This window comes from Diorhabda sublineata, chromosome X, assembly GCF_026230105.1.
Source record: "Diorhabda sublineata isolate icDioSubl1.1 chromosome X, icDioSubl1.1, whole genome shotgun sequence".
Lineage (NCBI taxonomy): Eukaryota > Metazoa > Arthropoda > Insecta > Coleoptera > Chrysomelidae > Diorhabda > Diorhabda sublineata.
Window position 1 is genome coordinate 32,015,622 of NC_079485.1, and position 144,179 is coordinate 32,159,800.

Sequence of the window (144,179 nt, forward strand, 5' to 3'; positions counted from 1 at the left end):
GCAACCTCTTCAACAGTTATTTGACAATGATGACTTTGATTTGGTCATCCTCAACTTCAGTTTGCCGATCTCAACATTGGGCTTGAGAGCAGAATCTCCAGAACGGAATTTTTCATACCAATTCTGACACGTGCGCCCTTTTAATCAATCAGCACCATAAACAACATTTCTTTGTGAGCCGCAGCAGCTGTTTTTCTTTTACGCAAATAAAAAAGTAAGCTATGCCGAAAATGTTCGTTTCCGCCCTCCGTTTGGAATTAACCCACAGCTAATAACTTTAATAAAAATCGCGCACAACTAAGGTAACGTCAATTTGACCAGTATCACGTGACAAACGGCAAAGTACAATATATATTATTGAAAAAATAGAGCCACACTCTCTGTAAGTACATTTGCCAACATTAGAATCCGTCGACTCGAGCGGAAAGTCTTGTTGCGTGTCTGGTGGAGTTATAAAATATGGAAATAATTCCAGCTAATGCGAATATATGAGGTATTATGGGAGAAATATACAGATCAAGTTAAATTATAGTGGGTTCTTTTACAAGACAATGCCAAACCACATACTGCGAAAAATACGTGAGATTAGATCGGCAAACTTGGTGGTATTGAACTCGTAATAAATCCAGCATTTAGTCCGGGACTCGCTCAAAGAATAGTTTTAACAAGATCTTAAAATACGATGGGCTATAAATTCGAATATTAAGGCTTTCTTTTTGTCTAATTAGTAGATTAGTCAGTTAATATCATCTATGAGACCATTTTGATTGAGTAGATGAAAGGATTATGAAGATAGTTGCCTCCTTAGACGGTGATTTCATAAGAAAATCAATACCAATAACAAAATCTTATAAATTGGAATCTCGTTTATATATTTAACCGAATTAAAACAGTTTAAGATTTATTTAAAAATAAATTGAGTCGTCCGATTTTCCAATATTAATTATCACGGGTTCCATATCGTCCTCGAGTCCCAACCAATTTTCTCATTTTATTTTCCTCCTTTTTACACGCTCTTTTGCTCGTATCCAATTTTTCTTCGTAATACGTTTCGGCTTTTATAAATAATCACTATCATTTTAAATGTAGAATTATTTCTTGCCACCTCGCTTTCAATTTAAACCCAAAATATTTCTATATGGTTTAATTTACAATATTAAAGTGGCAAACGTGATACTGCCAGTTGTGTACCTTTAGATAGATTAATGCTGAAAAGCAGTCACTGTCAGTTGCATCGACTTCGACCAATAGGAATTATTGATAATCACGTCGATATGGGCAATATTCAGTTGTTCTGCTCTATTGACGATTGGAATCAGCAATAATGTTAAATCATTCTTATGCATTTATAAATTATTCTGCCAAATCTACCGACGGTGAAATCATTCGAGTGACATTATAGGCGAGTACAATACAAAACTTTGTTCACGAATGAAAAATTTAATTAGAAATTCTACGGACATATTGACATTACTCGCAACTATTCAAAGTTATTTGGAAAAAATTCTTTTTTCTCTCGCCGGGACGAAAAGTCCGCTTTGCGTCTCTAATATGTGGCCTATTGAATTGAAATTGAAAAATTAAAGTAGACGATAGTGAATTAGAATACGTCAAGGACGAAGTTTTCATCCCGGATAGAAAAAAAATTGTTTACCCACCACGCATTCTCGCCCACCATTTTTGTCACCCTACTTTTCTCCCTAGGTGCGTAATGTACTATTTTTTTTGTAATCCTCCTGTATGTGGAAATAGATCAAGAATAAAAACGCAAAGTTATGTACTTATCACAAAAAATATACTGATCTGCCTCCCATATCGCAAAGGAGACAATTAAAAAATAGGCGGGCATATCTAACGATTTTGAAATTGACCAGTCGTCATTCACATACTAATAATCCTTCAGGAATTACTGGAAGATAATTCTGAACGAATTTTGTGGAAAAAATTGGGGTCAAATAGACGCTGAAACGTTTATGTTAAATGGTGAGGTAAATTGATAACATTGAAGTAAATGAAGTTATAGAACCAATGAAGTGAAGATGTTTGGAATTTTTACAAGATATATGAAAATTAGTTAATTTGTTTCTCAAACCCTCTACATACTAATATTCGGAACAGATTGATGCAACAAGTTGGTATTCCTCCCCATTTCGCAAAACTTGTTTGTGAGTATCTGGATGTTGACAGATCGATAGACTTGAATTGGTACTTGGCAACTAAAAAGTGTTTCCATTTAACACAATTAAAGATAAAGTTATTTATACGTTACAGTTAAAACCCGTTAACAGTTAATTCTAGTTTGGATTAGGAAAAACCAGTTTTCACAAACCCCTTCCGTTGAGACTGGTCGAAACTAGAATTATTTTGCATATGGAAACATAAGTAACATTATTGTAGAAATAATGAAAAGCAAGGAGATGGGATGTGGAAGTCAATGGAAAAGGAAAAAACGAGAGTGATAAAAAAATTAAAGAAACGAAAGCAATAAAGAAAAAATAATGAAAAATTTGGGGAAAAGAAAGAAAATATTTGAATAAAGAAATCGGTGCAGAGAAATGGAAAAGTTAAAGAATAATCGTAAAGAATAATGCAAAAAAAATAATTTTCTAATCATTCAAAATGTTACGAAACCTCAAACTGCTCATGTGTTCTACTAAAGTTTTAGACCAATAATTTTTTTTAACTGGAAACACCATTTTTCATTGGTAGAATTCGTTAGTGAGAACTAGTTTTAACTGATTTACTTTAATTACTAAATTCTAGTATTTCCTAGTCAAAAATGGAAAAAAAGTAGTTTTCGCGCCGAGGATTCTAGACAATGCTAGATTCGACAAGTAAAAACTAGTTTTAACGGAAGAGGTTTGTATAAACTAGTTTTCGCTAGTCAAAATTAGAATAAAGTGAACTGTAACAGGTATTTTGGTGCAAAGATTGCACTATTCGTTGAAGCACCTTGTGATAGACGACATTTTATTATCAGGCGCAAGAACAAATAACGCAGATGGTCTTCTGTGAACATTTCACATATAATTGACCAAGGATTTTCTAGATTCAGACCAAAAACTTTCAATCATCGACCTAGCGATTTGTTTATATTCATAGCGAGGAGAAGAGAGACGGGAAATTGAAGTCATTTGAGTTCAAACGAATTTTCCTTTTAGTATCGTCTCGTGAATCACAATTTAATTAAGCATATCCAAAGTACCTTGAATGTCGGATTAAATACTCGTTCATCAATAATGTCTGCCTCAAATTAAGTCATTTAAAAACAACTATTTGTAAGTGTTTGCTAGAAACGAAGCAATGAATGGAATGGAAGTTAATAATGGTAATTATAATTCAAAGCGCCACAAACAACGTCCAATGGATCAAAGCAAACGAAGTAATCAGTGCTGGAATTCTATAGAAACGCTGCTAAATTCAAATCAGTAGTTCATAAGTTTCTTCATGTCTTCTGGGTCGAGAATTATCTAGTTGTTGATCTTTGAGCGGCTACTGCCAAAGCTACTTCTTTCATACATATTTTTTGGGTAACTTGAACCTTTTTCGCAGTGTTTTTGCAACACTTTTCACTGATGCTTCGCTTCTATCGCATCTGAAGCCTTCATCGATAAATGAACTATTCGACACAAAAAGAATTTTTCAATTCAAACCAGTAATTTCTGAGATTTGCAAACAAACAAACAAACTCTTCAGCTTCATAAAATTAGTTTATTAGGTCACTTTGTATTTTTATAATTATTGGAAACGAAAAACTAGAAACACGGGTTCGAGTATTTTCAAAAGAAAAAACAGAAAAATAATATTTGAAGTATTGAATGTATTTCAGGTTATAAACTTCTTCTCTATTCTCTATTTGATATATTGCTATATAAAACGTTTTGTCTCAATTTATAATGAGTACAGATGCTAATACTAAGTCAGATTTGTCTCCAGAGTTGTTAGGTTGATCAGGGAGTAATCGAAATACGTATACAACCTCATACAATATTAAATTTATTTGTTGTAGTTTCTACTAAAAGATAGTACATGTCTCTTTCTTGGAATTAAATAAAGCAAATATGAAATATCCCATACAGTCAGAATCCATACCTATTCAGTAAATATTTGATATTGTATAATGACGTACAAAATTTGAAAGAAAAAACACCGAACTTTGGAAATAGAAAAAGTACCTAATACTTTAAAGTTTCAATCTTACATTTGTTCCTAATTATTGAATATTATCATATATAATTTACAAAAATTAATTTATATTGGTTCCAAGTAAATAATAGAATGATCAAAGTTTTAAAAATCACAATACAGTGTCCAATGTTTCAAGAGATCTAAGAAAATTTTCGTCCCTGGAACACCACTGTATTAATTCGTCTATCGTTATGACTCCATCTTTGTTGGTGTCAATCATCTGCAAATTTAACTGCAATTAGTGCACAAACACTCGAGAGGAAAATTGGAGAAAGCATCTGAGCTAACTGCAAAGCGGTCATTTCATTAACATGCGGATTGTGTGATATTCAAAGCGTTTGTAATTGGGACTAACGTTCTTTCTAAAATGCATCTTTCCGTAAATATTACATCACTCAATAAGTCGTGTGACTGACCCACAGATGGCGCTGCCATTCTCAAATCCATATGACGTTCATGACGTACAAACTTTCAAAAGTCTACGTGTCAATTTCATAAAATTTCGATTAGTCGGTAAAAGTAACCGCCATTTAAGTGAAGCTACTCTTTTTTTTAATTTCAAAACAACTTCGTGTTAATTTATCAATGCTTCTTGATAAAAAAAATACTCTACACGATCAGTAATGGCTTTAAAAGTGTTATCCGGACTCTGTTCCATCGAAAAGAACCATTTGTCATTTATTTGCTGAATTTAAACGTGATCGTGCAGACACCGATTATGGTGAACGTTCTGGTTAGATGGTAACTCCAGAAAACATCAAAAAGGTCAGAAATTTGTAATATCTAATCGTAAATTGAAATTGTGTGAGATAGTTGAGGCTGTAAAACTGTATAAGAAAACAGTGTGTTTACAATTATGCATGAACATTTGACAATAAGAAAGCTTTTTTCAAAGTGGGTGCCGCGTTTACACACAGTCGATCAAAAACAACAACGTGTTGATGATTCAGAGCAATTTTTGACCATGTTAACACGTGATAAATCAGATTTTTTGCATCGATATGTGATAATGGAATATTGTTTATCTCCAAAAGGGGTTGTTGGATCCTTTGAATACAAAAATCAAGGAAAAACAACCTTATATGTTGTGGAAAAAAACAACTGTTTAACCAAGACAATACACCGATTCCCATTGAATGAATTTCACTTCGGATTGTTTTCTCATCAACCTTATAGTTCAGATCTGGCCTTCAGTGACTACTGACGATTCACTGATCTCAAAAAATGCTTTCCGGTAAGAAATTCAGTTTAAATGAAGAAGAAATTGTTGAAATTGAAGTCTATTTAGAGGTAAAAAACAAATTCTTCTACAAGCACGGTATCAAGAAGTTAGATAACCGTTGGAATGATTGTATTGCTCTTTGAGGAAATTACATCAAAGAATAAAATCGATTTTTGGAAAAAAGTGTGTTTTTCTCAGTTAGTTACACGACTTATTATGTGATATGTTATACTGAAAATCCACTTACATTAAAAATTTTTTCTACATGTTCTTTGGCGGAAGAATCTTCTACAGCAGGTTGCGTTGCCCTACCTAACATTTCATATATACTGGATACTACGTCAACCATTTCATTTTTACTGATGAGACCGTCTCCGTTCAGATCGTATAAATTGAATACCCACTGAATTTTTTCATTGACGCTGCCTCTGGAAACTTTAGACAGTATGTTGAGAAAATCCTGGAAGAAAATACAACAACGCTTATTAAATGATACTAAATCAGAAAGTATGAGCTCAACCAATAATATAATTCAATCCAGCGACACGTGTAAAATTATTTGTAAACGATTAACAGCACAGTAATATCAAATATGATGCACACATACATTTTAAAAGAAATTTTATTACTCAGCCTACTTTTCCTGAACCTCGATGCACTGAAGTAAAAATCCTTAAGACTGTTACCTCCACGGCTACAATGAACTCATCGTCAGAGGAAGCTAAGTTTTTGAGTTCTGTAAGATGTGTTGTTTAGATGAAAACTTATGCGTCTCAAAAAACTGATCCCAACAACCAAATTTCTCAAACTCGTTCAATATATTGGGTTTAGATTGATCTCTAGTCTCTTATATTTTGATTCAGGATATTCGCATATAGTTTTGTTTTTCTCCGGCAACCATTTTGCACAACCAAATGTTGGTCACACTGTTTAATGAAATACCTAGGGCTTCTAGTAATTTTCACGGTTAATCTTATATTGTGCCCAATTATATTCTGTATTTTGCTGGGTTTTCAGGCGTTGATGCAGGTTTTAGACAAACATAGACTTGTTCGACGACTATTAACTACAGCAGCCATTTTGAAATTTTGAACAATTATTAGAATGCTTTTCCTTCCAGCAAGAACTCCAAATCTGGACATGAGCGCGTAGCGTTTCGGTTTGTATTCAAATTTTTGTTTAAAATATACATTAGGGAAATTACAGCGTAACGTAGGTGGACGGTTGGTAGCACTGATTCATGTTTGACAGTTGACTTTGGAGATATTATTTGAATTTAAAAATTTGCTTAAGTCAGCCATTTTAATGTGAGGTTTTTCCAAAAAATTTCTTTATTTATTTGTTTATTTTGTCCATATACTTTGCATAAAAGTTCATTATAATTTATTGAAAATAATATCTTAAAATTGAAATAACCTCACATATGACAGAATAATCATCGTCCAGTCAGTTGTCAAAATGAAACTGTTATTCAGGAGTACCAACCCACTACAGAAAATTACCAAAAATCGTTTAAGAATTAAGTCCTTTCTAGCTCGATTGCGTGCGAAATTAACGTTGTACCAATACCGGAACAAAGGAATATAATTTTGGCACACGGAAGATACCTTCACTCAATTATAAACCCTTTGAATCTATAGTTAATTATGAAAATATTCATACCTTAGAATTGAATCGAAGTTTTTACAAAGAAACTTTTTCCTCGAGACAATCCTTATTGTTTTATTTTAATAACTTTTTAAGCGTCATTGTATTTATGACATTTGTAACATAATAATTTCAATAACGGAAGAGATGAAATGATTTGAATTGAACCTCGTAATCTATAAATTCTTTGTTTATTGATTCATACAGAGAATTTAGGGAAATTGCTTTAGACAATACCCTCAAGACAACCCGTGATTGTATATTTATACACAGTTTACCCCGACAATCAACTACCATTTATTACTGAATTCCCTAGTTAATAATTCTTGGTCCTTATTAAATAATAATTGTATATTGATATAAATGTATTTAGGCTAGTCAATGAGGATAGAGATGAATTAATTTTTTATTCTAACGTATAGTCCGAAATGAACACTACTGAGATTTTGATTATTTTATAGTTTCAAGAAATATATATTATTGATACTGATACCGATGTTTCGGATTTCTCCTCATGTTATGGAATAAGGATTGTTTCAGATCCTAACGGCTAAGGATGAGAATAAGGATAAGGGAAGTCCGCCGTCGTAATCGTGAAATCAATCTGCTTGCAAAATGTTCCTGAAGACATTGACGAACAGCAATAGCAGTATGGCAAGTTGCTCCGTCCTGCTGGAAAAATTGGTCTCGAAATATCAAATTACGTGCACGATAGAATTGACGAAAGACAGGCATAAAGCGTGTTAGAAATTGTATGTACTTCTGTCTGAAAACTAAACATTTGTCAAAAATTCAGGATTTTTGTATTGTAACGCAACAATTCTGGCGCAGTATTTCCAATGATGTAATTGCTTACATACGAGAATTTACCTAACTCCCTCATAATTCTTTGCTAGGAAGCTATTTTAAGCTAAGATGCAGCCCTGTCTTTGTTTGGCTGGCTTTCTAATTGCTTAAAACTTGCTAAAAAACACGTTCATGGTTATTGTTGTTGTTAACTGTCCTGGGACGCCCCAAGCTTCCTTTTCGTTGACACAATACATTACACGTATTTCCTTTTCAATAACTTTCAAAATCATGGAGAACGAAGTTCTTGATATGAAATAATGTCAAAAAGTTAAATATCTAATTGAAAGAGGAAAAATAATATTTAAATATTTCATTGAAAATCGTAAAAATTTCTAACTACATAAGAAAACGATTCTCATTGGTTTTAAGTTGTGACGTCATAGGTTTAATGAAAACATTTAGCAGTTGTCTGCTTGATGATGACGAGGTTATCGTTGCCGGCAACGTAGTTTGGGCTGTTATAATACAGTTTATATACATATATCTTACGTATAAATAAAATATTTTTCTATATATATGAAATAAAGTGAATAAATAAATCTTTTATAGGTTAAGTTCTTACATTATTACATAACTACGTTGAATACTGAAAGCATAATAAGCCTAATTACTATAAAATATTGAAATAAGTTAAATTCGAATCTTACTTACATTAAAATGATCCTGACAAGAAAAATAATTACATCTCGTAGGATTGCAAAACGACTAATACTTTCAAACTATTTTTGTTGTATTCACGAATTTCTTGTCATCACAAAAACAACTTTATCAGATATTTTAATCGGGGTGTTTTTACATCCTGGTACAAAACATGATACCGAGTAAATAACTGTCATATTTACTTTGAATCATATGTTCTGTGATTATTTTATACCTGTGACGTCACGAAATATGGCGGCCTTATTGAAATGTTTGAACTACCTACAAAATTTTTGAATTTTTTTCTCTATGAATAATGATCAAAGAATTGAGAGAAGTTAAATAATGTTCTGCCAAAAACACTTTGTTCTCTGTATTTAATACCATTTAATAATTAGACAGCGCGCACAAACAGATTCAGATTCAGTACGATTTATTTCGGGCTATACTATTTATTATTATTATTAAAGCTATTCAGGTATAACGTCGGTTTGAGTCGCAAGCCACGTAACTTCGTTTTTTTCTCTTATATCAACATTTTTATACCATTAGACAGATAATTTATGAACTTATCTAACCAAAAATCAAAAAAAAATCTGTTACAATTTAAAAGTATGAAGAGGACCTCGCAACTCGAGACCGCAATTTTGTTTAAAGCTAACCGCATTCCGTTTAAATTATTTCAATTGTTTTTCTTCAATTAATTTTTCGAAATTTGATATCTGACCACTATTTCAATCATTAAAATAAACAGGTTGAATCTTCATTAAATTTTTTTGTTTCTACTGTAAAATTTGGTTCTACAAAGTTCTTTGCGACCCAAGCCAACGATATCTGATATATAAGTGTGTCTCATTAACAATGTCTGTCTCAAATATTTACTTTAAATGTATAGATGATCATGCAAAAACAAAGCTTTCAACAAACTCTTGGTGAAACCATTTTTTGAGGTTAAAGAAAATGATGGCAGTGCGCTTTTAATTTGCGCATTTCTTCAATGTTTCCAGTCATAATTTCTTCTTGTCTGCACAGTGCTCTATTCCTCTCGGGATTTATACTCTTGTCCTTATTAACATAATTTTTTATATCAGCGTGAAAAATTCTGTGCCCTAAATATTTCTAATATTGAAATTCAACATTTATTATAGCTGGCCTAAAAAACCAACACCCTTCGTCAGATCCACAGGTGTAAAGTTAAACTCTGACCTTATTATAGTTTGAAGCCCAACACGGTTTTGAGCTATCTGGAATAATTAATTAGAACTTGTGTTATGTTCTGTTGTGGCACTAAACATTTTGAAGGCAAAGGGTCGTTTCAAGCTGGGATCAATAGGGTAAGTCTGAATTTTTTATTTGGACCGGATTTTAAGACAAAAAAGTTGAAATGATAAGAGGGTTCTATTATGGAAATGATCGTGTTCAGCATGGAATATTAAAAACGTGAGAAAATACTTAATGATAAGTTCTACTATGAGTTTTACGTAATTCACATTTATTATCCATCAGGACTACCGAATTACAAATATGAAAGGAAGAACTTGATGACAAAAAAAATGTCTGTTGTACAATATTTCTTGTCGTGGCTCAAACAGTCGATGAAATTATTCTACATAAGGGCTTAAAACATATAATAAATACCCGTATAAATTTATTCAATTTCTTGTTTCTTAGACCTTTTGATATGTTTATGTTTCCAAATGTTCTTGATTTTAGGTCACTCCTGTTTTAAAATTAGTTGTTTTTATAGTTTTTAAAAGGAAGATAAGATCAAAATATTATGATAACGACTTAAAGACAAGTCGAAACGTCAAATTTTATCTTTCTTCCAAAAACTATTAAAAAAAATTAATTTTAAACAAAAGAGACCTAAAATCAAGAACATTTAGATGCATTAATACCCGTTTATACAGTACAGTACAGTTATAGGAAGCCTTCTTTGATTTTGAATTTGAAAATGATACTTGCGTAGCCTTTGCAGACGGTACTACTATACTAACATTCGGATATAGTCATGAAAAAGCCAGAAAATTTATATGTATAAGTAAATAGATAGAAAAATAAACGAGAACAAATCTATGGACGTGAATTCCACCAAAAGAGCTCAAAAACTAAATGAAAAACCAATTTCACATCTGCACGCTGCGTGTACACAATTTATACTTTATAAGCATATACTCAAATCCATCTGGTTGAATCGTATTCATCTATGGAGCTGAACTAGTTGAACTAGATTATTATTCAAAGATTTCGTCATCATCGACCACGACTTCATCATCATATCAATGTGGATATAGCGAGAAGACTCCAGAGGAATAAATCTTTTGAGTTGGTCGAGTAAGACCTTAGTTAGTTACAGAGTAGTAATTTAGTTTGCAAATTAATCTTAGTTTAGATTATATCACTACTTACTAACTTAAATATATGTTGAACGCATCCTGTATATTTAGTTTTTAGAAATGGATGCATAAATACCACGTCTGTTTCAATCATAAAAGAATCAGATAAAAGAATGTTCTAAATACATTAGATTTTATTGAATTATTAAGACGGGATTGTTAGCGTTTGTCGTTTATGTGAAGGGATTGTTTGTTTTATGAAATTATCATTTTTTTATTTTTGAATTTATTATTAACAAGATCGGATAGAGATATACATATCGTGGGAGCATTTAATGAATTTTATTCGATCCTATACAACGAATGCCATAAAAAATATATTGTAATGAAAAGCCAGTTAATAAAAACAGATTAAACGAACATAAATATACCAGAAATCCATTTCAACAGTACTAGACAATCTAACACACAGAATATTAGTAACATTTATCACAATCTGAATATTTGTATAATCGCACAATGTCCTGAATAACGATTATTACCAACAGATAAATAAAAAAAATATAAAAGAAATAATTGAATCAAAATATCTGTTCATCTTCATCTCGGAACCCTTTATGCCCTTTCCAGCGCTAGAATATTGAGATTTCAGTTTTAATTCTTCTTTTATCCATTTTTTCACTCTTTCCGATCCTTCGCTGTATTATTTTCTCTTGTCTTCCTCCTTCCTGTACTACTTGATGGCAAAGTTTCCTTTGGTCTACCTTTTCCTCCTTTCTTATATCTTTTTGCAAGATGCAACCCTGTCTTTGCTTGGCTGGCTTTCGAATTGCTTACAACTCTCTCAAAAACACGTTCATGGTTATTGTTGTTGTTAACTGTCCTGGGATGCCCCAAGCTTCCTTTTCGTTGAGACAATACATTATACGTATTGGACAATTTAAATGGTCAATCACTTGAAGGTATACAATACTGAAACCGCCAATATTTGGGTTCTAAATAAATGTATTTGTTCATAGACAAATAGTTGTCAGATTTGTCAAATTTAAACTAAAACATCCTGTGCATCTTTTGTATCAATACATTTTCTGAATATTTATTTCTTATTGTTTGGATTAATTTGAATTCGTCCAAATTTATTTCATGTAGAATCAATATTTTTCAATAAAATTTGCGTTCCGAGGTTAAATTAACTAATTCTAAGTGGTAGAAGCCGAAGAGGGTGACATGCTATGGTTATTACGTTCAATGTCGTTATATTGATTCCTTCTATTAATAGCGAGGAACTTAGCACATCTCATCACTCATCATTTCCACTTTTGTTTTCAGTACCGACACTCAGCATCAATCTTCATGCACAGTGATTCTGTCAAGTCAACATCATTTTTAACAAAACGAATAATTGAGTGGAATCCTGAACAATTATATAATTTCTCTAAAATGCCAAGGGCGTTGAGCTGTTCGTAACATTTTGTCAATAAAATATTTCTTCGCTCTATACGTGTATATATATATATATATATATATATATATATATATATATATATATATATGAGTCAAGCTTCTTTTTTTATCGACAAACATCAAATTTATTTATGTGTTTGAAAACAACAAAATTTTTTATTAGCCATTAATTTTGGAATTTCTAAGTTTATATTTCTAGAAAACTGTTAATAATCATGACAAATATTTTTTTAAAAGCTCCATACATATTGTCAGTGGCGCTACACGTCATGCAACTGGGGTACGGATTGGCAGTGGAAGTTCCCAGATGATTTACGGCGATTGAAATGTCAAGACGCTTTGAAAATTGAGCCAGTTGTGATTGGAGGTTCACTCTACGTCAAATATGATATGATATCGTTTCTATAGTGTAGTTTGATTTTATGGTATGTTTTCACTAGGCTCTACATGGATACAAACCCCCATGAATGATGAGCAGTTTCACATTTCTCCAGTTTCACCGTTCTGATGTTCATCACTTCATCACTTCATCGATCACATCCTTACAGGAAACGAAACTCGCCCACAAGGAAAAAAGTAATTATAAAGGGGTGATGCCCTGGATCACCAACGACAAAGAGATCTAAAGTTTCTCCTTCTGTGGGTGAATTTATGGCAAGCTTATGCTGGAATGCAAGTAGCTAGACCGTCAATGCGGTTAGTTATTGTGCTAGTACACAAAATATCTTTATGGTGTTACTAGAAGTCTCCAAAATTATTCAAGATATATTTGTTATATTTGAAAAGATTGAACAAACTCTACCATAAAGTCTACTTCTATTTGAGATTGTAGGAATTAGGTTATTTATTTCGATTATTTTTCTCAAAAGTTTGCTTTAAATTTTCTGCATGTTTCGAAATATTGGGTTTTTGAATAATCACCTTGTATAATTGTGTAGTGAAAAGATTCTGCACCAAAGAATGTACATGTTTCTCCTCTTGATTACTGCACAGAGAAACAACGTGACCAGAAATCCAATCAGTTTCTAATTAGGTCTTTTTCTAAACTTTTACCGCTCAAATCGTTGAAAATTACTAACTGAATTTCGCAGGTGTATTATAAAGTTCAAAAAATGAAGTATATAAAATATTTACATATAACAATGATTTTTTTTTCACTATTCGCAACATTCTGGAGAAAATCCCGATTTTCTGGAAAGCTTGTAAAACAGAGAAATAGCGAACAACCGTGTTTTACTTACTTGACCGTCATCTCACGTTCGAGCGGTCATTATCAGCTTTTGTAATACCGAGCGCTGCTTCCAAATGTTACATTACCACAATCAAAAAGGTACAAATGGATGCTTGAAGCTAATATTAATATAAAATAAATGGCCCATCAGCTCTTTGACTAAATATAGAGAGGTATCGACACTATTAGTATTTTAAATCTGTCTCTTTCTCGTTTCTGTATCTTATGAGATGTATCAGATTATATTCGTTGGAAACGGTGCAATTGAATCAGATTGTTAACAAGACTATGTCAGAATTAAGTACATTACATCTCCGTTCCAAAAATGATTTGTTTCCTCTGTAGGATTTGTCCAGCTCCAATTTGACATCAATGACATTTTCGTCTAGTTTATGGTTATCTACACTTGCAAAGGTTTTTGTTTTGGCTAGAGCAGTATTTGTATTAAGTTTCAAGCTAGAGCATAGTTATTATTTCCACTTTTTGTGTAGTACTTAGTACTAAGAAACAGAGAAAGTGAACAAAAACAAATCTAGTAGTACAAAAGATGTAAACAAGTGTTCAAATTTGGACTATTGACTCACAAGTCAACAAGAGATTTCTTGTACAGGCCATTCCGGGCCATTCTATTACTCATTACCTAATGAGAGAGGCACTTTTCGACGCCCTGATAAACTATTTTACCCACTACTTTTACTATCATTCGTTGATGTTCTTTATATTTTTCAAATTGTACCATTTCTCAAATTTTTGGTAGGACGTATCTACTTCTTGATTTTTTATGTATTAAACAACCCACTGCAACATTTGTAGACGCTCTTTTTTTCAAATGGCATGTCTGATTCGCTATCCGAAGACAGATAATACTTCAAGACCTGCTTCCATATTAACAATACTTCTAACATCATTTGATTCCACATTAATATTTTCATTGTAATTGAGGATTCTATTGAATATTATGAAAGCGCCTATAGGTTAGAAACGTTGAGATTAAAATTATTTTTTGTGAATTTTTAATCTCATATCAAGATTATCGTTTATCACCCGTGTTACCGTTAGTTCGCCCTTATTTCGAAAGTGGTTAACACGAGTTTGTACGGAAATAAATACTATGTAAACATGCAGAAACCAAATGTCTGAATTTACCTCAAAACTTATTTTTCCTGTTTGCTTCTGTTTCATTGTGTTAAACACGTAGTGTGCATAATTCGTTGCATCTGAAAAAAAAAGAATATTTTTTAAACGGTAGTTTATCTGCAATAGAGTTTCTGAAGCCAGAACAAGCTACCCTCTTTTATATTCTGGTGAAGCGTTGCAGCTATAATTTTACGAACCGATAGAACAGTCGACTATTGGATTTAGTTAAATTAAAAATGCAGTATCATGATTTGAGTGATATTAATTATTAAACGTTAAAATAGCATATAATTTTTTAATCAATCGCAATTAAAATTTTCATATTTGAAACATAATATATTTTCCTACGACCACTTATGAAAATAATAGATTGCACACTCAGTTTTGCCTAACAAAGTACTTATTTCACACATGTACTGAAAAATAACAAAACATATATGTATTGAATGCTTCTTTTTCTTATGTCATATATGGTCTCGAACGATAAAGGGAATAGAGAATACAATATGAATCTGGCTGGGTGCCGAAAAGCAAAAGGCCAAATTTAAGAAGACCAAAGAAGTAGATAATAAGAGCTTATATTAGTGTTTACTATAAAAATTGAGAGTTTGTTGTGATTTGTGTTTCAAATAAAATGTCTGCAACGTTAAAATTAAGAGTTATTACTATCGCTGGGTAATATAAAATAATTTAAGGGATTTCTTATTTAAAAAATACATTATTGTGAAGAATTTTTAACGTGGTCGTAGGAAAAATAGTGTACGAAACTTGTTGGAAAGTGTATTTCGCCCTCGTTACGTTTAAAACAATATTTAGTGCGAAATTTATCACTCGTTATCTAATACAATATTTTAAATTTCTTTAATTTCTCATTTCTTAGACCTTTTGATATATTAATGCATCTAAATGTTCTTGATTTTATAATATTTTATCGCTATTTAGAAAAAATCAATTATATCGTCTGCTTAGAATCAAAAGTCACTGAGTGTAGTTTTTCCAAATTCTAGAAAAAGTCATTGCGTATTATCATTATCATTTTATATAGGAAATCACCAAATAAATATAATTATAATATTTATTTACTACATGAGAATTCTCATCAAAAGTAAAATTCATCGTAGTCACTTGATGAAACAGATTGCGACGAAGCCAAAGATAATGAAGAATCTGTAAGCAACTCTACATTTGATATACGAAAAGTTATGCAGCAAAAAAGAAAAAAGGTTTTTTTTTGGATTAAAATGAATATAAAAAGAGGTCGATTATAATGATATTGGGTGTGGGATTCACGCATCCAACGAGGATTGTTACGTGACCAGTATCTACAATTATGCCGAAGTACTATTCCATTAATACTTATCGCAAAACATAACTTTACTTGAAAAATTTTGATCCTGAGGTCTGCAAACTCTTCAAGTCTATCAAAATCGTCATCTGACAATTCTTGAACCAACGTTATCTACTTTGTATGGATGGAATTTATTATCACGGGAAATTTTCATTATGAATGTTTACGAAATATCAAGTTCCCTGGATATTTGTCTAGTACTCAAGTGTGTAGAACACAAACATCTAAAGATTTGTTTTCAGTTGATGCAGTTTTTCTGCGTCCGTTACTGACATGAGATCTTGTTATGGGATTTCGGTTAGGATATAAATTATTAAAGATTTCACACGTTTCTTGTTAACTTTTACGCCTATCACTATTATTATTTTTCAGAAAAACGATCCATTGTGACTTCCAATAAACTTTAACGATAATAATTTATTGAAACGTCAAATTTGTTATTGTAGCAGTCATAATCACCTAAATGTATTATTTTAATTAACTGTATAAGTAAATAATTTGCTGCCTTATAATAAATTACTGCTGGTTATTTTGAAAGCTATAAAGCGACCCTATACTCGTTCCAATTTAATTCGGACCCTAAACGTTCAGTTCCCAAAGAAGTAATAAAGTTGACATATTGATAAACGTAAGAACAAGTGCTGCTATGAACATTGACTTGTTGCATGAAGAAAGATGTATTATACTTAAAATATGAATGGACCATCGATTTCTATAATGAATATTTAATTTGATATTTGCCTCACATTTTCAAATCGTGCCCATATTTCAACGTTTTCACTGGAGAAAATACGGAATTATTACTTTTGTGTTATCAGTGAAGCAGATAAAGACAGACATAAAAAATATCAAAATATCGATTCATATAGCATTGCCATGAGTTTTATTAAAAGGTGGGATACTTAAAAATAATTTTTTCTCAGCTCTATTCCTTAATGCAGAGTTAGTTTCGGAAACAATTATTTATTTTTTACCCTTAAATCATGTTTTTAAGTTTTTTTCAAACTATAAAATTGATCATTTTATGGGGACCTGGTAAGGATAATGCTATGAATATTTGGGAAATAATTGTCTTATGCCCTCAATGAGCGTGTAAAATTTGAAATTGATCCGAAATTATATAGTACAGGCGAATTAGGCGATTTTGAACTGAAACCTTGAATTAAATTGGGCGGTTTTTATTTTGTAGATTCTGAGAGGTTTCGGGATACTGATTATATCTAGCAGCTCACAACAAAATTAAGGGCGTGGATTTTAGAAATTTTGGGACTTAAAAACATTTTGAAACGCGAATAACTCGACTGCTGTAACAAAAAATGTAGAGTACAAAATTTTCTACAAAAAAGTGTCCTAGTTAATCGTTACTATCCTCAAAATTTTCACCTAAAAATAGGTTTATACACTCAAAAATATTTTGAAACGGGAATAACTCCAAAACTACGAGGAATTCGAAAAAAGTGCCTGAGCAAAGAATGTACAGCACAAAATTCTCTACAGATTGGTCCCTAAATATTTTCCTCAAAATTTTCACTGTAAAATGGATTTATTTACGCAAAAACATTTTTAATTGCGTAGAACTCGAGAACTGAGGATTTCGACACAAACTGCCGGACAAAAAATGTTGAGTACAACATTCTGTACAAAAAAGGTTTCAATAATTTCTTAACCTCAAAGTTTCCATTATAAAATGGATTTGAACGCCCAAAAATATTTTGAATCTCAAATAACTCGAAAAGTACGTAGAATTCGAAAAAAAAGTCTGTGAATATTGAAGTTAGTGTTCATGATCGCGTTTTTTAGAAGTTAGTTCTTTTGAAACCAAGAAACAGTTTTTTTGAATTTCTACTAGTTTTCGAGTTATTCGCGCTTCAAATTTTTTTTGAGTAACAAGTCCCAAAATTTTGAAAACTCGTCTCAGTAATTTTATTATGAGTTGTTAGGCTTGTTCAGTAATCAAAAACCTCTGAGAATCTAGAAAATCAGAAAAGCCCAATCTAATTTCGGTTTCATTTCTATTTTACCTGTACTATTGAGTTTGCCGAAAATTGAGCGCAAGGAGATTCTGTTATGTGTTACCCTAATGACCTGGCAAATATTAATGGTGTCATAAATAATCGGTATCAATGTTCACTTTCTTCATCGAATAATGGGTTTCAACCTAATATTCAGCAAGTTCTTAGTGAACTTGGTCTTAGTTGCAGCTTGTCGCACCACATTTTCAACATCTCCTTCGGATATCAAGTTTTTCTCACGCAATAATTGCGTTATGGATATAAATAAATAGTAATCTGACGGTGCAAGATCGGGAATAAATACTGGATGTGGCAGGAGCTCAATAACACCAAGTTAGATCTTTTCGCAGTATGTGGTTCAGCGAAGTCTGTCTGTCAGTATGCAAATTCAAAGCTTTAGAGAAGAGGCCTGTAATCATCTTTTTTCCTAGATATTTAGGTATTTTGTTGAATAAAAAATGTTTATCTACGACTGTTGTATAATGTACCCACTATATACGTATATAATTATAGTCATCAACCACTGCTGTCAGATGCTTTTTTGATTTAGATTTAGTTATATTATTTTGCTATAAAAAATCAGTTTTCATAATTTTATCATGAAAACACTACTAAATATTTTAAATTTAGTTCTGTACACATCAAAAAAATTGAAAAAGTGAATTTTCCTTGACCAGATTCGGAACCGGAACCTCCATTTTAAAGGCATGGAACATTAACACTGTCAGCTGTCAACTTCATAAATGTGTTTGACGTATATCTATCAACATTATTATGTGTTTAAATTTTAATATTTCATGTAAAATTACGTTTAAAAAACAACTAAAATGGATATAGAAAATGAAAGTGCTTAATCAAATTTATTACCGGAAAAATCAAGGAATGTTTTTGAATGGCAACTAGGATTGTTTATAACTATAAATACCATAATATTGTAAGATTAGATATAAAATGATAGATATAATTTTCGTTAGCGCTCATGGCAGTAAACTTCACTTTGTGAATAATAACCTCCATTATTCAATCGTGTATAATATACTTTTTTCAAGTGACCTCACCGGCGATCTAAATTTATGTCGAGAGATTGTGTGGGCCATTTATTACATCTCATATTTTCGAGCTAGTAAAGATCTGATATGTCAATACCACCATAATATTGACCATATTACAATACTTTCATAAACAAAATTTATCAAAGCCGTGCAAGCATTTTTCATTCCATACTTGAAACTCATTCTGTATCATCATATGAATTACGTGATATTGATGTGAAATTTCAACTAAATAAATTTTGGATCCCGTTTTGGTAGGAAGGTGTGGCTTTGCAGATTTTACTAAAATAGTATAAATTGGAAATATATATATATATATATATATATATATATATATATATATATATATATATATATATATACACAGGGTGTTTCTAAAAACATGTGACAAAATTGAGGAGGCGATTGTTCGAATGAAATTAAAGATGGCTCTTTCCTATAACAACATTTTTTCTGTCCATCCCTTTCCGAGATATCAGCCTCAAAAGTTTGTGATTAAAATTGAGTTTTCATTTTTTCTTCTAAAATTTCAGTTATGCTAGAAACTTGAAATTCTGTAATTTTCGTGCATTCGCAAAGGAAAAACCACGGGTATTTCTCAGATAATTCTGTTATATTATATGGGGGTGAAATTAGCAATCCTCATTTCATATCAATATCTATTTTCAAGGTAAAATGTAAAATTACATCTTAAAATCTCTGTTTATTGAAAAATATTTTTTATTTTTTTTCTCAAAATTAATAGCTACAAAGAAAACAATAAATGCCATAATTCATAATTTTTTTAATAAATTGTGTAGAAAACAATAAATTTGTAAAATGTAATACGATTCACCTCCGTATATAATTAACAAGATTATTGCAAAAATTCCTGCTAGTGCACAATAATTACAAAGCTTTTATGACAAAAAAACTCAATTTCAGTCACCACCTTTTTAGGATGATATTTCGGAAACGGACGAGAAAATTTTATTATAGGAAAGACTCAATTTAATACGAGCAATCACTTTCTGAATTTTGTTCCATGAATTTAGAAACACCCTGTATGTATACTGTATGTATAGGTACATATCTAAAGTTAATAGCAAATTCCGAGTGATAAACAATAGAAAAATGTATTTAGTTATTCTATTACATAAATCCTACAATGAAAAATGTAATAATAGTCTATTGAATATAAATCTGGGTTATAAAGTGCTCCAATACTTCAAACTGGACTAAATTGAGCCTATAATCTACTGTGTCAGTAGAATATGGTCAGAATTTATCATTTTATAGTATAAATACGGAATAATTTCAAAAATAAAGCAACTTGCACCACTTTTATATACACAATAAATTTTGATAGACCTCTTCGGAGCTCTAATGCTGTGAGATCTGGATATCAGGAAAAATGTGTTACACCAGCTTACGTATTGGACATGGCCGTAATAAGAAACACCTGATGAAACTGGGATAATCAGCTCACCATTACGACAATTTAAGAAAAGTTAGACCGAATAATGACCGTGAATGGTCAGCTATGATGGAGGGACATAATAGACCTTGAGGACGCAGTATATACAATCCGTCCAATACAGAATATATTGTAAATTATTTTATTTTTATTGTTCGTTTTTTGACCTTTTTAATTTTAATCATGTTTTTTTATTCCGATGAAAAGGATAAACCATTCGAAAATCCCTTGACAGTAAAAACACGTTCTCAAACCAACGAGTTAGGTCATCAGTGAAGCATTGTGTGAATGGAAAATTTCCAGAATATATTTATCACGGTAAATCACTCTAATGACGGTATCTAATTTTGTTCCAATAAAAAAGATTTGTTGAATGTTAAGCACTGGAAATTGTCGTGATTAAAATGCGGGTATGTTATTCGTTTTACACCCTGGAACAGCTTCATTAAAGGTCCATCAATTATAGTGTTTCTTGAGACAATTTCTATATACATGGATCAAAACATAACTTTAACTATCACTATCGTATAAGAATTTTGAAGTTTTGAATAACAATGAACTATCTTACTCAGAAATATCTTTATAACTACTTCATTTTTTTTTCAATGTGCAGTAGTTAATTCAACATCCAATTCTCCTATATTATACAAGCTTGAAGAGATCTGAAAAATCTAAATATCCCTGGCGGCGGCGCGTGCGTGCAGTGAAATTCATAAAGGGTTGTGAAGCTACACAAAAAGAGAGATCGAAAGAAAAATTTTTGTATATTGAAGCATACGTTTTCAATTTACTAAATGTTTCTAGTGTTTCTAGAAGTATATCAAATAAATTTATGTTCCAGTTCACTATGATAAAAGAAATAGCTATGGTGTCGGTAGAAGTACATGCTGCAGAAGTTTGCACAGATTAATGTTTCTAGATGATAAATGATTAAGAGTAATGCAAGAAAAATAGATAAGATTGATAAGTTTCGATTATTGGTTGAACATCCATCTACTTTTTTAATGTAATTAGTGTAGGTGTATATGCGGAAACATAATTTTAATTATTTAAGCGCATTCGTCATATTTCAGACAGCAGGCAACGATATAAAAATAGGTGGTAGCGCGTACGCATTCGCCAAATATTCAAATTATGTTTTCTGTCGTATTACAGCATCAATACAAAATATTTAATCACCTGTTTTCGAAATTATCAGGAAAATTTTCAATAAAGCATGTCGGAGAATTATAATAAACTTAATTATTACACTGCATTCCCAGTAGGATTTGTCTTTAAGTCGCGTTTGCTTTCTATCATTTACTTTTTTTGAGTATCATTTACTACAATATGTTGGGATAAAAATGATTTTTCTTAAGATCCTATCACTTCTTGTTGAAGATGAAGAAATTTACTTCCAGTTCTTATTCACAATAAACGTAGGGCTCAAAACTATCTGGAATATACTTTTTTTAACTATCGTTGGTTTTAATTTTTGAAATTTTTGTTTTATTTACTTTTAAGAATGTAATTCCAACCAATTATGGTCTAAAATTTCTATTATTTTTTAGATACGAGGCTTGTTCATAAAATGAAGTTCCCACGAAGTTTCACTATGAAAATAATGTCTATCGGAGTTAAATAAGACATGTTTAGAAAGCTTAGACTTCCCTCTATTATTCGTCATAATTACTGTTAAGATCAATGCATTTTTTGGTAAGTTGTACCATCTTCTTTATTCCTGAGTCGTAAAAGTCTGTTGTCACGCCGTGAAGGTAGCTTGAAACCTCTTCTTTGGTTAAGAATAACGTTTCTCTCAAGCTTGAATTCCAGGAAGAGATAGAGGTCCGTCACGTTGCCGTGGGTTGTCATCTAGTAACCACCTTGCACAAACTTTAGCATATCTTAAGCGGTTTCTCAAAATGCTGTGATGCTGGACTTGCTGACATCAGGAATCTTCTTGCTGAACGTCTGAACGTCCGTATCTGAATTCTTTGCACCATTTGTGCACATGTTGCATACTTATACACTTTTTCTTCATACACCTCACAAAGTTGGAAATCGATGTTTACCGGACATTGCACACAAAAAACGAATCACGGAACCTAATTCGCACCTGGTGTGGGAATCAAATGGAAGCTACCAAGACAAGAATGGGGCGGGAAATTAGAACTTAACAGCGTCTGCAGATCCTTGGGAACCCTATTTGATAGAAAACCCTCATATTCTCTGGAAAAGAATGTTTGAAACTAATAAATTCTAGTTTGAAGAAACCTCATTGTCTCAAACGCGAAGAATAATTTCCTGTTTTACTTTTGATAATGTTCGACTTTGATTCTAATAATAGTTAAGTCGGAATGCAGTTGAACAGTTGTTTATTATAATTTAGACATTTTGTATTGATATATTCTGCAAAATCAAATTTCCTCAAATACTTTTTTTTTGCATTCCAGTTACATTAAATAGTAGATGAAGTGGTAGTACAACTGACAGTTAATTTTGAAAAAATCTAACTATTACTCATACAAATTATGAAATTCTGATTTACGTGCATACTCAAAAATTAACTTTAATGACTATGAAAAAGGCTTTAGAAATTAAAAGACTCAAAAATTTTGATATTAGAGGGACGTTCCAAAAGCTGGAGACGTTAATGAATTATAACAAACCTAAAGCCTGTTTCATATACATGCAAATAAACTGTGAAATTTCTATTTACATGATCTAATACTGATGGGAGGAATAAGAGATAATAATCGTGAAAAAACCAGTTTCGTATGGTACTATTTTGAAATAATTTTTTCTGTGCTTATGTAGGGATCGCTAAGTACTTCTGCCTAACACTTACCGCCTAAAGGAAAAAACTGGGAAAATATCTGTTTAAATGATTCTTCATCAACCATTCCAGTTGGACATTCCTGGAAAAAATAATTTTTATGTAATCTAGAATTGATCCGAACCTTATTAATCTTGCTAAAACGGACAAATTTCATACTGCCTGTATCTACATCAAAAATAATTTGATAAAAAGTATCGATTAATATTATAATTGGGACTAACTGATTACTTGCAAGCTTGTTGCTAAATTATTTAATTGTTAATTTGGAGATATGACCTCACAAATTTCTAATAATACATAGGGTGTGTTCAATTCACTGTCTACTATTGCTTTTCTTCATTTTGTTTCGTTGTATGTTTATTAGTGAATTCACAGCTCTTAACACAATTTTGAGGAACTTAACACTTAAAATCCTTCTAGAGCTTTACCCCTTATTTTTTTAAAAATAGCCACAATAATGAATTAAAATAACGAAAAAATATAGATTTTTGCACAAATACATAGTTTTAATGTTTTATATTATGCTTTCTGTATCTTACACTTCAGATATATCATATTTTAATCACCTTCCACAAAATTCAATTGAAAGTATTTCACAATAAACAATAAGAGCATACAATGAAAATTTTTTGTGTCTACTATCAAAGAAGCTACCAGTTTCTGTTGTCAATTCAAATATTCTCGTGTTATTATTTAATTTTTTTTTTCTGCTTTGGTATAAGAACATTATTCTCGCACACATTTTTGTGTGAGAATGCACTCCATTCTTAATTGATTTTTGGTAATATTCTGTAGTGGGTTGGTGCCCCTGAATAACAGTTTCATTTTGACAGTTGACTGAACGATCTATTGTTCAGTGGTGTGTGAGGTTATGTTAATTTTTTTCACTCTATACAGGTGTGGTAATGTGATTCTCTAATGAAAATTGGATAGTACTTGATACAGGGATATTCCTCAGAATTTGTGTTATCATTTGTGATAATTTAAAAGACTTGCAATAAGGCAAACTGAACAAAATGAAGAATCCTTAGATTTTTAGTGAAATTAGTTAGTATAATGAATCATTTGCAACATAAATAAATAATTAAGTTGATTTTCCTTATCGAATGTGTAGTTATTATGAATTTTAACAGATATTGTGGCCTTTTTGCCTCCTTTAATTGAAATGCCAAGCATGTTTTCATGATCATATCATTATTTTCTTCAGTAAAATTAATATACTGATTGTTGAAGTTGAAGCTCCAGCTTCTGCTGTTGATACAAAACATGAAGATTTTGATAACATTGCCACCACAATATTTTTAACTTGGTGGCATCTACATATCCTTCGGGGATATTGGAAGTTTTTCAGCACCCATTACGTTTAAAGGGTTATTAAATCTCTGCCATAATTTGGCAGGTGTAATGCAGATGACCTTCGAAAACAGATTCCAGAAAAGTATTGTGGTAATTGTAAGTTTTGGCCACAATTCTTTGCATTCTATTAATTCCCATAGACTGAATTGTACAACGCCCTTGCATGTAATTCAGAAAGAATCGTTTTTGGGTAGTATGACTTGGTCATAAGCTTATTTTTCAATCCAATGTTGCCAACAACCTTGAATAATTTGTTTTTGGTACGATTACAAATACTGTTTCAGGTTTATATTCATTTATTAAAAAATTAGTTGATTCATCTCTTCTGCATGCACCCGAATAACCGATTAATAGGGTAACTTCAACTGCAAAGTAATCAACATCAGGCGCTTCTTTAATTAATTTCTCAAAATTAGCATAATCTGATATCTCCGACTATTTTGCTTGAGATTCCGTAGAACATCGCTTCAAAGTGCTTGGAATTTGGTGATATTTACCATTGACTTTAACATGGAATAAGTACTTTACATTGTTGAGCATCCATAAGTATTACTCGAGGCATCAAAAAAAGTATTAACACATTATCCGAACTACAAATTTTCCATATTCTTTTTTCATAATTGTTTATGGCGTCCCGTAATTCTGATGGTGTAAATTGAAGTACTTAGAGGATGATTTTTTCTGACTTGAGCAAATTTTTTAATTTAGAAAATAATCCAAAGTCAACTGTCAAACATGAATCAGTTCTACCAACCGACCACCTACGTGTGTAATTTCCCTATTGTGTATTTTAAACAAATTTTCTTCAAATAAATAATGTGAATACAAGACGAAATAGATAAAATAGTATAAAAGACTATAAAACACAAGGTTATTTGTTCCTACGGACACGAGCGCGTAGTTCCACAATTTGGGACACTTGATGAAATGAAAAGCCTTTTTCTCAATCAATGTATTACCCACCTTTTAAGTAAAAATTCAGTTTATAGTTTGATTAACAAGGTAATTATCAATGTAGATTGAGATTAGTGAACATTTGTGCAATTTTAATAATAAAGATCAATAATTTTGGGGCGAACTGACGAACGAAAAGAAAAGAATGTCTAAAAATCAATTTTCATTTATTTCAGAATAACTTATTATACAAGAAATGATGAGGGGTATTTACCTTACAACATAAGACATTCGAATAATTTTGGAGGATGTTCTATCATGTTGAAGGTTGTAATATCTTTGAGGAATCACACAGAATTGGTACTGTTAGAGTATTAACTGCCTAGAGGTACATGTTTTTCCTTATGTTCCCTTTACAGGTAATTAATATAGGTGTAGAGACCCTATTCAACACGTGTGAGACAACATTAACAAAAGAGTGAAATCCATAGATTTGGTTCCAGCTAATCTTTAAGGGATAAAGTGAGAACATTTGTCCAAAAATTACTTTGAGGACTTGATCAGAGGTATGGCTCTTCGTTGTCGTTATGTCATTAGAGCTCGAGGAGGCACTTAATTTAATTTATTTAGTTTTAATGAAACTATTTTCGATATTCGAAGTCTTTTAACTAACATGTACACATTATATACTTTTATATTACCTCCTATTATCAATTAGAATGCGGAAAACAGTTGGTATTATCTAAGAACATTCGTTTAAGTGATCAGAAATCATAGTAATGCAATACTTGGATGAAGAACCAAAAAAATTTCAGTTGTTTCTGATGCTAAAACCTTTCAAAATTCCTAAACGCTTCTTTAATACGAATAAATATCAAACGAAAACGAATAAATTCCTCTAATGTAACCTGTTTCAAAGTTAAGAGAACAATTTTATTCATATTCATGAATGCATACTATAGCAAATTTAATTGAAAATCTCATTAAATTGAACGTATCTCAAGTTATGTAAGCGACCTCCCTAATTGCTCCTTGTACAACCACAACATTAAAAATATGTATAACGCTCGCACGAATTATTTTTCAACCTTCCATTCACATCAATCTACCTAACATAACAATATCATCAAAAGATACAGGGTGGCGCAATAGAACGTGCATATTGCGTAATCTTTTTTAGCGAGGTAAACGGTGCGTGGGCGGTAAGAGCCTAGCGTGGTTGGATAGTTGCACTCGTGGAGTTTTAGTGGCCATGAATCACTTCAACGGAAAACGACGCGCTTTTATGTTACGAGAACGGTCGTTCATACGTCTTGACGACTGTATCGTTCAGAATATGGATTAAGACACATTAATGAAGGTCCGAGTGCAAAAGCCACCAGCAAAAGGTCGTTCAAGAAAGTCTTGGACCACAGAAAATATTAAAATGGCGAAGGAGAAAAGCTATCGGCAGCTTTAAACTTGTCGCGACGAAGTTTACAGTAAATTTTTTAGTTGGATCTTAAACTGCATCCTTATAAGCTCCAGTTAACACAGGAATTAAAAGATACCGACTTTGGAGCAAGGTTGGCACTTGCTGAAGAAATGCTTAGTCGATTTTCCACTTTTGACAACATCCTTTTTTCAGATGAGGCTCATTTCCATTTAAACGGGTTCGTAAACCGACAAAATTGTCGTTATCGGACCGCAAAAATATCAAAAAATAAAACATCAAATCACTTCATAATCTGAAAGTAACGGTATGGGCAGCAAAGGAATTATTGGCCCTTTGAGTCCAGAACTTGCACGATCAAGAATAGTGAATACGAGAACTTGGTTTCAACAAGACGGAGCGACCTGTCACACATCAAATGACTCTATGGCGGCTGTGAGACAGATGCTTCCTAATTTCCAAAAGAGGTGATATCCCTTGGCCCCCACGTAGCCCTAACTTGACGCCACTTGATTTTTTTTGTGGGGACTCCTCAAACATAGAGTCTACATGAACAATCCGAGAGACATGAGTCAGCTAAAGGAAAATATCCGCCAGGAAATGGCAGCAATCACCTCAGATTTATTGACAAGAGTTGTCACAAATCTACGTTCGCCGTCTTCGAGAGGCCCGTCTCCATTTAATTACCCAATCATCATGTCTTTTATTCCTACAATACCTTGTGTTTTTATTTTTTTAGCCTATACTTTATAAGTGTACGTTCTATTGCGCCACCCTGAATTGTTTTGCTCATAATGGAATGTTCATGATGTTTCAAGATTGCGTAATTGGATTGCTGAACAGATTATCAACTAAAGTATTAAAAATCGATCCGTTTATTCGAATTTAATAAACTTCAGATATTAAAATGGATATCAAACAAAACGGATTAGGATAAAGTAGCGGAATAGGAGAGGAAGTTCCCCGGAAAATATTTGAGATGGGAAGAAATAGGAATTCCAAAGCGATCATCAGAAACTGATAATGAAAGGAAAGGTAGGTTAAGAAACAAGATGGGGGAAGGAGATGGAAATAAAGAACAGAACATAAAGAAAACAGAGTGACATAAAAGGATGAAATTTGACCACTCACCTCATATTTGTCGATTTCGACACGGTACCGTTCAAAACGCTGATTGATATATTGGTAAAATCTGACCTCAGCAATGTTTATGTTCGAGCTTTTCAGAACATATACAGAAAGTCAAAAACATTATTCAAATTATACATTCAGGAAGCTCTGAGCAGCTGAAGAACTAAAATTGTAAGAAGGGAAATTGAGATAGAGGAATTTGGGCCTAACAACTTTATTTTTCTCAGAAGACCAAGTTATTTAGCTTGCGACGAGGACGTTGCAGATTATATGCTCAGAAAATTGGACGACAAATATGCAAAATGGGATTTGAATATGAATATGTCCAAACGAAAATATCTGCCGGTAGGATGCACACAATAAGACCCCGAATTGCAAATAAATAGGACTATTCAAATACCTAGGGAGCATAATTTCGGAACAGAAGAAAATATGAGAAATACAGTGCAACAAGGAAACAAAAAATACAAAAATTCTGAAATCAGCGCTTTGGTAAAAAAAATTAACCTTAACACAACGACAATGATTCGTGGAGCCCATTTTAAGGTATTGATGCGTGTGATGGCAATGGACGGATAGACAAGAAAAAGAAATAAAGGCTTCGGTAATGGATCACTTGAGAAGATCATACAGGATATCCAGAGCAGAGCATATACGGAATAAAGATACACGACGAAGAACAGGTTAAGTATACACGATTTCAGAGAGAACACAGACTAAGCAACTGCTCTGGTGAAGACATGTGATGAGGATGGAGCAAGGATTGAACAAACCATCAAAGACAGAGCTATCTAAAAAAAGGATTGGATAGTTAGAAACGTGTAGCGTACCAAATAGCGGGATGCGACAAAGGAAGCTGTAGGACCCCGATTATATATACAAAAGGATATGAAAATAAGCAGTAACAAAACGATTTTTATTCGAATAGTATGTTTAATCAAATTCTGTTTTATTAAAAATAAAGGCACACATAGGTTGACTGATAATTTCTACTGTATAACTAATAAATATGCTTTTCTTTTACATTTACAAAGAGCTACCCAACTGTTTAATAAATAGTTGGTATTGGTGATTTTGGTTCTGGTTTTTTATTCATAATCATCATATAATGGTTGTCTAAAAATAGATCCATTCAAAATTTTCGAAATAAATACAGAAATAGTTTGGATAAAGTACCTATTTTCCTATTCTTTACAGTTGACTTTATAGTTTATTAGATATGAAATAAATGTGTAGTTTTCCGCCGAGGTAAATTTTCCCACAGGAATTCTTCAGAGGAGAATTTGCGTGGAAAATTTAGCATATTTGTTGGACAACGTTTTAGTTCATCGCAGGTCTCTAAAGACATTAACTTAGTTATCAAAAGCCGACAGATTAAATGTGGATGTTGGTGTATTCAGGTCGACAAATATATTTAATAAAAGAGAATTTTCCGAAATCTATACTATTTTTATGAACATGTATGTTCTGGCATTAAAAGAAATTTGATTTGGAATACACAGTTACCTGTTTAAACCCTCTATACATTAACTGAATCTCTTTTCGTGTAAATTTCGTTTTCGAGGCTAATTTATGGAGTTCTTCGGGTCTATAGCGAGCTATGTGGAAACTAAATTCTTCATTTTCATCGTCTGTAACAAAAAAACCTTATTTATTGAATGAAAAGCTGAAAATTATGTTGTTGCGCAATATAATGAGCGTTTAACATAATCTATCAGTATTTTTTTCAATCTAAATCTTCAAATATTTCTTTTGGATTCATAATAGGAAATTATGATAAAAAATCAACACCTAAATGTCTTCCTGAACAAGTCAATCGTTGCAAAAACATTAATGATTAGTGATTTTTAATACGAAAATTTTTGATACGTTAACACTATATAATCTACAATTTTTGACTTTTGTTATATGTAAATTCGCCATCAAATAGGTAGTCATAGACTATCGTGACGCTGCCCGATCATTATTCATAAATACATTAAGGGCCACCAAATGTCAATTACCCAACCAAATAAACGGGGAGAAGTTCGAATCTTTATCTAGAGCCTCTGAACACACTTGAATGATCTGCTGATTTTGCAACTAGGGGCGATTGGACCAATGCTACCGCTCCCATACACTGGTTTATCTTGCGAAAAAAAAAACAAGTGGTTGCTGCTATACATGCGTAAAACCTCCTCGTTGCGCCATCTCTGTGCATACTCAGTATTACGGATGAAAGACGTTGCCCGGTATTTTTTTAGAATATTTTTTCCCCTTCGTGCATAAAATTGACATTTGCTCTACATTTAAAAAAATATTTATAGCAATTAAGACATAATAAATTTTAAATGATATTGAAGTTCATTCAAGTTGTGTACAGCAATTTAACTAAATCAATAGACCGTAGACCATGTATACTGTGAGTTATGGTGGAATGCATTTTTATACTATCCAACTCCAATTCAACTAATTGGCTTCGGATAATTATGAATTGATTAGAGATTCCAGTGTTCCGGGAAACTGTTTGATTTTTACCTTTTCGGTATCAGTTTTATTAATTTTCATTAATTGAATTGTTTCTTCAATTATACGAGAGTTGTTTTTTATTCAACCTCTAAAGGGTTATAAACGAAAAACGGGTGAATATACAAAAAAGATTTTATTATTAATAGTAACGTATAATACAGATAATTTCCCATAATAACTTTGACGATTAAGGCATTTTCCTTATCTGTGGACAAGCTTTGCAACACCTTCTTCATAGAATATAGCCGCCAATGATTGACAGTGAATTGTGACGATTTCTTCTTGCTCTACATCAGTTTGGAAACACCTTCCTCCAAGCCACTGCTTTATTTCAGAAAAATGTCCCATTAAAATTACTCGTAAGTATTGCAAAGTTTCACAGTATGAATCTGCATTAATTGTTCTTCCAAGCTGTATAAAATCCATCTATAATCTCACAGCTGTTGCTGGTTCGTTAGAACTTTGTGGGTCTTGTTGGAGAATTTATGTGCATCCATTGATGTGATTGTGGTTTCAGGGAGTGTCATACAGAATCCATATCTCATCACCTGTCACAATGGATTTCAAAAAATCTTTCTCCATCAGTATTGTAACGGTCAAGAAACTCCCAAGTTGCAAACATCGTTCGGATAATTCATATTTCATCGAGTTTCCTTGATGGCTTAGTCAACTTGCTGAAATATATCGAATACAGCATCACTACAGATGCTGTATTCTTGGCCATCATACTGTGGATTGTAGGTTGAAAAACAAAACAGTCCTCGAATATTTCAGTCGGGATCATATGAAAAAATTCAATTTCAGTTGAAAATTACTTGAAGAAAAATAGACATATTCAAATTATACTCAATATCATTTAAATGGGGCGAAGTTACTTCTAGAATACGCCTGGGAAAGTGAACTGAATTGATATTTCCACCGATTCGGTGAATCAGTAAAATTCTATGTTCCAAATAACGAATGAATAACTGAAACTGGAATCTTTTGGACATAATCTACTGTTTCGAATAAAATTATAATGGAATTCAAGGAATGCATTGAAAAACAGATAATCGATTACGGAACAACTAAGTAGGGATCCACTTTCAGTACAATCGAAAGTTGTAGGAGACTCAACATTCGCACCCCTATTTCAATAGAGCCATAAGCTCATAAATGCGAATTTTACAGGAAAACCATAACAAAAATGATTGTAAATGGAATGTTTTCTTGATCAGTTTCGGTACTTAGGCGTACCAAATTCGGTCCGTATACAATTGAAGATATCTTTACTGATTAATGATGGAAAATGATAAGACATTCTTATGCTGTTAATTTTATTTAGACTTATCGAGTTAGGACTGGATGAAGCGAAATATAACTTCATATTATATATAATAATAACTAAAACTTGCCCACAAAAGTTTCGTTTAAACTTAAGTGAATCTGCGTTTAATGTAAGAAAGAACAACATTAAAAAAAAAGAACTAAATAATATTGAGCAACATGGAACGAGGATTTTAAATGAAAATTTTTAATTCTAGCACAGCCTGATAATCACATTGGCTTCTAATAAAGATAATAATAATAATCTTCACTCTAATAAGAGGTTTTCACTTGAACGAAAAAGGGTTTTTCCTTCTCGCGTCTCATGACTATTATATTTAAAGATAAAACTTGTATTCCATTTATTCTTTATATTATAAAAATCACTGTATGTTATGGCAGGCACTACGGCTTTGATTTTTGTAACATCACTCGACGAAATGAGTTGAAATAATGGCGGATACAGCCGCGAATAACTCAATGTAATAGAGACCCTTGGCACCTCACGCAGAATATGGTAGTACTGATGATATGGCACTATTAAAAAAGCAGTATTTCAGCACAGTTTGGTTCGTTAAAAGCTATAGGGAGATAAGCATGTTGAAATTGCCTCGACCGGAATATTCATTTAATCTTTTGGGTATTTGAGGACCTCTTGAGACCCCTGGAAGTTTGTTCTTATTCATCGTAGAATATCCTGTACATATTTGTTATTATGTTTCAATTGAATCAGAATAATATTCAAATGAACTTCGAACAGAGAAAGAACATTTTCCCTTGACCAAATTAGTCATGAAAAAGTTGAATTTATGAGCGTTGTCCTGAAAAAGTATTTCCGTTTGTTTTTATGGTATATTCGAGTATAATTAAATTCCCTCTAATGAATCGTTTCACTACCTCAAACGTGATTCTTCTCTACGAATATTAATTTTTTTACAGCCTTTCATATTTTATGAGTAAAGTCTGTGGAAGTATATTAAAAATTTGGTGTCAAGTTTCGATTCGATGCTTCCTAAATGCCCTTCAGTATAAAAACTTTTTCAAGTTAAGCAATTAAAAGAGCAAACTCTAATAGAAAATCTTTTGAAAATAATTCATTTTGTCCAAACTTCTACGATCGTCTTACTATTTTGATTTTGACAACAAAAGCAGTTCCAAAGATATGTGACTGGACTACTAATTCTTAAGATCCTCCACTTCACTTAATTATTTACGAATAAATAATTATAATAAATTCAATTTGAATCAGAGTATGAAAAGGAAAGTCAAAATGAGAATGTAATAAACTGAAATTTCTCGATACAATTTCCAGAATCATTCTACGGCTATGTAAGACAAAATGATCAATCAATTGTTTCAGAAGGCTACAAGGTCTCCTTAGATTCGGAAAGATTTTAAACCATTAGTGGAAAGGATTTTTTTCATCTGAATGGCAAATCATTAATCAAACAACGGTTGTGCGAGTGCCTTAATTATCTCTCAAATGGTAACAGATTGCGTCTATATGTAAGAACAAGATATAAAAACATCATCAATCGTTCAATGCAATCAATAACCAATAAAAGTGAGAATATGTCGTAATTGATGTTGATATTACAGGGACATGCATTTATATTGTTTACCAGTGTGAAAAAGTCATAAGCCAGAAGAATTTATTTCAACAATGAAGTTGCTGATAACATCGGCATATTGATAATCTCTAATCTTCACTTGTAAACTGGTTTGCTCATTATTTTTATCTATAGAATAGAATATTTTCCTGTTCTAAACCGTTAGAGACAAATTCCTAGAATATAACGTGGTTCTTAACCATAACATAGAAAGAAAAGTCATAAATACTATGTTTATTTTTCAATATATTCTCCCACACTGTTCAGAATATCTAACAAAATCTTTTGTGCCACTATAAAAATATCGTACAAAATGTTCGTACACCTCCCTGTATAATTTTATCGTCGCTGCTTAATAATTCACCCCTCAAGTCGGTCTTCAGCTTTGCGGACAAAAAATAGTCCGATGGAGACTGATCAGGGCCATATGGTGGGTATTTAATCTCTGTGAAGCCACTTTTGTGTGAAGTAGCCTGGGAAAGTTAAACTCACACCTCGACTGATTTCACCGCGCCCTTTTGCGATATTTTTTTGACGCAACTGCTATAGAAAGTCAGAGAAATATGTCGCAATTACGGTTGTATTCGCTCTTGCAGTTGCACTTTTTTACCTGACGTAATTACAAAATAAACTGCGAGTCAGTTTGAAGGAGTTCGTTTTTCGATTTAGTGGCCTATTTTCGGTGTTCAATTAATTCCAGTTGCACCGGCCAATACATTTCTTGGAGGAACGCGGCCTCTATCAACATCTTGAGTTTTAAAAAGTTTTAAAATATTAGTTCCTTGTGACAATGGACGAAAAGGTTTGACTCCCCTAACATTTTGGTAGTTAAAACTTCCATATTTTTATGTGATTTCTCCTGCCCATTCAAAATTCTTTCAGTTATTTCGGAAATTTCAAGCTCTAAATACTGATTGGCCGTTATGTTATCAAGTCAGCCTCAAAAATATCCCACATATTTTCATCGAATAAAATAGTTCATGATTATTAAGAAGAAGAACTCAAAAAACCTAGAGAAAGATAATGAGAACTATAACAGGTCCAAAAACAACACTTATAGAGATATAGAGAAAGAGCTGGAGAAGGGAAATATAGTGAGATACATAAAAGCATACAAAGACTCAACTAGGTTGGGCATATAATGAGAAGAAAACCAACTGAAATGATGCAAAGATTAAAGTAATGAACCCAATTGTGGCCAAGGAGGAGAGACAGACTTGGAGAAACGAAATAGAAGAGGACATAAGAGCACTGGAGGGTAAAATGCCGGAACCGAAAGGAATGGAAAATAATAAAAAAAGCAGCCAAAACAAACGATAAACTATAAAGAAAACAAAAATAGAGAACGAGGAGTAATCCACCTCAAAAAAAAAGGATTTTAAAACGCTATAAGCGATTGCCATAATTGAAAGGATTGAAAGCCTTGATGATGGTGATGATGACTTCATAGAAATACAAAAACGACGTTAAAGCCTATAATAGGTAGTTTTAAAAGCTGTGTAATGACATAAGAATATGAATTATGTGAATTCTACGTACGAAACTTATGATCATAGTAACAAAAAGTAATAATGAATTTAATTAAAAATCTGTAGATATTTGGCATAATAGCATTTGCTGAATTCTGAAGCTTTCCACTAAAATCTTCATTAAATCTTATCAAAATGTGATTAATGAGATACTAACACTCGGTATATGTTGATAGAGGATAAATGATTAGTCTTTTAGATTTGAAATTTGATGCCGGTCATTAATCATTACATAAATTCAGTTCGTCGGTCGAACGGGTAAACTTGACATGACAATCAGAAATTGAGTTAGTTTTTGGGTTAGAGCAAGCGAAGGGTAAACTCAAAATCTTAAAAGCTTCCGTTTTGTGTTCGGAACGTTGATCATTAGATAGAAACAAATATTTTTTCTTTCAATTTGGATCCAATGAAATGGGCAGAAATTCAAGACTGACTAAGAATATTCGTAAATTTAAGTCGAAATATAATCAATTTGACCAACTACTTCTAATCTCTGCGATGGTATAGAATCTTTATATAATCTATCGCCATCTAGATAATATCTGCTTGTTTTAAATTATAGAATAATTTTTATTAATATCGAGATTCTAATGTACCGAAATTTTCGCTTTCCCCTGTAACCTACTGGTTCATATTTAGGATGACGTGATTTTATCATATTTTGTTAGATCATTTCAGTTTTATTGAAGCTGTCTCTCATAAAGTCATCCCTTTTTGTGTTATTAATGGATTAATATCACTGCCGGAATTCGGGTTTGTTTTGGTTTTTTCTCCGCTTTATCTCAATTTTTGTGACGCCCAAACAAATCCTTGTTGTTAATATTGATGGTCAACAACAATGTCATAATATTTTGATAGACTATAAAACACATTACAATATTTCTTTTAAATAAAAAAAGTTGAAAATAATTTATTAAAAAAAACAAGCGTATCTATCTCTCACGGAGAAGTTTCCATTTTCTATTAAATCCAGAGCTGTCGCAATATGATTCCAGAGTATAAAGCAATAACTACATAACCGGAAGACAAGTGCCCGAAAGGCGGCTGTCTATCGCCACTACTATGGTTATTATAGAGTTAGAGATATACAGTCTACAGATACGCCGATGACCTGGCTATAATAATGCAGGATAAACATCATGATATCGTATAGGATCAATTGCAATCTGCCTAAACAATCGCTTAGTGATGGTGTATCGATGGAAGTATTAATATAAATCCCTAAAGGACCATCCCAGTTCCATTTACTAGGAGGAATGAGTGCATTCTAAAAACACTCAGAATAAAAGGAGTGAGATATTTAAGAACACCTTCAAACTTCAAGGCGCGAATTGCTTCATACAGCTGCTCCAGAATGGTCGGAGGAACATGGAGCTGGAAACCCAGGAACCAAAATCACTTGCCTAATGAGCTCAAAACCTTCTCTTTACTAGGCGGAAATATACGCCATCTTTACGTTGCGCACAACGTGGTTACCGTAATGCAAAGATATTTATCAGATAGCAGAGCAGCAATTAAACCACTTGCCTTTGATGAAATTGAGTGGAAGGTAGTATGGAAACGTACTAAATATTTGAAGTCACTTGGAGCAAACAACAATGTGGAGGCTATGTCACACTGGAGTGCCCGGAAATTAACAAGACGATAACTTGGATATCGAAACGCGCGTCACTCAGTGTAATTGTGAGTGTTAGTGTAGCGATGGTCTGATAAGCAAGAATTAGCTGAGGAGAATGACTGGTATCCTAGCTGGTCAATGTCCATCTAAAATGGAAACTCGAGCTCTTAGAGTTATATCCTCAAAAAGGTGGTCAACTCTGAAAAGTCGTTGCTACCTGACTAGCAGGCACAATTGATCAATAGATCAAAATGCTAAAGAGGTAGACTCACGGCTTTTACGTCCTAGTTAAACTATTGCTTCATTTAAAAACGATTTGATGATAGAATTAGTATTTATGAAGCTAGAATAATCTGGAAAGTTCAACATAGCTCCTTAACCAATATATAGGCGAAACAACCTGAAATTTTTCTGCTTTCATTACTTTGAATCTTTATCTTGTAAGAATTATTCAAGAGTCGTTCTTCGGATGATTGATCCAAAGATAAAAATATAAAGTAATGATCTGTTCATTAGTTCACAATGGAACAACCGATCGTCTGTACCAAAGTGTTTGTTTCAAATTCAAATTTTGTGGAATTTCCTGACAATATAAGCATGTGACATTTTTTATTGAAACTTTGTTTTTGTGAAATAATAAATCCAGCGGCTACAACACATCAAATTGACGGGAAAAGCGTCCTCTGAAATGATTTGCGGATTTGAGTATTTCTGGGTTAACATTTGCAGATAGAAAGGAGAATAAAGTCCGTTAGAGCACGGTATGCAGCGAATTTATGAGGAATTTGAAAAAAGTTGAGCCCTTCAACTACAATATTAAATGATAGCAATTTCTTTAATTTCTTACTCCCTAGTCCTTTTGATATGTTTATGTTTCTAAATGTTCTTGGTTTTAGGTCTCTTTTCTGTTTCAATATTAATTTTCTTAATAATTTTTGAAAGGTAGATAAAATTGACGTTTCGACTTTTCTTTAAGTCTTCATCAAAAATAAGAGACCTAAAATCAAGAACATTTACAAACGTAAATAATAAAAATTATGATTGATGACGTTAGACAATTTCCTTCATTCATTTAAATTCGAATTTATTCAGCAATAATATTGTTTATGGTGATTTATTATAATAAAATAATTGTTGCCGAATAAAAGAATACTTTAAGCGTTTCCTCCATGATCAAGGCTTTTATTCCGCGGATATTGTCAGTGAAGTTATTCTAAATAACGTCATAAAATCTAGAGGATGCAAAATCGGCAATTCTAGCAAGCCTTTCGAATGTTCTCTTCCTTCCGATTAATCGGTTCAGGAAATTATATGTCTTGAAACTGATGCACAGTCAACAATAGCCGAAGGTGGCGGTGCGCCATCCTGTTCAAACCATATTCTGCTGTATAAATTGCTAGCATTTTGATTATCAGGAAAAGCTGGATTACATTTTAGATTCTATAAATTTTTCCTCAGAAATATATAGAGCAATAACTGTTTTTCTTTACACACTTTGATTAGACCAATATCTAGTATTTGAGAAATAATTTTAAATAACATATACTCATTCCTTCCTTTTAACACGTCAGTATAATTGAATCATTTCCTTTTTCCATTATCAAAACACTTATTACTTTCTAGGATTAATCTTATATTCGAACTAAAATATAAGGTAATAAGTAAATACATACAACTCAAATGTGCATTTGATATGAAAATTATTAGTCTGCTTCATTATTAACGCCCGTCGAAGTATTTTACTAAATGATCTCGAGTGGATAAAAAACAATGCTGCTCTTGCTACATTGCTGCTTATGAGAAGATAATTTTTCAAAATTTAATAGCGACCCGGGTGTTTTTGAATTAACTGTAACAGCCTACAGTTTTCACAGTACGATACGAGGGTCACTTTTGAAGTTTTGACAGTTTTTTTTAAAATATTTAATTATAGACACGTGAAACTGTATTTTAGTATTTTAGTATGATCAATAATCAGTGTAAACAAAATTTATTAACAATGTAATGGAAGCTTTTTTTGTACATACTGTTATAAAGGGTGAATGTGCACCAATCTGTCAAACTTTTGTCTCAAATTAGGTACAAACTGTGCATACTTCCAACCGAGGTATGAAGAAAAGCTTTTTCAATATTAATAATAAAAAATAAATATTGAGCGAGTGTTTCGATTACAAAAAGGATTTGAGGTGTTTAAATACTGAAATCAAAATTGTGGCACAATATTATGGATTCAATTTCCATAAACAACGAAGTAAAGTAAAGAAAAAAATTTAGTAAAACATTATTTATGAAGTGGAGTATAGTGTTGTGTGTAGTTGTTTCTTTTCGACATCCGAATCCCTAGATAATCAATATTTGCATGGGTGCAGGTTTGCATGGGGTATACATATTACATGTATAATTTTCTGTGTTTCCCTTCTATTATGGAAAATACTTTTACAATCCGTGACATAATATGAATACATCTTGTTGATTCCTTATCCTACTGCCAACTCGAATCATTCCAATTGTCTCATTTTCACTTGGAAGTAGTTTTAGTACTGGCAAATTAGGCGATTGTGAGCTAAAACTTCAAATTGAATTGGGCAGTTTTTGATTTTCTAGATTCTGGGAGGTTTTGAGATACTGAATTAGTTAAGCAACTCTTAATAAAATTACGGGCACGGGTTATCGAAATTTTGGGACTTTGCAAACAAAAAAAATTGACGCGAATAACTCGAAAACTATGAGGAATTCGAAAAAAACTGCCCAATCACAAAATCTGAAGTACAAAATTCTCTACAAGTATTGTAAGTATTTGTTCCTAACCTCAATACTTTCACCTTTAAATGGGTTTATACACTCAAAAATATTTTGAATCGCGTATAACTCGAAAACTGCGAGGAGTTCGAAAAAAGTGCTGGAGCAAAAAATTTTCTACAGATTGCTCTTCAAACATTTGTTTCTAACCTCAAAATTTTCACCGTAAAATAGGTTTGAACGATCGAAAATATTTTGAAATGGGAATAACTCGAAAACTACGAAGAATTCGGAAAAAAAGTGCTCGAACAAAACATCTAGAGTACAAAATGAGACCCACAATTGTGTGAAAGAGAAACTATCAAGAAGTCTGTGAATACTGAATTAATAAACAACCGAGAACGAAGTTAGTGATCATGATCGCGTTTTTTAAAAGTTAGTTCATTTGAAAGCAATGACAGACCTTTTTTTGTAGAAAATCAGAAGCGCCCAATCGAATTTTGGGTTTAATTTTATTTTACTTGTACTATTTAACAAAAGTTAGATACAGGTGTATGATAATTTAGAGCAACAATACAGAATTCTACTTTGGTTTGTATGACTGTATCAAATTGAAAAAAAATGAAATAATGAAAAATTCGTTTTTTATTGAATGATTTATATTATTAGTTAGTTTAGTTGAAACTTTAAAACTCATTGTAATGAGCGAATCCCCTGAAAAATAATTTGGTAGTTTATTTAATCTATATAAGCTTAAATAGTTGTAATTTAAACTGCAAAACAACAATTATAATTGCTATTGAACTCGGACAATAATCATTATGGTTTCATTCGATAATTACGAATGTATTAGTTTCTGCTTTCTGGTATAATATCATCATAATTACATTTCTACTAATTAATTATGAACAAATGCAATACCTACTACTACGACCAGGGGCTCGTTTTTTTACGATAGACATATTACTCATTTTGTGTTTCATTTAGAGATTTAATAAAAATGTATCGAAATAATAGTATGAAAATAATATTTATTCCACATCCCAATTCTGGCCTAAATTGACATTCTAAGTTTAGCATGCCAGCAATAAAGTATAGAATGTGACAAGTAGTCGAATTTTCGCTTCAGGTGTTTTAGCTTGCGACACAGAAAAGAGATTTACTTGAAAAACAAATCATAAATACGAGGCGCTGTTTACCCACATGAAAACCAGGCGCGAAAACGGCCTGTGCTTACTTTGTGTCGTTGCTGTGAATTGTTGGCAGGTTGTAAAACCATCTAGGTACATAATAAATAGTCCAATAATATGAAGGTTCAAATAAAATCCTGCATATCCACATTGATTTTACAATACATTCATAGTTTATGAATTATAGTTTAAACAAGCTCGCTTTTATTTATTGTCAATCAAATTGAAAAGTAGAAAAATCAAATAAAAAATTATTGAAAATCTACACATTATTTAAATTTAACTGGGAATTTTTGTCGTAAACTTTGGCACAATTACTCTAAGTATAATTGATTTAAAGATGTTGCTGATGACAAAGCTGAAGAAGTTTATGGTGAACATATAAAATATGTATGGAATAAATTAAATTATTATGTGCTGTGTAAAATAACCTGATTTTTATTCTTAAATTGACAATTGACAGTATCAAAATACCAATTTAAAAATTTCAAATAAGAAAAGGGGTCGTGTCGCACCTTGTTGGAGAGGGATTTCAGTCTTCTGTTTGGCAATATAGTCTTTCAAATTTGATTCAATCATAACTGAAAAAATATATTTTACAATTAAATTAAATGTTCAAAATAACCACCATTCACTTCTTGACCATAACCGAGCCGATTTTGGAACTGTCCTACAACATTTTGTATGACCTCAGGGATTATTTCGTTAATTTCTTCAGTTATCCCAAGTTTTAAATCAGCAATATTGTCTATGGTCTATTACAATATAACTTCAGATTTTAAATAACCCCATAAGAAGTAATCGACAGGAGTCAAATCGGGGGATCTAGGCGTCCATTCGATCGTTCCACGTCTTCCAATCCATATATTGGATCTATCCCAGTTGTATGATTAACATCAGGAAAAAGTCTTTGAAATGTAGGCACTAAGAAGTTAAAAAAATTCTAGATAAACCTCATCATTAACTGTGCCCTCAAAAATTTCATTGTTAATAATATCAGGCCAAACGTTCCCTTTTTAAGGATATTGAGTGTGAGTCCTAAACATCCAATAAGGATTTTCTCTACTCCATTATCTACAGTTCTGTTTGTTAACCATTTCGTTTAAATGAAACGTCACTTCATCAGGAAAAACTATTTTGTTTATAAACTGTAAATCTGCTTTTATTCTGTCCATCATCAATTCACAGAATTCTTGATCATCTTCATTTAAGTCCAGAACCAACTGAAATTTTTAAGGGAGCAAAACTCTCAAAATAGATAATTTACTTACATCATTGTCAAGTTTTTTATGCGGATTTTCCTCAATTTCTAGAAGTACATCTAACTTTTTTTCATCAGTTAATTGAACATTTTTACCTGGTTTTTCAATATTTTTTACATGTCCAGTTTCACGAAACTGCTTTTTCACTAACTGTAACATCAGATGTCATCTACTTGATATCGTATTTATCTTTATCTAAGAATTTCAAAATATTGTTACTACGAATGTTTACGAAACAGAGTGCAGTGGTACCAATTTTCCTTTTTTAATACGATTATATTAGCTTCACTGGCTTTTACTGTTAGTGTATCCCACCTCTTTAATTGTTTTCGTCGAGCTGGCTAAGGCCTCAACCTCCGGATTCGCATGTCGAGGGTTCAAATCCCGTTCACGCTTTGTTTTTGGCGATTTTTTTTAAAATTATCATTGCAAATTTTACTGTTAGCTGTCAACTGTCTGTCCTCTGTTGGAGATTTATTATGCTACCAGCATCAGTATTATTTAACATCTTTAATTTTATCATGTTGTTCGACAAACAAACGATGCAGGCCTTAACAGAGCAAATGCGGCTCGTGAGTTGTTGGGAATGCAGGAAAATAGCTTATTTGGGACACATAATGCGTGGTAGCCGGTTGATTATGATGGGTAAAGTTGAAGGTTGTAGAGGAATTGGAAGGAAACAAGCCTCTTGGTTCAAAAGAAGGACAGTTATTTAGACTAGCTCAAGATAGAGATGCTGTTCGACAACACAACACACATCCGTGCACCCTCTGTTGGAGATTAACAATACTAATGATTAGAAGTTGAAGAAAAATTTTATTTTTGATAATCAATCGAACTAAAAATATTTTTTCTTAAATAAGCATAAATAAATAATGAATGAAAAATGTTGTTTTTCCGTATTTCTCGTACATCGAACGCCCGATGCTTTTTTTCCAATTCATTATTATTTTGAGCTAATTAATTTTAACTAATTTATTTTGATGTACTTTATAAGCGTGCTCTTTGTTTTTTTTAACTATATTTTTTGTCTCAAATTCATTAATTACGTTAGTAGGTTATAATTAATTGTGAGTTCTCCAACATTAATATATTGTATAATTAAATATACCTTGAAGTATACGGAAACGGAAGTTGGGGTTAACGATGGCAAAGATAAAATTAAGTGCACCTCATTAACTTCAACATCTTAGTGTTAATACTGGAATCATTGAATAACCTTGAGGTGAGTATTTTCCCTAAAACTCGACACATCAAGCTTTGAATTATATATGATACATTTTGGTTAGGCATATCATTGAATTCACGGGAATTTAGAAACAAAATGGGGATATTACATCAGTTAGAATATTCAGGACAACAAAGGCGACCTAAATTGATATACAATAGAAGTATTTTCAATCTACAGTCACACATGTCACAAGTTCTAGGATCGATTATGGGTTTAGATACCATAGCCAATCAAGCGTTACACATAATTACTGAAGTTTACCGCTCATCTCCCATTGAAAGTTTACAAGTAGAACTAGGAGAGTCGTCACTAGGTAAAAGAAGATAATATCTAACATTGTCATGTCAAATACTGTAATGAGTAACCATGAACATCCAAATTACAATAGCAAACAGATATCAAAGCACATTCTATTTCAGGGAAAGAGTCGACTATTCAACTAGATATGCAGTTTCTTCCCACTCTATGATTAAATATTTTTATATACCCTCTGCATGGCGGATTAAATCTCTGAGCATTGACACAAGTTTGAGTATCTTTAACAAGTCAAGAACGCCAGCTTCAGAACTTTCATTCGAAACTCTCTATGTATTCTAACTTCCATAAAATAAACACTGATGCATCCAAAATTGCGTTGGGGTTGCTGCCATTACTTCTCATAAACCTCCCTTGAAATATAAATGACCTCACATAATCTCTGTATATATGCCATTTTACAAGCTTTCGTCAAAATTCTATCATCGAACCTACAAAAAACTGTAATTATAACAGACTCCTTAAATGCATTTTACCTCCTATACCAACAATCCTCTTGAAGTAAAAATCAAGAAACAGTACATCTAATACAAAATGAGGTTGTTAGATGTCAGATTTTTGTGGGTGCCCTCTCATCAAAGAATACAAGAAAATTAAGATGCTGACAAATACGTAGAAGACGGCACTGTTTGCAGTGATGTACATACGAGGATGTATTGATATCTAATTAGCCTAGACCAGTTCCATGCATAAGCAAAATATTGAGTTACCATAGCAACAAACAATAACTTATTAAAAGTGTAAGTGTAAAGTTTGACCAAAAGCGTGCAAGGGTAGAAGTATCGCGTTCGATCTGTGCTCGATTTGAAAACGATGTAGACTTCTTAAACCGAATTGTTACTATCGATGAGACTCGGGTACATTTCTACGATCCAGAAACAATGCAACAATCGATGGAATGGCGACACTCTGGTTCTCCAAGACCTGAGAAGTTTCGTGTCCAAAAATCTGCTGGAAAAGTTCTTGCTTCAGTTTTTTAGAATTGCCATGAAGTAATCATGATTGATTTTTTGGATAAGGGTAGAAAGCTATCCAAAGGTGTTTCGTTTTTGCAGGACAACGCCCCTGCACACAAAACTCATGTTACCATGGGTTTGAATTACTAGAACAACCTCCTTATTCACCAGATTTGGCTCCGTGCGACAATCATCTCTTTCCTCAACTGAAAAAAAGTTTAAAAGGTCGTAATTTTTCTTCGGTAACGAGGACGTAATAAAAGCTGTGGAGGTCTGGTTTGCAGAGCAAGAAGAAACATTTTGAAAGGTCTAGAGACGTTGCAGGTTCGCTGTAATAAATGTATCCAATTAAGAGGAGAATATGTTGAGTAATAAAATATTTTGACATTGAAATTTTGTTTGGTCTATAGTAGGCTAAGAATTTTTCAATATATCCTCGTATATAGTGAATAGTGCTGAATATAGTGACCGGGAAGCATATATCAAAATGAAAATTAATCTTCAGAGGAAATCTCAGTGGTAAAGTGTTGAACAGTGGCGGCGAATTTGCAGTAATCGCTCAAAAGAAGTAATAGTAATTCGACTGAAACTAAGTCACACTAAAATTACGCACGAATATTTACTATGTTGAAGTAATAAACCTATGTGTGCAATTTCGCTAATAACCAGCATGGTTGATGCGAAATCATCATCTACCTAGAAGATTATAGATTATATATATATATATATATATATATATATATATATATATATATATATATATATATATATATATATAATATGTTATATTAAAAAATCTCTACGGAATGAACAGGTGTTCTTTGTTGTACTAACAATTTAAATGAGAAAAAAAACAACTTTATCGCAAAATATGAACGATTGACGATAAATTGTTAACCTATTTGGAAAATAAGAACCCAAGATAATTGAAAATAGGAATGAATTCTTATAATGTCAGTTACAAATTCAAATGGGCGAAATTTACAATCTCCAATTTATTCCATGGAGTGTTTTCAAGGATGAAAATTAAAAGGGAAACTTTACGTGCAGAAAATATGAAACTGCTCCATCTGCTACTGACAACGAATAATATTCAGATATTTCAGAACCTCTGCATATAATGATTATTTTTTTATGAAATAAAATAATACTATGGTTCAGAGATGATTTTTCATTTGAAATACATTCAGTTTAACTCAAAACATTGCTTTGAACGACCAATTTACGATTTTAATCAGTCACGTAAACTTTTTTATTCAATGTCACATAACAAAAAGTAAATTTTTCATCGAATCGTAATAAAAATTTATATCTTGTTTCCAGGACAGAGGCGTAGATATTGTTATTATCATAAAATGTAACTTGCGAATCTATTAAAACAAAACACTATTTATAACGTTATGACAATAGATGGCGCTAAGCTCTAAGTGTCGTTTCTCCAATTTCAAAAAAACGTTCACATCGTAATTTATTTTTGATCTGCGGAAATAAGAAGAAATCATTGGGTGCCAAACAAGGACTGTACCCATCGATTCGATGTTTTGACTGTTCAAAAACGTTTTTGTTTGAACTGATGCGTGAGAACTCGCATTGTCTTGATGGATTGGTTTCTCTGATTCTTCTGGCAAACAAAAGCTGGTGTATCATTCAAAATTAACTGTTCTACATTGCTCTAATGGAACGGTGGAGACATATCCAGTTATTCGAAAAAAAAAAAACAAAAAACAAAGTGAACATTTGCTTGGAGGTGTTTCGTGCGCGAAAAACTTTTGTTATATTTGGCTCATCTTGAAAGACCCATACAGTCGATTGTTGTTTAGTTTTGAGTTCGTATGCATAGATTAATAATTTGTCGTCTGTAACGATTTTTTAGATGCGTCTTATTGCAATTTTTCAGTTTTTTTTTGAGCGATTGTCAAATTATGCGGTATCCAACGCGTACAAATCCTTTTCACAGCCAAATTTTCATACCATATTGAATGTTTGCGAGTGGAACTTATGCCCAAATATGCTTCAATCTCACGGTATGTCACATGACGTTCTTGGAATATCAGTTTTCTGGTAGCCGATTTTGGAAGACCTTCACTAAATTCATCCTGTATCGAAATACGACCAAGATTGAAGTCGGAAAACTAGCGAAACACCAAAAGTCGAAGCACTGCTGTTGGTTTGATCCACGTCAAAAGTCATAGAATATTCCATTTTTGGACCAAGATAAATATTTCAAGTATCTAGAAACAACTCAAATAGCACTCGCATGACAACACGTTCTGAGTACGTTCGCCATGTTAATCTTTATGATGGCGATGTTAGATTTAAAATATTCACATGAGTGTTGCCATATCTGAAAACTTAAGTAGCAGCTCTCATACTATACGAACGCTACCATTTTTGTACGAATCTGTGTGAATAGCTGATGTTTCGTTATTCGTTTTTTTTGTTCCCTTCAATGTTGTGGAATAGGTGTCCTTTCAAGTTCTACGTTCCCAATCACACGGTTAATGTACGTCGGGCAGCGTAACCATGCCTTTTTTAGCTAGAAACTGTTAAAAGAAGAAAGTTGTGCGTAAAGGTAGAAAAAGCAGTATCGGGTCTTCTAAATAAAAAGTTTGATTGACCTTCTAGACCTTGATTTGGTGACGATAGAGTCTTTCATTGAATTAACTGCTCTAATTACCAGTAATGACCTTTTACGATAGAAACTCTATATCAGTTTTAAGCTGTTTTTTAACATATTTCAACTCCATCTCATTTTTGAGTCAGAGCCCGAGGAAAAAACTCTTTCCATTCCCAAATCTTGCATTGAAATTTTCTGAACAGATCTTCAAGATAACCCACTACCAATCGACAGTTCATCAATAGTTACTTGACAGTCTGCGAGCATAAGATACACTTTGTGATATTTTTTCAAAATTAAAACGGTTTCATATTTCTGTCGAGTAGAGAATAAAATTCCCAAGCTACAAGTTGTTCATTCAAACTCGGTATAATACAAAACGAAACAATCACTGCAGCGATCAGAACAAACCACGTCCATATATAAAAGCTTCGTCGACGGTAATGCTATACCGGTTATTATTGGATCCCGTATTACACTGTAATGTTTAATGTTTTTCTTCCTTATTTATACGATTTTTATTCGTGCGGTGAAATAATAAACATTGTCCTTCTTAATTAATGTATTTAGATACTTTACACTACGCTAACTTATAATATAATTCACTTATCACTATCACTTAACTAAATTATTTATTATAGTTTATTTAAATTCTTCGATTACTTTGATAATTCATTCTGTTTACTACGATTATTTATTATAAACTAAACTAAACATAACTGCTCATATATGTCTCAAAAGGAATCTCAAAACTAGAAAATAGAGAAACAGAACAAATAAAGAAATAGGCGTTCCCAGATATTATTCAAAAGAAACAATGTGAATAAATCACTTGCTATAATAAAAACTTATACAAAACAAACATCAAACGAATTTTGCGGTTTTTAAAAATTATGTCAAAAACTTCGTCGAATTTTAGAATTCCACAACATTCAGGCAGAACCGGCTCTAGGACGGAGACGCGTTCATAACAGTAGGTACTTTTCTTTCATATGCCTATACTATTTAAATGGTGAGAAATTATTGACTTGGAAATATATGTAAATTGTGGGTATTTCGACAATTTCACTACCAATAAGCTTTGCGAAGCAAGCACTCTATATTTACATTCCATTTATCCTTATAAACCGATGATTCTGTTGTATCTTAGAGTGTGCGAACGAATAGACAGTTGAAATTCCATTCCTAGCTTTCGCAGTTGAAGGAAAAGCCGTTTAAGACCGGACGAATTCTCTATTGATTTTTCAGAAACCATCATCTCGTTCTATCTGATTATAGAAATGTCACAGAGGTCACTTGTCCACTACAATGCTTTATTGAATATACACAGATGCTATTTTTCTCTACTATTACGAGGTCGTTGTGATAAAAAGACATCTCTGTATTATTACTTCATACTCTAAGAAAGTTTTCAAAAATTACAAATATTGAAAAGTCACTATTGTATGAAGGCATTGTCGGACAGTATTGTGTACTTATTTATACATAATACAGAATTCTATCAGATATTCTCTGAAAATATAAAGGAACGAAACAGTTGCTGTGCTATTCAAATACAACAATGTTTCAGGAGGAAAATATGTTTTCGGGAGACGTATTTATTTGCCATAGTTATTTTTCTAATATAACCACATTTATTTTTTATTCTGTGATACTGAAAGTACAACATTTTAGTCATTTCGAAAGTAAGCACGAAATATATAGTGTCACGTACTTCTCTTTATATTTTGACCCCTATTGAACATTTATATTTAATAGGGATGGTTTGCAGATTGGTTTTCCAATGAATTATCTTAACCATTTAGGAGGAAAGTAACCTCTAAAATAGAGTGAAAACTGTAATCAACTAATTCAATTAAATAAACTGATAAATAGATGATGATATTCTTTATTCAGGTCACTTACTTGCGAATTGACCAGCTTTTTTCGAAAAAACAAGTTATTTACAAAAATTATTTCAGTAAATCAATTTTTCGTATTCGAAAATATTTTTTATACACTCAGCAATTCAGTAGATGAGAAATATTTTTACTCAATTTGCAAAGAGCCCAAAAAACTTTTTGTCATTTTTCAAGGAAGTGTCTTCATTAACTATCTGCTTGTCAGTTGAATTTCCTTCTGAATCGATTGATGATTTTTTTGTTGGCAAAATTTGTTTATTTTTTCATATTTCGTCGGGTTAGAAATTATACATATACATATCAAAAATCCCCATATGATCGGAAAAAAAACAAATGAAAGAACATATCTTACATATTTTGAAACCTTTAATTCTTTAAAGGTCTACTGTTTTGTTGATATATACTAAATCCATATTGCTAGAGCTAGAGCTCCATATACTTTTCATAACATACAGTTTCCATCAATCTTTATTCAATTCAAAATCTTGAATTCATTTCTGTAGCAACCTTGATGAAAAGTAATAGTATCCCATTCTTTATTTATAAGGACTACAGTCCTAAATAGAGAACTTTGGTGATGAGACAATAAAGCAAAAAGTCCCAAACCTACTAGCATGTGGTGGAAGTTAATAGAAATCTATGGTGTAGAGGTATACAAGGTACGGTATGAAAATACAGTAAATTATTATTTCAAAAACAAAGTAAGAATTTCTGCAAAGTACTGACTTTACAAAGTAATTTACTTATTCCATGATTGGATCCATTTTCAGAATAGCTTTCATATGCTCTCGCAGTTTAATCAATGGTTAGGTCTATGCGTTTCCTGTCAGTACATTTTTATTTTCGTACGTCACATGATGCTAAATCTGATGAGATTAGATAGCAAAAACTAGCAAATCAGAGGTGATTTGTGTCTTAATGTGTGAATCTCATGAACCTCTAGGTTGTTAGTTAGTTAGTTAATCACTGGTTTTTTATTGAAACCTCTAAATTCATCTTCAAGACAAACGATTTGAAAACGTTTTTGAAGAAAGTTTTTTGAATAAATGTTTAATAATGAAGTTCGGATCTTCAGGAAGACAATTTTTCAATTCCAAGAAAACTGGAAAATGATTTTCATTTTGTTTATTTGTCAAGAATCTCTCTGGCACTTATTCATCACATTTAAAAATGTTTTATCGTTCTTCATGATTCATTTTCACTTTTAACTGGTTCATACTAATCATAAATAAATTTTAACACTTAGTGAGTGTTTTTAACAAGATTTTTCAAATTTGTAACAAAATTTCATGTTGATGTATAGATCACGATCCAACTGAAACGGGTTTAAGCTTGTAATTGCTTGTGTCAACACATATAAGAGTAATTGCCGCTATAAAAATTCTTTAACTGTATTTATTGGTCATTTATCGTAGATTCACGTTCCAACAAAATGTCATACATAATAAATATAAAAAAAAACAATCTTTGAAGTAAATCAAAGGATGCTAATCATGTATTTAACTCCTATGTACCCCCAGAGTCATTCCAAACACAGATACACAGATTTTTCTCAATATCCACATTTCAAAGACCAGTTTTTTCATGATTGCTTTGTTTAAAGTAGCTGCCTCCATTCCTTACAGAAGGATCTCGAGTATATGTAACATTTTATCACTGCGAGCAATTTCAATTCTTTTCATCTCTTCAGTGCTGTAATTTCTCGAATTAAAACAAGTCTCTAGATATTTGTATTTCTGTACTTTTTTAATGTGGTTATTTCCAATTTGTAACTGTGCATTGTGATGTTTCGTTTCCGAGAAGTGCATGTATTTAGTTTTTCTTTCAGTGTCTGTATAAATTCTTCATGACAGACTCTATCAAAAGCCTTCTCGTAATCAATAAAGATCGTATGAACTTTTCTGTTAACATAAAGGTAGCGTTGAATTAACATGTTAAAACTGAAAAGGGCATCCCGAGTACCAAGTCCAATCCTAAAACCAAACTGAGTGTCACTCTTCCAGTTTTCGATAAATTCTATTGTTTATAATTGGTTTGAGCGTGTGACTCATTAGTGATAAAGTCCGATATTCATGGCATTTTCAGGTATTTACTTTCTTGGGGATTGTCGTGAAAACTGATGTTAGAAAATCTGATAGCTATCTAGATACCCAACACACTACTCGTTTTTTACCCCGTCTAAGGCGCCCTCTAGGCGCGCAGTCTCGTTATTTAATAGCCAGACCTCGTATTTTTCGTTATTTCCGAGTATTTTTGTAATACAACCTATGAAATTTATTAATCTTTAACTAGACTGAAATTAATTTCTGTAATTTATCTTAACGCTTTATGCGAATTGCAGTAACAGTTTGTTCGAAAACTTGTAGCGGAATGACAAAAAAGGAGCGTAATTAGTTGTTGTTATTCTAGTAGATTCAAAAATAGAATAAACTGAATAATATATGAATCAGATGAATTAATAACTTCAGAAAGGATTTATGGAACTAATTTTGTTCTCTACTTTACTTATTAATAAATAAATGGTTTTAAAAAAAGTAATTTTGTACTTAGAAACTGATTTAAATGTGATGGAGTTGATGATTTTTTTGTTATTCAAATATGAAAGATTCCATCTTAAAATTGTGTTGGCGCCAAAGTGGTAATTTGCGAGAAAGAATAATACCTAAACAGTGACCTAAATACAAAATAGTTTATATTATTGAGTGATCTTTTCCTACTTCCACCCACAGACGACAAAATAATGTAGTTTATCGATTGTGAATAATATTAATGTTTATATCTCAGTTCCAAATTGCTAATTATTGTTTATTCAATGATGACTTCGAGGATTTCCCATCATTTTATGAATCTGTGGATAATCATGTGAAAATTAATCATTGAAGATACTGAAAAATCTGGATATCAGTCCACAGAAATATACCAGGAATTAAACAATGCGAGATAAACTTTTCTCTTGAAGCAAAATTAGGAAAAATACAAGACTTTAGCCGAGTACTTGATAGAAATCTATATTTGGTCTTAAGGATTCTTCTTGACACCTCGTGAGAATGCAAGAAAAAACACCGACAGCTGCAGATTTTGTAAGAAGCCTATGAAATCCCTGAACATATAATTTCTGCATCTTCCAAGAGAGCAAGCTAAGGTATTAGGATCGACGTACATCGAAAACGAAGAATATAATCGAAACCCACTAGCAACACGCTACTCCACGCCACCCCAGGCCGTGTGACGTCGGTTCACGTGGTACATTGTTGCGAACACATATGTAACACGCCACGCGACGACACGCCCATTTTATTTCATAATTTTGAACAAAAAAAAATCAGTAGCTTTTAGTACGTTATGGAGGACACTAGTAACTCGTTCAATGACTAAGAGGTATTGGAAGAATGTGCTGCTGCGAGTGTGGGAGAGAAAGTAGATTTTGTGTTCATAAAATCTATGAAAATCGTGAAAAACATGGTGTGGCGTGGCGTGGAGTGGAGTGTGGTGAGCTGAGTGTGTACGCAGAGAATTGAATTAAATAAAAAAAGGAAAAACATATTAGACAAGTGGCGTGGTGTGGCGTGGAGTGTAGCTAGTGGGTGGTTTCGAATTTTAACTATGAAACTGTGCATTTGAACAGAGCTTCCAACTTAATTCTAGTAAGGTGAAACAAAAAAGGAGTTTTTAAGTCTTTTTTTAATATACAAATACGTTAATTTTAATGGTTTGTGGTCAAATAAAGCCCCTCTCAAATCTGTGATATTTGGATACAGAAAAGTACAATTATTTATGAGGTTAGGTGAATTATTTATGAGGTTAGGTATATGGAAATTTTTCTTTTAGTATAGATGGCTTCTTAACAGAAGATATTGGAGGACCATCGTATTTCGTCAATATAAATTAACTGTCTTTATTCTTTATTTCATGAATTGCTATATAAAGCTTCTTGTTTAAAACTTTTTAGTTAGTTCATAATTCTCGCACTGTCACTTTTTAAACTTGAGAAAATCTTTCAATTCAGGAGGTATTTTGATCAATTTTGAAATTTTGTCTTTGCCCCAAATGTAAATGACAAATTTGAAACCTCGAATTCAAAGTTAATTTTCATGGCAGTATTGAAAATACCACTCATGATTTTTTGTATTATCGAAAGTATTTCAGTTGAATGCTCAGTATTTTCGTTCTTTTTTTTTCAATTAAAACAATATTTGATCCTCCTCTCAATGCCCTGTTTTTAATTGAAACAATAATTTTATTGGAAAACGAATCGTATGAATCCTTTATTTAGAAACCTCATTTCGCATACTTTCATTAGTTATCTACGTGAAAAATATTTTTCTCAATTTTTTTCACGACTAAACGTATGCAAAAATATTTGTATCAAAAACTAATAATGTACAATTTCCTCCTGAATTTCCATCAACTTTTCATGTTAAGGTTCATTTTTAATAATTTAATTAGAAGGAAAAATTAGAATTCTAGCTTTCCAGCAATTAGCATCAATTGATGTTGAGAGTTGGGTAGTTTTTATAGAGAGACGCCATAATTTGCTCATTCTAGAGCTTCTTACACATATCCTCTATTAATTAAAAAAAGTGATAAACTTTGAAAATGCTTCAAATTCTAATTAGTCAACACTTTAAATTCAACATTAATTTCATGATTTTGATCAGTTGTACATATTTTGCCTTATTATTCAGTTTCAGTCATTACTACAGACATTAGTAACCACCATGGTTATACGTAATAATTGAACGGTGATGAATCCCATATCATTTACACAGGTTTTCTAGGGAAGGTATTGTAATATTTTCTAACATGTGATGCTTAGTGAATTTCTCATTATACTAGCTGGCATTATGTGAAGTAGTTTTTTATTTTATTACAAAAATCAGTCTAATTCTATAGCAAATTTACTTGGAACAATCTTTGTTCTATCGCTTCGTTTTCAAATCTATTCAAAAATATCGGGAATAGCGTCTTATTCCCTTCTAAATATTCAGGACAAGATAACTGCTACAGAAATTTCTTTCTAAAGAAAACGTTTCATGCAATTTTTTAGTAAAATTATATTTTTGCACTTCTTCGTGGAAGGACTAGCAGATGCCGAGGTGACAACAAATCACCTAAATTAACTTCAAGCTTGTTAGCTAACGAAAGTCAGTTGTTTGAGAAAGTTCGTCTTAAATACCAAAGTTCACATCGGGAGGAAAAACCATTAAAAGCGAATCCCCAAAACATAATATTACAGAGGAAATGAATAAAACGATTTACGTTAGTTCGAACAAAGTTGATATTCTTTAAAATATTAACATCCGCACTTCTTCAGATCTTATTAAAAAATATCGTAATCAAGCAATTTTCTATTTAAATGTTATATTGGAGCATGCTTTTAGTAAACATTTCATCCAAAGTACGTTTTCCACTATGTTTATTGTATATATATTGTTGTCATTACTATAATCGTGATTTTATAATCTTGAATCATTGGGTGGTTTTGATTCACGCATTTCTCTTTAATTCGGTAAGGGTTGTGAACCAATATGTGTATATGTATTAGAAAGATATTTCCTTTCTAAATTTACAGAAAATTTGAACAAATTGTGGAGTTATGTTATGTTCCAAAGGATTATCAAACAAATGCAAATGAACTATTTAATATTGGGATTTTTAGAATATGGTAAAAGAATGTAATCACGTAATAAAGTTGCAAAGAGGAATTTTATGATTAACTAATTTTAATAACTTTGAAAGCGACTAATTTAGAATAGAATATGTCACTAGAACTCTTTTTGCTATTGGCGACGTCATTAAAAAAATGTTTCCTTCCATTAAAGCCTTTAGTGATGTTATTGACATAATAGTAAAATCATCTTTTATAAGCTTAAATATGAGGTCTATGAAGTAAGTTTCTGGATCATAGAAAAATAGTTTCCATTAGTGTGAGTTGTGACCCTTGAAAGAAGTGCTTTCCACTTTTCAAGCAGAATACTGCTCTATAAAGGCTCATTTCGAGGTCATAGAATGATTAAAGTAGAGTACTGCTCTACAAGGGCTCATTTTCGAGGCCTCAAAATAGTTCAAGCAGAGTACTGCTCTATAAGGGCTAATTATCGAGGCCACAGAATGATTAAAGCAGAGTACTGCTCTATAAGGGCTCATTATCGTGGCCTCAGAATAGTTCAAGCAGAGTACTGCTCTATAAGGGCTAATTATCGAGGCCACAGAATGATTAAAGCAGAGTACTGCTCTACAAGGGCTCATTTTAGAGAGGCCTCAGAATAGTTCAAGCAGAATTCTGCTCTATAAGGGCTAATTATCGAGGCCACAGAATGATTAAAGCAGAGTACTGCTCTATAAGGGTTCATTTTCGAGGCTTCAGAATGGTTCAAGTAGAGTACTGCTCTATAAGGGCTCATTTTCGAGGTTTCAGAATGATTAAAGCAGAGTACTGCTCTATAAGGGCTTATTTATGAGGTCTCAGAATAGAAAGTGAAAAATTACGATTTATGGTGAATTCCGAAAACTATGAAAGGTAGAGTTCGACCTAAAATTGAGTGTTTTGATGATGTTTTTACATTACGATTGGATGAAATTCGAGCAGTTTTCTTTTTTGATCATCAATTGATTAAGTCCATGCATTGTTTTTTCTTAATATTATTACAATTTATGGGACGTTTCTTGTCCAGCGAAAATTATTTCTTTCTACATAGATTGGTTCGTGGTTTTGATGCGAGCGGGAACACGCGTAAACGGTGAAGCTTCAAATAGATTGATTTAAGCTAGAAACACATAGTTATATACAATATAAGAACTAATTGATATTTCTCAGTAATTATAGAAGCACTACATATATAAGCGTATCATTTCAAGTATCGTAATTAAATTACGACTCACTTTTACTTTGAAAAAGAGTCTTTTCATGTCAAAATTAACCGATCAAATAAACGATTAATGTTTCGAACCATTTATCACAAGCGGTATCCAATTATTTTCTTATAACTGTGGCGTGGCGCTTGCTCAAAGCTGGAAAATATGTTTTCCTTGCTTCTCAATAACGATATTCTAATTTGGAATTTTTAAATTTGATTTATGCGACGTATTATGCAACCGAATTTGTTATCTACTTTATCAACACAAAGAATCGATACACAAAACATTGTACTCGAACATTTTGATAAATCTAACCAAATAGTTAATAGCGGCACACGGAAAGAAATATTTGTAATTCTGCTTTGCTTACTCTAATTGAATATCTTGACTCAAACATCATAATTGGCGCCAACTTTTGGGGGGGGGGGAATCCCCTTATTACTATTTATTCTAACTTGTTGTTTATAAAGGTACGTCCACACTGGAGAAACATGTAGCAGCTTATAGCAATTTCATGTTGCAACAAGTTGCTAAATGTTCTAATTCATCAAACATTGACATAAAACAAACTCTCCTCACTAGTGCAACAATGTTAATGAATGTTTGCACTTGTCAAATCTTAATTTCAGTTAAGTACAACATTCTGTCCACACTGATGTAGTTTTGTGACATGATAGAGGAAGACTTATTAAGTGCTACCGCGTATTTTCTAATTTTGTGTGGTGATTCTCGGAAACGAAAGCTTAAATGTTGAGTCCGTCCAAGTTTGAAGAAAAGGTGGACAGGAATTATTATCGGATTTAAAGAAAGATGACGTTTTATTAGAACTTCGAACCGATGGGTGCTTCAAAAATTTTTTACGCATGAGTAGTTCAGATATTGAATTTTTGCTGCGAAAAATTGCACCTGTGATCAGAAAAGCAGATAGAAAGGCTGCGATATTTTTTCCGCTCTCTATAAAACTGAGCCACCAAGTTACGGATTTTTCTTTTTGCTTCTTCCTGAGATAAGCACCCTACCGCTGAACAAACTGCTTTCCATGCATCATTTTATTTACATTTAACATTTTTAGGATTCCAAATACATGGATGTTGTCTATAATTGTCAATTAAATTTAAACAGTCTACTTAAACGCTATCACGTGGCAGTCTGTGTACTGTCTAGTCACTCAATTTGCAACAGGTCTCAACAAATGTTTCAATTCGTTTCATATTGTCCTTTGACCTTCACCGCTAAAAACGAATTTATGCAACATACTACAACTTATGTTGAATCGCAACACCAACTTTATGCAACGCAACACAACATATTCCAACAAATATAAACTTTTTATGTTGTAACAAGTCTTTGTTGTATTACGTTCTATGCAACCAGTTTAGTTTCTGCTTGTTTCGATTCGCTTGTACGATTTATTAGACGATTTTTTATTTGTGTTACTCATACTGTCATCAAAACGCTCGTTAAAACTTTATCTGTCGACCATAAATATGTATGAAAGAAATGGAAAGTTATTCATGAAATAAAGATGGTGTGGTATTTGGGCAGGTACAGTGAAAAATAAGCAGACATTCATCACTACAAGTGTCAAAAGGCCAAAGAAATCGATGTATGAAATCGTAGGCAAAGCAGTTTTATAATAGTTTCAATTTAAATTAGAGTTTTCCTATATCCGTAGAGCTAATTGAAAAGAAAGTATTAAAGTTCAGTCATATAATAAGACAAACTCTGAAGCAAGCACTGGCTGGATTTAAATTGAAGAAGCATATTAAGAAAGTATTGATGTGATTGATGAAGATTGTATTTAATGAAGAAGTAATGTGTTACCTCATTCATTAGATGGTTACGTTTTTAATGCAGTTGAAATATGGTTGTTTTAAAATGTTTCCCAAATAACACCTTAACTTTTGAAAACCGGAAATGCCATGGGGGTAAGAGTAGTAAACAGATATTGACATTGATGCTTCTTACAAATATGGATGGATTACAATAAATCAGATTATTTCTAATAGGTAAATGTGATGAATTTCGCTGGTTTCGAGGTCTTACTATGTGACTGAATTGGTTATTACAGCGCGACTCGTTAGGTACAACTTTTTCAGTACTTTCATTCCATCTCATTATTTATATCGATCTCTAAAATAAACATACTTCGTTTGTCTTTCTTTATTTTTTTCTAAACCAGGGCGATACAAAAATTGATGGCGACATTCCAATAGTTATTCTTGTTGTAAAGATCACTTTGAAACTTAGAAAATTACTGTGTTTCTGTTGTATAATAGTGAGAAACAAACGGAAAAGTTCGTCTTCAGACATAAATATGGAGAGCCCTAGAAAATATTGTCACGGAAAAGTGGCTTAGAAAGAGTAGGGCCAGAAAAATACGAGATATTTTTTAAAAGAATAAAATTCAAAAAACGGAAAATATACATTTGTATAAGTAACAAATAATATACAACAAATTTGCTATCATAGAAACGAGATTGTTTTTTAAATCGTATATATATTCATAGTTTACATCTGATAAACATGCCTCACATCTATTAAAAACAAAAAAAATCACTTTAAATATAAATTATTTCTACTTTCATGAGGGGCTGAATATTCTCTTTTTAAAAACCAACAGTAATCACCCATCATGGCCAAATCCCACCGTCCTTTATACCGAATTTCCATTGTACTAATATATTGGTGGAAACTTCCATCTTGCTCCCAAATTTTTGGGAAAAAACGTCAGATGGGAATGGAGGAGATGAATTTTCAATGACATTCGAGCACCAAGGGATTTGTAGATGTCTAGAAGTTGATCAACTAATTGTTGGTAGTTTGGATCCATATTGTTGCCTAAAAATCCCCTCACTACACTAACAAATACCTTCCATACTCTAAGTTCCTGTCTGGTGAGCTTTACTATTACAAAATAAAAATTGATGAAAGTTTTGTCGAAACGGACGTAGAAAAAATTTTGTGTGTGAAACTCGTAAGTAAAGTAACTTTTTTTTCACTCATCCTACTACTGAAAAAAAGTATTACTTTACTCACTTGTTGCATAAATAACTATTATTATCACATTATTTTCTTCACTTTTGTTTGTTTGTGAGTGAACTCATAATCTCGCGACATATTTTGTTCTGAATTTTTTAGTAGTCCAACAAATCATTTACTTGAACACGTACTTAAAAATAATATAGTTTTCATTTCTAATATTCTATTTTAATTTACCCACAATGATTAATTAAAATAAGCTCTATAATTTATACGTTGAGGCTTGATATGAAACCTTTTACATTTGACATATTATGTTTAGGATTAATTTTATTTTGATGATAGGTTAATTAATTTAAACGTAATAAAAAATATTTGAAAAAATCATGGTTTTATTATATTGTTTCTTTAGATTTATTACCTGCACTAACAAAGGAACATTTATATTGGATATCTGTTCGGTTGAATACGAGAAATTGATAAACTCATTATCCGCAGTTATTCTGTATTATCCAGGATAGGTAAAATTTCTCATACGGATTATTAGGGTTCATAGCTTTCCCCAGCCAAACACATAAATCGTAACTTCGTAAATTAGTTGCAAAATATTCACAAACACATCTACTGAAACGCTTTGTGTGTAGGCTACACAGTTGAGGAACTTATTTCACCAGCTTCTATTAGGCCTCCATTAATTTGCAATCATAATCATATCAACAAGAAATGAGAAACAAGCAGTTCAAGTAAGTTGACTATATAGACAGATTGATCAACTTATACTTCAGATTTGCTTAACATTTTCTTCTACGCAATTTATAGGGAGCTTCGTAGGGTTTAACTAGGTTCTACAAGGGAAACTTTTAAACAAAAATCTTAACAAAATCCACCCCATATTAAATAACATTATTATTTGAGGGTTGATTTCTCAACACCACAAGACTTTTGCTTTAGTCTAGCTTAGATACAACTTATCACTTATTTGATATATTTCATTGTGTATACAGGACAAATCCAAGATGTAATATAATGATAAATATTCTAAATGCCGTATATCAAGTTTCAGGGGCCATTTTTTCGGGCACGTTCTAGACCCAGATCATAATTTGTTGCTTATTTTTCACTTGATAATTGATTTGATATTCTGTTGCTTCAAGGTGGCTTTATCTAAAATTTCAAAACTCACCCCTACATGTCAATATTAAGTTACGGTAGCCAACTGCGATATCTATCTAATCTACGACAGTCGCTGTGCGAGACTCCGCTGCGACAATAGTTAGCTTAACGGCCTATTTAGCTTGCTCATTTTTTCTTAAGCGGAGGCAGCCTTTTCCTCTATCTCAAGCCTACAATCAGGCTTCATTTAGAAATTTAGAAAACCGCATCTCAAACTCTGGTATATGAATTTTTCACTGTTTTGTTTGAACCCGAACTTCATTTTTATCGGTCACATAAATGAAAGTTGCACATGATGAGCTATTTTATATCAACTGTTGTGCACCAAATTTACCGAGGACATCGTTTGAGCAACTAATTATAGCCCCGAGCAAATGGCTGCCGCAAATTAATATGACAGTAGCAAGGATAATTTTGAATGGGAATGAGAGTTCCGGAATGTTTCACATTAGACCATCTTGCAGCACCAAAATAGCAAGCGAAATATGCCGTCAAGTCTTCATACTAAACTATTCCGTTGCGGAAATCTCACACAGTGGTATCCGTAGCTTAATACCCAAGGAGTCAGGGATGGTTAGGCGTATAAAGTATTTTTGAGGGGTTTTCAAATTATACTTTGGAGAAACAAAATATGCCGCCCGGTTCATCTCGCTAGCTCATCCAAGATATCGCAGTTGGTAACCGTAACTTAATACTGCAAGTGGTTGCGAGGGTGAGCTCGACTAGTTTTTGGTTTTTGGAATTTTTTTATAAAACCACCTTGAAACTAACTCGTCTCGCTACTGAGATATCGCAGTTGGGTACCATAACTTAATACTTCAAATAACTCAAAAGAGAGTTATCAAGTTATACGGCCGGGGGTATTCCCGTGAAAAATGGATAATACCATATGAAAGCAACAAAATATTCCACCAGGCTTGTATCGCTAGCTTCCTCCGTTGCCGAGATGTTGTACTTGGCTACCCCAAGGCAACGAAATCAATAAGCAAGTTATAAATTAGCAAAAAATTATGAGCTGAGTCCGGAACTTGGCCTCCTAAATGATTCAATATACGTTTCTCCATGCCCTTTGTTGTGGGAACAGAAAAATACATTTAACTAATATTTTGGACATGAATATAAAAGAATAATTGAGATAATCGGATTGACAGGAGCACGATTTTTTTAATGTAAAATTTGATTTTTGTTATTTCCAATTTCCGCGAATAAAAATCTTAAATATGCTGTGACCTCATAAAACTCATTGTAGATTATAAATTATTTTAAAAATGTGAAAGTTTTTACTCTATGTAACTTTTTTGTGGAACTTTTTTTCGGATTACTGAACACAACGAAGTTATGAAACTCCGGAATATAGTGTATCGTCCTGTATATTAAATACGTTCAAGTATCTGGAAAATTCAAAGTGAACTTAAATGAAATAACGAAGTTTCAGTATCCAACAAAAAGAATCTAAAAATAAAACATCTGAATGAAATAAAAGTATCCATCCCTGTTGACATGAATGACAGGAAATGTTATTTCCCGAAAGACATCTCGATTATAAATAAGTATCTCATGAGAATTTCCATCTTAAAACCGAATGTTTGATAAATAACTTCGTAACAAGATTCCGAAACAGCATTTTCTTTTGTTTATCATCGATTATGTGAGATCGGTATTTTTTATTTATAATAAATTCATAGTGTTGGTATTATTTAATTAAATTTATATTTTAATTAGGTAGCTAAAGAGGCGTTTCCTAATTACCTGTCATGTATAATAAGGTGAAAATTGTTTCTTGTAATTTTCGTAAAGAAAATCGCTCTCAACTTGTCTTGAGACTTAACAAGCAATGATGAGTTCGAGATCCCATAAATTTACTTTACATAGACATTCCACTTGAAAATTAATTAAATTTTTTCAATGAATAGCGTGCTTTTTTAACTCGGATTATGGTTAGAATCAGAGATAATATTTCCAGCGGAAAGTATAGAAAAAATATTTAATAAAAAAATGTACCGTCGATTTTTTAAAATTTGGTAGGTTATCATTATCATTTACAACTCTTAAAACTGAATGTATTGTTGGTATTTAATTTCGGAAAAAAACTGATGTACGTTCCTTCCAAAATAGTTTAACAGTTCAATAATGTTCTTTTATGAATAGATTTGATTTGGAGCAGAAAAATAATACATTACTGTATAAAACCTTGGAGGGATCACTCCAATATTTTCTACTTTTCTCACGATTTCATCGACTGACGATAAAAGATTTGCTAGCAGTTTCTTCAGCCGTATCCGTATCTGACATTTTAAACATTGACCAATGACCATTAGCCAATAAATGCGCGAGGTGATCATGTTTCGATCACGCATTGAATGTTGTTTGGGTCGCTCTGTTTGTTGGATGGATTTAGTACAGACAACGGTCTGTGTGTTAACCACCGAGTCTTGGTTTATTAGTATTCAAACTGTGGTCGTCCAGTCATAATTTTTTTTAAAACTATATAGAATATTTTCTTATCGAATGACGCGATTGTGCAGCTTAATTATACACCATCTATTCTTATATCCAGAAAATAAATAATTGATAAAACTAATTTCGTTCTAAGATAATTCGAAAAACTTTCTAATGAATGTTACTCCATTAAACTCCACATAAACTGTTCTAAATCGTTTTTCTTCGTTTCGGTGGGTGCGGAAAAACAAAGAAATTAATCCAATTTAAAATATTCGTTTGGCAATTAACTTTTCCGAGATATATTCCGATTTAAAAATAATTCAAACTACTAGAAACTATTTATAGTAGACTGTGACTTTTAAATTTGTCAGGTGATTTTCTAATATCGAACTACCAAATACAAACAACCAAACTTTAGAGATTGCGGTATGGAATGTATGGATTAGAAGAACCATCTCAGTGTATTAAAAAATGTCCATTGAAAGTGCTTCACTAACAAGTGGGAAAAATCTAAAAATTATATTGAACTTGTAAAATACCTTCTGCCAAAAATTATAAAGTGCAATATGGAAATGAAGCTCCACTTCCTACATAGTCAGTTAGACAGGTTTCCGGAAAATTTAGGAAATATGAACTAGGAGCTGGAAAAGCGTATGCATCAGAACTCACGCGTCATGGAAAAGCGCTACCAGGATTTCTGGAATTCGAATACAATGTCATTTTTCAAGTCTACATATCAGATAAGAGCATTGAAACGAAGTTTTTTTATAACAAAATGATTAATTTTTATTCATAAAGTTTTTCTTAGTTAATACATGTTTCTCTCTGTTGTATACCTCAAAAACTAGAACTGATAAAAACTTCTAATTATATTTTTGAAAATAGCATATCATAATACTGTCAACAGAAAAAAAAACGGACACTTCATATTTGTTTTTGTGGATATTCTAGTCATTACAGAGAATATAGGGTCTAAATCCAAGATTAGTAAATACTATAGATAGAACTCAAATTTGATTTATTTGTCTATAAATAGTTTTTCGCACATTCAAACATCTTTAATTTATTAACCAATTCTTTCCTGTGATTAAAAGACATATTTTTTTTCATTTTGGATCAAAATAATGGTTCTTTGACACAGCCTGAGCTGATGCTTTGGTCAGAGAAGGCCGGAGCTTATGGTAAATTGCCGAAACGCTTGGGGTATCGAAGTCTACCATTCACGATGCACTCCGGCGTCTCCGGGAGACTGATAGCTACGATAGGAGGGCCTTCAGTGGGCGACCAAGGACAACAACACCAGTAGACGATCGATTCATTACGCTCTAGGTATTGAGAGACTCACATTTAACGACTCCTGAGGTTCGGAAAAGACTTGACATGGCTCGAAATACACGTGTCAGTGCATATACAGTGCAGCGGCGACCCGCAACAGTTCCCAACCACCTGGAAAGGCAACAAAGAGAAAGACGATTATTCAGTATTTTCATTGGATTCTGGAGCAATGAGGAACTGTTTTATTCACATGTGAGTCTCGATTTGGTCTATACCCCTAAGACGATCGAGACAGAGTGTGGAGACGACCAGGGGAGCGATTTTCTCAATGTACCATTCGTGATTCACGGCCTTTTGAAAGGAGATCAGTTAAGGTTCGGAGTGGAATTAATTTCCACGTTTGGACTGAACTGATTTTCATAAATAATGGAGATCTGACTGCTTGGAGGTACATCGAGGAAGTCCTTTTAGAGGCTGTGATCCCATTCGCTCCATTTATTGGTGAGCAATTCATTTCAATGCTCGTCCACATCCGCCACAATTGTTACCGAATACTTGGAGCAAGTGGGAATTACAATTCTGGACTGGCCTGCACGATCTCCCGATATGAATCCCATAGAGCATTTGGGGAGGCGTGCTCCTCTTCCTAGAGACTTAAATCAGCTCCAAATTGCTTTTTGAGTAGAATGGGATGGTATGCAGTAGGGTACGTCCAGAATTTAATTTCTTCGATGCCTCACAGGGTTAGAGCTCTTTACCGTAGCAGAGGGAGTAATAGCAGCTATTAGAATTACATAAATTGTTAGAAAACCATAAAAATGAAGAATAACGTTTTTCCAAAAATATGGTAATTTATTATTTTTTCTTTATTTTGTATTTTTTTTCAATAAAAATTATTCACTTTTGGCAGATTTTGTTAACATAACCTATAAATTAACCAATTGTGACCATACATTGAAAATATTAATATATATATATATATATATATATATATATATATATATATATATATATATATATATATATATATATAATATATATATATATATAATATATATATATAATATATATATATATATATATATATATATATATATATATATATATATAACAAAATTATAGTTTATGTCGTTAACAGTAGCTAAAATTTCTTCGACAACGGATGAATTGTAAACTAATGCACTGGATTTGTGTCCAGGGGTCTACGCATCTTCCTGTATTTTCGATAATGTCATGGAGCAAATTGAGTTTATTATCTGCAATTTATGTGTTGTGTATCTATAGCGAACAGGCCATAGTGCCATGTTCTAGTTCGTAAAACAAGGAAATTGCGATGGATGTAGTTAGTTCTGGATGGAAAAGCAGAAAGGGTAACCGCGTCGATTAATGTTTTTATGAAAATAATATATTATTACGAAAAAATAATTGGTCGTGCCTTAATATAATCAAAAACTTTCAGGACTACCACTAGGTAAATACAAAAAACGAAGTGAATAGCACAGCTTGGACTCTCTAGACAATATTAAGATTAGCAAAATGGAAGGGTAACAACAAAGAGGGAAATAAAATGATATGACAGCGGAGTTCATTTGCCCGAGGGATTTTACCTACACTGTGCATATGTTTCAACATGGAGATTTTACAAATGTATACGAGGTCTGGCTATTAAATGACGAGACTCCACGTCTAGAGGGCGCCCTAGGCGGGTTGGATAAAAAACGATTAGTGCATTGGGTATCTAGATATCTTTCTATGCACGTCCCGAAAAACGTTTCCGTCAAGGCCCCTCCACACTCTCGCGAGAACGCAAGAAACATATGAGAAATGCGAATGTGGAACCGATTCGCGTATTTTTCTCAAGTTTTCGCACTGTTCTCGTGAGAACAGGCGAGAAGATTTATTGACTTCACAATCGCATGTTTCTCAGTAACGAGCGAGTCGCCGAGTCATTCTTTTCTCATAATTATAATATGAAAATCACTGCAGCGTCCATCGTTATCGAGCGGAGAACTGAAGTGGAACTTTGTGAGAGTGTGTACCCAAAAGAAGTTCTTACTACGTTCTCGTGAAGATTCTCAGCGAGATTCTCGTGAGAGTGTGGGGGGGCCATCACTATTATAGTATTTGTGTAGAAGTGGTTTGAAACGAACGTGTTATTTTCTCCCCCAGTGTGACGAAAAACAGGAGCAACTATCAATCTCAAATATTTCGTTAAACTGAAAAAAACTTCCACTGAATGCTATAAATTGTTGCAAGAGGCGTATGGGGGCAATTCTCTATCTCTTGCGCGTGTTTTTGAGTGGTGTAAGCGGTTTAGTGAGTGCCTAGAGAAAACTGAAGATGACCAGCGCCCAGGTCGCCCTGTGACTGTTTCAACTCCGGAAACAGTCACCAAAATCAACCAAATTCTGCATGCAGATCGTCGAATAAGCATGCGGATGATTACCGAAGCTTTAAACACCGATAAAGAAACGGTTAGAAAAATTTTACACATGACAAAAGTCTGTGCGAAGTTGGTGCCAAAAAATCTAATTCCTGACCAAAAGCTCTTGGTTAGAAAGGGACCCGATTTGAGTCGATGGAAGCGGTAAAGCAAAAAGCGGCAGAGCTCCTAAAGACCTTCACCAAAGAAGACTTCGAGCACTGCTTCGATCAATGGAAAAACGTATGGAAATATGTGTGGCGAGGGATGGAGAGTATATTGAATGGGAGAATTCGAATGTAGAATAATTTTGATAATAAAACCCTTTTTCGTAACCAATATCGTTATTTAATATTCAGACCTCGTAAGTTTTGTTTAAAACAATATTTTTAGAAATACCACTTATTCACTTCTTTTCAATAGGTAGACGATTTAATTTTTAGGTCAAGATCTGATAATTAAATTATATTATTTTAAGTAGATACTTTGTAAGCTGTGCTTTGTTATAAGAGTGAAACATAGTGTATTATTTCTAACACTGCAATGTATCTCCTTTGAGAACAACGGATCTTTCATAAATGTAAAAAGCAGCAATTCTGAGCTTAAAAGGAAAAGGTTCCCGTGCGGGTTGTTTCTAACTTATTCTGTACTTCACATATGATGTGAATAAGTGAAATTTAACACTAACAAATATACCGGGTCATATGATAATGCTAATTGCTGCTTCTCAGAAATTATTTTAGAATTTTGTATTGACCACAGGGGAATGTAAAGAATATTTTTTAATTTCTATGTTACGGCCAATATACATTCTCAAGATAATCTCGCATGGAACCATTCATGACTCTCAAATGTTTTTTCATGATCTTCCAAGCTTTGTGTGAATATGAAGCGACCTTTATAGTTTTAAAGTGAGACTTTATTGAAGTCAGAATTCTCAAAATGTGGTTAATATTATTTGCTTTTGCATACCCTGTAGTTATCCCCATACTATAATAAATATAATAAATCGTCAGCTTTGAACGCGTTGAGAATATTTAACAAATATTAGCGTAAAAATTGACACTGAAAGTGGGTTAGAAATATCCTTGGAGAAAACGGGAGATTTGATAGTTGTCTACACAAATTCCGATCCTGATTTTTTTCTAATTTGGGATTATATTAAAAAAATATGAGCGATATTTATAACTGTATATATTATGAGGGATTTCATTCAACCTATCCCCCATATATCATACATCTAATCGATCTTTTATCGTATAAAGGTGCCAAAATGGAAACGTAAGATCGTCGGCGGTGAATGTTAAATGAAAGAGCTCGATATAGAAAGCAGAAAAAAAGTGGAATGACCACCAGAATTTATAGTGTCGTTTATCATTTTCGGATTAAAGGTGCTGTTACCTCGAATTCCGAATTATATATAGAGAATGTCTCATAAATAATGTCAGTTTTCAACGTTCACTTCGTTTATTAAATGCTATAGTTTCAACCCATCATTCAGTAATACATGGATAAAACAATTTTTAGGGCCTAGATACAGAAAATTATCACACTGTATTCTGAGCACCATCATTGGACTCAAATTTTTCTCACGCAATACTGGATGCGGTAGAAAGTCTCTTCGATTTTATACCGCGTAACTTTTGCACTATGTCGTCTAGAATTGTCTTGTACTTTCTGTACAACACCTGAAACAACTTTCCATGATATACCTCGACAACAAGACTTTCTGCTTTCTGGTAATTGTCCTTTGTCTAACCGCTGATTTTTCGTGTTCGGGTTATTTCAATATTCCACGCAGGTGGACAGACTAAGCGCGACCGATGTTCAAACATCAAATCCCCACTATTTGAACGAATAAACCAACGCTGTACCTTTCGCTGATTAACTGTGTCTTCCCCTTCAGTTTCGCATATTTTCCTTGTTCCAACTGCTGTTTGCTTTGAACTATTGCTTAGAAATTTATTATAAATCTGTATTTTGTCGTCAATAAACAAAGAGAAAATGATTAAAATATAGTAGAGCAATTTTACTTCATAATAAAAATAGATTATCCTCGAAAAAATATCTGGAAAACCTCTTTGGAAATTCCGGAAATATCCTTGAATAAATTGGAACATAAAATAAATAACTTACTTAATGGAAAGTACAGCGAAAAACTGCAAAGTCCAGAAGAGTAAACAAACAAAATGAAAAAACAATTGGGACTTTTTTCCGACTGTTCAAGGAAAGATGTATTCAAAATTATTCATGAATTCGGGTGTAATTATACAAATCGGTTTCTTTTTTGTGTGTATTCAATAAATAATTATCGTATCTTATTAATTGGACGATATTTAACAAGAAGATTGATTTAGTCACAGCTTTATATAAATAAGCCAGTTCCTAACTTATGGTATCACATGCGAGTAAACTAAAATTTTGAATCTCACCCCAATAATTGAAAAGATAGTAAGATTCAATGAGAATAACTACAAACCAATAAATAATGAAATAAAAAGATAAATGAACATATGAATACCATCAAGTACATCTCTACTTAGACCTACGTTTCTCTCATGAGCTTGGATGCTAAAAATTTTTCCCTTGTGGACTATTTTTTTGATCTATTTTTCCTGAAAATCAACGGGGCGAAACGGTTTATATTCTTATTTCCTCTCAGAGATATAAAGATTAGATATATTTTACAGTATACGGATATCAAAGTAAAGGCGTACGAACCTAGTACCTTCTCTTAGTTTACAATATAACAACTCACAAATTTAAAACGAGACAGAAATTCAATAGAATGGGGTAGTCAAGAGCTGACAGATTTATATTTTTCACGCCTGCTCACGTTCTTTATATTTTTAACACCAATTTGAGGAGAATAATTGATATTTTTAAGAATAAAATTATGATATGACAGCCATTAATCTCGTGAAATTGAACGCCTAACAAAGCGAATTAGTCGTGTTTTCTATTGTTGTAGTATTGTTCATATGCATTCATTCCATTCCTGTGGACAACATTTACATTAAATACGTTTATCATACAGATTTAGTATGTACAAGGATGGTCCCAGAAGTACCAAAAAATTCGGAAAACGTAATCTCTTTTCAGTGATATTCAATAAGTTCGATACCCTTTTTATAAGAATCGTCCAGCTCCTTAATTAACTGCCGATATGACCTCTTCATTGATGGAAAATCTTTGATCACCTAATCATTAGTCTGAGAACAGAAAACAATCCGAGAGGGATGAATCTGGCTTATAGGATGCTTGAGATAGCAATTCAAGTATCAATTCACCTTCTCCTGATGACACAACACTTTCTTCTTAGCCAATGATTAATTTCTTCACTAGAACATTGGAATAAGTTCGCATAATACTCGCCGTTGATAGTTTTTCATTTTTCAAGATAGTCAATGGAAATTATCCCACGCGCATCCCAGAAAACCGAAGCCATGACCATGGCTGCATATGTTCTGGTCTTTTACTTCATTGGAGCCGGTTATCTCTTTTCAGTTCAATGTTTTAATTGTTCTTTTGTTTCGGGTGTGAAGTGATGGACCCAAGTTTCATCCATGGTTATGAAACAGCGCAAATATTTGGATTTGTCTTTGTGAAAAATTACCAAACATACTAAGCAACGTGGCGTCTTCAAACTTGAAACATATACTGTATAAATTATGTACTTTCTAATACAGTGGGATTTATGTAGCAACTGCCGCCATCTCTAGGACAGGTCAGGTTTTTCTGGGACCATCCTCGTAGTACAGTCCATGAGCTCTTGGCCTCATGTAGTAAATAGAGTGCGTGCTTAAAAATGTTTATTACAAGTCTCAACAAGCTTTACACAAAGTCTGAACTTGCTACTTCCATTCATTACACTAAAGTAGAGCTCCAACAACCATTCAGTCAATTTGTACTGAAAAATTTCTCAAATTGACTCTCGCGCTGTTATGAAATTTCAACTAAAGAAGGATTAATACCAACACAAATAGAATGTTGTGAGCGATTTTTAGAGCAATGGCGCGAGGACCAAAAAAACGGATAAATTCTAAGAGGTGATGTAACTATGAGTTTTTAATATGATTCGATATCTAAAAGAGTTTCCATGAAGTGGCATCGGAAAGGAGAGCTCGTGCCAAAAAAAGCGAGGATCACGAATAGTACCAAAAAAGTAATGGCTACAATATTTGGTACTGCAAGAATATCCATTTTATTGACTTCAAGAAACCGAGTACAACAGTGAACGCGTTATATTATTTTGGCTTACTAAAGCAGTTGTGTCAAAAATTTATCGAAAAAAACGCGGCAAAATTAGCCGTACGCTTGCTTCGAGACAATGCTCTAGTCCAGACTGCTGCGCTTTCCACTATACACGAATATGGCTTCACACCTGATCTGGCTTTAGAAAAAAACAATTCATAACGTAAAATTTTGACATATGACATCAGAAATATATAAACCGCCCTCATATATACTGACCTCTAAGAAATCTTATTAGAATATTTATGAATAATACTAGTAGAAACCTGCTGATTAAGAACAAGGTAGTGTTCACGAGAACATGTCTAACATATCATTAAATGTATTCAAATCAATTGTTTGGCATCTTCCTAGACAATTTTGGTCATAAATCCTTCACTAGACACATTTTTCTACATCAATCTTGCTCACAAGATTTTTCTTAAATGCCTAAACCTTCTTTGAAAGTGGGAAATATTTACTAACTTTTCGATACAGCTTCAGATTTTTTTTAATTTTTGAATCCAAAGTTATACCTACATTGTACTTATATCATGAATTATTTTGTTGAGCTTAGCATTGGAGAATTTAATTCCCTAAATGATACGGATGAAGGGAGACATTGTCGTGTGGGTTTAAGATTTTAAAAATTCATATGATACTGGCTTTAGCTTGATTCTAATGATTTCTCTTTTCACAAAGCTCCATTTCAGATTACCAGTTTTACTATAAATACTATAAAACTTTATTCATCATAAAAACTAATGGGGATTTTATCCTAATCGAATACTTTCTGTTTTGTTTATAAAAAAAAAACTTATTAAAGTAAATGAAGTATGAAAACGCAAATTTTCCGCCCTCATTAGATTTCGCTAAAACGAAGCAAGGCAATCAATTTACCGCAAATTCCATTTGATCAATAAACCATATTAATTGAAAGGTGTGGGCGCGGTCATATTTCCTTATATTGCAGCATAAACAGCAATAATACAAACTTGAATCTATCCTGTTATCCCCGATAACAAAATCTCATTTTAGTGCGAAATTAGAAATTGCGAAGCACGTTTAGGATGTACAGTTTGGAGTACTATAGTACCACTAAATGATAAGATAAAGCAGAATCTCCATGTCAGTATAGATCGCAGTTGTACGAGATGATTTTCTTGTGAGACAAAACAAGACTCGAAGTCTTATCTCAAATCTTGCGCATGTCTACCAAATATCAATCACCTCCATCATCAATATCAAAATTAAAATAAAATCAATGTAGAAGGCTGTTTTAACATAAAAAATTAGTTTTTCCATAGTTTTTACTTAAAATTATGTAGTGGCTATCAGTCGAATTATTCGTGGTTGTATCAAAATTTGAAAAATAAAGCTGCAAAATTTACTTGAAATATTTAAGTCTTTTTTATTATCGCAAGCTTTTCAAAAATTCTCTTTTTCGTGTATTAGATTCAGTTTCAAGAATTTTTGAATCTTTATAGATGAATTCATGTTTTTTTTGATATTTCATGGTTCGTTAATGCAGTATTATTTTTTTATCGTATTGATGACCTTTTAATCTATTTTATAAATTCTGAGATGTCTGCCCTATGCAGACAGCGTCACAATTAGTGCAAGGCACTTGATATATAATATTATTTCTACTGTTTCTTGGTGTTTTAGATTTTAATTATTGAAATAATTCGTATAAAGTATACATATGGTAAGAAGAAATGATTTACAATTTGACTTTTCGTATTTCAATTGATTGTAGTATCTGTTTATGTCTTTCTTGAATATGTTTTTTATCTTAAGAATTGGATTGTTCATTCATGTTTTAAATTTATTTTTTTTTTGCAAGATAGTCATTTAGAAGGAAAATCAAAATACATCAAAATATAAAACATTTTTCCTTACCTTACAAGAAAATAATTATTAGGAAAGAAGAAAAAAAAATAAATAACATATTCAAGAAAAAGATACTATAATCAATTAAGAAACGAAACTTTCCTAACAACTATAAGTTATAAAGCACATAATCTATTATCCAAATATTTCACTAAATTAAAATCTAAAACACCGAAAAACAAAAGAAGAAATATTATATATTAAGTACCTTGTACTAATTGTGACGCTGTCTACATAGGGCAGACATCTCAGTATTTAGAAAATAGATTTAAAAGGTCATCAATGCGATAAAAACAATAAAACTGCATTTACGAATGATGATATATCAAAAAAACATTAATTCAATTATGAAAATTGAAAAATTCTTAAAACGGAGTCTAATACACGAAAAAGAGAATTTTTAGAAATTGTTCACTATGAATGATAAAAAAAACCTAAATAATTTAAGTAAAATTTATAGTTCTATTTTTCAAATTTTGATACAACTACGAATAATTTTGAGACGTAAAAACTAAGGATAAAAACATTTTGATTTTATTGTCATTTTGATATTCATGATGTAGGTGATCAATTGATTAATAGAAATACGCAAATTGTAACTGTCAACTCATATTTTTATGAATATGATGATACAATATACATATAAATTTTTGTAGAAAAAAAATTAAGAGTACAATCAAGTATTTTCTGTGGATAAAAATGCTTTTTCTATAGAAATATTGGTACAAAAGCAACTGTTAACTTTGAGGATATTTGGTTTCATATATATATATATATATATATATATATATATATATATATATATATATATACCTTCCTTTTTTGATAAATTTAATAATTTTTTTCTGACTGCGAAAAAAATATTTCCCAATAATCATATTAGCAATCAATGTAACTTGTTCTATCTGACTATCAAAAATGCTTTTGACGAAGTTGTTTCAAACATTGTTGTATTTGCAAAGACAATTCAGGTATAATTATAAACATTATATAAAAATTCGATTTGCCTGAAGACGATTTCATCCTGCTTTTCATTTTCAACGTTCACTTAAAAACTACTAACTGCACGATCACTACTTAATGATCCAAAAAATATTTATTACTTCTTCCTTATTTATGTTCACAAAAAGTTCATATTTCCGAATTCAAGTAATTTCAATCTCCAATCATGTTTTTGCTATGGTTATTTTTTGATTCGATGTTTTTGTTTGTAGAGCTTTCAGAACCGATTTTTGAAATTTGAATTAATGTAATTCAATACTTTCTGTACCATATTAAGTGTTAAAAGTCTTTCTTTCATACAAATCCTTCAAATCACAATGTCGGGCTGAACATAATTAAAACCCTCAGCCACCTTTAATGGGCTCCAAAGAAACTATACTGATAAGAGTTTATAGAGCTCTCATAATCTCAAAACTTGATTATGGTTGTTTTATCTATATGTCCGCTTTCAAGTCTAAAACTGACTTATTGAACTCTGTACAGAACTTTTGCTTTGCAGCCTTTCATTCAAGCCCCGCCGCCAGTGTCAATGTTGAAGCTAATTAAGCCACCACTGTCCTTAAGACGACAATCTCTTCTCCTGTCATATGCTGCTAAAGTATCTTCCAATCCTTCTAATCCTGTCCATTCGCTACTTACCACCACGTCCGTACCTACTAACTCACGAACAATTGTAAATTCTATTTCTCATTACATAACATCTATCCATCTACTTCTCACATGCTTACAACTTTTTGAGTAGAAGAGAAGCTGTGCAAATAAGAAGACTCCGCATCAACCACAGCTATTTGATGTCGTCCTGTCTGCCAAAGTTGTCACGTTCCTGTGTCTGTTAAGCACATCCTCACTGATTGAAGAGAATACTCTACCACATACCAGCAGTTTGATATGAAAACCAACCTCAAGAAAACATTTAACTGCCCAAAGGAAATGAAGAAACTCATAGTTTCTTAAAGCTACCAAGCTGTATGAGAAAATATGAAAATTTACGTATTGTAATAGATTTTGTAACAGTCCTTTATTCAACTTATATATCTTGTGAATGTTTTTGTGTGACAATGATCAATCAGCGCTGTCGAGGCACGATAAACTGAAATAAAAAAAAAATCACAATGTGAAATTTTGAACAAACAAAAAAAAACACGAGGCTTAGATGAAAATAACGTGATAAGAACAGGTCATCCTGAGTAGTTAAGATTAGAAAGGTCTACTGAATTATCGATTTTATAGAACCTACGTTTAAGAACTCACTCAAATTAAATGTTTCCATTATATTTTAGATCTATATTTGAAAAATCCATTTCCTGGAGGTATTCCGCATTGTCTTTAAATTCTAATTCATAGTCTACATCGATATTTCTCAATTTCCTTTAGCAAAGGATTTCCACCTGATATAATTTGGACGAAAACCGAACACGATAGAACTCTGACATTTATAAAATACTTATAATCTTGTATGTGGGTTAGCGTAATTCGTTGCCTGAGTACAACATGAATTTATACGTTTGGAATAATTCGCGATAATTAATTAAGGTACAGCTACTAACCAAGTACTGATCGTGTCTTCTAAAACAAATTGTTACTTGGCAAATCGCTTTCACGTTCATTCAGTGGCGTAGCGCCTTCCAAAGATCTTTTAATGTGATCCCTTAATTGTTCTAAACAAAACGTATTTGGGGCATCGTAAGTACGATCATGGGATCGTTGTATTTTGGGAGCATGCGGATAAGTATTCGACCACGGGTTTTCATGGCTGAAGAATATTCGCGAGTGGAGCTGGTTTTAACTCTCAGACGCTGGTAAGAAGGGCCAGAGACACAAATTACTTTGCTGGCGTTATCGTTAGAAGAGGACACACACATGGTCATGCGAGTTTCCACGAAATGTTTTCTAAACATTCGGCAGAAAAAATAACAAATCAAACTAAGTATTCACGTAACCTGTTTTGAATTAATTTACAAAATTTTTAATTCGAATCGTATAGCGTTCAAACTAAAGCAGGTACCAAACGATGTGTCCAATGCTTCTAACGTTGGATAGAAAGTACCCAATAATGTAACGAAGTTGGAACCAACGATTTTTGTACAACTACACACACTTCTCCTCCTCTTGCACGTGTATGCTGTTGATTACTTTTTTGCCACGTTTCCATTTCTTTGGGTGAGTTTTCAACCTTTGTCCAATATTCAGTCGTACGTTGGAAGGTGAATGTTGGCGCACAAATTGGACGCATCGTATAGTTGCATCACTGCATTCAGAGTTCCTTCCAATGGCCAGCCTTTCGTTGGAACACGAATGCTAGCGCAAACGTTGTAGTATCGGCTTAAACAAATTTGTACTGTATTAAATGTTCAATTTCTTTATCAAAAAAAAGGAAGCCTCAATATTCAATATTCATCGTATTCTATAGTTTCAACCCAACGTTCAGCAAAGTCTTTGAGACCTTGGTAAAACCATTCTTTGGGATTAGATGCATTTTCAACATGCTACGGATCCGAATAAATAGTAATCTGACGGTGCGAGGTCCGGACTAAATGCTGGAGTTCAACGCCACCGAGTTCTTCAATCTTATTCCCCGTAACTTTCGCAGTATGGTGACTGGATATTCCTTAGATAAGACCTAATACATTCCTAGGTACTAGGTTGATTTTCTACTACTTTCGTTCTAATTCCAGTATCCTACACAGGTGGATAACCTGAGCACGAACGATCCTGCTGTACCGTTCGCTGATTAACTGTGTCTTCCCCTTCAATTTTACATATTTTCTTTACTGTCTCTTTTATTTCCAAGAATGTGCACTAATTTCATACTTATTGCACTAAAATGAAGTAAATCAATTGTACTCTGTACTGTAGAATAAGACATGTAGGTGTATGAATGCGATATTACTCTGTATTATGTGGTAGATTTCACAAACACCATGTATATTATATACGTAGATAAATTTGTATTCACTTATATCATTGAAGTATTTATGATTATTTGAAATATGAATGATTCGAAATTCAGGACAATTCTAAAAAAAGAAAAAAGTTCATGCCTGCCCATAAATAACTGCATAATTCATCTCGAAGCCTGTTCCTCTGGATGATTGATGAGGATCTACATAACTTGACGAATCTGTGGCGTTCAATCAAGTTTTTGAACAGTAGAAACTTCTGAAAAACGTGAATGAGAAGAGGCGTTTAATTTTTAGATAGACACGATTTTAAGTTTGAAAGAAAATAAAGTATTTTTAAATAATTTTATTGTCATTCCGACAAGACCGTATTCGAAAAAGCAATTATAATTTTTCTAACTTTCTAATTAATAAAGCAGCATTTGTTGAAATTTATTTTCAAAGTATTATGGTATTAATCGAAAATATAATAATTTCGATTTACTATACAATAAACAATTTTTGAATCAACATTCAATAATTGCGGGACTGCAAACAAATATATCTCGAATTTCCTGGAGACTGGATTTGTTACTTAAAAAAATTACACTTAAGGTGCGTCTCTATTGAATAAACAATGGGGAAACAAGTTTGTCAAACACGTTGATTAAAGTGCAGTTTTAACAAACATTTCTTATTTCAACGAACAATTGTTTGACAAACATTTTCAACAAACATTTTCAACAAACATTTTCAACAAACATTTTCAACAAACATTTTCAACAAACATTTTCACCAAACAATTGCGATTCGGCATGAAACATTAGTCAGTTAGGTTTTGTCGAAGAAGACCGTCGTCTGGCCTGCAGCTTATATTTTAATGGAAGAACCTCGTTCTCGTCGATGGCGTTATGAATATAGTGGTGATGATTTCCGAAATGATAAATAGTAATTTGATAATTTGATATGAACCATAAAGGTTAGTCAATTTTGAAACCACATAATGAACTAAACTGTGTCAACGGTGAATCTCTGAACACGTCAATATATTCCTCCATTTCATATTAAAATAATAAATTATTGATATTGTTTTTTAAAACACAAAGTCTCTTTGGATTTTTTGTTTTCCTTAATCTGATGTAAGCTTCTTCTGAAGCTTGCCTCTTGCTAGGCTTCTTATTAGAATTCTCGACGGCATGCTACATCCCACTTGACTGTCGCTATTTTCCAATTGGACTGATACAACGCTGAAAAACGTTTCCCGGGGTGCTGATTTGTCGGCCAAAAAATTAAAATAAGTTAATCCCCACCAATGCTTCTTTATTCTGTGGCCCCCCTCCCGGACTTACAATTTGTTACTAGTAACTTTTTGTCTCGTCTAAATTGCACTACAATATTTCTTTTAATCTCGGTGACATTACTACACCTAAATCTTTTGCAATGTCATCTAATGCATCTCTTCTTTTGATTTTGTTTTTATAATCACCATTATTAAGGTCCCATAATAAAGGTTTGCCATCGTAAACGTTAATTAACCTTATCAAATTCTCCTGGCTCCGAAACTCTTCACTTATTTTGCGGCAAAACCACATACACACTTTTCTACTGAATATTTTCAATAAAAAAATACAAATAATAATGTTTATATTCAAAAATTACGCCGAAAAAACACTAAACAGGTGGTAGGGGAAATCACTAACAAACAATGTTCGGTCTAGGACGGGAACATTCTAGACAAACAAAAACGGCGGCCCCTTTTCCTTCCATACATGAAATGTTTGTTGCGATAGCGTCCACACCAAAAACACCGGGGAACATTGTTTGTCAAACAAAAAAGTTTGTCGAAATTTTCGACAAATGTTTGGCAAACAATGTTTGTCCATTGTTTGTCCAGTGGGGACGCGGATTTAGAAAATCACGTAAAACAACTATAACTAAATATTGCTGGTTATATAAAGGAACATGTTGATACAGAAAGACATATTTATAGAACAAAAATATACTGTTGAACTATTTTTCTACATAATGTTATAGCCACAAGTTTCTTCTTCTTCGTAGAAGGTTGCTTCTCTTGTTTTCAATAATGTGGCAAAATATTCTTTCACTTTTTCATCATGCACCAAGGAAAGATTTTAGGTCTAAATATGTCCCAATCAGGTCCTGTAGAAGTTTTTGTGGTCATTATTATCACTGATGAAACACTTTTTGACAGTAATCCTCGACGAAATTTTTTAATAATCTCGCAATGAATATATATATATATATATATATATATATATATATATATATGGTGGCTAAACACCCCAGATGGGGTAACGCCGCTCTTACGAGCTTTCTAGATCTTTTTTTTTCTTTGTTTCGGGGTAGATCAGTCCCCATTCTCTTCTGTTTATATCTTGTGGCACATATCCTGCCAGGCTCGTCTATCTTTCGTTTTTTCTTGCCAGTTCCACATCCCAATTCTCTTAAGGTCGTCTTTTACCTCTTGCCACCATGTAGACCTTGGTCTTCCTCTTCTTCTAGCACTTCCAGTGGTCCAATCTAATATTGAGTACGCTACTGTTTCCTCTCCTGCTCTCCATACATGTTCCAGCTGTTCCAGCATGTTGTTTAATTTTTCTTACTATGTCCTCTTTAATTTCTTGTACTATTCCATGGTTCATTCTTCTTCGGTACTCATTTTCTGTTAGTTTTACTGGTCCTAATATTGTTCTTAATATTTTTCTCTCAACAATTCTTAAGTCTTCTTCTTGCTTTTTTGTCATAATCATAGTTTCTGCAGCATACATCATGACCGGTCTAATAACTGTTTTATATACGTTTACTTATTGGTGTTGTATTATGCTCAATTTTCATCCCCCGTGACTATCCAATGAAGAAAATCACTGTAGCGTGTCACAAACTATGCACAAAAATTTTGGGTAATTTACGTGAGTGAATTTCAGTTTTCCAAAAACAATGTCATGAATTAGCGATTGAGATTTGAAACAATTCTATAGTAAGAGCACTAATTGTGCTTAAGCTTCTCTTAACTTGCGTTAACCAGTTCATCAGTAACCAAAGACGAGCGTCCACATTGTTCTTCATTGTGCACCTTTTCGTTCTTTAAACTGTCGTACCAATCCTCTGATCATTGAATACTCATAATATTTTGTTAATAAACCTCTCCGATATTTTCATTTTTTTGTTGTATTTAAAAAGTGATTTTTGGCTGGTATCTTTTTGACAACACTGTTTTTGACAGATCACGCGAGAATCGTGTCTTGTGTCATTGTCAAACTCGTTCAGTTTGGTCTTTAATTTAATCCTAAATCGACTTACGAACGAACAATGCTAGCAAAATTTTGAATTTTACTACCAAAATTCATGCTCGGTTAAGAGAGTGCATCTCGCATTTCATTCATTTTATGGGCAGTTTGGTCGGCCTACTGAGGGAACTATTCGGAAGTTTGAAACTTTAAACCACTATCAAGCAAACGTAGAGTGAGGACCGAAGAAAATATTGCGGCTGTATTACTGATGATCGTGAAATGTTGATTCGCTGCCGTTCGCCGTTCCTCCAAATTTTGCAAAAAGATTTAGGTCTAAAACCTCATAAGATACGGCTGGTGCAAGAATTGAAGCCACACGATCTCCAACAACGTTTAACATTTGGTGAATGGACGCTGGCAAACTTGTATGGAGATCCACTTTTGTGTTCAACGACGAAGCTCATTTCTGATTGAATGGATACGTCAACAAGCAAAATTGCCGCATCTGGAGAAAAAACCAGCCAGAAGCATTGCAAAAGTTACCAATGCTTCCTAAAAAATTCATTGTTTGGTGTGGATTATGAGCCGGTGGTATCATCTTCAAAAGCGACGTTACTGTGAATGGCAAGCGCTACCGTGTAATGATTGACAATTCTTTTTTGACCAAAATAGAAGAATTGGACATGCCTGACATGTGGTTTTAAAGACGGTGCCACATGGCACACGGAACGCGAAACAATGGCCAAAATTCAGAGCCGCCTTCGGTGAACAGTTTGGGTCTCGTCAATTGGCCGCCTTGATCGTATGATTTAACGCCTTTGGAGGCCATGTTAAGGCTACAGGGATAAACCGGCAACGACTGACGCACCGGAAGCCAATATTGAAGCATTTATTCGTGAAATATCGGCCGTTATATTGGAGAAAGTGTGCCAAAATTGGACCTTGCGCATGGGCTATCTAAAGCGAAACCGCGGCCAATATTTGCATCAAATCATCTTCAAACATTAAATTATATTGATCGTTCTATCGATTCCAATAAAGGTTTTATCAATTTTTTCATATTTTTTGTCGTTATTTTTTTACAAAATTAGATCCTATACCCCTTAAAAAATCACTGATTAGAAAATGAAGCACAAATCTGATTTCACAAGCAACGGCATTTTCATTTAAGCACTACAAAGAGCAGGTCGGCAGCAGTGAAAATGGTGCACATTTCTTCTGCTTGAGTCTGCGGTCGGCGGGTTAGGGCACGTTTATCAGTTGCAATGTTTCACTGAGTTTTTCTTCTATATTTTATACACAAGTTTAGCAACTGGCGTATAAGAAATGTTGGCAATAGTGATAAATAAATATAACAGACTTGATTGGCTGCGTATTCTTTCCATAGACCAATAAACAATTTCATGCAAACTCTTGTTCATGAATCAATAATTTTTTGTTAGTTACTGTTGGTTACTCATTGGATAATGATGACTATTTTGATCTTTTAGAATTCCTTCAACACGAAAGAAGGCCTTAAGTAGTAAGGTAAAGAGTGAATGATATTGAGAAATATAATGAATACGATTTTCATGCTAGATTCTATCAGTTTTTTTACTTTCTTTTATATTCTTCTGCTTGATAGTAAATCTCAACTGTAAATTTTTCTTTCTGAGAGCAAAATTGCTGCCTCGCTTCTCAGTGTTAGAATTTTGCATTTCTTTTAAATAAATTTCCTCACAAGAAACTAGTAAAAATTGCCAAAGCTCACGTAGACCGGAAACGAAATATATTTCACAAACAATATTTTTTAGATTCAGATGTCAATCATCAAATTGCTATTCTACGGGCTATCTTCCAGTTAACAGGTTTATCTGTCAGTTGAAAGTGAAAGATAACTATCTTACAATTTAACCAACAGATTAAAGTTATCCTGTTGTCGATAATACCAATTTTTAATAATAATTGATAAACCAGGCCTTAATTAAATGAACTGTGGTATTCTAGAAATAGAAATATATTGCTGAAGACGCTGACAATTTTACTAACCAGAAACATCCGCATAAAAGTGTATTAAAGAGCGATTAAGATGTAGCGGGATATTTTTCTTACTTATTTAAGGCCAATTTTACAACCTAAGGTAAAACTGGAGATTGAACTGAAGTTTAAGCCAAGAAGAAACAAGATTGCTCTGTTTTACAAATCCCATTATACGAGTACAGACCTTTTTCTGCCAGTTGTCATTAGGGCGGAAATATAATGAAAATTTTCCAATATATGTTTTATAGTTGAATTGTTTAAAAAATAAAGAACAAAAAAAATCGTGCAATATCTATGAACTAGTACTTTTGTACTTATGAAAATAAAAAAACGGTCCTTGTTTCGAATAACTTTAGTTAGATAATGTTGATAATTTCTTCATCATCATTGTCGAGTTTTTCGATAAAATTCAAATAATTCAATAATTCAAAAAGTTAGTTTCAGATCCTCTGAACTGAGGTTTAAACTACCACCGGTAACGTTTAAACCGAAGTTTTTTAGTAAACGTAAACGTAAAAAAAACGATATCTGTAGTTTAAACCAACGTTTGAGGCTTAAAGTTCACATGTAAAATTGGCTTTTAGTCAAAAATCAATTAAACTCACCATCGCATAAATAAAGAAAGTAGTTTTAAATTTCAAATTAGTTCAATTAAGATTTAGTTTGAGTTTCAACATAAAAGGACAAACATTTGTTATGCATAGAATATTATTCAAAAGAAAACTAATTTTTAATGATCTCCCTGCTAAGGTAAATTTTAGGGATTATATGAGAAAATTTTATAAATTATATGAAATTAATAGTGTAGGTAAACAAAATAATAAATAATCGCCTTATTCAATTTATCTGAAATGTTCTCGATCTCCAGCTCGTGCAAACAATCAATGTATTCATTCCACATGTTTATTAGCATGAGATTTTAATTATAAACATTGCAAGTAATAGTGTATTGCTGCTATACCTTTATCAAATAAACATTTTTTTGAGATATTGATCCAAAATATCACATACAGAACTCAATTTAAGACAATAGTGAAGTTATTGCACCATAATAAACGACAAATAGGGATGTAAGAAAGACAAAATTCGTGCCGCAAAAAATATCTCTCACAAAGTATTTAACACACCCATTGATAATTTGAATACTTGTGGAGGAATAAACAGAAGTATTATTTGTTTTTTTTTATATTATATAGCCTTGGAAAATTGTAAAAAATGAAAAAATAGTAGGACGAAATTCATTGGAAAAGGAAGAGAATGTAACAAAAGTGAAAGGAAAAATAATTTATGGGCGATCTTAGGTCGAGGGAAGATGTAGGAGGGGAGTTTTTAACGGTAAAAATTATTTATTTCGATTTGCGGTATAACCACAAATCTCGCGTTTTTGATCTTATTCATATTTTGGTGACGAATAAACCTTTTAATTCTAACCATTTGGTTAATACCAAACTATTTTGCTGGAATATGATCTATATATAGTTTAATTTTCCTTCGCTCAGTCATATATACGGTGAACCGCTATTTGTAGCTTATTGATTGCTTCTTCAGTACAAATGACATAATGACAACTTATTTTTTTTTTGTCCCAAAAACAGTGTAATATCTTCGATTCAAAATACTTATTTTTTACCTCCAGCAGCAGATTGAAATAACATCAATTATAAGTTGTAGTGTGAAAACGTTGGATTCCGGAAAAAACTTTGCTTCGTATTCAACCAAACTTTCCTTTGTACTATATCTAAAAATATATTTACCAACTCAATTGCTTTCAATTACGTCTTGGATAAAACAAACATGACTTATAAAAATCTATTTTAATTTCGAACAAAGTGTTTGATAATTCGTTGGATTTTTTGTTACTTTGCAACTTAATTCAAAGTAAATCTTCGAAATCTCCAACTCTTTATTTTGATTTGTTATCATAATTAATTTTGTTTAAAGCTATTTAGATTAGTTAAAAAATATGACAAAATTAATTTCATAGAAATTATTAAAAAAACGTGAGTTAGTTTCTGAGAAAGTACGCATTGAAATTGATATAAATAACACGAATATTAATAAAATAATATATTAATACAAAAATAACAGATAACTGAGGTTGAAAATTGTTCATTTCAATAATGATCAAATTGAAAACTTCAAATGCATTTTAAAACATTTTTGGTTAACGCTTTCAAATGTGTTCAACGATCTCAGCAAAAAGTGTTATTTCCTGGAAAATCTAATCCATTACCTCGAAAACTGTATGTGAAGGAAAGCGTATACGTAGTATAAACACACAACCAGCATTGTTATGTCAAATAATTTCTTTTGTTTCTTTAGTATTTTCTACATCTATACATCGAAAAAAACTGCTCTCGCTTACTACTTCCTTGGTAACAATTTGATAATTGAACATTCGAAATTTTAAACTTCTTAATCGCATACTTGTTCTAAAAACTCAATTTTTCTAGTGAAATTTCAAAAATAAAACACAACGGCGAATATATCGAAAATGATAAATGTTCAAAATGATTTTTTCTACCTGCCAAACATTATCGTTTGTTCAAACCTATAGATACCAAATAGAAACTCAAAATCTGAGTAGCACTCAGAATTATTTGATTCTTATTTTGTATAAAATGGGATATGAGCACAATAACTAAAGTAAATTCAAACCTATATCGATACGAATATACAGGAAGGTAAGCAAATAATGTAATAGTCTGCACGACAGATTATACACAAAAAGATAGATGAGAAGATTTCATTTACTTTTTTATCGAGGGAAATTTTGTATGGATAAGTGAGAAGATACCATATGAACTTTAGCGATCATTTTCAGGACTTTAAATAGAGATGAATTAATAGGAAAATGCAGTAGATAACAAGAATAGTCAACCAAATGATTGTAAACAAAAAATTAGCTACAACATTTCTTACTTTATATAAAAATTTATTCTATACGTTTTTCATATCAGAGAATTATTGTTTTGGAAATGCTGACACAGACATCTGATGTCTTTGAGGGTCAAAATTGTTTGCAAAAAGGTGCCAAGACAAACAACTTTCGTTTTCATAATTATCGAAACGTAAATATTTGAAATACTATAATTGCTACAATCGATAATAACAAATTGGAAATTGAGCTTATTTAAAAAATACATTTTACAAATAAACGTGAAGGGAAAGAAGCAGTTTTCGAAAAATATTTTCAACAAGTAAAACAAAAACTCATTAGTGTTATAAGTTATAAAAACTTCTGTTTTTCTTTTATATATTTCCAAAAAAAAAATAACTTCCAATAATTTTAGTATGTCACAAGAATATTGAACATGAAATTGAAAAAAAAACTTACCCATTACTGCATCGAAATCGCGTAATTTTTAGAGAACTTTAAAAGGGTTGATGCTGTACGCTCTACAAGACCTTAACCAATACTGAAGTCACCCTGCTTTTCCAGCTTCAGCGGACTCGCCACAGCACGTCGCGCACTAGAATATTGTGAAAACCTGCCCAATAATTCGTATATATAGACATGATGCGGTATGTGGAAGTGAATTTCTCCTTTTCTCCCTCACATAAAAAAACAATTGAAGCTTTCAAAATAAGGAGGGACTGTTCGGAAGTTATGAAACAGTTGATAAAATAAATATAATTATAGTTTTAACTAAATATTATATTCGAAAAATCGTAATTTCCATCTATGTATATATATTTATATAAATTTATTCAATATATATATATATATATATATATATATATATAAAAGAGCCGTTTCTTATTGGGAACGTGGCAATGAAACCCCAAAGTGGACTAACTTTAATATATTTTCCAAGTTTTCGAATACTTATATATTCATCGTCTGGGAAATAATAACTTATTAAGATTTTCGGTGGTTTTGAATCGTATTAATTCTTGTAAAAATTTTAAATTCATAAGTTTCAAAATTCAAATTGACGTTGATAGAAACATTTCTATCAACGTCAATCTGAATATTGAATTTGTGGTGAGTGAATCCACGCTCTATTAATTTTTTCAAGCTAACATTTCTCTCATGTTTTGGCTTCTCACGCTATTTTTTCCCGTCTGAGTATTACTCCACCATCCACGGACTTCCATTTTGTTCAGATAATTTATTACTTGACGTTCCTATTGGTTATTTGGTCTTCCTTTGTGCCGGTTACCTAAGGGCTTCCATTCTATTATTCTATTAACTTCAATATTATTTTTCATTCGTTTTATGTGTCTTAGGTATTTGGTGCAATTTTATGAATCTAGTGATAGTGTCTTCATTCAAGATTTATCTAATTTCAGCGTGCGTTCATAAGCAATTTATTCGAGAAGAAGCACAGAAATTTATTAACAGGAAAAAATGATAATCATAGTACAGACAATCAACAATAATTAAAAACATTTCGGTCTTCACAAACAAAAATCGAACAAAAAAACCCTCGCCGATTACATGCCTCTTGTTCAGAGAAAATTAAAATCTATTTATTTTTCAATTTAGTTGAAAAATAAATATATTATCTTAAAAAATATTCTTCGTTAGGCCAGATACTTCTGGGACCATCCTCGTATTTTGTTATTTAGTTTTTGAAGTTTTGGAAGAAATATTTAGGGCAATGTTTTGATTGATTCAAAAACAAAACCCTTTCCGAGTGTCGGTGGAGTGAAAAATAGAGTAACGTAAGAAAAGCAGATTGTTTTCCTGTTCAACTATGTTCGTTAATCTGAAGTGAACGTTAACTGACAGATCTCTTTTTATTTCATCACATCTCATATTGTTTGTCTTGTTTTTAAGAGGACGTAGTAATAAATAACTTTCAGAATTCTTAGCTTAATCAAAAAAGAAAAACTGTTATGCGGAAAACTTTTATACATCAATTTAAATGAAACAAGACAGGCGACAAAGATTGGAATGTGGTTGTTAAATCTAAAACCATAAATATCATCTGCTTTTAATATTGATCTAACACATCACCCAACTAATCATATATTTGTAACCTTTGAGTCATTGGCTAGAGGTTCTTCTTCAGGAAGTGGTATTCGACCTCAGTTAACAAATATTTAACTAGTACTTAGAGGGGGTGAATAATAGATAGTAAATTGGGCTTCATCAGATTTTCAATGAAACCAAACAAAAATAAAGAAATGCATGATTATCGTAATTCATAAAAATTACTGCAAACAATAAAAAAAAGCTTCAGCGACAATATAATCATTGAAAAAAGTCATAAAATTCGTTTTAACCAATACAAGGTAGTTAAAAATTAAATACAACTTAAATATAATATAAATAAGATATAAGAAACGGAACTCTATGTTTACAGTCCTCAACTGTAGTCGAAATTGTGAATAACTCTTGGTAGCATCATTTTGTTCTTTGGTACTTCAGCTGGCAGTAAGTATAAAGAATTAGACTTACAGAAATTTGTTTCCTTTGGTAAGCGTTTTGAAATTAAGACTGAACTTTTGTTGAGAAGGGCTGTCTATTTCTTTCTCTTTTTGACTACTTCTGTAGGTTCTTTCCATGTTTATCTTTTACAATTTTTCTCCATGTTCATACAGGTCTGTCTGTCTCTTATCCTTTTATATTATAGCTTAGCGTTTGCTTTCGCAGTGCCTGAACCATTCATCTCTATTTTTTCTTCGTATGCAATATGGTCAACCCAAGATTCTGAATTCAGCATGGGACTTGCGTTTAGAGTTTTTGTTATTTTTTCCAGAATAAATCTATTCATGATCTTATTAGCCACGCTCAAAAAACTAAGCTTAGAAGCTACTTTAAAATGGTAATAATCAATAAAGAAAAATATTTTATGGAAAATGTAGTAGATCGATTGGCTTGTTGTTTTATAGCGACTGTGTTTTTTCCTGTCGGTCATCAAGTACAAAGTACAGAGTTTATAATAGTATAAATAATCCCTAGAGGTAATTTTATCACAGAAAATGTACCAAATTTAATTCAGTGACTCTGAAGTTCACAAATCCGCAACATTTTTCTTATTTTTACGAAGCCTTCACAATTCATAAGTGTCTATAAAATTGTGTAATTTATTTCTTACTGTAGATACCCTCATTTGTCATAAAATGAAAAGACTATCCTGCTGGTTTTCACTCGTTTATTCTATGGCTTTTCATTTATTCGAGACAAGCTGAACGCACCTGGTTTTTTTTTGTTACCAAACTGAACGGACTTTGTTATTAAATAAAAACAGGATCTAGTAACAAAATCAATACAGAAAATATATTATTATATATACTAGTTAACTTATCTATAATTAATCATAACCTCATTATATTTCCTCAAAGTTACAGCAGATTCTCTAAAAAATAAACAAATTTTCATTTAGAGAAAATATGAATATAGATGTGAGAAGGGTATGTCAGAAATCACATGCATTTTTCCTTAAATAAGTCTTACAAACACTTATACTGAAAAATTGTTTATTTACTGATGCTTAAAAAAATAATTCAGTAGTTAGTGCAGCTGAGATACAAAAGTTCCAGCTACTAGAAGTGTGTAGCTACCAGAAGAGTGTAGCAGAGTTCAAGCGAGGCCGTACGACCTGCGAAGAACAGCATCATCAGTGGTCGACCAATTGAGGTGACGACTCCAGAAATGTTGAACAAAATCTTGATGTGGCTAAATCCGTTTGGAGCTCGTTCTCCATTTCTTCGTAGCCAAAAGCGTTCGTTTTGCTTGTTTTTTTCGCTCAAACGTTGCAATAAGTTCGTAAAAAATCCGACGCCATGACCTTGCCTGCTGATGGAACGGTCTTTGCATTCTTTGGAGCTGGTTCTCCTTTTTAGTTCATTCTTTTGATTGTCGTTTTGTTTAGGGTGTTAAGTGATGGAGCCACGTTTCATCCATGATTATAAAACAGTGCAATGTCCAATGTACCGCACTTTTTGAGATCCCTACTATATCTACTAGCTCGCGCACTTTCAGTCGACGATCATCCAATACCACTTTGTGGATTTTCTTCAACATTTTTGTCGTCGTCGTCACCTCATTTGGTCGATCATTGTGATGCTGTTTTTCGCAGGTCGTACGGCCTCGTTTAAACTCTGCTACTCAATATATTTCTCTGGATAACGAAGGAGCAGTCTCACCCATAGTTGAATCTAGCTCAGTTTTTATATTGGAACAACTTTTGTTGGATACGGCTAGTCTTGAAAAACCCATACAGTCGATTGTTGTTTAGATTTGGGTTCATATGCGTAGATCCATGATTCGAAGCTTGTCAAGTATTTCTATTGGTCCGATAGACACGAGCTTTTATTGATCTATTGTCGAATTATGCGGTATCCAAAGCGATCAAATCCTTTTGACAGCCAAATGTTCATACAATATTGAATGTTTGCAAGTGAAACTAATGACCAAGTATGTCTCAATCTCACGGTATGGCACAAGATGATCTTGCAAAATCAGTTTACGCAAAGCATCGATATTTTCTGGTACAACAGCCTATTTTGGACGACCTTTACGAAATTAATTTTGTTGCGATTGGATTCATAAAACCAGCGACAGCTCGAAATATGGTTTTATCACCAAAAGTCGAAGCGAGTTAATCAGCACGTTGTCGTTGGATTAATCCAAGTTGAAAGTCATAGAAAAGGTGTGTAATTCAGTTCCATCTTCTGATCAAAATGAATTTATCAAGTATGTACAAGCATCCTGAGTACGTCCACCATTAAAAAATTGACATATTTACGTCACAACTCAAAACTCTCGTAATTCCTAAACTATAACAATGAAATAAATCTGTAGAAATGCATATTTTCCAATTGGAAAATTTATTTTGGAAATACTTTAGATATAACTTTATGCCTGAAAGTTTTTAGTGGTTTTACTCTTACAATCTTTCTACAAAAATCAAACCATTTTTCAGCCGAATACTATGTAACCAATATACTTGACAGTGTTGTCAAGCAGTCATATGTTCAAAAGATTCACGTAAACTTCTTGGTACAGACTTACATTTACTTTATGATATTCAAGCATGGAACATTCATATAATAATGCCTATAAAAGTTCCAGCATCATTATAAATGTTTATTTCGAGATACGAATACACAATATTGAATAATAAGAGATGGAATCTTCTACTCGTCGAAACTGACAGTTTCATGGAATAACTATAAATAAATGTATGTAATTTCTCATTTTAACTATTAGTAGTGAAATTAGGCTTTTTAATAATTAGTTTTCTCCCAAATATTCTAAAGTAATGATTTGAATAGAATGTTTATTCAGTTCAATATGAAAATTTTTAGCACTCCTTCTCCCTAACCTAACCTAACCTAACAAAGTTTAACCTAATCTAACCGAACAAAGAGTATTGACGTAAAATGACATTCCTAATTCTTTTTTATGTCGCCGAATTTTTCCGGTATAAAGAGCTTACTAAAAAATATCTGCAATTCTCTTTTCGATAAATTATACGAGGGTGAATAAAATATTCACTTCCATTTATTTATGATTTGATTTAGTCAGAACAATTGCGCTTAGCTCTAATATATAACTTGCTCCACTTATTAGCACGTGGGGAATTGGTTGTGATATACTAGAGAGTTGCGGTTGTTTGTATATTATACTTGACATACCACAAATATTCCCAAAAGAAATGAAGAATAAAGAAAGAAATAAATAAACTTTATTTTACCAATATAATTACATGATGGGATTCCGAGAGGTTCTTTAAATAAAAAATTCAATATAATAATGAGTATGAAATAAACTAATAATAATAATAACGTTTATTCATAAATTTAACAAATACAGTAATAAAATACAATTAAAATTGAATAAAATTGAATAAACATCTAGACATCCACAGAAGTATTGTACATACTTGTATGTGGTGAATATGGTGAATACATTGTAAAAGAAAAAAAATGAGTTTACTCTTCTCTGTTTTTGTTTCAGCAATCTATCATTTTGTGTATTTTTGTTTTGTCTGTTTCTTTAACAAATGTTACTAGTTGGGTTTTGAAGCGTTTAAAAGAAGTTTCATCGATAATTCTTTGTGGTAGTTGCCCGAATAATTTAGGTGCCAAGTAGGAGTAACCTTTTTGACCTATTGTTTTATGAGCTGTTGGTATACAGTATTGATTTTTCGATCTTGTCGCGTATCTATGATTGTGAGTGGTAAGTTCGTATTTATTTTTATATTGATGGCATCCTATCTGAATAATGTATAGTTGTCTAACATCCAATATTTGCGTTTCAGTATAGAGTAGTGAGCTTGAATACCTTGTTGGTTTGTTGAGAATCATTCGGAGGAATCGCTTTTGAGTCACTTCGAGGGCATTTAGATAGCTCCTTGAAACTCCTCCCCAGCCAATAATGCCATAATTGAGGTGTGACTCAACCAAACTGTGATACAGTATTTTTTTACATTTAAAGCTCAAAAATTGGCTTACTTGCTTAAATCGAAATAGGATACTCCGAAGTTTTTTAGTTAAATATTCCATATGATGGTTCCATCGTAAGTGATTGTCAATGTAAATGCCCAAATATTTAATTTTTTTTGCAGGTTTTATTTTAAAATCTTGTTGGATATTAAGATTGTATTTTGGCAGAGACGTTTCATGACTACTGAAGGGTAAATATACAGTTTTGTCAAAGTTTATTGAGAGTAATCTGCTGTCGAACCAGTCTTTGAGTTTTCCAAGATCACTCTCAATATTTATTTTGAGATTATACCAGTCATCATGTAGTAAACCACAGTATCGTCCGCGAAGCTGATTATTTTTCCAATTGTTTCCTGTTCAAATAGATTATTTAAGTAAATTACGAATTACTGCAGGACAAAATTAACGCATCATTTGAATTAATCTAAATATTTACAATATACACAAAATAAATCAAAGTTACATCGAAATAATGATGAATACGTACAATTTATTCGAATATGATCTTAATATAACCTTAATTTGCCTTATTTTTTACATAAAAGTTTCTTTTTATCGGAAATGCATAAATAAACTATCAAAAAGAAAAAAAACTCAGTAAAAGCGAATAAATGCTTATGGATCAACCCTAATACTGCGTAGGATGTCCTCTACTTCTTATCACTGCATTCATGCGTCGAACATGCTTCATATCCAATGCTCAATAAAAGCTTACAGAATTTTTTCCCATTCTTTAATGGGACTATGACTTCGAATCCTCATTTTGTGTTAGGTGGCTACGCTAATAAATGATATTGACTTCATGTAAGTAGCCAATGGCGTGTCTAGCCCCGTGGGGAAGAGCGTTGTCCTACATGAATATAAAATTAGGCCCAACAATCGGAGCAAAAGGCATTACATTTTCGACGATAATGTTTTCTAAGTAATATTGAGTATTTATAGACCTCGTTTCTATTCGTACTAATTCCGTACGAGCATTGAATCAAATTCCTCCCTAAAATATTTTAAAGGCACTATAGGAGAGATATTACAGCTGGTAAACTTACTCCTTGCCTTTGCTAGACACGCTCATGTCCATCTGGAGCTTTAAGACTAACTTTAGTTTCATCGGAGAACAGAACCCAGTTTCCAATCGTAGATGGTCTAATTTTGATGTAGTCTTACGAAATTTAATATCTGAACTTGTTCTGTGTTAAGCAAGGTATTTTTGGCTGGTCTTCTGTTGCTTAACCCTGCTTCAGTAAACGTCTTCTGGCCGAGACGATTATCGATATTTTGAACATATGATAATTCATTTCTTACCAAATTGATGGTGACTCTTCCATTTCTGAGAGCAGGTTTTAGAGAACGATCATCGATTTGATTTGTGCAACGTTTTTTCTGGTTTTCGATGGTATGAGCCCGTTTCATTATGTCGCCTCACTATGCGACTTATGCTAGAATGATGTCTTCCTAACAAACCAGCAACATATCGCATTAGATATCCTTCATTTAGGTGAGTCGATGCTCGTACTACCTCCTCCATTTACAAATTTCTTTGGCGGTTCATTTTTTCACTCAATATACTCCCAAATAAACTTCAAAACATGGATGTAATAAAAACAATTACAATCAACAGCTTGCTCCTAACAGAAACTTTGTTTTAATCAGCAATTTTTAAGAAAATGTTAACGCAGTTTTAGTCTTAAACAAGGTTTGATACGAATTACTGTCAAAATAAGGTTATGTGATACTATAGTTAACTTAAATAATAACTGTCACTGTCAAACAAGGTCCATGGTCTATTTGTCGTTCAGTAAGTTATCAATGAATAAGGAATATTGAGAAAAATAAGAGTGGAGCGTTAATTTCGTCCTGGAGTTTATATAAATGCTCCTAATAAAAGGTTATCTACCTGATCCGCCACTATCAGTTAGCCATCAACCGTCAACCGATACACATCTCCGTAAAAAATAATCAATAATAATCCACCTAAACACAACAAAGGAAAAAGCTGCTCTTCTATTGCGACAAGGCCAGAGTCAACGAGAAGTTGCCAGTGCGCTGAACATGAGTCAGTCTGCTGTTTCCAGAGATTACCGCGATTACCAAGAGACTGAAAGACGCGATTCCGGACGAAAAAGTTGCATATCCGAGAAAGATGACCGATTCATTGTCAGCACATGGCGTTTAAGTCCAATGAGAGCACAGAAAAACGTTAAGAGTTTGCTGTAAGTGGCGGCTGCTCAGTCAGAAGAAGATTTAAGGCAGCTAACTTTGAGCCAAAAAGGTCAAAAACTGGCCCCTAATTATCCACAGCCCACCGAACGGTCCGTCTACAATTTGGCACGTTAGTTGGACTGAAGAGCAATGGGGTTCCGTTCTCTTCTCAGACGAAAGTAGAATGTACCTACATGGTAGCGATAGAACAAGACGAATGTAGAGAAGTCCTTAGAAAGATTCGCGCAGTGTTGCATAAACGAAAACGTCGTTTTGAAGTAGGTTCCTGAATGATTTGGACGGGCATTTCAAAGAAAGCAAAAATCTAGTTTGTGGTCATTGAAACTGGGGAGATTAACGGGGCGAAATGATACATAGAAGAAATTTTAAGGGATCATGTCATCCCCTATGCAAGTCCCATCCTAATGATTCTATAGGTACGGCAAAATGTCGAAATTTCCGCTATGAATTAGCTAGTGTGTTGACCGGACTTCAATCCTATCGAGCATTTCTAGGAAGAGTAAAATTCGGGCAAGAAATCTTGCACTTGCCATAAAATCATATCTCAAAAAGGCGTGTATGGATTCTGAACGATTTATTTATTTTCAAATATCGTTCTATTAATTTTATTTTAACTATAAAAGATAAAATTTATGTAGAAGAATCACAAATCCGCGAATAAGCCATTTTTACTATATCATTATTAACAATTTCGGGTTCCTCCAATAACCCAATCTTCAGATTCCTACGGCCATTGTTTGTTATTCTTGCCAAATTCTCCTTTGTCTTCACGTTGTTTTATCTAATATCATGCTTTCACTACCCAATGACGTAAGGGATAGGTCCTTTTATAATAAAAACAAACATTCGATCTACATGTATGAATCAGGCATTATATACAACAATTTTGGCAATATATAGGGTCTAAAAAATGTGCTTTACTCTTAAAGAAAAGTTAAGTTACAAAGAAGTTTTTGTTTTCCTGAATTCATTTTCATCAAAAAGTGGGTATATATATATATATATATATATATATATATATATATATATATATATATATATATATATATATCAACAATTAACAGATTCATTAGAAATTAATTGATAGCTTTCTTTCTATTTATTATAGCTAACGAGAAATTTTGGATGAAATATCTGTTAAAAATGGAGTAATTTATTTTGGCATGTAGATGATACATTTATAAGTACCACATGCTTGGTTGCATAGCTATTAGAAATGATTTTGAATCCACCGAGCAGGTGGTGCTTAATAGTGTATTTTGAGTTTTCTAATTACAAGAAAATAATCAGTGGAAGTATTTGAAAATGTTATATTCTTTAATCTGATTATTATAGTGACATACTAAACTTTGATACATTTTAAATATCGATTCCATTCTAATGATTTAAAACAAATTGATTTAAATATTTTGGTATTTCTGGTTACATAACTAGTAGGAAGAAGTTCTAAAACACATGCCATGATTTACAGTTTTTTTTATTACCTATCTGATAAAAGGTACAATAGATTTGAAAGAATTTATTGTTATACAATATCGTTCAACCTTGTTATTCTAATAGCATAATATAGATTTCGATTCAAACGTTGTTTTGATTATAATTATTTACAAAAAAGAATAGAAATATTCTGGTACATAGTCAATTTTTTGTATTACTGGTTACATATATACTAGGAGTAGTTGTTCTTCCATATAGAATGTAGAGTGTAGAGAACCATCTAAGTGTATCGAAAAGTCTCTTGAAAGCGATCTAATTAAGGTGGCGGCAGAAATTATTATAGTAGGATAGTAAATTAAATTCTTCTTTTTCAATCCAACCATCCAATCCATCGAAAATTGTACATAAAATATATAATATATAATACACATGTAACGTCCACATCAACATTTTTTTCCAAATTTAGTTAATATAATATTCGGACTCAGACATTATTGTTTAATAAAAATGCACTGTCAAAAATGTTATTATATAATTGAACGTACTATGAATAAGCTTCGAATTGAATTAACTTGTAAGTAGTTGATATTCTAAATTCTGTATATTTCTCAACTACACAAGTAAAGTAAATTTTTTAACCAACACAATTCATTCTATATCTTCTAAAATCATTTCCACTTGCTACACTATTTTTGTGAATCTTGATGAACAATTTACAGATACACTTTTTCAGTTTTCCTCCTTTGCAAGATGCTGCTCCTAACTAAATATTTTAATTAGTAAATTGCAGTACTACGGTTTCAGGGGAACACCTCTCGCATGGTTTAAGTCATACCTTACCAACAGAAGTCAGATTGTAAGGCTCAGTACTAGACCCTATTTTGTTTTTTTTTTTTTTGTTTATAAACGACATCAGTGGTAAAATATGTCTATTTACGGACGCGATACTAGTTTATTGCCTATTATTATTACCTATAATATCCATATCCTTCCAATATGCAATCGATGTTCAAAGTCAATTTTTGATTGTCTATATAATACGACTTCGAAAAAACAATCAGTGAGGGTTTTTTTGTCATGAGATTATGTAATCTAATTTGATGGCGTTTGTTTATTGAGTGAACTGTCTAGAATTTTTAATTTGAAAGTTAGCATCGTCTAACAACTTCATTGCAATTGGAGAAATGCAAATTCTAGTAAAGTTTCGAATTTCGATTCTACTTGAATGTTCAGTAATTTCGTTTCTTGGAATATAGGAATACTTTTTCACCTGTTCTATACCTATTACAAACTCTTGTTCAACAATTGTATTATTGGGAACAATGAGGTAAAACTTTTAATTGAAATATTAGCTTAATTGCGGTGTAATGTTTGCTTACTAATTTTCTTACCAAGCAAGCTTCGTTTATTAGTCCTTTGAATTTATACAAATCGGTGGATAAGGTATCATCAAACACGTTTTTATGGTATTTTTTAAACAGCTTTATATCATTTATAACATTTTTTTATTCCACACAAATTTTTATATATATTTTTTGAGAATTAATAATAATAATAATATATATATATATATATATATATATATATATATATACTAACGATGTGATTTTTTTTGCTATAATCTCACTATTATATTATGTAGTTTACCAAAAGATTAAAAACAAAGGATACCAGCTTAACCAACAAGTTTAGACAATCGTAAAAATAAATTTTGAAGCAGTTAAAATAATTACAAAAACAACTGTTGATATAGCTCAAACCGTTTCGAAGGTACATAAATTTCAAACTGGAAAGTAAAAGGACTACTTAGGGACTTGACTTTCACTCATTTTTGTTTACAGGACTCTTCACCATAAACGGATATCAGACACTTCTCAACAATCATAAAAATGGAATCGTGAATTTTGTATTATTTATAAGCCTAAAATTTTGACATAGGAAACTTTCATTTAATGTCAAGTTTTGAAAATATTTACTGAAAATATCGTGGGAAAATAATAACCATAATAATAGCTACACTAAGAAAACGCCAATCTTGTCTTTTATGTCTATTTGCAAAAAGAATTTGAATGGTTCTAGTTTTTCAAGACATTCGTAAAGATTGTTAATTCACGAACGAATGATAACTGTAACTATTCAGAAAATGTACGTTATTTGAAAAGTAGAAAGTTTTGTTAAGTAACGTCAAATGGGGAGATGTGGAATAGTCAGGTTATATGAACCACCGGTGTAACATTTTTGAATTTCAGACTTATTAGGGATGACAACCTTGTTTTTTGACTAAATTTCTTTATTAATATCATCCTAAAACTTTCTTTTTATGAAATTCATTAATAAGTGGGTATTATATTAATACATACCCATAACCTCAAATTTCATGTGATTCAAAAAACTTGGCAAAAACATCGCCAGTTCTAAAAAAATGCTGAAATATTCACAAGCTTGACACCCTGTATGAAATTATTCGACTGAAAACATATAAAGAGCCCTTGAAGGTGTTATACAAGGTCAACTATTGTTCCAATAAGCAGCAGACACGTTTGGGGTTCCCAAAACTACGTTATACAATGAATACCTTAGGATGAACAGAGACAAATTGGAACTGCCGCTGTCTTAAGTAGTAGATTAGAGAAAAAAGTATTGTAAATGCTTCATTTGCTGCCAGCTCATTTGGATTCCTGTATTTCAGAACAATCTGTTTGGAGAAGATTAGAAATTAGCTTTTTTGGAAAGAAATCCGAAAATACCAAGGAAATTATCAGAAAACATAAAACACCCAAGGGCACAAGTAACAACAGAAACGATTATGAAGTATTTTGAGAATTCTTGAAGGCGTATCTCCGAAAACCACAATAAATTTCGATGAAACTAACATAACCGATGACCCAGAAAAACAAAAGGATTTAATGAGAAGGGCATCTACGTCAGGAAGTGTTCTGGGTTACAGAGATGTGATGTACAAGGATCTGTATCCTGTCTTCTTCATGATGGTTTGATGGAGATATCCTCGAAGATTGGTTCGTTGGAGTGCCTTTACCATATTTGAAAAAACAGAAAGGAAAGAAGATTTAGATAGGGGATCATTGTGCCTGTCAATTATAATATGAAGCTGTAAAAAAGAGTGAAGAAAATATCAACTTCGGATTTTTTCCTCCGAATACCACATCTATATGTTAACCATTAGATGTCTGTGTATTTGAACCATTTAAAAAGGCATGGCGCCAAATTTTTATAACGTGGAAAGAAATATTTCTTGGGGTGCTACCGAAATCATTATTTTCACGCCGAAACGAGTCATATTCAAGCTTTTAGATAAAAGAAATCAAAGTATTCCATTAATTGAGAAAAACACCCTGACTGAAAATGTGCCGAATGTGAAGCCATAAAGGCAGAAGAAAATTTATGTTCCACCATGTAAATCTGTGTCCACATATGATTTTGATCTAAATGGCTTAAGTTCTATATCCAAAACCTCCAATAATTGGGTAGAAGCTAGCGTATCAGAATTTTTTTTTAATTTCTGTTGGTAGTGAAGATGAGGATGATTGTAACGAAAATACTGAATCTGAAGAATAAGAGGATTGACAGAAATAATGAAACAAGAGGCTTTAATTTAGAAAATGAGATGTTTATTACTGTACGTTTGTTATATAATCAAAATACTAAAACAAGAAACAATGAAGAAATTTGTCGCTGAAATTGTAGATTGTGAAGTGTTGTAGTTTTTTATTCTTAAGTTACATTTAAAATTTTTGTATGTATGCCAGAAAAGTATTGAATTTTTGTGTTTGAATAGGTATTTTATTTTATAATGCTAAATATTTTCCAAATAAAACTATTTTAGTTTCCATGGTGAATTAATTTTATTTAAACTGCTCCAAAACCATTTTTGACTACATGCTGTAGACCTCTTCTTTGGAGAATGGTTGTCAGGCACAGGAACGTAAAATGTAAAAAAAAAACGATCCATGAAGACTAGTGAACATGTTAACAAACCGATCAAAGATGAAATCTCAATAATATACACCAAAAGTACGGGTTATATGGAAGGATAGAAAAAAATGCAGGGGATTGCATTTATATTTTGTAATATGTTTTGAAAGAATCCCCTGTTGAACTTATACCCGGCCTAATTTAAATAGCAGTTGGAGGTATTAACGAAAGAGTAAAAAAGTATTCCGTATACCCCCACTCGACGGTACATCTCGCGAAAATGAAATTTTCTCTTTCGTTCAATTCGAATCCAAACAAAACACTAAAAATGTACCGATAGAAAGCGAAGTGAACGCTTAGATTATAATCCAACAACACCTGTTGATTTTAATCTTAAAAGTTAGATCTTATCTATCAAAATATTATCCATGTTCCCACCTTGTACGAAACCAAATAATTTGACGTTGATTATTCAACTAAATTAGGTATTTGTGTAATAACTGAAATTTCTCGTTGTAGATGGAATGTTTGCAAACAGAAGAATTTCTAGTCTTACGTAATACTGGAAATATAAAACATGTCATTATGCCAAGTTCAAACTTTGTATGCGGTTCTTAACTCAGTTTAATCTACAGGATGACGACAAGAATACTTTACGAAATACCTTTAAATATTTTTAGTTTTACTAGAGGTAGTTATTTATTAAAAATTAGAATAAATAATATACAATTAAATAAAATAAAATTTTATCAGAATTATCTTATTACTTTCTTCTAGATACTTCTACAAGTAAAATATTAGTAAGATATTAGTTTTAATTTTGCCATCCAAGATACACCCAGTATTGCTTCGGGACATGTTTTCTTTGGTTGGAAGTATTAGTAAGGTGATAAAAAATGGAATTGCTTCACTGTATCATATTTTATATACTTCATAACATTCTATACTTCAAATTCAAATAAAATGTTTAACCGACTTACTGGTAAAAGTCTAATGGCCTTCACCACTTGCATAAAACCATATCGATATCAGCCTAATAATGAGACTTCTTAAATTGTTACATAACTTGAGAACGACACTGTAACATATTATAAACTTGTGGGAATTAGAAAATGTTGAACTACCAAACATGGGCGATACAATTTTCTCCATATATTCAATGCTACCGATTACTCCATTGGGCCATGAACAAAATAGGACGAAAGATTAAGGTTCCATTGCAATATTCATACATCAAAATAAAGTAAATTACCATTAGTTTCAACATAAATTATTACAGCGAAGTTAAAATTAGAAAAAAAATTTGAAACTGAACTATTTAAAAATATAAACCATCACTTAATAAGTCGTGTAACTAAGTAAGAAGAAAACAAAAATCGATTTTACTCTTGTAGAAAGATTTGTCTCTTGTCTAAAAATAGGCTTCATTCAGCAACTGCTTCTTCATTTGAGCTTAATTTCTTACCGGCAAGTATTTTTTTAGATCAGTAGTCACTGGGGGCCAGATCTGGACTATACGGTGGATGAAGAAGCAGTTCGTTCAATTTACTAATCGTTGCCATCGATTTGTGAATCGGTGCATTGTCTTGGTTTTTCTTTGACGTATCAGGTCTTTTTTCCTTGATTTTTGCATTCAAACGGTCCAACAACTCTATAGAGTAATCACTATTGATTTTCTCTCCCTTTTGAACAATATTCCAAAATACAGAAGCCATTACTTTCCCAGATGACTGTGCCTTTGGACGCTTCGGGCGTGTTTCACCGGCTGCAGTTCATTCAGATGATGATCGTTTTGATTCCGGAGTGAAGTCATGGATCCATGATTCATCCATAATCATATACTCATGCAAAAAATCTGATTTATTACGTGTAAACATGTCCAAACACTGCTCTGAATCATCAACACGTTGTTGCTCATGATCGACTGTGAGAAAACGCGGCACCCACTTTGAAAAAAGCTTTCTCATTGCCAAATTTTCATGCATAATTGTAAACAATCTGTCTTCTTATAACTTTATTGCCTCAGCTATCTCACGCAATTTCAATTTACGATTAGATATGACAAATTTCTGACTCTGATGTTTTCTGGAGTTACTATCTAACCAGAACGTTCACCATCATCGGTGCCTGCACGATCACGTTTAAATTCAGCAAATAAATGACAAATGGTCCTTTTCGATGGAACAGAGTCCAGATAACAAGCCATTACTGATCTTGTAGAGTATTTTTTTATCAAAAAGAATTGATAAATTAACACGAAGATGTTTTGAAAATAAAAAAAAGTAGCTTCACTTAAATGGCTGTCACTTTTTTCTGGCCAAACGAAATGTCGTGAAATTTGACACATAGTCTTTTGAAAGTTGGTACTTCATAAATGTCATATGGATTTGACAATATATATTTATACTGCAGACAGGGAAATGATTAATATCAAATAAATATGAAAAAAACACGTTGGTCAAAAATAATAAAATAAAAATATATCTTTTGGAATTAAAGAATGATAAAGACAGAATTTTACGGGAAAAATAAAAAATTTCAGTACAGGATCAAACAATTTAGGATAACAGTATATTAAAAACAATTATTCCTTTTTGAACATTACATATTCACATTTATTTAAAACGAAAACAATATTAAGAATTTTTAATAATGCGTATCGAGCAAAGCTCAAAACTCCATGCTAACAATTCCACACATTTTGACTGAGGTGATGCATCTGACAGAAATAAAATCAGGATGATTTACTAGAACAGTATTAGATCTAGAAAATGCACAAAATTTCAAAATTCTTTTCTACATCAATATGAAAGGATATTCGACTTCTTCGATCTCTTTTATCTCATTTCTGTAACTTTCTGATTACAGATTATCAGTGACGTAATAGTAATAAAATGTGTCGAAGGTGGATCAATTGAACCAAAAAAATATTAGTTTATGTATGAAACACTCTGTACGAAATAAGGTTATTCATATAAATATTGAATTTTAACTCGTTATGAAAGGTATTTGAGAGAAAGGGAATAAATTATATGGCACTCATCAGTTTGAATATGTTAGAAATAACCCACGTTCCAAAAATGGTTTCTCTTAATCTGTTGTATGAACGAAAATGTTTCTCGTCGGCCAGAAAATGTAAAAATAAAAGTAGCTTTGACCTTGACCTTTAAGAATTCTTAAAAAAAGTATTAGAAGTAATTTCGGGCCACAAGGCACCGTTAGAGTTGAAATTGCCAACCGTTTCCATTGACCTTAACACAGGATCGGCACAAGAGTTTGCAAAAGTTTGCATTTTTATAATAGCACTAATTTTAATAGAAGTCGAAGCAATATTATGATAAATTTCTCGATTGAAAATAGTACAAATTTGAGAAAAAAGTTTGGATTATTGTTTGAATTGATATTATTAATTGATATGTTAATTTCTACATCTTTTGACTATAAACAGGGACCTCGAATTGGTAATTTATATGGTGTAGGGTAGATGGTAACGTAATCAACTAACTTATGAACACCGTAATCAAAATCGTTTGAAATTCAATAGAAATCATATTCTAGATCCTATCGTGTTATTCCCTTTTCAATAAAAACTTTTACTACAGACAACAAAAAAATTGTAAGAGTATTCTCACATTGCACGGTACGAGATCGTTGGATAGCAACAACATCCGGCAGACGATAATCTTTGTCACGTTTTCAAGTTATGCGACAAGTCGTGACGATCTATTGCCAGGGCGGTACCTCACAAAAGACTTACTGTACTATCTTTTGTATTTAATCCGACTCGTACTCAGTAATTGTAGAAAATATTCTCTTTCGAAAGTTCTGATAAGAAATGAACATCAACACGCTTTTATTAGTTTTACATGTTGTAGTTCATAACTGACCTTTTGGCCTCGATTTTGCTCTACTTTAATAGATTCGATTTGATTAAAACTTTGCATAATTGCCAAACATTAACGACGATGCGAAACTCGATCAAAATATCTGATTATCACTATTACAATCGCCGGAATTCATAATTTTTTTGTAAGAAAGATAAAAACTAGTGGGCATTCTCAAATAAACTTATAACCCCATTACGGTATTACCATTCTGAACGAATTGGGTAAATGAAGAAATTAAGAATAAATGAGATGGAAGACCAGCCTATGGAGTAAATTTTGGTAACGGAAAAATGATTCGAATGATTCAGGATAGGAATGGAACCCAGATCTAATGGCTACATTCTAGAAGCTTTGCCAGTCAAACTATTTTATAAATTGTATGTATAATAAAACATTCAATAAGTCTTCTTTCTTTATCTCTAACTAATCGATGCCGTGCTTGTAGAATGATTTCTCTTTTGCCTCAGTTTCAACAATTGCTTCTTCATTTGAGCTGAATTTCGTACCGGCTAGCATTTTTTTGAAATCAGCAAATAGCCAGCAGTCACTGGGATCCAGATCTTCACTATACGGTGGATGATTAAGCAATTCGAAATATAATTCGTTCAATTTAATCATCGTTGCCTTCGACTTGTGAATCGGTTCATTGTCATTGTCATATGAGTCACAACTCTTGTGAGTATTCGCTATCGACTGTTTCTCTCTTTTGGCGATAGTGAATGAACAATATTCTATGGCATCTCAAAATACTGAAGTCATAAGCCTCCTAGCTGACTGTTGTGACTCAAGACACTTCGGACGTTATTCAACGGCTGCATTCCACTCAGATGATGATCGTTTTGATTCGGGAATGAAATGATGGATCTATATTCCATCCATTGTCCCATATCGACGCAAAAATCTAATTTATACGTATAAACATGGCCAAACACTGCTCTGAATCATCAACATGTTGTGTTTTTGATAGACTGTAAGTAAACGTGGCACCCACTTTGAAAAAAGTTTGTAAGCACAATGTCTTCTGATATCTTTATGGTCTCAGTTATCAGTTATCACGCAATTTCAATTTACGATTAGATATGACCAATTTGTGGATTTTTTTTATGTTTTCTCCTTTCACCTCAATTGGAAGACCAAAACGTTCACTACAATCGGTGTCTGTACGACTACGTTTAAATTTAGCTAATTAACTAATAACAAATGGTTCTTTTCGATAAAGTAGAGTCTAGAGAATACTTCTGAAGCAATTGCTGAGCTTGTACAGCATTTTTCCCATCAAGAAGCAATGATAAATTAACACACGAAATTTTTTTGAAAATAACAAAAGTAGCTTCACTTAAATGGTGGTCACTTCTTACCGACTAATCGAAAAGTCACAAAATTTGACATATAGTCTTTTGAAAGTTGGTACTTCATAAACGTCATATGGATTTGAGAATGGCAGTGCCATCTGTGTGTCAGTCACACGACTTATTGAGTCACCTACATAAGAGACCCACCGAGAAACACTACCGTTCATCTTACGTAGAGAGCCTTTTTGAGCTTATTGACATAGGGAAACGACGTTCTACTGAATGAACTATTTTCAGTAATAAAAAAAATCATTGAACAGTCGCCAGAAGGGGTTACAAAACGTAAAGTTAGTTTTAAAATGTCATAGAAAGCATCCCACGTTTTTCTAATAGTAACATTAATTTTCTATCAATAATTTTATGCTTCTGTCTAGAATAATTATTTACTTTTTAATTTATTTTTTCTTGGGAGGATTGGTATTTTTCAACTATAATTCATTTCAAATCAGTTACAGAGAACTTGTTTGCAAAAATCTTCGAAATTTTGTTTCTAACGTTGGCAAAACTGTTCTCTACACCAATGCGGAACCAAAATATCCACCAAAATTTTGCATTGCAAATTGAGCGGAACGTTAAAATGAAGGAAATAGTGAATGGAAGTCGTCGTTTGAATAATAATCCTCAAAACATTTGTGTCTCACCGCTTGACTTGTTCCCTTACAATTTTCACGAAAACCGAGAAGAAACTTGTCAAAGAGGATTTTTCAACAAAACGATGTTCGAAATCTGCATTTGAGTGGAGATCAACAACTATAAAAATAATTTCAAATCGTTTCTACAATTTCTACCAAATACGAATCGAAATAATTGAAATAAAAGAAGCGGTCAACGACTTTTCTACTTTCCAAAAATTATATCCACACATCGTTAGGAGATCTTGGTACAAATTTAAGAATTGAAAGTCTTTCGTAAACCCATTGGTCTACTCGACATGAAGCATGCTATGCATTAGAAAATGAGTGGTCTACAATGTATTGATGCAGTGGAATTTAGTGCCGAAAGCAGATATGATCTGAAGCTACAGAATTATTACACTGGTAGTAATAACCTTCAAGAATCTCAAGCTGATTTATCATACGTTGTGTAGATCTATTATTCTCTTTCTTTATTTTTTCAAGACATGAGAAGTAGACAATTTTTGGAATATTAAAAAAGCCAAAGCAGTATCTGGATATCATGATTATTACTATTATTATCACGTGTAAATGCAAGAACACCTTTGTCTGGAAAAGAATATTCTCGTACAAATGCTTATCACCCTTTTCTAGACACTCTGAGTGTACATTCACAAGAATTTCAGTTTTTTGATGATTTTTCTGTAATAGATACAAACGAGTTGGACAATTTTGCCAATAAATTAGTCAGTAAATATCTTGACGATTTGGAAGAGTCGTTCGGCATTGAATGCATTCATTTCCATTATCAAGATTCCTTAGTAGAAACAGAAGATGTACTGTATTGCATTTATGGAGCCTTCGATATGTTAATCCGAATGCTCTCCGAATTTTTTGAGTATTCCGGCCTAAAATTGCTTAGGAGTAGAATCTTTTTTCTCAAAAGAGTTAGAGTATGTCTATTGAAGCACAACTAGTTCAAGAAATTCAGTCTGGGGATACAATCGACGTTTTGGCGCGGGAAAAGAAATTTTCAAATTGATTAATATTAAAATAAATATTTACTTTTATCTACAATGCGATCCAACTTATCTATTGCGTCCCCCTTTCTTGCTGCGATACTGGGCAGCCCAGTGATTATAGCTGATCCACTACAGAATATGATTTGGCTCTGGAGTTTCTTCTTTCGAGAGACTGTAGATGGAGGTTTCGTTTTATGAGCAACAAAATCTGCACACCCCACGCTAAGTCTATTGTCTTTAAGTGTCCATTGAGGCGACAGCGCCTCAGTACGACTCCTATTAGTATCCGTAGGTTGATACATGCAGCAGATCTTCAAGGTTATGGTTTCCCATGAAAGTAATTGCCTGTCTTAACCCTTGTAGGTTGTCCCAATAATTGGTTTTGCTGTCATCTACTTTCTTTTCCAATGGTTTTTCTATTGTCTTCTGTAGCTGATACTACACAAGGGATCATGTCCCATGATTAATCTATCTAAGCCTTATAACTTGTTGACCTTCCAAGTACATATATTAGTTATACTTATAAATTTCACTTCAATAAAATGAATTTATTTTGAACTAAAAATATTGGATTGAAATTAATGACATCCATTTAATCAAAAACGGTGGCGCATCCGACAACAGCAACCCTAAATCTGTCATTGCTTTCTTTATTTAAGTCAAATCAACTCGCAGATTAATTCACAAATAAAATAAATAATAAAAAGTAGAAGAAATAGCAAAGTGAATAAAATAATGTAGAAAATTTGTCAATATAGGGTAAACTGTAATAGGGATAACTATAACTATAATATAACCATAATTTTTACTTTTTTTTGTATTATTTTTTGTCATTCTGCTATCTACATTTATGTGACAATTATTCAATAGGTCAATGACTTAACTCTTCTCAATTCAAATTGTGATTACTTTATAAATTTGTGCCGTGAAGGTTATTTGACTATGCAAAATAGTGAACATAATCATTACACAAACAATTAGGAACCAATAGAAAACATATAACCATGAAATAAGAGTAAGATAATGGGTTGAGGATTCTTTAGCAAATTTCCAATAAGAAAAAAGTATTTATTCTTAGGTAAAAGTATCGAAATGCGAGTACTTATACGAGGTATGGCTATTAAATAACGAGACAGATTACGAAGAAGGGTTTTATTATAAAAATTATTTTACATTCGATTGCTCCCCTTCAATATACTCCCCTCATTTCACCACACACCTTTCAATACACCTTTTTCATTGATCGAAGCAGTACTGGAAGTCTTCTTGGTGAGCGCCTTTAGGAGCTCTGTAGTTTCTTGCTTCATCACTTCCATCGAATCAAATCCGGTCCCTTTCAAAGCAAATCTTTGTCTTACCTTTAAGGAGAAATGAGCAGACCCGTTGATGCAAGAGCTTTTGGTCAGGAGTCAGATTGTTTGGTCCCAACTTCGCACAGACTTTTGTCATGTGTAATTCCTCGTCTAAAGTTTTTCTAAACGTCTCTTCATCGGTGTTTACAGCCTCGGCAATCATACGGATGCTCATTCGACGATCTGCACGCACAATTTGGTTTATTTTGGCCACTGTTTTCGGATTTGAAACAGTTACAGGGCGACCTGGGCGCTGGTCATCTTCAGTGGTCTCTCGGTCTTCACTAAAGAGCTTACACCACTCAAAAACACGCGCACGAGATAGAGAATTGTCCCCATAGGCCTCTTGCAACAATTTATAGCACTCAGTTGGAGTTTTTTTGATACGTTGCTGCCGTTTTCGTCACACATGGCGAGAAAAAAACACGTTCGTTTCAAACCGCTACTACACAAATAGTGACGGAAACGTGTTTTGGGACGTGCATAGTCAAGATATTTAGATACTCCACTGGTCTAGGGCGCCCTCTAGAAGCGCAGAGTCGTTATTTAATAGCCAGACCTTCTATCTTCTGATGACACAGTTGCAGTTACAGGTTACAGAAAAGTTATTACAATAATTTTTAAAGTAAAAATAGAGGAAAACAGTTTGAGTACTGGAAGACTGCTTAAAATACATTTTCAATTTGTAGGTTATGGTTATGGTATGGCAGTTACCGTCATTGAAAAGACCTATAGTAGAGGACGCAACATAAATATATTGTCATATCATCTAAATAAACACGTCAATCTCAATATCCATGTTGTTATTTAAAAATTGCCAATGTTGCCAATATTTTCCAAGCATCGAGTAAATATTCATTCCTAAATAAAAGTACTATAATTAAAAATTTGTTAATTTCAAATAACAAAATTTAATATTTATAGATAGTAGTTTTGTTTATATGACCGCGGTCATATTGTATGCCGGGCCTGTCCTTGACTTTTGTGTTGAAATTTTTTATGAGGTAACCATTATCGAATGTATTAAGGAAGTTGCACAATAATAATTTGTTCCCTGTACAAATATGCTCATAATAAGTGACACCGATTTTTGACATCCTCCAACGATTATCTAGTGCATATATGAAAGTTGCAAAGTATTCAAAATAAGGTCAAAGATTAAAAATGAAAACTTTCGCAGCCTCGTATACGAACTTTTCTATATCTAATAATAGGTAATTAGATGTTCTAATGGAAACAACTGAATTTAAGAAGACATACAACAACTCTGACTAAATAAGTACCATTAATTTACTATACAGGTTGTCTTAAATTGAAATAGATAACATTCTTTTGCCGAAAATAGATTTTGGTAATTTTATATTTTCGCGGTCTCCTCGTTTTTTGGCTCTAGAAAATCGAAAAATCATCCGATTCCGACGAATTTTTTTAAAAATCTTCGTTTTCACAGCAGATTTACGACAAAAATTTTGGGAATAAAAAAAATGAAGACATATTGATTTCATTGCTTTAAATGTTCATGAAAATGCACTCATTCATGTATAATTGTTGATAACTTTTTTCCAAATAATCAAATGAAGTTGTTTTATTTTTTTTCGTAATCTATCCAAAAAAACGAACGAATTGGAAAGAAAATTTATACAAAAATGTTGATTTATCATGTTTTTACAATTAAAAATAATATTAATTGACCTTTTTTCACATATAATTGTTTGTACATTTTTTATTAAGTAATCATTAAAGTTATATGAAAAAAAACATTCTCAAATTCACTTATTTTAATCGAGTGTACAATATTAAACGTTAACTTCAAAAAATTGAAAATTTCCACCATTAAAAAAATGGTAGCTCACATAAAAAATGAATATATAAACATTTTTAAAATTTTTTTTTCTCTAAAATATTCGTGTGTAGATTAACACAAAAAATATATGAACTGCGTTTGATGCTTTGTAAAAAAGTTATGAACGATTATATAGGAAGAAGTGCATTTATGATCACATAAAACTATATGAAATCTCCAGGACGTATTTTCCAATTTTTTTCATAAATCGGCCGTAAAAACGAAGATTTTTAAAAAAATCATCGAAATCAGACGGTTTTTCAATTTTCTAAAGCCTAAAAACGAGGGAAAAGTATAAAATTACCCAGATTTTAGCCAATATTTATCGGGCTATATTCTTGGAATTAATAAATTAGTTGAAAGTCAGTTTTACTTAGTTACAAAAATGAAACAATAGATAAAAACATACAGTACGTATAATAATAAATGAATGATTCAATAGAAGGTTTCTACACTTTTTTCTAAATAAATAATCAGATTCCAAATGTTCTTTTTAGTGTTGTCTATCGACTGAAAGTAAAATGATTCTTTAATCATCCGGTATAACCTCGACTGGTATCAGAGAACCGCCATTTTAAGTTTTTGTAACGGAATCGTCTAATGACCACGCAAAAACGAACCGTGTAAAACATTAGATATTAGAAACATGTCTTCGAATCCAACTGTACTCTTTACAAGTTGAATCTCTCGACATCATGCCGTGAAACTCCACACAAAGGTGATGATATTCTAAATTATTTACAGTTTCTTCAAACTTTTTTCCTTTGTCGCATTAATATCAGTAAATGTCAAGCGAATTAATCAAATCATTTTGCAGTATATATTATGTTCAATTTGGGATAAAAATTATACAATATTTTTTTAATTTTTCGTGTCAAAATTTCACCAAACTTCACGATAATATCGATAATTCTTGTATAGTTAATAAGAATTGCAAAAAATTGTTTTACTCGATTTCCTTTATCGTCACGATTCCTTGGGCACTGCACGTAAACTACGTTTGTATGTTGAAATAGTTCAAGTCCTTACTACTTAAATTCTTTACCTCTTAACTTAGCCTTTAGCTTTACGAACAAAAAATAGTCGGACAGAGCCAGATCAGGGTTATATGGTGGGTACTCAATCCTTGTGAAGCAACAGTAACCTTGGAAATTGAAGCAATGTGGATTGGAGCATTGTCTTGAAGTAAGTGTACGGATGATTTTGACGCACCTTTTTCCATAAAAGGATATCCTCGCAGTCTCAAAATAATGAGCCATAACAAGCTCAAGACCAGCAGTGAGTGTGTTACAGTGTTCTTGATGCTTTCCATTTCCTCGGTGTAATTCCAAGGAGTACGCAGATTGAGGTTTTGGAAACGACCTAAACAAAGGGGCGAGTCGTTGCGCGTAGTAGCCAGATTGAGACCACGGAATTGGATCACTTTCTACCAATAACCACCCTATCCCTACCCTCACCCTTCTCTTCTCTTGATAATGGTTTCAAAGTGGGAGCCGAAACGCAGTTCATAACCTAAGATTTTTCCGGAATAAAAAGTTCAAATTCGCTCGATAGTTTTCGCATAATTTAGTAACAAATATTCAAACTTTCAAATGTACAATATTAGTAGGATTGTCATGAATATTTTTAAATTTTTTTCGGACTCAGAAGAGAGAATGAGAGCGTTCGATTGTAAGTATTAATTTATAATTTGTCATATTGCAAATAGAACGAACAATATGAATTGCTGAATAGATACCCGTAAAAATTAAAACAAGTATTATCTGACATGATCATTGTTACGAAAGAAAGAAAGTGTAAGCTAGTTTTTTACGAATCTTAAATCGCTTAAATGAAAGTTGAGCTACATACCTTGATAAAAAATGAATAAGACGACCTAATTTTTATGTCAGTTCGATATAAACGATATCTCACGAATACGCTAATAATTCTGTCATAAAAATAAAAATCCTACAAAATTTTCATTGCTTCTTCCATAACTCCAAAAACTGATGATTGAATGTAGTTTTTAATCATTTCCGTTATACAGTCAAATTCTTCATCCTAATTCCATTTCCTTCCATTTTTTTTATGTAAAAATCAAGCAACAGATTAACTTATACTTAAGTAGTTCGAGTGGTGTCTGCCTGTGGATATTGATCTTGAATTTGATCTGATGTTGGTTGTAGTATTCCTGCTTTGGTAGCTGATTCCACAGACTTTTACTTCTCCAAAGAAATAAATAACTTGGCGTTCTTGGCGACTGCAGTCGAATTCGGTGCTCTTGAACCAGGTCTGCCTATTGTGTAGGTTTTATAGATACTGGTCTAGGCGAGATCATGTTGAACAGCTCGGAAGAGCATTTACTGTGGCATCAGGTTGGCCTTCCTTCTATGCTGTAAACGGTCCAAGTTTCTGATCAACTCTGGATCGCCTCGAAGTCGAACTGCTCTCTTCTGCATTGAGTCGAGAATCTTCAAGGAATGTTTGGAAGCTGTGCTCTAAATGTGCGAGTAACTATCCAAATGTATCATTTAAAATCGTTTCTTCACAAAGCTCATACATTAAACTGAAAATATTACACCTCTACCTTGATTGTAGTTCTCAATGGAAGACGCCGGGGGCTTGGCTTCAAGACAATGATATGGATTTAGGAATGACTGGTCAACAATGGGCGCGATACAGAAAATAATACAGCTAACAGTCACAATCATCACTCGGGGTGGTTATGTTAATTACACTAGATATTAAGAAAGCGTGCAATTCGGCAAGATGCTGTGACAGTACGCATTGGAGTATAATTTCTACATGCCAAGGAATCTTCTCAGTATTTTGGACACTTACTTGAAGAACCGACTGTGACAGCACAGCGTTGCTTTGGATCTGGACCTGAACCAGCTAGAGCTAAATCAGGTGGTGCAGTAAGCCAACAGCTAGATGGTGGATTCTTGTTCGCCCTAAACAAGACATAAGTTATCAATCTTACAAAAAAAGGATTAACAACAAATTCCTATCCGAGGGAAATGGGCAGCTTCGAACAAAAGGCACAGCTAAGTAGCTTGGAATATCTATAGTAAGTTGAGCTTTTGGTAGCAGCTGACAAAGCCGCAACAAGTAGATACTTTCGTATAGCGCAGAAGTGTGGGCTGTATCTCCTATATCTCCTATCTATCTCCTATACGTAGAATTTGTTTCCTCGACAGCGTTTGGATTGGGACTTATTATGAGTGGGATTTTCCGAATTATTGCACTAATGATTTGAAGTTTTTCCTTGAGTTAGGATCAATTAGGCTAAGCAATGAAAGAGATATAGTTGCGGCTACTAAATTTGCTGTGGTCGGCCATTTGGTTGATGAAAAATCTGACCAAAAAAACTGCAACAAAGACAAGTTTAATTAAGGACGGCTCTTCTAAAACAGCGATCGATTATAGTATATTGTTTTTTCGTATCAATACGTCATAACGTTTACAGTTTTGAAACAAAAATGTTTCAAGATAAAACTTTTTCGTTCGACTACTTTTCCTTATAACATGTTGTAGTTTTCAGTAGATTCACACTATCCATTTTATTATTCAATTTATACAAGTTCTTTATGTCTACGTAATCAATTATAAAGAAAAGAGATCATATAGCATTTTAAACTAATTATAACAGGTCATTGTAGTTTTAATAGCCCCTGATAAAAGTAGAATTGCGAATAAACATGACATAATAGGTGTGTGAACCATCATATTAGAATATCTCTACCAGATTGGCAATAAAGAACCGTTATTGTTAAAGTATTGGCCTTGAAACTTGAGGTCAATGTTTTGGGAATTACCACAAATTTGCAAATCACTTGAAATTTTGCTCTTGTATAAGTTCAAGACGATAATAAAATTTAATTACTTTTTTTGGTGGCGCTGAGAGAAAATGAAAATAAAAGCAAATAAATATGTTATAAAGTGAATTCAAAGGGTTATGATTTTACATAAATTAGTTTGAAATATGATAAATATCTAGATGTTTTTGTTATACCATTATATATGAAAACTGGAATTTTCCCTGAAGATCAAAAGTAGTACAAAACTTTAGGAATTTAACGAAAAAACTTCTAAATATTAGTCGAAAAATGATAAATATTTCAAAAAATTACTTATTATTTCCAAGAGAATATTCTCTTTTTTATAAAAAATGGCTCGCATTACTCAGAAATATCAAGAATATATAAAATTTTCCAACCTAACCAAATCACTTTCAACTTTCGTATCTTTTATCCATTCAAAAAATATACCCAATAAACTTGCATCTAAATTCCAGCAACACAAATTTAGTTCTGCCACTTACCAATTGTGACGCTAATGTATTAAAAATATCTCATTACTGTCAATGTCATTTGTCAAGATAAATGAACATGTTTCAATTTACCAAACGCTTTCCTAATGTGTGTTCTAAATGGAAAGAATTTTGTAAAATTCAATGCTCAACATCAAATTTGTGTGGAAATTATTTTCTAGAAAGTAATTTCACAAATTTCAATAGAAAATATTTGAAGTACGAAGCTATCCCATCTATTCCTACCTCTCATCTGCCTTCATGGTATACTTCCATTTCTGATTGTGTGAAATTGGAACATTTGAGTATATAGAAGAAAATTTGAATTCATAGTTAAGAAATATTCATAGACAAGGTAGAACAAAACGATGGACTATATAGGAAAAAACTTTTGCTATCTCTGGTATTAATACTGATCATTTTGACATAGGTTGGTGGACAGATCGACTTAAACCTTTTAACGTACCTTGATGTATATATTCACTAACAAACTTTTATGTTTTTGTTGTTAAATCCCAAAATGACAGAAATATATCATTGTAATGATATGTAATCTGTTGTTCAACTGAATGACTTACGTATTTATTTACATATTACACTTTTCACTTCGTATCAATTTAAAAGAACCGCGAAAATAAATTAGTTCCGCTACGTACCATCGAGGGCACTGGCATCAAAAATCCGCACTTTTGTTGTTCGCATTTCTTCTTGGGGTATGTTCTGTGCTTATATCTATCAACAAACAACCAACTAAGTGCAAAATGGAAACATTATGTTATTTGTTGTTTTTGTTGCATACTTAGAAAAGCTTTCGCTGAAAAAATTATGAAGGAACGATCTAGATTTCAGGGTAAATTGGAAATTTGGATCCCTATAAATACCAAGGAATTTAAGGACCAAACGCTTTATTCATCAGTAGGCATGAAGTCGTAGTGAAAGTGTAGTGTAGTGTAGTGCAAGCTCCATATTCTTATTTTCTCTCTTTCTGTTTCTGTAGGGTTAAAAGCCCTTGGATTGCGAAATACAAAACTTCTAGAATACTTGTCTGGTTTTAACTGATTGAGTTGATTATATCTACATAAATTGCTGGATTTTCTAGCACCAATTTTTTTTGATTTCGTGCTAAATGTGAAGATATTATTTCGTTTTTATGTTCTCTCTGTTTTGATTGAGTCAAAACGTGTTCATTCCACACATTATTTAGAACGACTGACTAAAGCTTCTGTGTTATCACGCATCTTCAGAGTCAAAATTTTCGTACATCGCCTTACCCTAATCATCGTTGTTTAATCTTTCATTCCTTCAGCTCAGCAACGAGGCCAGATCAGAGCTATACGGTGGGTTTTCACACCACATAGCTTTGGAAAGCCAAGCAGTGTAGATGGAGAATTGTCATGAAGCAAACTTTTTTTTTGCACGATCCCTTCTCATGCGACTCCATGGAATCTTTTTTGGATGTCAGATTATGGTGATAGGCCGTATTTACAATTTATCGGAATATCGCTCACAACATTCTACTCGTCAGTACTTGTGTATTTTTGGACCCACTTTGCACTAATTTTTGCTCATGTGGGATCTTTAAAACATTTGTTTTTAGAAGCCGGTTACTTTCCAATTTCTTCCAATAATTTAATATATTCTGGAGCAGTCATAGACACAGGACCTCCCGCATGTAGATCATTTTTGAATGATTCTCATCCCCAGCGAAAGAACTTAGATCAATTTTTGATTGTTGAAATTGTTGACCACAAGTCACCGCGAATAGCCTCCATTCTATTTTTGATTGGTGTTGGCATTAATCTTTCTTTTATAACAAGGCGAAAGTCGTTTCGAGAAGTTTTTCAAAACGACTTGACTGAGTGGTCGTTCGAGCTCGACTATAATGCTATAGATCGAAGCAGAAATTTTGTGTAAAGCTTGTTGAGACCGTCATATCCACTTTTTGTGCCCCTATCCATTTAGAGAATAGCTTATGGCAAATATGATCGAAACCAGCCAAATTGCACTAGAATATGTATCACGGAAAATAATTTTGAGCTTCATTTGTTTGAAATGAAAGAAAGAAAGAAATAATAAACATTGTTAGAAGAATATTTAATAGTATAAAACAACCAAGTGCTCGGATATGAATTTTTGTCTGTGTATACTTGATAGTTGGGGTTGTATCCTAGTGCCAATGATTACAAAAACAACTTTTGATGGATTTTCATGGAAACTATCATTTTAATTGTTATTCTATGTATTAGGATCAACAAAATGATAAATAACCTACACCTACAGGCGTGTACCAATTTGTTGAGTGTGCTGCATGTCTCAACCACAAAAACACTATTTTACTTTAATAAGTATGCAAGTTAATGAAATACTTATTAAATGAGATTAGAAAGTGACACACTACTGAGCTAGACAACAATTTTTCAATATAATATGCAATACGCTATCGACCACATATCAATAAGTTCTATTTCAACAACTTTCTTATGGTGTGAGGCTCACCTTAATGTCGGCTTATAAATTATTATACACTTCAAAATGCAATCATTTATCATTTCATTACTTGTTTATTATACTTTCAATTTTAACTATCACAATATTCACATTACGAAATAGTACCTCTCGATTTTACAACGCCTTCACTATAGTATTCTTACAGATTTCAACTGAAAATGTCTATTTTGTATAAACTTGACATCTGCATATCTATTGACTTTTAGTATGCTTACCTATCCGAAAAAACCTTTTTGTCAGTTGTCATATTTTCTATGAACAACAACATTATTAGTATATTTAGGAATCACTGGTATTAATAATAACATTTCTTGTACAATTTGTATTATGGTAGAAGTTTAGTCCCTTCGGTATTTAATTCTTTATACCTGAAGTTGTTGAAGATATTTTGCGAAAGGTTGAATACTCTTTGTAATACTCCTATTTTTCTTTGTATGGATTCTTCTGCTAGCTACTTTGGAAGAATAGCATCCTGAATGATCTTAGAGAAAAAAATGATAAAAAAATGTGAAGCAATTGTCCTCTTCATAGAATCAAGACTAGTCTTAACAAGTTGCGACATGTTTAAATTGAGGCATAGGAATTTTCACCGACATTAGGTACTTATAAGACACTCTCTGTATTTATAATTTTTTAGAGGAAACTATCTTGAATATTTATGAATAATTTTAAACCTATAGCTGAACCAATTGGATAGATAATTCATTGTTAGGATTTAATTGATAAATAGGAAGTTTGGCTATTAAATAACGAGACTGCGCGCCTAGAGGGTGCCCTAGACGGGGTAAAAAACGAGTAGTGCGTTGGGTATCTAGATATCTTGTCTATGCACGACCCAAAACACGTTTCCGTCACTATTATAGTATTTGTGAAGTAGCGGTTTGAAACGAACGTTTTTTTCCTGTGGAGCGACGTATCAATCTCAAATTTCTCGTTAAATTTGAGATTAAATTACAAAATTTTGTACGAAGTTGGTGCCAAAAAATCTGACTCTTGACCAAAGGCTCTTGCGTCAATGGGTCTGCTCAGATGTCCTTGAAAGGTCAGATCTGCTTTGAAAGGGACGCGATTTGAGTCGATGGAAGTGGTAAGACAAAAACGGCAGAGTTCCTAAAAGCCATCACCAAAGAAGACTTCCAGCACTACTTCGATCAATGGAAAAAACGATTGGAAAGGTGTGTGGCGAGGGGACTGAGTGCTATAAATTGTTGCAAGAGGCCTATGGGGATAATTCTCTATCTAGTACGCGTGTTCTTGAGCGATTAAGCGCTTTAGTGAGGCCGAGAGAGCAAATCAAAATTCAAGGCAATGTTGATCGTTTTTTCGACATTAACGGTATCGTGATGACTGAATGGGTTCCATAGGGTGAGACTGTCAACCAGACTTACTTACTGCGAGAACGAGTTCGTAAAAAACGGCCCGAGTTGTCGAAGAACAGCTCGTTGATTTTGCACCAGAACAACGGACCTGCCCTTTAGTATTTGGCCAGTAAGCGCACTCCAGTGCTCGAACACCCGCCGTACTCACCAGATTTGGCACCATGCGACTTTTTTTGTTTCCGAAGATCAAATCTGCTTTGAAAGAGACCCGATTTGAGTCGATGGAAGCTGTAAAGAAAAAAACGGCAGAGCTTCTAAAGGCCCTCACCAAAGAAAATTCCAGCACTGCTTTGATCAATGAAAAAAACGTATGGAAAGGCGTATGGCGAGGGTAGGGGAGTATATTGAAGGAGAGGATTCGAATTTAGAATAATTTTTATAATAAAACCCTTTTTCTTAACCAGTCTCGTTATTTAATAGCTAGACCTCGATCGCATCTATATTTCAATTAATACTATGCCGTACGGCAAAAATATTCTTTCCAGTTGGGAATAGATTGTATCAGGGTTGTATCTATACTTCTCATTAATAATACAATAATTTTTATAAATATATTTCCTATAAAAACTATTTTGTTTTGTAAACAAGCTCATTTTCATTCTACTTTTAAAAATTGAAAATGTTTCTATTAATTATTATATTTTTGTTGTTGTAAGTCATCAAAATCTGCAGTATTCTTTAATTTCTATATAACGGCATAGAAGAACATTAATTTCCATGAACCGTTACATAACCTCCCATTAAAAGATGTTGTATAGGTTCATCGATCAAAATGATTTAATTTTGGACACGGAAATGCGCATATTTCGTTAGAACAGTGACCTCAACTTACCTAATCCACTAGAAGTCTTTGACTCGAGTGATTCGCAAAATTGAGTGTGCGAATTCAGATAGGGGGAATTGGGATTATTGATAAGAACTATGGCATAAGTATCACAATTACTAACATTTGTAATATGGATGCAGTAATTCCACATAACTTCATTAATCCTTATTTTAAATATAAAGTATGCGAATCGCTCGCAAATCTATATGACTCTCGACTTTTTAAATAACAGTGCTCCTTCCTTTAGTGAACTTTTCCTTGAAAATCACAAGGTCTTATGAAAAATAACGATATTTGAAAAAGTTTTAGAACCAAATTATCCATGGTATAAAAATCACATTTTTTAATAAACTCACAGATAAAAAACTGTGAAATTTTAAGATTAGGTAACCCCTAATTAACCCTCTAGATTACTTCGATTGCCTTCCGCTTACCATTACTTAATGCCCTTAACAGTCTTATACAGAATACCAAATTTGGTATTTGCAAGTTACGTTGTATAAGCAAGGGATGCTAAGAAATTTTTTTTTCGAAATATCAGGCTCTACTTTGAGATCCTATAACTCCCCAGGTATGCAGTTTGGTGTTAAAGTCTGGTAACAAAAAATCCATACAAACTGGAGCATCACCACTGGTATCTTTCTAGCTGGTGATGTTCCCAAACGAATTAAATAAAAAAATAAACAGATTCATCGTAAAAAAACCTCCGGCTTTCCCCTACAAATTTATTTCGTCTTCACATGGTGGAAATTACAAATATGCTTGTTCACTTGGAAGTTATTCGAAATATTTTAATCAACTAACATTTTACCTTGATTTCGATAAACATATAGAACAGGTGATCTGACAAAAAAGCACAGAATTTGAATCCTAGGTACAATAATTTATTGAGAAGCAATTTATAACTAGAACCATAATTTTGTTCCAAATTAGTTCCCTCAAATTCAATTGTCACTAACAGAAAGGATTTAACTTAGAAAAAGTACGTAAAGACAAGGTTTTCTTTATAACCACCAACCCCAAAGAACTGCCCTTACTATGACTACAGGTCATAGTAAGGGAGTTTAGTCGCGGTGGGTAGTTGTGGGTAGTGAAAATGTGAAAACGTATATTTATGTCCTTTTCTAACACATGATAACTTCTTAAAAGTTCTCAAAATTTCTGGAATGATCTGGAAAGTTTTAATTTATTATGATGGACTGAAAAGGGAGAACCGGCATGACGTCATTTTTTGGGGTGCGCGTGGGATAATTTTCATTGTCTATCTTGAAGAAGAAAAAACTATCAACGGCAAGTATTCTGCGACGTTTGAGCTAAGAAATCAAGCTAAAACGGCCGCATTTGACTAAGAAGAAAGTGTTGCTTCATCAAAACAATGCACCAACCCACACAGCCGTTATTGCAATGGCAAAAATTAATTAATTAAAGTTTGAATTGCTACCTCATTCACCCTATTTGGCAGATTTAGCTCCCTCGGATTATTTACTGTTCTCAGACTCAAGAGCTGAAAGGAGATAACGTTGAAAAATAAATATATTTTTTTTCTAAAATTTTCGTGTTTCATTTGTTGGGCAGGGTACCTCTGGAAACATCCTCGTAAAAAATACGTATGTCGAACAACCACCGAATTTTCCTTTATTTTTTGTTTTGAAAACTCAAATTATCATTTAAATATGTACGTTTTTCTGTTGATAGAAGACATGAGAAGAAATCTTTCCAATATAGAAGTAAAATATAACTTGTTGATAACTCTGATCTGCTTAAACAATAACAAATATTCAGTATATATTTTGAAAACAGTTTTATTGAAATTTCATACGACATTGTTTTGGTTGATAATCATGAATACCAGTAAACGATTTTGGAGAGAATTTTAAGGACAACACCCGTACTCTTGGAGTCAATTTACATAATTTGACACGATTTGCGTATTCTATTTACCGTTAACAATAAGAATGTGATCAAAATAAAAATGGTTTTTTAAAATTAAATTTATGCGACTTTCGGCCCTGCCGCTCTCTGTATAATATAGTTTTCCTGTTTTTTATACAGTCAGTATTTCGTAAACTGTTCCAACTGATCTCAAAATATTCTCATTTTCACTTAATTTTATCATCTGCCTGTCTTTCAACTATTTCTTTCTATAGAACTAAAATATCTGTTTTAATATGAATTCTCTTTGTTTTTAACTCAATTTATTGTACAATCTGTCCTTGTGAAAGACAATGAAAAGTTTTTGATGTGACTGTTGAAATAAACACGAAAGGGATTGTTCCAATGAACTAAAATTTTTGCGCAAGTAAGTCTAAAACTAATTGTTTTAGTGAGCAATCGCAACTAAAGCTGCATGTTAATTCAGATGTTAAGAGGGTGAAGGTAAAAATAAACAAGTGGTTTAGTTGACAATATCATTCATATTTATGAATACTCTCTTATACTATAGTGAAAAAACGGAATTTAGGAAAAAACTTTTCAGTATTTTGCTATATCTTTATTATCTACAATCCGAATTCAATTTTAAAATAAAAACATATGAAAAAAATTTATATTTTTTATACATTAAGAAAATAACTGACACTAATATTGTTAGAAACAAATAACAAATTGATGATCATGTATTACTTCATAATTTCCAAATCAAAATATTCCGAAAACAGTACACAGTATCGAGTTTCATCTAAAGTACCTTTTTGGTATAAAATTAAATGATTTAGCTTAATAAAACTAATATTGAGAAAGTTATGTTCAATACTAATTGGTACGAACCATGTAACTAGCGCTCTCTATGAGAGACAGATATTAAAACAAATTCATAGGATGTATCAGCTTCCAAAACATATTCGTATAAAATTTTGATACAATGTTGCCAGTAGTTGCAACAAAATCGTAAAAAATGTGTATGACGGATGGCGTCCAAGTGTTAAATCGGGACTGCGTGGAGGCCAGCTCGTGGCAGAGATCTGTGTGAAGTTGCTCTTGCTGGAACCACATTCTTTGGTTATAACCATAAATATATTGTAGTTCAAACATGAAAAAGTCATCTACACATAACGCTTTAAATTCACTGACTGTGTGTCTATTTTGTTTTTTAAAAAAGGAAGGGCCTATAATTCCTCGCGTTCACATTGCAGCCTATATGGTCACTTTAGGCAAATGTAGGGGCTTCTGATGTTCGTGTTTTGAATTGGTTCTGCCTCTTACCAGCATCAAGAGGTTTAAATTCTCGTACCATTTTTAAGGGTGTAGCTCAAAATCATTGTGTAAAAAGCGATCTATGCTCGCTTGAAGCAACAGCACGAATAGATAAATCAGGTTCGTTGCTGTCTACGTTTTCGACCGTATTAGAAGACTTTGGAAATCCTGGAAGACCATTTTAGTAACGAACATTGTAGAATTTTCTACGCATTACAGTCCGCTTCATAGCGACTAAATTTCCAAGAAGCGATGTACGTACATCCAGCGTCCCCCCGAATAGATAAGCCATAAAAATGTAAAATTTGTCTGTATAAAATCATCTTTAAAACAATTTGGTCTTATGATCTACAACTCTGGAGCACAGATAGTAATTCCAACATTAATAAAATTCAGAGGTATGCTACCCATAATAGTGAATGCGCCATCTTACGTAAGTAGAGGGAAATTCACAGAGACTTAAAAGTTCTGTTTGTTAGGAACACTAGCAAAAAGTTCTGTGAATAATTATAGTACAAATAAATTAACAAGAAATCTTATTAAAACAAAGTTTTAACTGAACTATTGGATTTTTTAACTTGACTCGATAGATGAATTTTATTTGTATTCTGAAGGAGAGATTTCACAGGTTATTAACTTATTTGTGTAAAATAAGTTAACCTCTAGTCATTAAAAACAACTTATTATTTTACTACTACCCCGTGAAAAAAAATTGAAATTTATATGATTACTACTATTGTTTATTAATGAAAATATTTTATTAAAAAACGTTTTTGTGAAGACGTTTTCTATTTACATAGGACACCCGGTATATAAAAATTTAAAATTATAGTAAATCGATTAATGGTATAGTTGAGAGAGATGACGTCGAAAATTTGGGTGTGGCGGTGTATATTGATGGCCGCCCAGTATGTTTTCCTGAAACATTTGGAATACGTAAACAGGTAAAATGAAGTTTGAACGGCCAGAACAACAATTTCGATGCAAGAATCAACAACGAGTATAATGTGACCATGACCTCCTCATGCATTTGATTGTCCTGGTGAAGAATCTTACAAAATGAACATATAGATATATCTGAAACCTAGTATGGCAATTGCACTTTTAGATTTCAGTCAAGTCCAACCGTTTATATTCCGTTAACTGAACAAAGTCACGGTCTCTCTCTAGTTTCTTCACTATAGAAGATGAAGCAGCTAATACCGGGAGGTAACGATACCATAACGATATTATTTACGGGTTGTTTTACGATGAGTCAACAAAAAAAAAATAATTTATAAAATTTTTGTAAGCAGACAAATGTCATGTGAATTTTATCAAGAAATCATCAATTTGTGGAGACGAAATTTTTATTTTTGTAGCAAATGCGAAAAGTAATTGGAAATTTATGGGCTACCAAAATTACGCGCCTAAATCTAACATACGAGAACGGTTCCAGAAGTACCTGGCCCAACAAATAAAATATATTTATTGTTCAATGTAATCTCCTTTGGAATCCATACACTTTTCCCAGTGATGCTCGATACCCTTTTTATAATAAGAATCGTCAAGCTCCTCAAAATAGCCATTGGGAATAAAAGAGGGGGCTAAATCTGGTGCATGAGGTAGCGATTCAAACTTTAATTATATTAATTTTGGCGATCGCAATAACGGATGAGCTGGTGCATTGTCTTGATGAAACAACACTTTCTAGTTAGCCAAATGTGGCTGGTTTTGCTTGATTTGGTCACTCAAACTTCACAGAATACTCGCCGTTGATAGTTTTTTCTTTTTCAATAATGTCAATGAAAATTACCACACGTGCCTGCAGATGGAACGGTCTTTCTTTCTTTAGAGCTGGTTGTCTTTTTGCAGTCCAGTGTTTTAATTATTTTTTTGTTTAGAGTATGAAGTGTTAGACCCACTGTTCATCGATGGTTAAGGAACGGCTCAAAAATTCGGTTTTTTTCTGTAAAACATTACCAAATACTGGAAGAAAACATCTTCATAACGCTGTTTTTGTTTCATTGTGTGCAAACGCGGCTAGCGTGCAAATTTTCAGTCGATGATCATCCAGTACCGCTTTGTGGATTTTCTTCAACATTTCTGGAGTCGTCACCACTGCGATGCTGGTTTTCGCAAGTCGTACGGTCTCGTTTAAACTTTGCTGGTAAAAATTTGAATCAAAAGACAGTTTTTACCTTCTAATCCCAAAGAATGATCTCAAAGAGCTTGCTGAGCGCTGGGATAAAACAATAGAATACGTTGATATATGGAATTAATAAACAAAGTGAACATTGAAAAACCCTATATAAAACTTTAACTTTTTTAATAAGTGTCCGAGTGAATATAAAGCTTTTAGCGCGTTTTTCAGAATCAACAGTGATAAGATAATCAATGTCATAAATTCAAACAAGTCTTGTGTAATCTCCAAAAGAACCTTTTAATTCGGCCTCCTATGAAGTGTAATCTGTTATAACATAAAAAAGTTCCTGGCTGATATTTTGCATATATTTCATGAATATAAGTGAAGATAATCAAATTTTATACGCGCATTTTTTATTACTGAAGAGTCTTCGAGACGTAGTCATGAAATTACCTTGTCCCATGTCATGTTCTTATGGCCCGATATAATCACTGTCTGAAAATTTAAAAGACCAGCTTCTTGAAAAAATAAACAAAAATTTTGTGAATGATTCCGATCTCAGATTGGGTGTGCATTTTTTAACTAAAACATTGTATGTTTCTCTTAAGATGGCATCCGATTTGATGAATGTTGATCAAAATGAAAATTAAAACATTGATAGAAAGGGTGGCCAGAAACTTAATATTCGGAAAAGAGTTAAAAAGATGGAAACAATTTATTGATGAATTTTTTAATCCATTTACTAATAACAAGAATGGGGTCAACAGTAGTTATAAATATAGCGAAACAACTAAAAAACTGGAGAACCGCCGTAGGTTCAGTAGAATTATTGCTGAACTACTCAAAATTAGTACAAATAAACTCTTCGGATCATAAGCTTGTATATTTACAAAATGCATTAATGGCGAAAACAGCTTATATCATATCTGCGAGGATGCTCCCAGAAGTATAATTACTAACTACCGATAGCACATCTTCATTATTGGAAAATCATCAACCACCCAAACATTTTTACAAGTCTGCGAACAGAAACTAATCCGCGGGGGTTATATCTGGCGAATAGGGTGCTTGATGTAATAATAATTGCAGATATGTCAGCTGGTGCACTGTCTTTATGGAACAACACTTTCTTCTTAACCAAATGTGGCAGATTTTGCTTGATTAATTCGCTCAAAAGTTGGCAATAAGTTCGCATAATACTCGCCATTGATATTTTTTTCTTATTCAATAAAATCAATGAAAATTATCCCACGGGCATCCCAAAAAATCGATGACATGACCATATCAGCCGATGGAACGGTCTTTCGCTTTCTTTGGAGCCGATCCTTCCTTTCCATTCCATTGTTTCGATTGTTCTTTTGTTTCGGGTGTGAGTGATGGATCCAATATTCATCTATGATTATCAAACGGTGCAAGAATTCGGCATTATTTCTGTGAAACATTGCCAAACATTTTCACAACGTTGCTTTTGTTTCCATTGTGAGCAAACGCGGCACTAGGTTCCAATCTGGACCCACTTCTATACATCATCTATACGTATTGTATGCGGACGACTCCGCATCTATCGCTTTAGCTGAAAACATGCGCTCTCTCGTTTAAACCTAATATCTTTTGAATCAATTTTCGGATTGATGCAAAAATTGGAGGGTGACTCTCAATTCCCCAAAAACTCAAGTTAACGTCTTCAAACATACAAATTCCTTGCATAAACATCAACCACAAAACTTGCACTTGAGACTTTGAGGAGAGAGGCAGGGAAGCCGTCTATCTGGGAGTGCAATTCACACACATTCTCAGTTAGGTGGCTGATCTGAAAGATACTTTGAGCAGAGTACGGAGGCGAGTCTGTCCCATCAAAGCGCTCGGAGGAAATTTCGGACGAACCCACACCCTCACTTTACTTCACACTAACTTAGTAATAACCTGCGAGCAGTTACTGCTAATACAAGTGTAGATTCAGCCCCAGTAACACCGCTTATGTCAATACAGACATAACCCTAATCCCAAGCCGTCTATGTGATTCGTACTATCGAATTAAACACTTCCACGGCCAAAGAAACTGTTCTTACCCCCTGGCACACCAATACTCGGTCCCTCGCCTTAAAACTCAAGAGGAAACTACCCTATCCACCCCTCCGGCTGCTAACAATAGCATACGAAGACCTCCCTGAATTTACTTCAACTTCCTAGACAATTTCCCCTTCCACACACACTGCGGTTTCCCTTTAACCTAGTGAACCGGTTACGATAGGAAATAATGCATACGAAGCTGTTCCCGCCTGTCCCCCATTTAAATTAAGAAAGTAACAAATAAAAAACAAGAACCTTTCAAAAAAATCGAGGAGAACATTTTTACTTAACTAGATCTATCTCTTCGTCTTCTTCTGGCCAATGGTTCATCGCTTTTCCTCCATTTCAGCTAGGGCAAGCAGAACCCCAGGCAACCACCACAATCACAGCCCTGCAGAGAAGTAGCTCCTATATCGTACCTAAAAATCATCCAATGAATTTCTCTCGCTGTCTCTCTCTCTTTCATCATTTCAGATTATCAATAAATCGAAAGTATCGGTTTTATTTAGGGCCCCCTGTATAAACAGCAAGAGTTTCAAAAGACATGCTTTTGCTGAGAGTAGTGACCTACATTGACTTCAAACGGTTTTGATTGCCTTATTCTTACAACAATTGCGATGTAAAAGAAAGAGAAACCCAAAAATTACAGTTGCATAACAGCATACTGAAAAGAGAAAGGAAACGGAAGATATTTCTAATGCGGTTTTATAACTGGTACACAAGATTTTTTCTAAGTCGTCACAGGTTATATTCAAATGGTAAAAGTGCATGGAAAAATGAAATTTTTATGAATTACGAGAATTTATTTGACCACAATAGCGTAGCAACTGTCTGTCTTTTATCATCTACCACCATTTTGATGATTCTCATCCTAACTTTGTTCAAATCTATTATGTTATTCCATATATTCGAATTTATTTATTGTAATTATTTTTTGATGTTAATTAGAAAGAAAATAGATTTGAAAAGCCGCAAAGTAAAAACGATGATACAGTTATCGCCGTAGTTATATTTTTTAACGTTTTTCTATGAATTATTTGAAGCTTTAATGGCTATCAACCAATACATGTACGGTTTTTAGGCCATTCAGCCGTGTGTTCGATTGTGTCTTGTTCCTAAAGTTTCACCAATACGAAATGGTCGCATCTTCATAAACTACGATCGGTTCTATAATTGTTCGTTAGCTGTAGAACCGATCGCTTCCTCTAAAGGAGAGAGAAGATAAACCACTTGCAGGTCTTGTGACTACTCCAGAAAATATTAAATTAGTGGAAGAAACTAACCAGCGTCTAAAAATGAGAAAAATTGCAGCATAAATAATTAGGGCGAAGTGATTGAGTCGTATTCTTGGCGTAGTACAAGCGTCGATGATGAAACTATGGTTTTGACTATGAACCGACATCTACAAGAGATTCCATGAGGTAGCATTGGAAGGGAGAACCAGTGCCAAAAAAGGTCACGAATAATACCGAAAAGTGATGGTTACAATATTTTGAGACTACGAAGGATATCACTGTGAACGAGGCATATTACTCTTACTTGGCAGTTGCGTCAAAAAATTATGAGAAAAATGTGCGGTAACATCAACCGAGGAGTGCGTTTGTTTAATGACAAAGCTCTAGACCTCACTGCTTCGCTTTCCAAGCATACAGCCCTGATCTGGCGTTATTTCACTAAGGACGAGAAGAATTAGAAGATAAACAAGGTGTGGGAGATCTGTAACTATGACTACTCCAGAAAACATTAAATTAGTGGAAGAAACTGACCAGCGCCTACAAACGAAAAAAATTGCAGCATAAACCGGCATTTCCAAAACAAGATTTTTTAGCGCGGTGCAATATCAGCGTCGAGTGATGAAACTAAGTTTTTTACTATGATCCGACATCTAAAAGATATTCTATGAATGAACACCCACCATAAAACCCTGATCTGGCATCTTTCAACTATTTTTTTTTTCGCAAAGCTGGAGGTTTAAAAGATACGATAACAGCGACGTTGATATTAAACAGACGGTATACAAACATTTTGACAGTGAAGATGCTTCATATTTTTATAGTGTCATAGCTTTAGTCAGACTTTATCAAAAGGGAGATTATTTTGAATAATAATCACAGCTTTTTCTAATTATCATCCTTGTTTCTATGTTAAGTCAAAAACTTATGGACTTTTATACGCTACGTATAAAATGGTTTCCAATGTCGTTAATAAATTTTTATGGTGTTGTGGTCATTTAGAGGATTCATAGAATTTGAGAAAAACATTTTATGAACATATAATTTCATAATACTAAAGCAATACAATTCTAAATGTTTATACGTTCCCAGTTACTTAATCGGTTCTTTCAACTGTGACAATCTATATATTCTGATGAAAATGTGCTTAGTAGAGTAATGGATTATGTATACATGATACAGATATTGTGGAGAACCCTTTGGGAGAATTTTCAATGTGAAAGTTTACTTATTATTGGACTTAAAAATTCAAGAAATTTCTCTGAATATCTCAATTCTAAAAATAGATTTACAATAAGAATTTTCGAGTTGATACGGTTCTTAATTGGAAGGATATATTACCATAAACACCCCGTATTTAGGTTTTACTTTCTTGAAATTAATGATTTTATCAATTATGCATACTTATCCATGTAACCTAGTTCAAAAATGTGGGAGTGATGGGTCTGACCGTTTCTCACCTACCTAACTGCTCTTATAAAATGTATGTGTGTGTATATATGTGAACTTGACCGCGAACGACAACTCTTTATGAAAAACAAACAGTGCCATCGTTCAACTCACTCTCATTCACTCATTTCAACGTTTCACTGTATTGCCAGGCCATTTGGAGACATGATACAAGTTGTTTGTACATCCTGTATGTATCGTATTCGATTCCAATCTAATGTTTTATTATTAATTTAAGTATTTCTGTTAATTTTGTAAGAAATATGTTCTAAAAACAACGTTTAACATTTAGACTTGGAAAAGTGAAGCAAATAATAAATTGATAAGCTGGGACTACCCACGTCGCTACATCACATGTTTTATTATTTGAAACTTTAACCAGCTCAGTCTATAAAGTGTACCCACAGCCCTGGTATCGGATCCCTTATGGTAAATAAAACTACTTGTTTACTTGTAACGGAAATCCTCTTAAAACGAAATGACACTTTTCTGATTCCTTTTCACATATAGTGTGTAATAGACCACAAAATTACATAGAAAGTTTTTTAAATGTTCCTTTTGTTGTTACTAGAATTACTTATAATGCTGTAGTGATATACAGAGTAAGTTTTATGTATAGAACGCCCCAATTATCTCGGAAACGGCTTGTACCCTATATATATATATATATATATATATATATATATATATATATATATATATATATTTATTTATTTATTTTAGAAGTCTTTAAGAAATACTGATTATTTTTACCTACCCAAATACCATAATTTCAGAGTTACAGCTACATTACTACATTTACTGAACTTGGACTGAAGAAGATGTGGTTTAAACAGAATGAAACTACAGATTTGGATTTTATATTATCAGTGTAGTTAGAAAGAAATTGAAACAATGATTGCGTATGCTTAATATTATTTTTAGTACCTATAGGCAAATTAGGCGATTTTAGCTAAAACCTTGAATTGGGCGGTTTTGATTTTGTAGATTCTGAGAGGTTTTGGGATACAGAATAAGTCCAGCAACAAAATTACGGACACGGGTTATCGAAATTTTAGCAGAAAAAAATGCGAATAACTCGAAAACTATAAGGAACTCGAAAAAAAGTGCTGGAGTGAAAACTGTAGAGCACAAAATTCTCTACGGATTGGTCTGTAAGCATTTTTCCTAACCTCAAAATGTGTTTGTACACTCAAAAATATTTTGAATTGCGGATAACTCGAAAACTATGAGGAATTTGCCACAAACTGACGAAACAAAAAATGTTGAGCACAACATTCTGTACAAAAAAGGTTTCAATTTTTCCTAACCTCAAAATTTTACATTATAAAATGGGTTTGAAAGCTAAAAAATAAGTTTGAATCGCGAATAACTCGAAAACTACGCAAAATTCGAAACCAAATACCGGAGCCAAAACTGTATGATTACTCACATTTTCGTAAAAGAGAAACTATTAAAAAATCTGTGAATATTGATATAATAATCAACCGAGAACGAAGATGGTGTTCATAAACACATTTTTTAAAAATTAGTTCATTTGAAACCAAGAAGTAGTGTGTTTTATACATGAAAATATTGATAACAACACAAATGACAAATCTCTTGTTGGATTTACTTGTTAATATAACGAGTGATGAAATATATCCATAAAAACTTGAATTTTTTATGTGGTCAATATACCTCTTCATCTCGCAAGATTTTCGAAAATTTGCCAAGTTGAAAATTATGCTAGCTTACCCTAGTACAAAATAGAGATTTTAACCATCATGAAGCATTTTGATTCTTTGAAAACGAAGTAGTTTTTCAAGAATTAGAGCAGTTTCTATGTGCGCCTGGAACGTTAATTGGCTTTAACTCGTAGTGGAAAGAATTCGCGAACGGATGCTCCGGCTTTCGGCGTTGAGGGAGATTAAGTGGCTCCAACGAAAAAATGACTACAGATCTTTTTTGTAGAAAATTTTGTGTTCTACATTTTGTGATTGGGCAGATTTTTTCGAATTCCTCTTAGTTTTCGAGTTATCCGCGTTTCAAAATTTTTTTGAGTTACCAGTTCCAAAATTTCGTTAACCCGCACCCGCAATTTTGTTGACTAGACTAGACTAGACTTATTTGGTAACCGATTTAATTTCCGGTTTAGTTCTGTTTTACCTGTACTATTTATTGAGAAACCTGGCGTCTAAGTATTATATAATTAAATTCGTTTATTTTTAAAACTATGTATGACTTTCTTTTTAATTTTATGTATAAATTAACAGTATAATCGTTGAGTAATCAGTCTACTTATTGTTGATGAGTTGTGCACTTTTTTTAGCACATCGTTGAAATATTGCTATTTAAAGAAATTTTCCAAGGGTTTAATTTTTGTAATAAATTTGGGTCAATACTAAGCAAACTTATACTAGCGTATATCACATTTCATTGATACTAATTAATACAACTGTTACAAAATCATTACGAAAATCAATGGAAATGTAAATTTCTGACAAAGTTTTGATGATTCATTAGGTTCAGCACTGAATAATGAGTCATTGTAGGAACTTTCGAAACTATAGTCAATATTTTCATTCATTTACAAAATTTGTTAATTCAGGAACAATTTCTCAGTTAGGTGTTACTCAATATAATTGGAAAATAACGAAATACAGTGCGTCCCATAATATAGGGTTAATAACCTCGTTAACAGCTGATTATTATCAATGAAATTTCTTTTCTCTCCTGATTTCAAAAATGTATCCCGAGCCTCCTAATATTAAATTTACTTATGAAATCTAAACTAATGATCAAATAGTTGAGATTTGATGTATTTAGAAAAAATACTTTTACTTGCAAGTATATTCCAGTCGAGTTCATTCTTTATATCCAACATAAAATGGCCGATTTCCATTTCCTATGACACCGATTGATTAATTTCCCACTCACTGTTGAAGAAAGGAGAGGAGTTAATTGAGGATATAGCTGTACTTACTGGTTTTCAAAGAAAAATACAAGATAAGTTGATAACCTGATAATATATTAAAGAAATCTCTCTCTAGAAATTAGTTCTGTAGTTCTTAAAAATTTTATAAACTTCCTTTGAGTCTCTTTATATCATTTGTCTTTTAATAGGAAGGTCACGAGAAGCAGAAGATATTCAAGAGAATCTGTCGCTTTTCGGAAAAAAACGCCACTCAATTTTAATATCTCAAGTACAACACAAAACGGCATTCAATCTCCAACGATTTTTTCTTTTTCTCGTTTTACTTTTAATTTTCGAAACTTGAATGGATTAATCCTCAATTCAGTAATTCTAAAATGTCACTCATAAATTTAATTAATGTTCTCATGCATCAAAATATTCTACAGAGAGAATTTTTAATGTAACGTTGATTCCATTTTTAAATTATTGAACTTTTGCTTGTGATGTATCCATTACACGTAAAAAAATAACTTGAGCCGGACTGCCATCATACACCCTAAGCCCTTATTAACATTTTTAGATACCTGCGGTTAGACTTCGTAAGTGAACAAAAAAATCAAATGCATTTATCTCAAACGAATGCCTTCTGACGTGTATAGGGGCGAGTGGGCATCATGAAAAGTTGAAATCTCCGTACGTTAATATATATAAATGCTTCTAAATATTCTTGATTTTAGGTCTTTTCTGTTTTAAAATTATTTTTTTTAATCATTTTTAAGAGATTCATAAAAAATAGTCGAAACGTCGATTTCTATCAATCTTTCAAAAATTATTTAAAAAAAAACTAATTTTGAAACAGAAAAGTTAAAAATGTATCAAAATAGAGGATTTCTTCTATTCACCTTTGAAATAATTTAGAAATTCCATATTTCGAAAATGTATTCCGCTATTCTTCGAAGGAGAAAACAACTACTTTCCTGGCTCATATCTCGACGAGTATTGAATTACATCTCCTCTGAAGAACGTGATGTCGACTTTTTTGTTAATATTAACATCCCCCTCGTAACTACAAAGAGAGGTTGTAAGTACTGACTAGTTTCAATGTTATTACGTCTCATCATAGCAGCTTAACAACCCTCGTTCGAGCCTGAAACCCGAACTTAAGACAACGTCAAAGAACGTCTCTACTTGGTTCATGTAGTTAAACTGCTGGATGTTAATATTGTCGATCAATCTCTTCAAATAGCGACGCTCTTTGACGTTGTCAGTTCGTGTCTCAAGCTCGAACAAGGGCTGTTAAACTGCTCTGATGAGACGTAATAACGTTGAAACTAGTCAGTAGTTACAACCTCTCTTTGAGGATGTTAATATATAACAAAAAAGTCGATTAATATCACGCTCTTCAGAGGAGATGTAATTCAATACTCGTCGAGGCATTAGCCAGGAAAGTAGTTGTTTTCTCTTTTAAAGGAATGCGGAATATATTTTCTAAATATTGAATTTGAAATGATTTCAGATGTGCATAGTACAAATCTTTATTTTGATCAATATGTAATAGGTTATTAGTTTTGAAAATATTCTACAATTATAAATTTTTTCAATGACTTTAAAACGGAATTGAACGTGACATCCTCATAAAATTTTTATACTAGTTTTCATAAACAGAATCATTACTTTGACCAATACATAGCCCAAAGTGAATATGTTAACTTTGAAGAAAAATTAGAGAAAAAAATTGTTTTATAAGAAACGTATATGGATTTGAGCTAAAGGCACACTATGGGCACAAGCGCTGTGAATATGAGACAATTAAAAGATAAGAAACATAAAGGGAGACCGAAATATACGCTGCTACTACATGGGCCCAAAAAAAGTAGAAGTTGAATAAATTTAGTTCAAAATAAGTTATACATAAGTATCAATAATCTCGCAAAACATGGAAACTAACAGATACAATAAACGAGAAGAAGAGCATGGCTAGATGATGAGAAGGCGGCAACACGTATGAAACACTTCAAATACAAAATATATAAGATGTTGTACAGAAAGGAAAAGGGTTAAGTGAAAAGGAAAGGGCACAAAAAAACTCTGTAAATTCCTTCATCCTGCACCGTCATATTCTGTCTATGCATTTCACGACTTTTTGAACTTATTTCCAAATGTAAATAAATTATATCTATTGTTCTCTATTGTTTATTACACATGAATATTGAACTAATAAAGTCAAGGTGTTTTAAATAATAAAAAAGTGACTTTCGATTTTTTTACCTTCATGTGTTTGCCTTTGTAAAAAATCAAGGATTTTTTTAATATGGTTCAAATGTAGCTATTACTAACACTAGTAGGATTAGAACAAAAAGAGAAATGAAAAAAGGGGGGAGGGGTGGTTTATAAAATAGATATCATCAATTTCAATATTAATCCTTATGTATATATAGATTTGGAGTCTCGTATACACTGCGACCCAAAGAATCTATTGTGTCCACATTTACTGGAGGACCCTGTGTTTACAGCCGATCCATTAATGCAACTCGTCTAAAAAGTCTAGAATGTGGAATGGCTTTAATTGCCAAACATCTTCGTCTTCTATAACAAGCGCTCCCAACTATATATTTCGTGGTTTCAAAACTATAAAAAAAATTATTGAGAAAATTTTTTCACCCCATTCCCTTGCGAGACGCCTTAGGTACAATCATCCAGTGTGTGATAAATTTTAAGCCAATCAGTGAGTTACCGTTTACGGAACTACGGGCTTGATTTTTATTAGAATCTTTTTACGAATAGCTTGTAATGAAAATTATTAAATGAAATCTTGACGATACAACCACTTGCCCCTATTTTAAACTCAATATCTGAAATAAGAACGTTGTATGTGTACGGTTTTTAATGAAATTCGTACGCTCTCCTGATCCAGTTTTTGAAAATGACGATGTAGAGGGCAGGTGGTCCCTTGTCCAATACAGCCTACGGCAAACTGACTTGAAGACCTAATAAATCAAATAAAACAGTCAAGGTCTAGCACAATATAAACAAAACAAAATGCGTTGGCTCTTTGTAAAAACTCGACCAAAACTTTAATGTTTGGTTTGTCTGGCATTATACCAGATGTTACGTTATTTAGATATAATAAACTTATTGAAATTTTATTAATGGCCCCCATAGATAATATTTATTTATACATCAGTTGTGATTATTTTTTAAAATTGATTTATCGGAAAACTGATATGACATAAAATGTAATTGTTTTTATTAAAAACAAAGTAATAAAAGCTTTTTTCAAAATGACGTAGCTTCTCAATGCCAAGAACAGTGTTTTCGTTGGGTAAAAACAATTAAAGAAACCGAGGACATATGATAATAGATGAACTTGAGCACACATTTATACTCAAACAAAAATGCAGTTGAATGTATATCGTCCGGAGATCATGCCCCCAAGAAAGCAAAAACCACAGTTTCATTTTTGAAAATTATTTAGAAAAATAAAGAATGATAACTAGCCAATATTTTGCATATTTTCTTACACATTTTGAAGCTAAATTTTAGAAAAAAACACTACATTTTGTGGAAGAAAATAGTTTTTTGCCTAAAACAATAGTGCTCCTGCTCCTATTAGCCTGACTGCGTCAGGATTTATTGCCACACCTATCATTTTCACCTAATCTAATTCTTTTCCATTATATTATTAGGAAAAAACGATTTGGGGAAAGCAATTTCAGACGAAAAAACATCTGGTGGCAGAAACAAACTTCCCAACGACTATTTTTGTATGAATTTCTGGCACCGTTGTTGATAGTTAACGAAAGTTTACGCTTCCACTACCACACTGTATGGGCGAGTGTCGAGGGTAGTACAATAAACAAAGTAAGATAACTTGAACTCACTATATATTCATCTACAAAACAATATACAGTGCTTTTCAGATAAAAGTATCCACCTTTAATAAATTTTGTAATACTGGTATTTAGAAAAAATCCAAAAACACGTCAATTTATGTTGGAAGGGGCAAGCATTATGGCTTATTTAAACTTACTGGAAAAGCCACCCCCTCACCCCTAGCAGCATCCCCTTTATTTTTTTAAATTACTTTTCATATTTTTTATGTAAAATTTGGATACTCCTCTTTGAGCTGATTTCAAAAATGTATAATACTTGTAGGTTAAAGTGGTTAGTTTATGAGATAAACAATTTTTCTTTTAAGAGCACAAATTTTACTTATTATTTATATTTATTATGAAGTTACAATAAGTGTTCAAAATGATTACCATTCACTTCCATACAATAGTATAATCTATTTTGAAATGCCTCTCTGACATTGCTTAATACGGCTGGATTTAATTGTAGACATTCATTTTCTATCCTCTCTCGTAAATCATCCAGAGATTCTGGTTGGGTAGCATAAACTTTTTTTTTAAATACCCCCATAAAAAGAAGTCTAGGGGTGTTAAATCCGGTGACCTAGGTGGCCACTCCATCATCTGCCCCCTTCTACCTATCCAACGAGCGGGGAATGTTTCGTTTAAAAATTGTCGGACAGGCATAGCATAGTGAGGGGGAGCTCCGTCTTGTTGATATACCAGTAAATCTTCGGAAAGGTTATCATCATTTTCTATTATTGTTGTAATACGTGGGTCAACCCCTTCCCTGAGTAACTCAAGATATGATTCACCAATTAAATTTCCGTTGATGAAGAAAGGTCCGACAATGTGGTCACCTAGGATACCACACCAAACGTTTAACTTTTGGGGATGTTGTGTATGGAATTCACGCATAATATGTGGATCACTTTCAGCCCAATATCTACAATTATGCCTACTTACTAAGCCATTTACTGACCATGAGCATTCATCAGAAAAGCAAATATTGTTTAACAATTGTGGATTGTTATTGATAATTTGCGTCATTGATTCGCAAAACTCTAGACGACGATCAAAATCATCTTCATTCAACATGTGCACCAACGTAACTTTGTATGGGTGGTACTTGAATTTATGTAGAACTCGGAAAACTGTAGAAGATGAAACACCGATCGCTCTACTTATTGTTGACAACGATTGGGGTTGTTGAGCCTCTAAGCTGACTTGCCCTAAAATTGCCACTAGGATTGCTTTGTTATTTACGAGTCCCTGTCGCTTATGCACTTTATTGCAAACAGACCCTGTTGTAGTAAATTTCTCCATCAGTTGAATTACATACTTATGAGTTGCATGTCTTCCGTCATGTAATTCGTTAAATATTCTAGCAGCAGCTCTTGCACAATTATTATTTTGGTAGTATAAACCTACAATTTCAATTCTTTCTTGCAAAAAGTAAACCATTTCAGAGAAACAAAATAAATAATGTATCAAATTACACTATCAATAGTGACTACAAATTCTAGTTGACAATGTCAAACTTTAATAAAAAGTAGAGTTTTTTGTTGTTTGGATTTTTTAAGTAGAATAAATAGCACAGTTAAAAAGATTAAAGAGTTTGAACTGTTGTACAACCCATTCTAGTACAGGCAAATAAGGTGAAAGTAAATAATAAGTAAAATTTGTGCTCTTAAAAGAAAAATTGTTTATCTCATAAACTAACCACTTTAACCTACAAGTATTATACATTTTTGAAATCAGCTCAAAGAGGAGTATCCAAATTTTCCATAAAAAATACGAAAAGTACTTTAAAAAAATAAAGGGGATGCTGCTAGGGGTGAGGGGGTGGCTTTTCCAGTAAATTAAATAAGCCATAATGCTTGCCCCTTCCAACATAAATTGACGTGTTTTTGGATTTTTTCTAAATACCAGTATTACAAAAGTTATTAAAGGTGGATACTTTTATCTGAAAAGCACTGTATAAAAAGAAAGAATGGAAACCACGTCGGTGCAGCTTCGCTGATATCTCTTCGATGTCTTAAGACAAAATGAATTTCTCCACGATTCCAAACGCCTCGTCTGGGTTCGTTAAGTATGGAACAAGTATAAGGTTTTGGTTTTTTCCCAGTAAGGTATATCGAGAGGATGAATTCATTGTATGCTATTTGGAGTTTCCTGGGTCTGGTATCGGTCAGTTAGGTGTGAATGGATTATCGTTTTATTGAGGAAGTTTGTTCGGAGAAATGTATTGTTAAATACAAGGTCACATGACATGGTTGCAGCAACTGTTTGGCCGACGTTTCAATAACCAAAATATCGTCTTCAAGGTTAATTTTTTTGCTTGATTGTCTTGGAATTGAAAACTCGTTGAACTAGGTTTGTAGACTATCAATGAGATATTTGAAAATAAAATCTTTTACATTAAAGTGAAATTTTTATTAGAAAATCATTCTTCTTCTACACCGTCCTCGTGTAAGCAATAACAAATATTTAGATTTTAGATCTTTCATTTGTCTTTTTAAATAGAAAGATGGCATGGAATTAAATGAACTTTTGGTGGAATTTTTCAGTTAAGCACCATTTTAACTATACCAATCAAATTTACTTTCCTGTTGAGCTTTTGGACTTTTTATTGTGAAATTAAAGAAACAATTCTCCCTGTTTAAAGTACTGAAAATAAAAAGTCTCAGTGAACAGGATAACTACAAATTCAGTCAGTGCACGTCGTAAATATGCCCAAAAGGTATACGAAACTGGTAGTGTAATGATAATTCTGTCCAAAATAAAAAGATGTCTGGCCTCTTTAATTGCGACGCTGAATTTTCATGTCCTCATCAAACAAGTTTCATATTTAGCCTGGGAACCAGCAATTTGTTGAAAAAAAAATGTACATACGTCTTGCAACGCAAACCAGACCACGAAACGTTGAAAAGTGAAAATTAAATCAATAAAAGAGAAAAAAATACTTATTACTTTGTAGGAAATATCTGAAAGATCTGAAACTTTAAACTAAATTAATGTATGCATTTTATATTCCTATAAATAGGTAAAAAGAAAAATTTTTAATAAATGCTTTCCGAAAGATAAATTCGCTTCCATTCATAGTTTTGTTTAGTATTCTATTTTTTAAAGAAAAAGGATTTAGGTGCGGGACTCCAATAATTCAATTTCTAATCTTCAAACCAATTAAAAATTATTAGACGAGACAAGAATTTTATTTTAATTTTGGAATTTGATGCTGTAGTATTATCACTTCCACAGTATCATTTTTAACCCCTTTCATTAGACATTATAATAGAGAGTGTCTCATAAATATTTTCAGATCCCATTAAACAATCAAATAAAAAGAATGTATACCCCATAGTATTTTATGGTTTCAACCCGACGTTTAGCTCTTTCCACAGTATTTTCAACATCTGTATTAAAATTTTTCCCACTTAATAATTTCACCATGGATCTGAATAAATAGTAATCTGACGGTGCAAGGTCCGGACCAAATGCTGGATGTGGTAGGATTTCAATACCACCAAGTATGTGGTTTAGCATTGTCTTTTGCTTTAGATTAACTATTTCTCGGATAAAACCTGAAACCGATAGAACAATTGTATCAGTTGTCCACTATATACCTCGGAATTAATAGCTCGAACATCTGGAACCTTCATAATTAAACCAGACCCACAACACGACTTACCGACTCGAATCGAATTAATTTTCCATGTTCTATCCGTCATCTTTCGGCTGGACAAAAAACTGTTAAATCGTGCAGCATCTTACCTAATGGCATTGATAAACAGTTAATGTTGATACTAGGTTGGTTTTATACAGCTTCCCTTATAATCTAAATATCTTTGAGCATTGAATCTCCACTGTTTCAATGATTAAACCAACGCTCACTCAACTTTATCTTCCCTCTAAGTATGATAGTTATGAGACACCCTCTGTATAGTTTGACCATAAAGTTCATGTTGTATTTGATTTTTATTAATATATGCTTTTCCAATAAAGCTCATTTCTATTCAATTTTAAACGTTTTTATTATGTTACGAACTTCAGTCGTATATTGAGTTATCCCTTGGATAAACGTTCTGACAAATATTTGTTTATAAACATTCATTCAATCCAGAATAAGTCAGTAAGAAGGTCGAGACCTTAACAAAAATAAGAGTTTTATCAAAATTTTCAATAAAATTATTTTTTTTTGCGATAATTACCAATGAAGATATAATCTCACAATTGCCACGAGCTAAAATTCATCACTTTCACTTTTTCTCAATTTTGACTATATCACATTTCTCGATGGAAATAATTGTTGACAAAAATTTTATTTTTTACCATATGACTGAGACATAAGTCTGTATGCTCCAGTATTTCAAAATTTTTGAATTTGTTTGCATTCTCAATGAATTTGCTACGAGGTTAGGTCATTTCCGAATCGTTTTTCGAATGAGATGTTTTCTACAGCTTACTTTGCATCCTCTCTGTATAAATGATACGTTCGAATAATATTTTTTCTTATTTTCTACACCCTTTCGTATATTTACTAGCAGTATACAAACCGATTGTTCACTAAATTTTTGTTATCAGAGGCACAAACCATATAGCCCAGTCATATTAGGGGTCAACCTCGGAACGAAATATAACAAGCTATAAATTAGTGAAAACCTTTGTTTTTTGTCGTTCTAAATGGTGTCTCGAAAGTCACAAATAATATCGTGTCAGAGTCTGGACTGAAGATCTGCCAAATTTTTTAGAAGGGTATGAACCAGACGATATTTACAACGCAGATGAAGCTGCTTTGTTTTTTAAGTGCCTTCCGGATAAAACATTTACGTTTAAAGGCGATAAATGCAATGGAGGAAAACAAAGCAATGAACGCCTTACACTTTTCCAGTGTGTAAACATGAGTGGTACGGACAAACTCCCACTTCGCATCATCGGGAAATCAAAGCGACCTAGATGTTTTGAAGGTTTTAAAGACTCTACCCGTTGATTATGCCAATAATAGAAAGACTTGGATGACCAAGATATTATTTAAAGATTGGTTGAAAAAAGTTGACGAACAAATGAAGATAAACCGAAAAAAATTCTGCTATCCATTGACAACTGTGCTGCCCTGACTCTTGCAAACGTAAAAGTAATGCTTTTACCTGCTAACACCACTAGTAAACTTCAACCATTAGATCAAGGCATCATTCACACTTTTAAACGCTTTTATCGCAGAGAAGTCGTTAAACATATTGTTACGAGTCTGGAAGAAAACAGTAATCCTGACATTAACGTACTGCTAGCTATGAAATTTGCTAGAAAAGCATGGTACTTAGTCAGTAACGTTACTGCTTCAAGAAAGCTGGGGGTTTTGGAAAAGTACAGATGAGCAAGACCTGCCAGAGGTTGATCACTTGAGAAAAAAATTCTACAAAATAAACCGATTTTTATGACCTCTGACCTTCATTATCTTAAAACGCGGACACGATATCATTTGTGACTTCGAGATTCGTGACATCAAGACAACTTTTAGAACGACAAAAAACAAAGGTTTTCACTAATTTATAGCTTGTTATATTTTATTCCAAGGTTGACCCCTAATATGACTGGGCTAATACATTCTTGAAAATCTATATACGCCATTGAACTCGAGTAAATTATATTTTATCATAATATATTAGTTTTTTTATAGCTTATAATGATGGCCCTAACGAAATCAAAATGGTTAACCTTCTACTGGTTAGTGAAATTTTGGTATCAAATTCCAAGACACCATCTACTTCATATACTTCTTCATTGCACAACTGAAAGTTGTATTCGCTCAAGGAAAAGTTTTTCAAAACACGTCTTCTTTCAAAAATTTTATATTTAAAATTTAAAATTTCGAAAATCTCCACTATGTTTATTATGATATTTACACGTTTATTTTCCACATTAAATTTGATTACATAATCATTGCTAGATAGATTATTCTACTTTCACACACTCACAAATCAACCGATATTTTCAAATGTCCAAAGATAATAAACATTTCAATTCGTTGTTTATTATCATTTCAAAATGCCCACTCAAAAATAGTTTTTAACACAAAATATTTTTATTTATTTATTTCACTGACTGTTCGTCTGATATGTGGTGAACCTGAACTTAAGAAGAAATGCTCAAACCGGATATAGTATATATCAGGTCGCGGTCAAGTGAAAGGACTAATGTGAAATTTTTTTTCTATTACATAATAGATGCGGAGAGTGATAAATTTGAATATTTCAACTTCCTACTTTTCAAACAAATTCTTGAATAGAGCCTAACGCTGAAATTTATGCCTACACAAGTACAAAATCAACAAACATAAACATCAGATCAAAATTACTAATATTTGAAATAGTTTGAGGATTTTTACTTTTTTAAACGCAGATTGCAAAAAGTTTCGATTTGTTGCGTTTACAAACATTTTTATAAGAAAACATTCTACATTGTAAATTCATTACCACTACTCCAAAACTCAGAATTACACTGTATGACGCGCGTTTCTATAACCAAGTTAACGTCTTCAGAGACTATTTACCTTCAGTCTGTGTATCGCCAACGGTTTCAAAAATTCCAACATATTTTCTAAATACCGAGATATTTGTACTATGTAAATAGTGCTACGATTATAATACAAAATACTTTGCAAATAAAAGACCAAATTAGGGTATATATGGTGGGTGCGAAGTCCAGTGGCCTTGTAAAGCGAAGCGTGTACTGGAGCATGTGTCATGACGCAAGCGCACACCTCGGATGATTTAACCACGATAATTTTTTGAGACAAATACTTTATTGAGTCAGAGTAATTTACCACGTACACAGTTGTATTTAAGTCCTTAAATTCATTCAAAGGAATACCCTCGTAGTCTCAAAATATTGTAACCATTTTAGTGGTTTTCGTTACACTGGATCTCCTTTCCGATATCACTTTCTTGGTCCTCGCGGCCAAGCTTTAAAAATCGCCCACAAATTCTTCTCGAAGCTGCTTTTGCAATGCTCTGAGAATTCAAGGCGTGTCACATGTCATTGCATCATCGCTGCCATTAATAAAAATTCAAGTGAGTTAAACAAATACCTAAAATTCAATTCATTATTTTGTGACCGGTTTAACAATGATGATAACAAAACTAAGTAAGTAACGAAGTGAAAAATTGGTCAGTGGATCACTGTCAAAAATTATATCTGCTGCTGCCTTGGTTTGGAGCTTGATGGATAGGTTGGTTGTTAAGTCAAAAGTAACTAGATTTCTCTCTAGAAAAATGCAGCTTGCACGCAATAAAAATGGCACCGAACCGATGATCGATGATGTTGCAAGTGCGAGATCTTGCATGAAACAATCAACTGAACTTCATCTACGGATACATTTGATCGAGAAATATTGAGTCTTACATTGCATTGCTGGGTGGTATTGCATCATGTCAAGTGGCCTTTAAAATTGGTCCGTGCTACAATTTCTGATTCTCATCCTCAGCGAAGCAACTTGTTGAAAATGTTGGACACAAGCCGTCGTAAACAATCTCCATTTTGTAGAAGTAGATTTTTGTCTTCATTCCAGTTTAATAATCAGTAGAACAATTGCTTATGCAGGCTCCTCGAGAAGAAGGTACTAGTTCAGAGTGCTGTTCATTTCTAGTTAAAGATGTTGCAGCTGATAATGCATCACACAGATTGGAAACAGGAAGAATGCTACCAGCAAGTTTTTCTTATTTCCAATGCAGATTTCGATAAGAGTCAACAAGATTTTGTTTTCTTCGTAAGATGAGTTTTATAAAAAATTATGTATGATATACGTACTACAAAACGAGCTTAATTGTATTAATGTATTAATTAAAAAGTATAATCTCACAATTTTCACGAGCTAGAATTCCTCTTATTCACTTTTAGTTAAATGCTCACTTCCACTAACTCATCGTCTCCGAAAAACGATTTTGACCAATTTTTAATTGTTGAAAACGATGGACAGAAGCCTCCATTCTGTTTTTTATTTGTGTTGGTCTTAATTCATCTTTAATCAAAATTTTTCTAACAAAGCGAATCTCAATTTGAGACATTTCAAAAAACAACTGGACTGAGTAGTTGTTAGAGCTGCACTATAATAAAATGCGTCGAAGCAGCAAATTAAAATTTTGTGTGAAGCTTATTGAGAGTCATAAAGATTTTTGGTACTATCGAGACCAAGAATTCATGGACCGCACTACGTATTAATATGATATTTATTGAAATAATTGGATTGAAGTGAGAAAAGTCCTAATAAATCTGGTAAGGAAGAATGTTTCGATGTTTAGTTCGTGTTAAGGAATTAGAAAGGGAAGTTGATTTTTAATGCCAAACTGATATTGTGAGAGATTTATATCTATCTGGAAGTGAAACAGTACTAAGAAGATCATTACGTGTGAAAAATATGGAGATTTCAGAGCAAATGTATTCCAGCACTGAATACTGATTTAGATTGATTAAAAAGACATAATCGATGCTTGTGAAAAACTTCGACATGTTGAATTAAAATAGTGATGCTTACAAATACCTTCCCAATGTTACAGAAGCTAAATTTAATGAAAACACAGGTGAGAAGTCGAAATTTGAATTATTGTTGCAGATTTTCAACTAAAGTTTATCATCATATACTTTTTTTTTTACTTTCACTCATTAAATAACAACTAGTGTAATCAACATTTGTTTATTTTCGTTTTTTATTTATTTATTTATTATTATTATTATGTTGTAAGTAAAGTATTTTTCTATGAAATAGTCAAATCTAGTGCAATAACCTTTTTTTATTTATTTTAGACGTAATACATTTTCTACTCGTTCATATATAAATTCCTCAAGCAAGATGGTAAAGGAAAAACTTATAAAAATAAGGGACGCACATTTTGAGGAATACGTGACTAAATTAACAAAAAGAGATTATTACATTTAGAAGCCAATTAAAAATTCAAAGAACCCTAAGAGCTCACCTCTACGAAAAAACGATCACGAACACGCTAAAAGCGACAAAAAAAGTAAATTTATTTGCAGATAACCTCACTAGTATTTCAGCCACCAAGTCACTAAATAGATCAAGAGGTGGAATAAATTTTAACAAAGACACAAAACGCCCATTAAAGTAATAACTCCAAAAGAAGTTCACAATGGAATAAAATTACTAAAGTCGAAAAACGCACCGGGCACTGGCCCAATAACTGCCAAAATTCTGAAAGAATTACCATAAAATGGGTTAGTTATTCTAACATACATTTACAACACAATCCTTAGACTCGGATACTGCCCAAAATAATACGAAGTTGCACCAATCACATCGATTGGTAAACCAGGCAACGTGTCATCTTACCGTCCAATAAGCCTACTACCAACAATTTCCAAACTTCTTGAAAAATAACTCCTACGTAGAAATAACTAAAGATCTACCTCTACAGGAATAAATTCCCTACCATGAGTTCCAACACAAACACTCAACAAGTCCACTGACTCACGCAGAAAATAAACAAAGACCAGATATCGGACAGGCTTTTGACAGAGTGTGGAATCAAGGGCTGCTATAAGAAATTAAAATAACTCTGAATTCTTACTTAACCAACAGAACCTTTCAAACAAAAGTAAATAAAGAAAAGTTCAAATTACCACAGGGTAGCGTACTAGGCCGCTACTTTACAAAATGTATACATCAGATATACAGATATATATATATATATATATATATATATATATATATATATATATATATATATATATGAGAAAGAACTAGGACTAGTATCCTGAAAATTTGCTTGCATGGGTTTTTCAAAATGATCGTTTCAGCTAAAATAACTTCAGTTTTCTGAAACTTCCAGTTATACTGGAAGTTGACCCAAACTTCGT

The 144,179-nt window shown here is 32.6% G+C and overlaps 1 protein-coding gene across 1 annotated transcript; it reads right to left on the minus strand.

Moving 5' to 3' along the window:
• Positions 1 to 4,265: 4,265 nt before the first annotated feature.
• Positions 4,266 to 113,044, minus strand: LOC130451080 (Kv channel-interacting protein 1-like). The gene is made up of 7 exons (XM_056789877.1): positions 113,028 to 113,044; positions 111,311 to 111,423; positions 29,719 to 29,843; positions 23,409 to 23,478; positions 14,723 to 14,793; positions 5,658 to 5,870; positions 4,266 to 4,408 (listed from the first exon to the last, which is right to left on the minus strand). The coding sequence occupies exons 1-7, from the start codon at positions 113,042 to 113,044 to the stop codon at positions 4,298 to 4,300; spliced, it is 720 nt and encodes a 239-aa protein (XP_056645855.1). The 3' UTR covers positions 4,266 to 4,297.
• Between the last annotated feature and the right edge of the window lie 31,135 nt (positions 113,045 to 144,179).

Coding starts and splice junctions, on each gene's coding strand:
- LOC130451080 (XM_056789877.1), bottom strand. Junction 5,871..14,722: donor CAGGAAAAATAAGTTTTGAG/GTAAATTCAGAC, acceptor ATTTTCTTCCAG/GATTTTCTCAACATACTGTC. Junction 4,409..5,657: donor ATGTAGAAAAAATTTTTAAT/GTAAGTGGATTT, acceptor TTAAATTTGCAG/ATGATTGACACCAACAAAGA.